The following is a 144,179-nucleotide window of genomic DNA, read 5'->3' as shown; positions in this document are numbered from 1 at the left end:
ACTTCAAATTATTCACATAAACTATAAGGCACAGTCCACAAATATAACCAGCAGTCCTTAGACTATCTGGATGCCCTCCAGGGCAGGGGCTCCACTCCTAAGGTACCACTACAGGAAAGGATGTGGGAGGAAAGAAAAAGGAGATGAAGACCCCAAAAACTCCTAAGCTCCCTCACTATCACCCAAGAGCGGCCCACATGGTGCCCCTTCACAACCCTCGGGGGGTCCTTGTAGGGACCTCTCTCCAGGGTAACTTACTACTCCACAGTCTCAGAGGTTTGCCTTCCATTCCCCAGGTTGAGCTCTGTTCCCCACTGGGTTTTCCTGCCACCCGACTCTGCTGCCACTGTCCTGGCTTAGGGCCACAGGCACCGCTGTGTGTAGTGGACACTTTGCTTTGTGCTAGGGATTGGAGGCCTGAATAGCCTTGTTCAGCACCGGGGCTCAATCTGCTCCCAGACCCTCTGGGCAGCATTGTCTGCACTAAGCTGCTGCCCTGTGCCAGCAGCTGTGGACTTGAGCCACCTCAAGCAGCTCCCAGTGTCTCTCACCCTCCATGCAGCGCCTCCTGCACCGAGCTCCCAGCCTTGTTCTGAGGTTTGAGGACCTGAGCTTCCCCAGGGGCTCTGAAGATCCTGCTCTGTGCACTGACCTGTGCACCATGTCTCTGGCCACACGCCAGAGGTGGCAGACCCGGGCCGCCTCATGCAGCTCCCAGGGTCTGGATGCTGTGCTGTGCACCGAAAGCCTCACCACTGGAGCCATCTGCCACACCCCGCTGATAGAAGTCTTCAGGGGCTCTTCCTGGGCTACTGCTTTGCCCTGCTGAGCAGCTCTCCTTAAGTCTTCTAAGCCCCACTCTTCTCTCTCCCTGATGCATTCCCCTCATGCTGGGCACGCAGCTCCTTTTATACACTCCAGGGCTCCACCCCTGAAGTCTTCCAGACCTGACAGTTTGCAGTCTTCAATTGGGTCTGGGGGAGCTCTTCTCCCCCTCCCCTCAGGAAAGGGGCATGAAGTTATTTCTCTTGCTGCCTCCTGACTGGTGGATGGGCTCCACCAATCAAAACAGCAGGATCTCAAGCCTGGGACTCAACCCAAGCTCTGAAAGGTGAGCCTGCTACATACAGAAGAACCGACTGAAGGGGAACAGAAGCCAGGGAGCACCACAGATTTTCTCGTTGCTAAAGTTGGCTCACCCCAGCCACAGGTGCATGGACATGGAACGAGGTTTCCCCCCTTCCCCAACAAATAGAAAATTCACATAAAAAAAACATATTTTTAGTTATGCCAAGTAGTTGCAGATTCCTTCTGTAACCCGGGTGGTACTCCAAGAGGTACCCTCTCTCCAACTGAAGGGATCAAAGCAGGTGCACAAGCGCTGTGGGAGGTGTAGGTACCCTCCTTCCCCTATAGAGCAGAGCCAGATCACCAATGGGGACTTAACCATGTATCTTTTAATGAGAAAAAGAGTAGTGGGAACATAACATATATAAACCAGGGGGTATAGGGGATACTACAACACCCCAAGGGGGCAGGATTCAATAAAGGTTAGGCATTTATATTTGCAGACATATTCATCCAGTTGACAAAAGACCAGTTTAACAAAGTATAACACACAAACAGCACAACAAACCATACTGGCTGGCAAAATATAAAATGCATAAAATATAAAACATCAAATAACGAGAGATATAGGGTATAAGTACCTGGAAGGGGGAGGGGGGAGAAGGAAAACACCATGACCCCCTTCCACTGCAACAAGAATTTCTCCCCATCACTTCACTCACCCCTAATCAATGCCTCCATTTTCCTGAGCAAGGACTGGGTCACCCCCCCGACCAGGACCTCCATAGGCCCCAGCGGAGGCGCACCCAGACCTAGGGTCAGTGAGGATCTAGTCAGGGAACTCCTGGAGGGACTGGATGTATTTAAATCAGCTGGTCCGGATGATCTCCACCCCAGAGTGCTGAGGGAATTAGCAGATGTCATTGTGGGACCCCTGGCATGGCTTTACAAGCACTCGTGGTGCTCTGGTGTGGTGCCAGAGGACTGGAAAAGGGCCAGTGTAGTTCCCATTTTCAAAAAAGGGATGAAGGAGGACCTGGGGAACTATAGGCCAGTTAGTCTTACCTCGATCCTGGGGAAGCTTTTTGAGAGAATTATCCTGGCACATGTCCATAAGGGGCCAGCAGGGGAGTTTATGCTTAGGGGCAACCAACACAGGTTCATTAGAGGCAGGTCCTGTCAGACCAACCTGGTGGCCTTCTACAACCATGTCACAAAATCCTTAGACGCAGGGTAGCAGTGGACGTAGTCTTTCTGGACTTTTGGAAGGCCTTTGACACTGTCTCTCACCTCATTCTCATTAAAAAACTAGGGGACTGTGGCATCAGCACCTACACAGTCAAATGGGTTACCAACTGGCTGGAGGGCAGCACCCAGAGAGTGGTGGTGGATGGGTCTTATTTGACCTGGAGGGGTGTGGGCAGTGGGGTTCCCCAGGGCTCGGTCCACGGGCCCGCACTGTTCAACATCTTCATCAGTGACTTGGACAAGTGGGTGAAAAGCACCCTGTTCAAATTCACAGATGACACTGAGATGTGAGGGGATGTGGGCACGCTAGAAGGGAGGAATAGGCTGCCATGGGACCTAGACAGGCTACAGGGGTGGGTGGATGAGAACAGGATGGGTTTCAACACTGACAAGTGCAAGGTGATGCACCTGGGAAGGAAGAACCAGCAGCATACCTACAGGCTGGGATACTCCCTTCTTGTCAGTACAGAGGCAGAAAAGGATCTTGGAGTCATTATTGATGCCAGGATGAACATGGGCCGGCAGTGTGGGGAGGCAGTCAGGAAGGCCAACCGTACCTTGTCATGCATCCACAGATGCATCTCAAGCAGGTCCAAGGAGGTGATACTCCCCCCTCAGTGCAACACTGGTCAGGCCACAGTTGAAGTACTGTGTCCAGTTCTGGGCGCCGCACTTCAAGAGGGATGTGGACAACATGGAGAGGGTCCAGAAGAGGGCCACTCACATGATCAATGTTTGCTGAAGGAGCTTTCCTACCTGCTAAGTGATGGTCAAGCCATGATGCTGAAGAGTCTCTTGCCCTTACACTGGATATTTTGGTGTTTCATACAAAATGGAATAGTCCATTCAGGGTAGACTGAGGGTACTAACAGACATTAGATTTCTCCAAGGACTGAGTCTTATATTTTGGGATCCTACAGATGTACAAGTCCAACGTCTAACTTTAGGTACCTGTGAAATAAATAACTCTTTTTCTTTGGGCAATCAGGCCTAATCCCAGTTAATTGCCAATCAAACAGCATGTATAAAGGGCTATGCCACTTTCAGGTTTTGACTTGGGTGGATCAAAACTGACTCAAATATGGGATCTGTTTTTACCCTGAGAGAGTCCAGTCTCTAAATACACTGGTGTTGTGACTCTCCCAAGAAGTGGGAACCCACATTCAGTTTAGCTCTGCCTAATTCAGGCTAGGTATTTAAACAAAGATTTCCCATCACTTAGATAATCACCAGGCATAATGAGAGGGTACCCTCAATTCCTCTTCTTAGAGAATCCAGTTTCGTAAAAGTATTTTGAATATTCATTGAGACAGAGAGAGGAGTAAGAAAATGGCAGTCTAGCTTGCTAGTTAGGACACTCACCTGGGAGTTGAGAAGTTTGAGTTCCAGTCCCTTTTTTTTCTTCTCATGTCCTTGTCATAAGCTAGATGTTTTTCCAGAATTGTGCAAGTGATGGTTCTTTCTGTTGCTGCAGTGAGGTCCTTCTTTGTACAGGACTCACCAAGCAGTTGACAGATGAGCAGGTGCTTCATAGTCTGCACTTCACTTGCAAATATTCATGCCATTACAGTAACCCCATTTGATCATGTTTGGTGTTTTATCTTCCAGTTTGTGACCGCATGTGATTCCAGTCCATATTCTAATGAGTATCCAGTTACTCATACAAGGTAGAACAGCATCAAGAGGAGCAACTGAGAACTAATCCACCTGGGATGCTCTAAAGCCTGGTGGTTACAGTGTTTCTATGGGAGGTAAAAGATATGCTTAGGGTCAGAAGAGGGTATAGGTCTCTGGTCACTTGCATCTTGGATGAAAACTTGGGATAGAAAAGGGTATGGCATGACCCCTAGCCCCGGGTACCACCATCAGGAACAGAGTTCCATATTTCCTTTCCTTACATCTGCCCCAATTTCACCCTAATTCAACTTAATTTTGGGTTGAATGGACTGGTTGGTTTGACATGGGAAGGCTGTTACTTTTTCAATAAAGGTAGCAAAACAGAAAAAATGTCAAGTCAGGTTGCTTCCCCCTCTCAGTGCCTTCCTTCTTCAGCTCACCCTTCACCCTCTCCCTCAGATTTTAGCTTCAGTTGTTTAAAAATAAAAAGAGCACCACACTTACACTCCACCTATTATCTGCATAAACCTAGATGCAGATGCTTCAGATGAATCTTATGTGACACCTGGCCTTGTTTTGTGATGTCTTCTGAGGATTGATGTATATGGCACACTGAAGCAGAGCATTGCCGTTTCCTTTTGGCTTTTAGACAAGTGATGAGTTTGAAGAGTGAATATGCTAGCGCTTCCTCAAGGGACTTCCCCCCCCCCCATCTATAAGCACGAATATCACAGCTCCAACTATTCAATAGTAGAAGTGTACAAGAAGCACATGGTTTTTGTCAATGGTGGGGAAAAAAAAAAAGGATTTTGGTGAAACCCAAATGAAAACCTATCAAAATATTTTGGTGAACCCAAAATTATTTCTGATGTTTCTGTTCTCCCCCCACCCCAAAGTGCAGAGCAAGGTCCAAGATCTTACAGTACTTTCAGTTTGTCAGTGTGGACCTTGTAGCTTTTGGCTATTATGATATTGGCTTTTATGTTGGTTTTGAAGAGCCATTTTCATCAAGGCCAGTTCTCTTGACCACAAGCCTGGGCATTTCTCCTGATAGCACTCTTATGCACACATGGTACATTTCTGGGGCAGCTACGTAGCTGAAAATGGATACTGAGCTGGAACTGTTATCCCAGGAGTGGCTGATTCTCTGTTATATTTTAACATAAAAACAGTTAATGTCAGAAGTGATCAAACCAGGGCCATATTTATAGGAATTAAAAATTATGCTGCTATTTTTAGAATAGACAAGTGGAAAGGTGCTCAGTAGCTGAACATGGGCTTTCCCTTACTTACCCATCATGCAAGGAACTATGCCAATAGGGCTGTTCCTTGCAGGCAGCTACCTCATCCTTCTTGCCTGACTAGCCAAGGAAAGGGAATGAACACAGTGAAAAAGTCAGTGAAAGACTGTGGAAACCAGAAATCAAGTTCTCTGGCTTTGGACCTTTGGGATTCCATGTAGTATGAAAACATTTCTCTCTGGTACAATAAGTATTTTAGGGCTAAATTGTACAGTTCATTCCAGATCATTGACTTAGTGTTTTCTTCTCTATCTGTTGAAATCCCACTTATCTCCCTTATTAAAGCTGGGGAGCTAGATAAATCATTTGATGTCTCCTCAAGGTCAGTTAGAAAACAAAGAGAATCCATTACTAACTACATCAATATTACAAGTACATGTTGAATAGACAATATGCGGTTACTAGGTCTGGTGTGTTCATTGTTTTATCAGAATAAAGCACAGAATTTTTTTATGTTGGAGGGGTGATATAGGAAAGTCACTGTCAGTAGGTGACATTTGAGCTATATAGGATAATGTTGAGGGTGTGACTGGAAAGAACCATGTCTTTTTGCTACTTGTATAGCCCTGAACGCCTTAGGCACTTTCTACATTTTGAAGCACTGATGTAGATACAGTTAGGCAATTTACCTTGAGTACATGTTTAAATTAAGTGGTAGCTAAAAGCTAAGGGCACTGATCAAGCTGATTCAAGTACTTTTTCCACTGCTTTTTCTCTTTCCATATCTGCTGCTATAGTAAACACATCTGCCATGTAACATACTCAGTTTTTTTAATCCCACTGTATACCAAGGAAGAAAACCATGACACTCAGCAGACAGGTACTCTTCAAATGCATAAACCAGAGGTAGAACTGAAGCCCAGTTTCTCAACTCACCCTTAACCCCAGTTCCTCTTCCCACACTTGCTAAAAAATAAGTAATAAACCCCAAAGTTGCTTTTCTATACAGCCTAGGAGCTGGTCAAACCACAGCATTCTGATTCATAGCAAATCTGACACTGATTATTTTGTTATTCTAATTAGGACTAAAAACAAATATCTTCTAAATATTCCCAAGAAATTAAAATTATTTAAAAACTGCATATGGAAAATATTTCATTTCAGAATTCTGAAATTCTGCTTCAAATTTTATTTGGTGGTTGTTGTTTATACTGTTTTCACATTATTTCTTGAGGTCAGCAGACATGCACTAACTCTATAACATCATCCCCTGGTAGTAGAATGTTTAATTACATTTTAGTTATGATTAAATCATTAAGGGCACTTGGCACTTAGTACCAAATTAAAACCGTTTAGCTGTATTTCTAGACCAAGCGTCTCCAGGTTATTTTTAAGATGAAACAACAACAAAAAAGAGGCAAAAAAAAAAAATCAACCAAAATGCAGAAACATAAGCATTCATTTTGGTGCAAAAACTATTTTTTATTAAAATTTTTCTTTAAAAACAAAGAAATATTTTTCTATCAGCTATAGTCTGCGCACAATTGGAGCCCTATTTCAACTAAATCCATTCCAAAACTGAATGTACCATAGTGAGAGTGCTCTTACGGCACATTAAGTGCATCTTGCTTCATTTTGCTCAAGCCGCTTCAGCGTAGACCATTTGAATTTAAGAATGCTCTCACCCTAATGCTAGAACAATTTAACTTGTTTAGTAGGTAGAAACAATATTTATTTAGACTGGACCTTAGAGTGCTGTCTGGTGGCAGAGCTGTGCTGCTACCCAGTGTATCCACAGGTGGTAGATAGTGGAATGACCTTTTGGGAAGGTTAGCTATGAAATAAGCAGGGGTAACTGATGGCAGCACAACCAGGATGTGGTGGGGACAGCACATGGCAATGTTTTCGCTCCTGATACGGCACATATATCCTTTGATGGTGCTGTCACATGGCAAGCAGGGTCACCCCTGCAAAAAGCCTGTCCAGTTCCCAGCCTACAAGTCCTCAACAGCAGAGCTGGTAGAAGATGTTAGTGTCCCAATGACTGTGAAGGCCAACAAAGGCTGCAGTAGAACAAAACCTCCAATTGTCTTGGCCTCCTTGCCATTGGATCAAGGTCCCGTTCTGTCAAGAACACACCCACAAGGAAACAAGTGCTGGAGTGGCAATAGAACCTGTCACTCCTAGACTGGCTGCGTCAGCGACCTTCGGACTCACAGAAAAGGCAATCATGGAAGACAATACTTCTTGCCTGTGAGGGATTGCTGCTGCTGCTGGGACTGCAGTCAAATGCTGAAAACATCTGGTCATAGTTTCTAAAGGTAACTCCTATTAGGAGCCAGAAACATCTTTAAACATCTGGGTTTATGCGCTTAGCAGCTCTAGTTTTTCTTTTCCCCTCATGTCTTTCCTGGTCCCATTAGAAACACCTGTAAGAAGCAGTGGTTTCTTTTTGCCCCTGGGCTTCTCTGATTGCAGTCTTACTTCCTAGCCTCTGGCTCCCCTGAGGGCTATGATTATCCTATTCTTCCCAGCCCCACCCCATGCCTGCCCTTTCCTTTTACAACTTAATTTCCCTGACTTTGACCCTCTAATTGGTTATTTCCCACTTTAAACCATTAGTTTACTTCCATGTGTGCTGGACTTCATCTTATAGCTATTCTAATGTTGAAGAAAGGTCAGAGCATAGACAAAAAATGGCCCTCAAAAGCATGTAAAGTGTGTAAGGAGATTAGAAGAACCAGGCAGACGGTGGGGAATGAACAGTGTTCGTAGGAGCAATTATTTTGCCCCATGGGAGGTTTTGGGGGTCGGGCTGGGGGGTGTTAAATAGGCTGGGCTTCAGTATATTAGGCCACTCAGGTATTTCCAACAAGCCAATTAGTGCTTCAGCTCTACAAAATCTGTAGTGTGCACTCTGGCATGGCAGTGGATGCTGGCATTCTACTAGTCATTTGTAAGAAACTATATCAGGTGCCTTGCTGTATAACACACTGTACTCCACCAAGACACTAGCAAACCATACTGCAAAGGCCTGACAAGAACAAGGCTTTTCCTTCATGACATGATCACTTGCAGGCCACTGGTAGTTAGAATAATGGAGTAACTAGGGCTCTCACCTGTGCTGTGAGGGTCAAGTCTCAGTTTCAAGTCACTGTCTAACATCTCAGCTTAACCTCTAGGCTGTGGACTATTTAGGAGGTAAATCTACACATGTAATTAATACACAGCAAGGGGACCATGTTTACATTAAGCTGGGTTGGAGCAGCCCTGGCTGGCAGGAGTCCCTGGAGGTCAGGCTGCCAGCCCAGGGCTGCTCTGACCCGACTCAACATGCTGTGAAGGGTCTGGCTGTGGCATTAGGGTGCTTCAGTGTGGGGTTATGTGGCAGGCAACCCCCCACACTGAAGCACTTTCATGCCCCTACCAGTCCTATTAATGACTAAACATGCGTTGCTGCAGAGTAAAAAATGCCACTGTTGGATAGTACTTGTATTTTTAATAGTACTAACTTATGGTAGAGTTAATAACTGCTTGTATACGTGACGGGGGTTTAGTTCCCCCTAAATTGAAATGGTGCATGCACCCATTGGGCTTCAATCACCCAGTCATGTGCCGCATGGCTTTGGGTGTATAGGGTTGTCCATCAATCTGTCCCTGTGGTCCTGCTGAGCGGATGTCCCTCCTCTGGGTAGTCTCTTCCCCATCTCGCCTACCATGACTTTGTATTTTACTCCAGTGGTGGGGTTCAACTACTGGGGTTCTTGAGCATCTGGGACCTCTGAGTGGTGATCTTCTGTGAGGCTCCACCTCCCCTATACCTCACCCTGATACCCAGCCTCGATGAGTTGCTGATGTCTTTCAGCCAGACCTCCGACTGTTGGTGCCCCGTGTTCTCCTATAGAGACGTACTATGGGCCACCTGGACCCAATCTGTACTCTACCCACAGGGTCTTGCAGCCATCTAGCTTCCCTTGGGACTACACCCCCTTTTTGACTGAGCCAACACTGGGGCTGTCTATGCTATACCTCACAACCCCTCCAAAAGTGGGAAACAGAAAGAGACAACAAAAAAACCCAATATCAATACCAGAGAGGCTCACAGGCTATATAGGATGGGCCCAACTGGCCTCTTAATCCCTGACCTCCCAGCCCACTCTACACCAATAGGCCTAGGCCCCTAAAGCTCCTAACTGGCCCTGCCCTGGGTATGCACTAGCATGCCAGCTACCACATTCTCCCCTCCATTATTGGCCCAGCCTGTGGGTTTGATGGACCCTCGGTGGTCCCTCTAGTCACGTCTTCCCCATGTCCCCCTCTGGGTGACTCTAAGCAGCTGGAGCCCATCTTCCGCAGCCCCTCCCACCGCTTAGGCTCTTCGTTCCCCGCCTAGGCTCTCTCCTTGAGCCTACCTGAGCCTGCACCGGTCCCACTTGAAGAGACATCCCTAGCTCTGCCGATCTCCCCGGCTCCTTGGGGGTAACTCTCGTCGTCTCTCTCCTCCTGCTTCCTTTGATCTTCCCATCTGAATCCTCTGTCCATGTGTGGTGCGTCCTCCTCTTCTCTCTCTGTGCCATCACTGGCGTCTTCCCCATGACAGACTTCAAAGCACTCTTCAGCCCAGTGAGAGGCAGTCCTGCCTCCTCTAACCCCCAGTAGGGGTTCCCAGCATACATTCCCTGCTGGCGACCTTCCGGGTCTCTCCCCCACTCCCTCGCCCATGGCTCCATTTATATCCCCCATCCGGCTCCTGCTGCGCCTATCACCAGCTGGCCGCAGCTTTAAAAAAACATGGCTAATGGGCTGTGCGGGTCCCACCACCATTTCTGGCTTCGCCATGGCTCCGGCTACAAGTAAGGGATTTTCTGTTTTCTTTTTTCTTCTCTTGCTTTCCTGACCCCAGGGTTCCCCCCTGTCCCTTTGGGGTCTGTCCCTTGAATCCTTCCTGTGACATAATGCCATGTGAAGGTCATGGTCTTCCTACCTGGCTGGTCCAGCATATTTCTTTGCCCTTGTTTTTCCATGCTGTTTTGTGGTATGGTCTTGCACCTAGACAGGAAATCCGCCGCTACATTGTTGACACCTGGTTTGCGTAGTATCCAAAATTTATAGGGCTGTAAGGCCAGTGCCCATCTCATGATACGTGCGTTGTTGGTTTTTGCTGTTCCCAGCCATCTTAGCGGAATGTGATCTGTTATTAATGTGAATTCTCGCCCCATTAAATAATATCAAAAGTGGCTCCCGGCCCACCGTATTGCCAGGCATTCCCGCTCAATTGCAGCATATCTCAACTCTGCCGGTAACAACTTGCAGCTTCCATAGGCCACCGGTCTTTCCATCCCTTCATCCTCTTGTGTTAGCACTGCCCTGATGGCCGTCTCCAAGGTGTCTGTCTGTTACACAAAGGGTTTCGTAAAATCAGGGGCGTGTACCATCACCTCATTGCACAGAGACTTCTTCAATTGTTGAAAGCTCCTCATCATCTCTGCAGACCATTTTACCCCTTTTTTTAATGGCCTCTTCAGTACATCTGACAACGGTGGTGCTGTTACCAGATTTGCCCGCTACTTTGGGGTATGCTCATTTATTAGGGCTAGGGTCTTGGTAATTCTATTAATGTGCCGCTTGTGTTTCTTGTGTATACAGAGCTGCATCTCTTCCTTCTGCAAGCCCTCACCCCCAGTGGAGCTATCTTGCAGGACTCAGTTTCAGTGGGGCTGAGTTCCTCCAGTCCCCAAATCAGTCATACACACAAACACACACAGATTAACATGACATGCCTGACCTGGCGTGATCAGCATGGGACAGGCTAACACCCTCATATGCCAAGAATCAAACCAACAATAACTACAGTCAGACACAAGCACACAGTTAAACAGAATACCTCTGAATCCGGCTGGGTGTCCAGATGACACTTTCATGGGCCAGTGTTCAGTTCATTAGGGCACCCCTGAGCCAAACTGGGTCAATCAGCCTGTACAAGCTGATCCTCTTATGTGTTTCAAACTCAGCACGTCCCAACCTTTTAGCCTCTTGATGAGCAGACCCCACAGTATTTTTGGGCTTCACAGGGATCTTTAGCTTATGTAAAAGAAGCGTTGCTGCAGAGCAAGTGGGGAAGGAGAAGTAAAGAAGGAAAAATATACCTAGTTACCACCAGTTTGACTATAAAAGTTATTTATTGCTAAGTATATGAAATATGCAACGGCACTAGCAGTAATAGACATGCAAAGGAAAAACAAACAAACAATCACAGTATACCCTGGTTTCACTAAGTATTTGGGGAAATTTTGCTCAAGCTTAATTAATACAGTTCAGGTTCAGAAATCTATGTTTAGAGAGAAAAGAGAGAGAGCTGGAATCTCACCAGTCCAAGGCACTTGGGTTGCAAAGCTGACAGGTTAAAGTTCTCAGCACAATCCTTGAAGAGAGATGATCTGCCTCCTTCAGCCTCTCGAGAAGAAAGCGGGTGGTGTCAGCGCACACACTGCTGCTTTTTACAGATTTTTATACCGTCAGTTCAGTTTCTTTCAAGCATTCTCAATAGTGTAAATCAAATTGTCTTTTCTACTGACAAGGGGTTATCTGGTTGGAACATCTCAGGAAACTGATTGATACTCAGGAAACACATACTTAGAAGCCAGCTTGACATTCCTATGGATAGCAGATATACTGATGGGATATCTCCTGGTGTCTTCAGAAACAATAGATAGCTTGCAGCATCAGAGCTTTGGATTTTTACTTGTTGTGAACAAGCCTCAGCTTAGCATGACTTTTCCAGATCTTACTAGTCTTTAAACAGACTTAAGGCAATTATTGGAGTGTTCATAACCTTTTGTGGAGAGGACTTCCACCAATCGTCCCGGGAAAAGTATGACAACACTTGTGGTCAGGGCTTCAACGGCTGGACACTGTGATGAACCCTTTACCATTATTCAAATGTTGCCCATACCCCCGACTCGGTGTCTTGCCTCAGCATTCCCTAACCCGGCGACCGAGTTTTAGCCAATTAAGTTTAAATAGACTCCCATAGTGGGACTGGGGAATGTATAGCCTGAGATGCCTATTAAACTTACTTCTGCTTAGAGGTGTGTGTGTGGGGTGGGGGGAGGGAAGTCCTTTGTAAATCCAGATTAGAACTGGTCTGATAAATGCTGAGCTGGGTGTGTGGGTTGATTAGCATTTGGAGCACAGATTCCCCATCTGCTTCTCTGATCCCAGAATTCACTGCCATCTCTGCTTCAGGCTTTCTGTTCTCCATAATAAATGAATGGTCATCTGGTTCCATCTCAGATGCAGATGAGACCTAGGGCAGTTGTTTCACTCGTCACCCTTATCTGGAGGGTTTTAGGTGCGTCTCTCACTGCATCTTAATCAGTTTCTGTTTAGGTGGGGGGACAATTCTTTGAGAGTCAGACAGTCTGTGTCCTGTGTCAGGGTTCCCCAAGAACATAGAGCTGAGAGGTAACACTGCTAGGTCCGAGAAATGCGGTACAAAGCGGCAATAATAGTTAACTAGGCCCAAGAAAGATTGGAGTTGCTTTGGTGTTTGAGGGGCTTGGAATTCTCATATGGCCTTCACTTTATCCACTAGTGGTCTAATGGTCCCTTGTCCTACCAAAAATCCTAAGTATTTTGTCTGGTGTCATGCTATTGCACACTTACGGGGGTTTGCTGCAAGACCCGCCTTTCGTAATTCCCCCAGCACCGCCCTCAGGGCCTGTAAGTGTCAGGGCCATGGCTGCGTAAAGATTATGATATCGTCAATGTACGCTGCAGCATAATTCACTTGAGGAGCCAGGATTCTTTCTATTAGCTGCTGGAAGGTCGCTGCTGCCCTGTGCAACCCAAATGGCATGCGTACAAATTCATGTAGCCCCCACTGGGTGCCGAAAGCAGTCTTGGGACAGTTTCATGGGGCCACCGGGATCTGCCAGTACCCTTTAGCCAAATCCAACGTGGATATGAACATCGCCGAGCCAATCCGTTCCACCAATTCAGTGATGTGGGGCATGGGGAAGGCATGGAAGATGGATATTTTGTTCAAGCAATGGTAGTCAATGCAGTCTCAAGATCTCGTCCGGTTTGGGCACCAGTACAAGCGAGCTTCTCCAGGGGCTTCACGATGGTCTAATAATCCCAAGCTCAACATCTTTTTAATTTCTCTATGTATTTCCTCTGTGAGATGGTGAGGTATAGACCACCAGCGCTCCCGCATAATGGCGCCTGGAGGTGTGCAGATCGAATGACGCACTCCTTGAGCCCACCCCAGCTCCTGTTGGAACACGTCTTTGAATTCCCTGATGAGTGCCCATATCATTCCCTGTTGCGGCTATGTTAGGTCTTCTCCCACCGGTATTTCTCGTTCTAGGCTGCCTGGTCCCAAGTCCAGATCCTTCCCTTGGGGTCCAAGGTCTTCTGCCTCTCCCTTCAAGAAGGCTGCCCAACCCTCTGGTTGTCACCACTCCCGGAGGAGGTTGATGTGAAAGATTTGTCCGGCAGTGTCCGGGCCAGTATACTTCATAATTAACCGGGCCTACCCTCCTGGTTATTTCAAAAGGTCCCTGCCACTGCGTTATCACCTTGCTAGTGGATGTCAGCAACGAGACAAGGACCTTCGGCCCCGGTCGGAACTCGTTTCTTAGAACGCGCATCATACCTGGCCTTTTGTGGTTGTTGAGCCTGCCGCAGGTTATCCGTGGCGATGTCCTGCGCCAGCTGCACTCTACGCTGGATGTTTTGTTGATAGGTTGCTGGCTCTTGGGCTGTTGGTGCTGGGCGTTCCCAGTCCTCCCTTAACATCTGGAGTAAACCCTGAGGATGGTGCCCCAAGACTAATTCAAACAGAGAATACTTCAAGGACTCTGATGGGATGTCCCGGAGGACGAATAGCACAAGTGGGAGGAGTAAATCCCATTTTTGGGGTTCTTTCTGTATGCACCGCTGGAGAATTCTCTTGATAGACCCATTAAGCCTCTCGACTAACCCATTTGTTTGGGGGTGGTATATTGACGTGTGCAACTGTTTTATTTTCAGGGTTTGGCAGACCATTTTTAGTACCCCCGACATGAAATTGCGACCCTGGTCTGTTAGGATTTCCTGGGGAATCCCTACTCAGGCAATCCATGTTATGAGTTCCTCTGCAATACGGGGTATGGTTACCGTTCTCAAGGGGACTGCCTCCGGGTATCTTGTGGCATAGTCTACCATCACTAGAATGCAACAAGTCAGCTCTGCAGTAAATATCTTATGTAGATGTACTCAGGGTTTTCTCTCTTTTTGGACCAGAAATTCCAAGAACCTGGTTGCTAACTAAAACTTTCACTGAAACCAGCATAGTCTCAAAAAAGAAAAGCTTTCCTAACAAATAAATATTTGAAAAAAATTCTGTGACAGCCACTTCTCACAGCAGCTATGGGGAGAGACAAAACTGGCTGTTGCACTTCTAATGTTATCACACTAGAAATTGAGGAACGGGGATCTGAATAGAAATGATGATTAATTTATTTCTGAGGTAACAGCCCTCTTTAAATGGGTAACTTAATTCAGTGTTTGTTTTGATACCTGGGGCACACTTCATTTCTCTCTTTATCCCAAAAACGTATGTACACACACACACACACACACACACACACACGTGCGCACACACTTAAGCAGTGGTACTCAATTTTTTTGGCCTTATGGGCAGGATGGGAGATGCCAGGTCAGCCCATGACCAGATCCAGTCCATGGGCCCAATCCCACTGTGTGGAGCTTGAACATTTAGTAGCAGGACAGCAGTGGCAGTGATAATTGCCACCACTCCCTCACCACCAATTTTCCAGATCTATGGTGAGTTCCATGGGGTAAATCTGATACGGATAACCTAGCATTTTTCATGGCACATTTCTGTGGGTCTTGTGGCACACTAGTGTGCTGTGGTACACCTTTTGGGAATCACTGGCCTAATCCATAGTCCCCTAGCAAAGTCACAGCTCATAAATCAGTAGCAGCAGGAGACAGGTGACAAGGAAGTGAAGGTAGAGAGAAGGAGAGGAGTAAGAGAATGCAGAGCACCATGGATGTCTCTCTCCTACCCTAGGACAGGCCAGCAGCCAGATTCTTTCCAACTGGGTCTGCCTATATCACAGCTGCATCAGAAGACAGGGAGGGGAGGGAGCAGAAAAAACAGAAAGAAGCTGCCAAGCAGAAATTGCACTGGAGACAGGCGCCTGGGAACACACTTCTTTCAATGCTGTGACGGCTTCTGCTGCCATGCAAAATGGAGATGGAATCCATATAACACAGAAAAGGAAAGACCCACTTAAGAGTGTGGCTCTCTAGGGAGATCCTCTTTCCTCAGAGCTAATTCTCACAGTTCAGAACAGGAAAATACATTGCAACAAGATCTCCTGTTATTTTTATAGAAGCATCTGGGTTCTCTGGGCTTCTAAACTCACAGCTGTAAGTTTCCTTGACCATTAGTCCCACACTGTCCCCTTCACTGCTCCTGGATAGCAACCTTGATTTTCCATGACTCAACCTCACCTTCCTACAGTCTGCCAAAATACACTTTCCCAGTTTGTTTCTTCCCTATTGGGAATACATAATGATGTACAGAGAGTCCTGCTTGCCAGTGAGCTCCAAGAGGTCTATTAACCTTGTAAGTTTCTAATTATAGTCCAATTAAGAACAAATTGAGGACATGCATGCATAGAACATTCCATGACATGAGAGTTGGTTGCCATCATATGACACAAACAAAGGACTCTTACTTCCAGTAAAGCAGCATAAATAAAGTCAACAATAATCCTCAGTTCTTTTCTAGCATCACATATAAGACTTAAGTCTTCGTTTCAAATATTAGTTAAGGCTCAGCAATAGAATTGGTGCAAGTATTTTTAACCATTTTTTTTAATATTCAAAAATGGAATTTCAACAAGGTTTTCCCAGAGGGGAATTCCAAAATTTAGTTTCAAAATTACTTTAAAATAAAACAAAACACCATCTTCTTTGTTCAGGTGGTAAGTAAAATAAATCTCACTGTCTCACCCTTTATGAGTGTTTATGTTGATAGTGATTGTGATGATAAAGTCTACCCTCATTTATAGAAGGAATCTGGGTCTCCCTCCTTCTTAGTCCATGGGATCACATTTATAGTTGCATAAGCGTAGTTGCCCTATACATAGAATCATAGAAAATTCGGGTTTGAAGGGACTTCAGGAGGTCATCTAGTCAAACCCCTTGCTCAAAGCAGGACCATTCCCAACTAGATCAACCCATCCAGGGCTTTGTCAAGCTGGGCCTTAAAAATACTCCAAGGATGGAGATTCCAGCACCTCTCTAGGTTTCAGTGCTTCACCACCCTCCTAGTGAGAGAGTTTTTTCTAATATCCAATATAAACTTCCCTTGCTGCAACTTGAGACCGTTGCTCCTTGTTCTGTCATCTGCCACCACTGAGAACAGTCCAGCTCCCTCCCTTCAGGTAGTTGTTGGCAGTCCATTCATCCAACTCATACTTCCTTAACCTGTTTGCAAGACTGCTGTGGGAGTCCATATCAAAAGCCTTGCAAAAGTCAAGATTTATCATGTCCACTGCTTTCCCCACATCCACAGAGCCAGTCATTTCATCATAGAAGACAATCAGATCGGTCAGGCATGACTTGCCCTTGGTGAATCCATGCTGATAGTTCCTGATTGCTTTCTTCTCCCCACGTCCTTAGAAATTGATTCCTTGAGGATCTGCTCCATGATTTTTTCTGGGGGCTGAGGTGAGGCTGACTAGTCTGTAGTTCTCTGGATCCTCCTCCTTCCCTTTCAGTCTTTTGCAACTTATGACCAATCCATGCACAGCTCCTATAATGCTGATTGCACCACTGCTTCTTGTAGTCCTGCTTTGCCGTGAGATTTAGCTAGGAAGGTTTCACTTAACCATCAAAATACATCTCTGGGCTACTTCCTACTTCTGACCAGCAGCACCAGCTCTTTCTGATTTAATCTCCACTGATCATCCAGCCTTCAGTAACACCTGTCTCCAAGAAACTGACAGATCCTGAAGCTTCACAGCTTAAACAGACACCTTCTCCTTGGCTTATAGGCTTTATAGTTTTTGAGAAGTAAAGTTGAAATCAGTCAACAGCCAACTGGGCTTTCAAGTGACCTCAGTTGTACTTTCATTTCTAGTAACATAATCAGGGGTGAGTTAACATCAGCCTTCCACCAATTTTGAGTGGCTGCAAGAATGGTGACAGTCACCATTGCTCCAGCTGCTGTTGCTGCCAGCCCAGCCACTGCAGCAGCCCAAGTCACAGAAATGGGTTGCTATGCCTCTGTCTGTTTCTCTACCTTTACTGGAGTTAGGAAAGCCCCCAGTCTACCCTCCTTTGTAAAGTGAGCAAATAGGGGAGAATAAATGAAAATTCAAAACAAGTTTTTAAAATGAAATATTCATTGCATGCGTTTGTTTTTTTAAAACAAAAGGAGTGTGAACATTTTTTGAGCAAAAAGGACCTAGTAATTTAGTATTATATATTGTAATAGATGTTTAAAACACCCCTTATTTTTAACCACCTGTCAATAATGCCACAGAGCACATGGGATAGCGAGAGATCACTTTACCCAACAATGAACTGTTGCACTTCCCTGTGTACAAGGGACAGCTGTTTTAACATCCCAGATGCAGTTTTGTAACATTACTGAAAGACAACCGGTGATGCTTTCACACTTAAGTTCTGCTTCTCTGAATTTCTAGTACCAAGGGGTTGATGCAGTGCCGCTCCGTCAGATGTGATGCTGTTCTGGTTGGACATCTACCTACAGAAGTTCAGGGTAAACATGGTGCAGTGCAAATACTGGTGAGGTGTAGAGGCTGCAAGTGCACCCCCTGAGATTGGCCACTGCCAACACTGCTAGTGGCATCTGTGGGTGGTTGCCACTCGCCAGCCCCTTTCTCCTCACCCCTCTTCCCTGATGCTGCTGGCAGCATTTGCAGGCAATCACCACTTGGTGAACGCCACCCCCACCCCCCTGCTGCTGACACAGCTGCGGCCCCCTGTGGGTGGTCCCTGTTCGGCCTGTGCTGGCTGCCAATGTCACTGCGGCTGCACAACACAACAAAGAAGCAAATCTAATAGGTTTAATAACGTGAAGGATGCACTTACTCCGGTTAGAATCTATCCGGGGCTCCAGGGCTAATAGCTTGTCTCCTGCAAAAATGGTGTGGAATCATCTATTCACAAAGTCACCTTACATACTGTTTGAGCCCAAGATACTACTTTCTATAGCATGGTGTCCTCTAGTACCACAATTTAGGAGTGTCAAAGTACTGATGAGAGAAGAGCCTCACATTTGACATAACTAGTACTTAGTATTTCCTTGAAGATCTTCAAGCCAAGTACTAACCAAGCAAAATCATAGGATCTGAAAGAATTATTATATCAAAAAAATTATGTCCTATTGTCTTACAAATGTACCTAACAGTAACAAAGGAAGAAAATACTAACTCCACCTCCTCCCTAAGAAAAAAAATCTAGTTTCTAAATTAAAGTTTTGATAGAGGTTCCTTTGAGGCATCAATGATTCTTTAATACAATAAAGGACCTGTCACCGTAAGACTTCAAGACATTTTTCAAGGTCACATTGTAAACAACAAGAAGCCACAGAATAACTCAGAGTGACGCCAGTGGGACTGATCAAGCTGGAGAGATTCACCCTTTCATGAAGACAAGGTACACAGGTTAATTTAAAAAAAAGACAGGCTAGCTTAATAGACAATAACTTATCTCTTAGCAGTGTGGATTTGCTGAATGTGCCCAGTTGTAGCTAAATAAGTATGGCATTATGCTGAGTAGGCTTTGGTTTTGGTTCTAACCAAGATACGGTGAACTGTGAAGGCCTCTGGGAAATCATAAAGAAGTATGGATGCCTTGAAAAAATCATCAATATGGTTTGACAGTTCCACAATGGCACATGCCTTTGCAAATGGCGAATGCTCTGACCGTTTCCGGTCACAAATGACAATAAGCAGGACTGTGTGCTCATACCTACATTCTTCAGCATGGTATTCTCTGCTATGCTGTTGGACACCTTCCAAGATGATGACCTTGATATAAGGATCAGGTACCGTTTTGATGGAGACATCTTCAACCTGCACAGGCTCCTAGTGAGCTCCAAAGTCCAGACACCCATGCTTTGCAACTTTCTCTTTGCTGATGCAATATGCGTAGGTTTACAGGCTGACATGCAATGATCCATGGACATACTCTTGTCAGCCTGTGACAACTTTGGACTCACTAGTAACATGAAGAAGACTGAAGTGATGTTTCAACCCGCACCTGGCACACCACCCCAGGAACCACACATCTCAGTTAAAGGCCAACAATTGTCAATGGTCGCCAAGTTTGCCTATCGAGGCAGCATGCTCTCTTATGCTATCCACATTGATGACAAAGTCAATGCGAAATTAGCGAAAGCTAGCATGGCCTTCGGCAGACTCTGTAAATCAGTCTGGAACTGCAGAGGCATCAGAATGTCGACAAAACTGAAAGTTTACAAGGCCTTCCAACTCTCCTTTATGCCTGCAAAACCTGGACCATTTACCAGTGCCATGCTAAGAAACTAAACAACTTTCACTTGTGCTGCCTGCGAAAGATACTAAAGAGCAAGTGGCAGGACAAGATTATGGACTCCAAGGTGCTCAGAAGATCAACTCTCCCCAGTATTCACATTCTACTGAAACTGGCACAGCTAGGATGGGCCAGCTCCCTCTCGAGAATGCCTGACACTCACCTGCCAAAGAAGGTCTTCCTATGGCAAACTGTCAAATGGAGTTCACTTTCACGGCGCATCAAAGAACCAGTACAAGGACACCATAAAGGTGTTCCTAAAGAGTTTTGGCATCAACCCAGAGTCATGGGAGCAAATTGTTCATGACCATCCATCCTGGAGGTCCCAAATCCAGAACAGAGCATTGGCCTTTGAACAGCAATGCACGGCAGAAGCAGTAAAGAAATGTGCGGCAAGGAAAACAAAAACCTCCCTATCCAGTCCTCATCACTCTCCTGCCCTTGTGGCAGCAGATTGTTCAAAGCAAAGGTCAGACTTATAAAAGTCACCTATGTACTCATGTGACCTAGCTTCCACTACCCACTGCTCTCTCTTCTCTTTCCCTTTTTCTCTTTTCTTTTTTCTCCTTTTCTCTTTTCTCCTTCCCTTTTTCTTTCCCACTTCTTTTCTCTCTTCTTCCCTCCCCTGCTCCTGCTGGATGCGGTTGTCTTTGCCCATGAAGGATGAAAGTATATGCTGAGTGGGAAGGACAGCCTTGAGGACAAGAGCATGTAGGATAGACAGACAAGAGTAGCACCAAGGAGATCTTCTCTCTGAAAAAGGGAAGGCCTAGGATTAAGGAATACCACCACAGCTGAAGAGGTTTGAAAGGGAGATGAGAAGAGCCAAGCATTGATAAGAGCAGTACTGGAGACCCATATAGCAGGCAGCAGGACTGCAATTCTCTGTGAGGAACAGCTAGGACTAAGGCATGTCAAATGCTGAATGCTGCATTGATACAAGAATTCGTAACTTGAATGATTAAAGAGTGGTTTATCCCACTGCATTTCCACAACCAACCTGTCAGTGCCTCTAGGGAAAAAAAAATCTGATCCACTCTAGTAAATATCTGGGTGGGCAGAGAGGAGTTAAGGGGTAGGTTACTTTGACACAGAAGCCACTGCACATCACTAGCTGCCTCACATGAAGCTTAGCTGAATCTGTCAGTTCCCACTGAGCACCTCCAATTGCAGGGCAGACACTTTAATTAGCTGAGCTGTTCCATGCATCTGTGTCTAACTGACAGGAGCTGGATGAATTCGATCTACTTTGAAGATTGGCTGACAGAAACAAAGAGGAGACAGCTTCTTCAAGGCTTGTGTAATGCTCACTGAGACCAGGTCAAGCAGAATCAACCTGCTTCACAGATGTTTGTTCTCACAAGGACAAACAGGGGCAGCACAGGAATAGGCATTCCTACAGGGCTTGGAGGACTGAGCACAGGCTCCCTGCTTGCAAAAGTGGAAGTTGTCTTAAGAGAAGTGAGGTCCATGGGTATGCCTGAAAAAATGATTATTTTCAGGTCTCTGGACAAGGAGCGCCCCATGCTCCTTGCCTCCATCTAAAGAGTAGTAATTTGACATCAGGGATCTCCCTAAACGTTTTGACACATTCTACAGAAATATGGTGTTAGGGCTTCCAGGGCAGATGGCGCAGTTTTTTCAGTGATCTGAATTCCATCCCCTCCCCAGACAATTTGTCCCACTGCCCCATTATCCTGGAAACTTGATTTGTACAGTACAATCCTAGGGAATGTAGGTCCTCTACAACAACACCATCTGCCCTTATGCATCCCAAATCCATCATCTGGGGCTCAGGAAGCTTCAGCAGCTGATGAAGGACTGGGTAATAAGAGACTTGTACCTATTTTGGAAAGAGAAAAAATAATGACTTACCTGGTTTCCATTGTGGCTGGAGGGAAGTCATTTCTAGCAGCCTCCCAGTTCTCAGAGAAGAGAAATTGTCTGGGACAGTCCAAGAGGGTACAAACTAGAAGTGATGGAGTAAAATGCCTTTTCCTAACAGTGAAATCTATTAGACTGTGGAATTAGTCCCTGCAGGGTCATACTCCAGAATGTACACTTCAAGATTTTGTCCGGTCTATTATTGACCCTCACTGAGCAGAAAGGGATGGATGAGATGACCTACAGTCACAAGGATTTTTTCCCCATTCCTAATGTCTGTGATAGGCATATCATACATAGTAGATGACATCTGTGCCTAAAAGCAACAGGCCAGTCAAGGAAATTGCACTAATTAAACATACAGGGTGATTGCTGTCTGTCTCGGTTCCTGTCTGCCCTCATTGGGAAGGGACACAAAGAAGGGATTGTGGGGTCTCAGGGAAGTGCAGAAGGGTCTTTCCCACAGCTTAGTAAATTTTACTCTTGGGATGTCTGGGGACAATAGGACTGGTGTACCACTCCTGATTTACTGTTTGGGGCTTCAGTCTTATGGCTCAAGGCTGGATTCTGTAAGAGTGAAAGTGCTTGCAGTCAAGTGCTGGGGGCTCTCTGGAGTCAGATATTCTCTGGGGCAAAGTTACAAGTCAAGCTTCAGTCATTTCCCACAACCAGGCTGGTCTCTTTGCAGGTAGGAAGAGGACCTTTGGGCTCTGTAAACTGTGCAGTGGGTGCCACTGGCAGAGGAATTGGGAAGAATAGGAATGCGCATGCAGTAAAGGCTTTGGAAGTATGAAAAGAAATCACAGCCAAAAGCCTGCATCCAGCACAACCTCCCCTTGTCTTCTCCAGTGGCCTGCAAGAGTTCTTCAATGCCAGCTCTGTTCACAACTTGCAGCTGTGGAGCCCTGTCTTGCTCTCAGGGCTCCCTAGGTAGGCTGCCTCTACTTTTCAAGGAGCAGGCACACCACCGTAGTACCCTGCAACATCCTATAATAATTGTGACTTTTGTTGGTACATTGCTTGCAAGGGAGTTTGTTCAAAAATCCAGTTGTCCCAGATTTCTGGGTGGGGATTTGAACCAAAACTAAACTTATTTGAGACCTCCCAAAACTTGAACCCAGCCCTTATTGCTGCCAACAGGTGCAGGGAGCGGAACAGCAGGGGTCAGCACTGCTCAAAGCCACAAAGCAGCAGGGGGGACAGCCACAGTTGGACCACATCCTGGTACATGGGGGGAACTGCTCCTGGGAAGGAGTGAGTGGGAGGTAGGCAGGGAGTGAGGGGCACCAGTAGGTTGGGGTGGGGGTGGACTGTGGCTTGGGAGTGAGGGGCAATGGCATATTAGGGCTGCTCTGCACCACAAAACAGTGTGGGGCCAACTGCAGCTGAACCTGTATCCTGGTAAGTGAGGGGGATAGGAAAAGTTCTGATTTTCCATGATGAAAAACCCAAAAACAAAAGCTAAAATTTATTGGTATTTAGAATTTATTCTGTTATAGTGATTGAAGTACTAGTAGACTTCCAAATTGCTTTAAAACTGTAAATGTATTAATAAAACATTGTGTTCAACTGATACCCATATACATAGCAGCCTTTCCATTTAATCACAGATTTGGGGGTTTTAATCAAAGAATTTGCTATTTTTTTTATCAGGGAAAACCAGGATCACTGATGATAAGAACTTACCTCCTCCTCATCTTCTAGAAGCTGCGTATCAACAACAGCTTTACTGAAGCCTCTTGTCCTCCAGCAATTAATCTTATACTAGTATTCTGTCACGCACCTGGACTGGGACAACATTTCCTTGCAGCTTTGAAGCAGAGGTGAAAATATTTCAACACAAGAAAAACAGGTTGATTTGGTGCAGGGAAAATTATTTCCAGGGGAAACCTGGAACTCAGCAAATATCAGAACTGCAACCCAAGCTACTATCTGAAGACCAGCTATGTGGAAGGAACTAACAGTTTGGGAGAAAAACAAAATACTTCACTGGTAAAAAACAATCAATTGCCAAGCAAAAGTATTCAGCTTGAACTGTCATCCCTGTTTACATGAGGGAAAGAGCTGCTGGTGAGTCAGCAGAGCTATGTATGGAATAAGCTTCCATAATACTTACCCAGACAATGACTGGCTCTGCAATAATCAGCCTTTGCTGATTATTGTAAATACCAAGATAAGCCTAAAACATTTACAAACAAAAGGTGGAAGTAGACCCCTACCTTAGGAATTTAACTCTTCACTGAGTAACTGCTCTGCTCAGCATCATGCAATGCAGGAGAACAGGGTAAAGAAATAACAGGAGAGGAAAAGCAAATAGCCTAGTCTCATTCAACACCACCACTGACTATAATAGAGGAGAAGAGGGATCCCCTGGGTTGGGTACATCCTTCTTCAATGGGAAGGTCACAGGACAGCTTTGGAGAGTTAATGACCTGGGGACCTTCCTGTTCTGTGAAGGTCACCCTCCCTTCATCTTACCATTCCAGCAGCCACTGCCTGCGTTGCTGATTTCCGCTATCAAGTCCCATGATCCAGGGAATGTGAGAGAGGTTAATGCTTACTCATCAGTGCCTCCCCACAGCTTCATAGACCCAGTTAGACACCAAAGGGGAAGCATGGGTTACTATCCCTGACAGGGAAGTCTCTCCAAAGGATTCTGTTCAGATGCTTCTCTCCCATCTTTCCCTGGGGTATCTTGTTGCTGGCACAAATAATCCATGGCACTTACTGACACATGGACTGAAGCCTGACTCTCTGACAGATCTCAAAACATAATGGAGAAACATTACTGAACAAGGCCCCAGAAGCAGCAGGTTTAGTTCAATGCCATTCCAATTTTTAAACAATCTAGGTAATGATGTAAAATCCCACAAAAATGGGATGGGGGACATACACAAATAACAAGGAATCACTTACCTGATTTTCCATAATAATCTAACAAAAACACATTTTAATACAGGCAAACACAAGGCAACACATTTAGGAGGTAGGAATGCAGGCTGCACTTACAGTATCAGAGAGCCTCTGGCCACAAACACATAAAAAGGGTAAGTTGTTAGATGTAAAACTCTAGAAATGAACCTGGAACACACTCAGTCACAGGAGCCAGGCAAAAGAGCTCCTGCTTATAAGCGGTCATCCATGCCCATGCAGGCAACTGGTGCCAACTGGAAGTAGTTAGGTTGCTGGTAGCTAGGCCAACTCAGGTAACCGGGGCCAGTTGGGAGCAATAGACTGCTTGATGCTCTCACTGCAGACACCCTGTTTTTCCCAGTGCAGCATAGAATACCTGCCTCGGAGTACAGTCGGACATTAGGAGAAGGGTAACCAGAAGTTGGCAAGTTCAAATTCTGGAGATCAACGTCAAACAAGATTGCCAAAGACTCATGGGACAAATGTTTTCTAGGAATGACGAAGCAGCCTTATCAAAATAAAGCCAGCAGAATGGATGCGTTCTGTCTTGATCTCCTCAATTTGTTACTTGGCCCTCCTTCAGTAGATCACGATTGCATTACTGGATACCTGTTACCAAACACAGGCTTTGCTGCAAGTCCCGAATAACAGCAGCAAGCAACTGAAATCTTGCCATAGCAGGAGCACTGCCAAAAAGCTGAGATGGGATAGAAATCCAATTAAAGATAAGGATGTCCAGGGGATGAACTGGGACAGTGTGCTTTAGGACCATCTTCAGCTGATGTACTGTTAACACCACAGGTAGGAAAAACAAGCATGGACTGGGAACAAGTATGGAAGGGGAAGAACTGTGCCGCAAACTGAGGATAACCAGCAGTGGCATGAGAACTTCAGACTGAAGAAGGCCACCTTCCTGGAAATCTGCAATGCTATCCTGAGCCATGGAAACAGACTCCTACTGTACGCTTGCCCACGGGAAAATGAGTGGCAATAGCTATCTGGAAGCTGACCATCCTCAGCTATATTGTCAAACCTTTGCAAACCCATTTGGCATAAGCCAATCTAGTTGTTCACCACTGTGAAAAACATACTGCCCTTGGAGCTAAGGACAGACATTCAAAAAGTCTGAGTCTGAATCGATTCAATCTTCACAGGTTAGTCTAACCTGGCTAGGCTGAATTGGTTTGTAAGCATACAAACTGTAATTTGCTGTGCCAGACTCTGGTCAGGTGCTTGCCTTTTCCTGACTGGCGAGTCCCTTCAGCTCCCTTATGAGCCAACAGTTGGGACTGCTACATCCACTTTTAAAGATACCAAGGGTTCTTGCACGCCATGTCTTTGATCTTATAAGGTAAGGGAGGAAGACCTTGTCCCTGTCTTCCTCAGTGTCTCTTGGGGACTCATGGAGCACTGTTAGACTTGGGGTCCGCCTCCACTACACCCCGCTTGGGGCCAACCTGATGTTCCAAGGTCACGTCTTGTACGTGTGATCCCAACCGGCTCTTCGCATTTATCTCTGGCCACACTAGTGGCTGACAAGGGGGGTAAGGCTCTGTCTTCTATTACAACATCCATATAGCCCTTCCACCCTTAACTGCACTTAATCCAACTTAAATTTCTCTTCTCACGTTAAGTAGGGTTTGAGCAGCCTGATAAGGGTGCTATACAAACCCTTTTACTCACAATCTTGCTGCTTTTCTGTTTTCTTCCAGTGTTATTGTCCCTACAGTTCTGGTCATCTGGCTCTGGCATTCACGTCTGCTGCTCTGGTGAGTACACCAATTCCTCTGAGTCAGCTCTGGTGCCTTGTCTCCAGCTTCCACCAGTTGCCCCTGCCAGGGCACTCTGTCTCACCGCATGGTATCTGCGGGTGAGGGGAACTCACTTCCAGTTCCCTTGCTGTCCTGGCCCGGACCAGCTTTAACCTATCGTGCAGAATCCCCCTGGTGAACCAGCATCAGCATGTGCTTACAAAGTGTTCCCATGCTGGTGCTGCATGTTTCTCAGTGCATGCCGCTCCCGCAGCCAGCTGCCCACATAACTGCCGTTCCAGCCTCTTTGGTGGGTCTCATCTTGTGGCAGAATCATTTTCCCTGCCACATAGACATCCCCTCTGGCCTGAAGAAATGCAGGCATATGCCTGCAGTGGCTCAGGCTAGGTGCCAGGGGGCACTAGAGCAGCCCTCTCTTCCTTTCCACAGTGCTGAGCTGGGGGGTGCATGACCAGGTCCCAGCAGGATGCTTTGATTAGGGAGGGGTTCCCTCCCTTCTCCTCCCCACCAGGGAGAGAGCCAGCAGGGAGTTGCAAAAAAAACATTTAGTTACACAGCAGGAAGTTACACAGGGAGTTGATAGCATTTAGTGCCCCATCAGAAAACAAGAGCCTCTCTTATTAGTTCAAGCTGTTCTTAAACAACTTTTTTCCAAGGAAGGATTGGAGGGATGTTACCAACTACCTGTTGATTAGCTTCAAAAAGCCCTAAGCAAACACTGTCCTGTTTGCCTTGCACGGTCACTTCTCAGCATTAGCTAGCATATCACATTCCGGCTATGTGCTGTGGGGGGATCTCTGCTTGAGCAGGGAGTGGGGGAGGAGGGAGGGAGCAGGAGGAAGCCAGGCAGACACTGCTGTACCTGCAGTCTCTGTTGGAGCTCCAACCAGGGAGCAGGGGGCAGGGCCAGCCCTGGTGGGCTGGAGCAGAGCGCCCAGCCCAGGGCTGCAAAGCATCTGGGATAATGGGGGACTCTGGTTTAAGATAAACCAGAAAGGGGTCTGGGACAGACATAGCATAAACGGGCTTGACCCAAATCAATTAAGTTTGATACTACAGTCAACCAGGTTTATCTCAAACTGGTGTCAGCCATTTTTACACTGGTTTATGTGCCCTGAACATCTGTTCTGCTACAGTTTTAAAGCAGTTTCTGATCACTTAAACCAGTTTATGTATAATGCCTGTCCCCTAGCTTGGGTGTCATAAAGTTTTCTAAAACTCAGGAGGTTATCAGTTGCTTCAAAAGTATGGGGTTTCCCCTAACTCCATCAGAAGAATAAATGGAACACATAATCCCTTTCTCTATCATCTCATCAGTTCCTGGAGTTCATAAAGCCTTTTTCCCCCTCCTGTTGTGCTACAGGGTCTGGCTGGCCACTGTGGGAAATTCACTCACATGCATGCAGGGAAGTCTGGAAAAGTGCATGAATTGTCAATACTCCTTATCCTGGTTTCCCTGATAAGCAGACATAAGTGTAAACATACCCTTCTCATACCCAAAAATCTTGCCTGCCTGCTGCTCCAGTGTTCCCTGAACCTTAGGTTTGTCACCTTGTTCTCAGAAAGGAGCTACTGCTCTGTCAGTGGAGCAGCTGCAGAATTAAAGGTTAATGCACCTTCAGGCAGCTGAAAGGCAGGCAGTATGTGCTCAGCATGGGGTTGAAGGCAGGAAAGTAGTGCCTGCCTAGGATTTTAATTACTTGCGGTATCCTACATAATTCTGAAAGCAAAGATTAGGGTTTGGACAAGGGGTAAGTGGTAAAGGTGGAGATTAGCATAGTGGTTCTAGCTTCCTTCAGTTTTCAGCAACAGCCACCAGTGATGAACCCTCATCCCCAAGGCATTGACTACCGGCTCAATGGAAAGTAAATGGACGTGATGCTTCCTCAGCCCGATGAAGGGTGTTTGTGCCCGAAAGCTTGCAAAGAAGAATTTTTTCCAACTATTGGAGTTGGTCTAGTAAAAGATATCAAATTTACCCAAAGAAGCTTGTCTGCCTATGTCCTTAGACCAACACGGCTACAACATACATTGTGTGTATATATACACATATTATATATACACACACACACAAACACACACACACACCCTATATATTGCTGACACTCCACTATGGAATGCCTTCAGTGTTAGAATGTGCGTGCAAGTGGCTTGCAGGTTTTCTGTTCTGGGAGTCCCTGGGCATGGACAGGCTACACAGGTTTCCTTGGTCCTTTTTTATTTTTTCTCGGTACATTGTATTTCTGGGCCTCCTGAGGCAGACAAAGCCTGCAGGGCCTCCTAATTATAAGGATGCTTGTACCATTTATGCTTCTCTTAATAGACATCATTTGTATTTATCAGTCTTTCCTCCTCTCATGAAATGTGTCTGCTGTGTGGGTAGGTCCTTCAATTCTCAGCAGTGCTGATGCATTTGGCAGGCATGCCTGCCTGCCTGCTTTTCAAGTGCTGGGCTACTGTATCAATTGACGTTTGTATGTGCTGGATGAAAATTAATTAAAAATAAAAAAGTTTTAATACTATAACCAAATGTTTGATTTGAGAACAAGTACAAAAACAAATAGCTGAACTTGAATAGGCTTCAGACCTGGGAATTAAACTAGTGCAAAACAATAGGGGGCAAATGTAAATAGGAAGAAAAAAAACTATGTGCCACTGGGCAACTACCCAGTTTAGGAGCCAGGGACAAGCCAGCCATTCCCAGAAATGTTGTTAGAGTTTGGCTACAGCCCTTGCCAAATTTCAAGTTCTTGTTTATTCCTCATGCCAAAGGGGTTCAGGCCAACCAGGCTATAAATTCTGATCTCCAGTTTCTGGTGACTATTTGTGCTATTACAATCTTAAAAAATAGAATTTCCACTTTTGCAGAGAAGGGTGTGCTGGCATATGTATAAGCTGGCAGCAGTCTGCAATGGTTCAACTGTGGTTCCCTACAGCAGGGAAGGAATATGAAGTTTCTTGATCCTTTGACAATGCTAATAGCCTCCAAGGTGTGTTAATCCACAACTAACTGTTTATTGGAACAAAACTCTGCCTTTTGAGTTTGACACAGAGTTTAGGGGAGGGAGTAGAAGTACAGACAGTCCTGATGCCTGTAGGAGTGTCAAATGCACATGACTGGGGGGAAGGGGGGGGGGCAGGCCTAAGCCAGGAATCTGTGTTAGGTGGGGCGTGGCCAGCTCTGTACACAAGCCTCAGCCCCAGCTCCCCTTATGAAGTGGAGGGAGAAAGGGCAATAGGCAACTAGGAGCCCCTGGGCACAGCAACCTAAATCCTGGGTGATCACTCACTGGTGTTCACAGATGACTAATCCATAAGCACACTTACCATTATAATCCAAGTCTCTGAAGCTGACTGAGAAAAAGTTGAGGGTGGCCTTGGGCTGGGTGGCAGCCAGCTGCCTGGCCTTAGCATCTGGCTTGTGACACTCAAGTGAACGTCAAGACTTCTGGTTGATGAAGTGGTCCTGGAGCTTAGGGATCGCTTCATCTGAGTAATCCTTGATGCCACTGGCTGTGATCTCATTAGTGGGCGCATCTACATGTGATGCTATGTCGCCATAGCAATGTGCTACGGCAATGTAGCATCAGCGGTAACCAACCATGACTTCACAGCTTTGTCACTACAGCAATGCACTCCCTCATTAGACAGAGCAATTAAAAATAGATGTGCATGGTGCTCACAGTGCACTATGAGCTATTACTTCCAAAAGGAAGCACAAAATGATGGCACAGTAACAAAGACACCATAGGGACACATGTAGACATTTCTAGTGTCTACCACAAAGCATGGCTTGGACACTGGCATCCCTCAGAGGTCTTAGGGATTCTGATAGAAAATTGCCTTAGCATGAGCTCTTAGCAGAATCATATGGCAAAAAAAGAGCTAATGTGATCTTTGGATGTGTAAGAAAGGAGAATAACAAGCAGTAAGGAAGTGATCTTGCCTCTGACCACAACTTTGGTAAGCCCACTACTAGAATCCTGTGTCCAATCCTGATGCCCGCACTTCAGGAAGAATATGGAAATACCTAAAAGAGCTCAAGAGAGCCACACAAATGATCCAGAGGCTAGGAAACAAGACTGTTTTGCCAATTGTATGGAGCAAAACTCACTTAGCTTAGCAAAAAGAAAGTTAAGCAGCAACAATGACTGAATATAGGGCTTATGCATGGAAAAAAAATTCTGATAGTGAAAGGGTTTTCAGTCTTGCTGATAAAGTCATAACAAGAGCCAATGGCTGGAAGTTATAGTTAAACAAATTCAGTCTTCAAATAAGATGCAATTTCCTAGCAGCAAGGGTAATTGTGATATGGGATGTCTTTTAGAAAGATGTGCTTTAATCCATTGAGGATTTGAGGAAAAATGATTTGGCCATAAGGGAGATGGTAAGGGACTTGTAGTGATCCTGTCTAGCCTTCGAATCTGCAGACTTCAGAGCCCCTGTTCATGCTATTCCTTCTTGGCTTGCATGGTCCTCCATATGCCCATAACATTTTCAGTTAAGGAAATGCTTGCAATCAAATCTCACATTTATGGGGGAAGAAATGTGCCCTCTTTCCAGGCTTATCTCCTGGCTGCAATCAGCAGATAAGCTAAAGAGTGAGATGAGCCAGGGGTTTGAAATGGCAGGGAGAATCCTCCCAGGAACTTCCATTGTCAGAAGATGGAAGATATTCCCCCCCACCCTCTCCTTATTAAGATTGTCAGAGACCCTAGTGGCTTTTCCCTTTCTTCTACAATAGGGCACACAGTTCACCTGCTGAGATTATCTGGTCACAGCTTACCTAAACCATTCTCTACCCTTTCAGGCATGCTGACACCTCACTTTTTCCTTCTCTCTATTTATGGCACAAGGTTTAGGTTCTAGAGGAATGAAAAGTGTGGCAGGTTATGGTCCATGGGTTTGATACAGAAGCACCTGATTGAAATGTAATGGCCTGTGATATACAGGCCAGAAGGTCAGACTAAGGGATCTAATGGTTTCTTTTGGTTTAAAGTTCTGTCAAACTGTGAAATTATGATATTATCAAGGACAAAAACATACAAGGATTCCGAAAAGGGGTAAACATTACTATTAAGAACATTAACGCCATTTAACCTTTTTCTGGATCCTTGTTGTTTATACATGCCTGAATCATTTACAAATGCTTTGTCATGGTAAGTTAGTTATAAGAATAACACTAGCCATTATGGAGCATTTATAAAGGAATATAAACCCTCCTGAATTAAAATGACAAAGGACCAGAAGGGACCAGTGGCTCGGTAAATTGGGTCTCCTACTAGCAAAAACAAATGACAAGGTTTCGGGGCATTCTGGGATGCCAGAAGATCCCGTGAAGAGTGCTTTGCGGTGCATAGAGAGAAGCAGATAAGTGCAGGCTCTGACCCTGTCTGGCCATTCATAGATTTCATAGACATTAGGGCTGGAAGGGACCTCGGGAGATCATCAACCCCTACTACCCAGCGTCTCTGCAAGTAGGTAAGCCCTGTAATAAATAAGGTAGTTTTTGAAATGGGATGCTGCTCAATTCTCCAAAGTTATAGAGGGATGCCTTGAGTCTAAAAAGGTTGAGAATCACTGCCTTAGAGTCTTCTTTCCATATATGGACAAGGCCTGACCCTATATACGTTGTTTATGAGCTCTTTTGAGATCACAGATTCATGTGTTATGGCTCCAGGCTCTGTTAAAATTAACTTTATTAAAATAAGCTCCAGCTGTCTGGATTAAGTTAGAGTAACTTCAAAAAAAAGAAGTTAAAATCCTCCAGCCAGTGGCTCATTCACTGCACTGGGAGAGTGCACAACAAAGAAATAAAGGCCTGAAGGAACCTCGAGAAAGGCACAGGTGGAATCTGCCTCTCCTGGTCGGATTATTGCAGGATAATGGTATTGATGCTCAAGGAATAAAGGGGCAGGATAACAAGGTGAGTTAAGCCTTGTGGTGTCATGACTGCAGGGGACACCTGCTGGCCACAGCTGGGAAGTGCACAAGCCAGGCAGGAAGTGGAATCACAGAGGTGGAGGGCACAGGAGTCAAAAAGGTGCTCCAGACTGAAGCTGGTGATTGAAGGTGGGATGCTTTTCAACAAACCAGCTTCATTTGCAAGGGGTCTTGAGCGCTTGTCCCTTTCCTGTTTTGTCTGTTCCCTGAGCTTTGTTCTGCAGCCGTTTCCTTCCCCAGGATGCCTGTGAGCTGCTAATTGAGAATATTAGGGAGCAGCATCAGGATGTATACCTCACTATGTATGTTGCTGCCAGCAACCTACATGTTGATTGTTATCCTTGTTCAATGAACACTTTTTAATCCTGCTTATATGGGGCTTCCATCTGCACTGGCTCCTAAAGAGTTTATCTCCAAGCTGCCCTGGCTAGCTACACCTATCAAGAGCTGCTAAGGAGCTCAGGAAAAAAGCCTGACTTCTGCCTTTTAGCAGGCTGACAGCTAAAACTGAGAATACCCAAGTGCTGCTCTACAGCAAGCACTTGGGTTTTCTTTGTTTAAGGGCTCCGAAATTTTACAGGAAAGCATTCCTATTGTGGATACATGCATTTACACCACCTACAGATCTGAGCAACATTGATCAGTAGATCATCCAGAAGGTATCTGATATTTCCAAGTTATTCATAAACTAAATTAAATTAAACAAAAAGACCCAAAGTATTCAGAAAGTTAATGACAGTATGTAAGCACTCAAAAGTTAGAAATGCCAAAATAAAGGTTGCATTCATGACCTTGGCTCCACCCATGTGTTTCTGCATCATAGTGACAATCTTTAATTACTTGACCACATGTTGTTTTCTCAAACAACACAGTAAAAGATCATACGGTTTTCTGCAACTTTCTGTCAACATTGACAACAACATTTCTTCAGCAAGGAAATCAGGGCTGTCCTCACAATCAAGTTTCCTCTTACGTTTTGGTATCTTTGCTAGATCTAGAAAAACTCTTCATGCTGGGCATCACAATAGCAATTTTGATTCTTAATTTGACAGCAGTATTTCTGGCTACCTACATCCAAACCTATCATACAAGAAGATAAAAACAAACCAATCCCAGCAGCTAGCCTGGCATCTGGTGGGTCCAAAGCAGAACAATCACACTGCTAGTAACAAAGAGCAAGGTAAAGAATGAACCAGAAAATCCCTGTTCAGGGACAGAACTAGTTTCATGAATATCTGCATGGGATGGACAAAAGGGCACACTATTGCGAGCAGGCAGAATGAACCCATAGGTGCGAAGAGATGGAAAATTCCAGTTCAGCAGCCATGCCATTTTTGCAGGCCTTTAATGGAGATTTAATGAGAACATTGTGGCTGAGTGTAGTTGGATTTTTCCCATCTTACGCTAACAACAGTCTCCTCTGGCAGGGGCTCTTGACTGGAATAACTCTCAGACTGAGCCAAAACAGAGGCTGTGGAACAGATTCTTCAGATCACAAATGTTAAGCCATGGAGATTTGAACCAGTGAAAACAGGGGAGGGAGATAACAAAAAGATTCTTTGTACCTCATTCCCCTGTTCCATTACACACATACACTGCTCCAGCCTTTTAAATGGTCCTGGGAAACTTTAGATCCAGTGCAAGATGTGAAATTTGCAAGAATCAAGGTCCACTGTAGGATCAGACATGTTTGCAATCCTTCCCAGCACCTTGGCTGATCCTGTAGTGGACCTTGATTCTTTCAAGTGAGTTTTACACCAACATGGGCATGCACACATACCCTACTTACGCATAAGTACCCTACCCTATGCATAAGTAGGGTATACGCGTGTGTCCGTGTCGATGTAAGACCCTTGGAAAGTTAGAACTCTTTAAAAGAGGAATCCTAAATGAGTTCCTCAAGGGCATTTAGGGTAAGGTACTCAGACACACTGGTAAAGAAATAAGCCCCACTCCTCTGTTTGTACTCTGTATATGTCTACCCAGGAAATGAAGCAATGAGGACACCCTGCCAGTGCCCTATACTATCACTTCTGAGACTGCTAGAAACCCAAGTTTTAACCATGGGAATGGGGTTATTCTTCAGGCCATTCTTATACTGATGCACACAAAGGGGAAATGGATGAGTGGGGATTATTTTCATGGAGACTGAACATCCTACCACCACCTGCACATGCACCTGACCCAAGCTGAGGCCCTCCATTTTAGTTGTTCTGGTTCCACAGAAGAAACCTGAGAAGCAAAGAAAACATATCCCCATTAACTGAATTCATTGACAATCAGAAGAGCACCTGAATAAATTGTTTCTAGCAAGTGAAACTATGTCTTAATTCAGGGAGCTAAATGTTAATTAGTGAAAAAGAAATTAAACACAGCTGGAGATCAATGATGACTATACCTGTTTATTGCTTGTTCATGTTGCTGTGTGGCAGTTCCTAGAAATAAGGAAGTTACTGGAATATTTTTAAGGGAGAGAATTAGAGAAATTAGTTTATACAAGTTGGATCTGTTTGTTATTCAAACAGCTATTAGGGGACTTAAAACAGCTACTAGCTGTGGAAAATACTTGAAATCATACTATGGGAAAAACTAGAGTGGGGAAACAAAAAAGGTAAGAACATAGCATGGTGCATTATTCAGATGGTACAAACTGATTTGGAGGTCAGCAGTAAAGGGAATGTATAAATACTATGTTGTATTAATTATAAATGAAAGATTTACTGGAAAGCTCAATACTTATTGTTACCATGGGATGTATGGGGTAGGCTGGGGACTTCTATGCTAAGAAAAAGGGGGAAGAAGTGAAAGAATAAAGAAAGCATCATGTACTACTTGGGATTAGGAAAAGATGGGGAGCAGCATCATAGCTACCCAGCCAGATGAAGTGATCTGAGGCAGCTGGTAAACAAAACACAATCCCAACTTCAACTCTTAATCAGAATGCTAATTCATAGAGGGTCCCAGTGGGTTGGGGGGTTTTTTTGTTCGTTCACCTGTATTTTTTCTCTATTTGTGCTCAATTTCAGGTGAAAGTTACAAGTTGTGCAACTGAGGGTGCATCTACATAAGATGCTTTAGTACTTGATTATACAAGTACTACATAAATGAGTAGTACCTATCACTAAATAAATGTGCAGTAGCATCACTAAAAAGGAGTTTGCCAGCACTCCTGCACAGTGACTCTGTTTCCTGCACATTTATTTAGTACTTGATTATGTAAGTACTAAATAAATGTACAGTAACTGGAGTTACTGCCTAGTAGTACCAGCAAACACCTTTTTAGTGTTTGTGCTGATGTGCTACTGTTCAGTATTTTTCAGCTACTGTGCAGTTAGCATCTTGTGTAGATGCAGCCTGAGTGTATGACCTTCCATTTTATTAGTGTGAATCTACTTACTGCTATTAACCTGCTCCAGCAGAGTTTTTTGAGTCATAGTTGTAGAGGAGTAGGGCTGGAAGGGGCCTCCAGAGTTCATCTTAGTCCAACCCCCTGCCTGAGGCAGGATCAAACCATCCTACACAAACCATAATCTAAACTCTACAAAAGACTACAATCAAACCGAACACAACACAAACCTAGGACTCTAACCTACCATGGGCAAAGCAGGAGAACCATGGCAGCCAACATACTGCTTCTATGAAATGTCAATATATGCTTGAGATCCTGGATAGAGGGCCATGTCCCCCATTACAGAGGAAGGCAAAATCCTCCACAGTCCATGCCAATCGGACAATGAGGTAAGAATCCTTCCTGACTCCAAATACAGCAATCAGTCTGGCCCTGGCAAGATCCTCTAGCCACAAAACTCTGGCTGTGGTCCCAGAAGGAGCATTAGCATACCTCAGTCAAAGTCCCTAGCCGTGGCTGTCGGAAACATGCAAAACCTCCGAGGAAGGTTTAAAAACACTTTGACACATGTAGCAAAAGAGAAGAATTTGGAGAAGGGGCATCTAGCAAAGCCCAGAGGCATGGGAAATACCCACAATAGAACATAAGCACAGCTAGGCTGGCCCCAGATCATCCCTGACCAGTGGCTGTCCAACCTCTTCTTGAACACCTCCAGAGATGGAGAGTCCAGAGCTCCCCCAGGCAGTCTATTCTACTGCCTCACTGTTTTAACTGAAGAAGTTTTTTCCAAATATCCAATCTAAATTTTGCAGCAGCTTCAAGCCATTGGTCCATGTCCTCCTCTTTGTAGCAAGAGAAAAAAACGTACCTGGGCCCTTATCTTTATGGCAGCCCTTCAAGTATATGAAGACTGCTATCATGTCACCCCTGAAGTGTCTTTTCTACAGGCTGAGCCTGGCTAGCTCCTTCAACCTCTCCTCATATGACTTGCCTTCCAAGCCCTTGATCATTGTTGTTGTCCACCTCTGACCCTCTCTAACTTCATGTCCTTTTTAAAATGTGGAGGCCAAAACTGCACAGCGCTCCAGATGAGGCTTCACCAGTGCCAAGTAGAGAAGCACTATCACCTCCTGTGTCTTGTACTTAACGCTTCTATTGATTCACCCCAAAACCACATGCATCTTTTGTTGCAGCTGCATTACACTGCAGACTTGGTAGATCACAGACTCAATACAAGACTCCCAAGTCCTTTTCCAGAGTGCTGCCATCCTGCCAGGTGTCCCCCATTTTATATTGGTGTTTTTTATTATTCCTCCCAATACATAGGGGGTAAGAAGAAGGTACCAGGTAACGTGGGGCCTCTGCAAGGCATGCTAGGAAATCTGGTTGTTGCACCACATGACAGAGCTAACCTATTTAACAATTTCTTTGCCTCCATTTTTCTGAGCAGGGACCGGGTCACAACCCCCCACTGGGATTCCCGTAGGCCCAGGGGAGGCGCACCCAGGCCTGGGGTCAGTGAGGGCCTAGTCAGGGAACTTCAGGAGGGACTGGACTGATTTAAAATCAGCTGGTCCTGACGATCTCCACCCCAGAGTACTGAGGGAATTAGCAGATGTCATTGTGGGACCCCTGGCACGGCTTTACAAGCACTCGTGGTGCTCTGGTGTGGTGCCAGAGGACTGGAAAAGGGCCAGTGTGGTTCCCATTTTCAAAAAGGGGAGGAAGGAGGACCCAGGAAACTATGGGCCAGTTAGTCTTACCTTGATCCTGGGGAAGCTTTTTGAGAGAATAATCCTGGTGCATGTCCAGCAGGGGAGGTTATGCTTAGGGGCAACCAACACAGGTTCATTAGAGGCAGGTCCTGTCAGACCAACCTGGTGGCTTTCTATGACCAGGTCACAAAATCCTTAGATGCAGGGGTAGCAGTGGACGTAGTCTTTCTGGACTTTCGGAAGGCCTTCAACACTGTCTCTCACCCTGTTCTCATTAAAACACGGGGGGACTGTGGCATCAACACCTACACAGTCAAATGGGTCACTAACTGGCTGGAGGGCTGCACCGAGAGAGTGGTGGTGGACAGGTCATTTTCAGCCTAGAGGGATGTGGGCAGTGGGGTCCCCCAGGGCTCGGTCTTCATGCCTGCACTGTTCAACATCTTCATCAATGACTTGGACAAGGGGGTGAAAAGCACCTTGTTCAAATTTGCAGATGACACTAAGACGTGGGGGAATGTGGGCACGCTAGAAGGGAGGGACAAGCTACAGGGGTGGGCGGATGAGAACAGGATGGGTTTCAACACTGACAAGTGCAAGGTGATGCACCTGGGGGGGAAGAACCAGCAGCATACCTACAGGCTGGGGAACTCCCTTCTTGTCAGCGCGGAGGCAGAAAAGGATCTTGGAGTCATTATTGACTCAAAGATGAACATGGGCCGCCAATGCGAGGATGCAGTCAGAAAGGCCAACCATACCTTGTCATGTATCCAGATGCATTACGAGCAGGTCCAAGGGGGTGATCCTCCCCCTCTATACAACACTGGTCAGGCTGCAGCTGGAGTACTGCGTCCAGTTCTGGGCGCTGCACTTCAGGAGGGATGTGGACAACATGGAGAGGGTCCAGAGGAGGGCCACTCGCATGATCAGGGGGCAGCAGGGCAGGTCCTATGAGAATAGACTATGGGATCTGAACCTGTTTAGCCTACACAAGGGGGAGCTGAGAGGGGATCTGGTGGCCATCTATAAACTGGCCAAGGGAGACCAACAGGCAATGGGAGAGTCCCTGTTCCCCTGAGCACTACCAGGAGTAACAAGGAACAACAGAGAGCAGATTCGGGCTGGATATCAGGAGGCGCTACTTTACAGTCAGGGTGGCTAGGATCTGGAACAAACTTCCAAGGAAAGTGGTCCTCGTTCCTACCCTGGGAGTCTTCAAAAGGAGGCTAGACAGACACCTTGCCGGGGTCATCTGACCCCGACATCCTTTCCTGCCTGTGGCAGCGGATCGGACTTGATGATCTGCTCAGGTCCCTTCCGAACCTACTAACTATGAAACTATAAAGAATTTGGGGTACAGTTCCCCCCAACCCCCTGCACCGATCTTCTTGAAACTTGGCAGGTTTCACGCTCTCTGTAGAGGCTACCATCCCTGCAACTTTCATCCAAATCAGACAAAAAACAACAAAGTTATAGATGTTTCATTGATTCCCCCATTATAACCTATGGCCGGATCTCTGAGGCGGCTCCGAGCCTTCAGTGTCGCTTCGGCCAGATTGAAATCAGGAACCCGGTCCTGAGGTCCAGATCGGATCACTGCCACCTGAAGTGGCTGGATCCAAAGCTGGATTGGATTGCTGCCAACTTGCACAGGCCCAATGCACAGACAAAGCAATTTCGCAAAGAATGCGTGAAAATGTGCCTGCAATAGCAATACAACGGGATGCCAAAATCAGGGTGCTAAAGTGTCAACAGCACTTGCAAGGAAAAGCCATCTTAAAAAGAAGCAATGGCAGCAGAAGACAATGTTTGGAAGACCCAACTTGTCTGGCATCCACATTAGGAGAGGAAAATGAACAATGGAAAGTATTGACTTCATCCAGCCCTACCACAGAAAACCCACAAATACTTTCTTGTATGGACCTGTACTTCCTGAGAGATGGATTGAATGATCTAATTCAGATTTCATCTTAATCTTCCAGATTCTATAAAGGGAACTGCAAGAGTCCCACACCTGATGAATGAGTGCCACACTGTCTCTTCCTGGGGAACAGCACTGCCCCATCTGACAGGTGTTCCCTGATTCATGCCAATGAGCAGATTAGTATGCTGAGATGTTATAATGAAGGCAGCAGTTTGAGGCTGTGGGACTCTTTTCTATGCCCTCATGTTTAAGTTGGAGCTGGTGAACAGGAGACTCTAGGGGGAGCAAGGATGTTTGTAGTTCATACTGAGCCATTAAGGAAGTTCATAAACTCCCCAGTAATCGTAGGTGATGACAAGAAGCACTTAGGGGTAATGGGCACTGGCAAGAGCTTCAGAAGAGAACTGCTTCACGTCTTGGCAAGCACACAGGGAACCTCCCCTCCTCCTTTTTTTCTTCATACCAAAGTAAAGCCCCCGGGACAGAAAGGTGACAGGGCAGCCTGCCCCAAGGGACAGAACAGCAGGTTCCAAGAAAGATTCCCTCCAGATACAGATCACAAGAGCGGGGCCCCTTCAATATCAAAGCAACTTCCTGAAAGCGCTTTGGAATTCTCTCTCTTTTCCAAAACCTAAGAAAGCTGGAGACCTTAAAGGGAACAGGCAGGGAGGGCTGCCAAAATATCCCACCCACTGCCTGGATTTTTAGCAGAAATCAGAGACAAGGATTTTTGCTTCACATTCAGCAGCATTTCAAGCTGATCGTTTCAGAAAGACATCAGACATGGAACTGCCCTTCCGAACTCGAACTAGGATGGGCGGAGGAAGGGAAATCACTAGAATCTCTTTTTACCAGCAGCTCAGCCACCTTTATTTGCCTTAAAAGTAGTATACTAACAACTCTCCGGAAACTTCAACGGTATCCTCTGCCTAATAATGTTCTACAGTAATCATCCAAACCACTGCAACATCACTAATGTAAGATGGAGGGCAAAGCACACCCCTGAGTTAACTTATTGGAAATCAATGGAGTTAACTCAGCCTATAATGTTTGGGAGTATTACAGTGTAACACTGCGATATTTCATATATGAAAGAAGCACTTTTGGAAAATGACTGATGAACATAAAGCTGTATTCTACAGGTCACCAGAATGATCAGAAACAGATGCATTGAAATAGTCCCTCTACAATGATTTTGTGAGATTTCCACCCCAAGGACCTGATTAGCCTGTGGTTGGGAGGGATTCTCCGATTATGCCAAGTTTCACTTGTTGATGGTTTTGAGGAATCTCGGTAATATAGCTCCACTGAGCCTTGCATGGGAATTGCATAGGAGCAGGCAGCGGGGGCCTCTATAATGGTTAAAATATCAGATGTAAAATGTGTGGGTTCCCGGCAGCAACTGCAGATCCCAGAGTATCCAGCCCAGTTGTTTGTCTTTCTGGAATTAAATTCCATGCCATTCACTACAAGAGGACTTTGAGCAGGGCTTTTAAATTAACATCCATGAAGAGAGGAAACTGAAGATCTCAGGGGGATTTATTTTTTTCTCTTCTGTGTTTGAAGCAGATGAGGGAAAAGGAGACTAGGAAAAGTTTTCCTAGTCTACTTGGCCAAAATGTCTTCTGACTGGCTGCTGCCCTCTCTTCAGCAGCAGCTGAATTTGGATTCAGTGCAAGTATGTCTGGTTTGATCCTCTAGCCATTATAAATATACAACTAGAAATATCACTGTCAAAGGGACCATTTGCATTAGGGAGGCAAAAACAGTTCTTTGGGATGATGGGCGCTATAGGATTGAATAAGGTTATTGAAAAATATCAAACAACATCAAAAGTCTTATAGATGAAAGCAAAACAAAATAGAAGTCCCAGACCATCCTCAAAGGAACAACTCCATCTAAACACTATTTTCTATAGCATATATATTACCTCCTCTCTCTTCAGAATTAGGGCTCTGTAAATCTGCAGCTCGCATGAGCTGGGCAAGGTAAGAATCAGTGACAGGCAAATAGACAAGGGCTTTTCCTAAAAATTCTATGTTCTGCTTTACATGTCCCATCAACTTCTGAGATTTTTGGGGTAAGAAAAGAAGATCTTGAATTGACAGAATCCACAAGTACCTCTTGTATTGTTTCATATATTGGGAGATCAGTGTCCATGCTGTGGGCAGGCTGCAGTGCAATCTAGCTGTCAAATAGATGGAATCTTTCTAAAGCACACATTGTACCTGTGGGTGTTCCCAGTGGTGGGAGTCTGCTAAGGTAATATGCATTTATCTAAAGTGGTGATCACAAGAGAAGACTCAGTTGAGTTGGGCCTCCACATAAAAAGGAAAACAAACAGTTGTGCTTAGGAAAATAATTGCATGGAGTTACCAGCCGCCAGAACCAAAGACATGTCTTATTTGATGTCAGACAAGGCTGTTGCAGGGCAGCATAATCCTAGCATTGCATTGCTCAAATGAGAGTTAATTGGCTTCCAACACAGCAGCCTATGAAATTGCCAAGCATATGACAGTACAAATCAGATGCTGTGCTCACTGAGTTTTCCCAGCACATGAAATCAGCTGGGTAATAATAGCTTCCTTGCACAGAGTGTACATTCTTCGCTTAATTCCAAACCTACCTAAAGAGAATTAGAGAAAGTGAGAATGGATTTGAGCTTAAGTTTCAGTATAGTCTGTACCCCCATGGTCCCTGCAAAGACATTGTGCTACCTTTGCCAATATCTCACAAAAATCAGAGAGAAGGGTTTGAAGAGTCAGCTGTTGTCTGGAAATTAGAAATACTAACCCAAGACATAAGTCTGTATTTTCTATCCAAACTTCCTGAAAGCTTGCATTGTGTGCAGAATCAAAAGGGAAGAGATTTCTTCATAAGTAGATGCAGAATTAATGTGGTAGACAAGTCAGGAAGGATGGTATTTCAGCAAGCAGGAGGTGCATAGAAGGTTCTCACCACGGTTGGGTGAGAACGGGAAGAAGAGTCTCTGAACAACTGGAACAAGTGAATGAAGTTTTATAAACAAAAGAGCGCAGGCTTGCACTGGATACTAAAGTGATTAGGGGAGGGCAGTAGAGGTGTATGAGAATAGTGTGACAAGGTTGTGATGTGTGAGAGAGAACAGCTAGTAGAAGTAGCTCACATATGCTAATGTAGAAATGCTAGTAAAGATGATCTGAGAAAAGGGTTCAAACCCTTTATTGCAGCTACATTATTTTGGGTTCTGCTAGGCTGGATTCACTGAAGGCCTATCATATGCTGGGTTAAACGCCATTCTCTTGGTCCCTGTTCTCTTTTTATATGACGTGGTACAGTTTTCCTTCTGTTGCATCTATAAAAAAAAAAAAACTTCTCTATAAAAAAATCTGCTTCTCACCTCAGTAGCAAGTTCTTCTCACATATTGCTTAATTTATTGTCAGGCCAGCTTCCCTTGGACACCACAGTGATCTCCATGGGATAAAGATCAGACGCCCAATAGACCTCTGTAAAGAGGCATAGTAGGTACCAAATGGCACTGGGTGCCTGGTAAAACCAAATTTGATTAAATCTGTTGTTCCTAACCTATATTGTAGTGGAGGAATGAAAAGATGTTACCAGAAATATCATCTCAGTGGTGAAAAGGGACAATTAGTCTCAGTTTTGGGACTGGGATATCCTTTGGAAAAGGCACATGAGGTGAATCTAGCCCAGAATAGACAAACAGATAAAAGGCTCATGAACAAGACCAGACACTTCAGGAGATGTATCACTGAAATTCTGCCTTGGGGGCCGCTTCAGTTTCAGAGAGAATGTCCTTCCATCGTGCGTACCATCTTTGTTAAGAGGAACTAATTCACTGTGGGATTTATAGGCAAGCAAATTACATTTCTAGCTTTAGAGGCACTTTTTTTTTTTTAAATCAGTAAGGTGTTTACAATGCCTTTCAGAATAGAAAGACAAGTTCTCTCTTCTGAGCTTATTGCAGCCTCAGGGCTCATGTGCACACCAATTTTTCCCATTTTATGCGCTGCAACTGCGTGTCCGTTTGCATGAGCAGGATTTCCCGACATTAAGTCTTTCTTGTGCATTAAACTAGAAATCCTCAGACATAGTTTAGTTTGGCATGCCAGAAATTAAAGTGTTGTTGCAACCATGGTTTTATTGCGTGCAGACACTCAGAGATGTGTAATAAGCCTCTTTGTCCACCAGATGGTGCTGCAACTTTTTTGTAGTTCACCCCCTTGAATTGCTTCCACTTCCTCCCCCCCCCCCATCTCTTTTTCTTGTTTGCCAGCTCCCTGTTTCCACAGCTGCATGGCACAGCATGAGGTGGGTGGGGGCCCCTGGGAAGGTGGGGGGCAGTGCTAGACCATCCCACTCTCCTGCAGCACCAGCCCAGTACCCAGCTTAATTTATTGGAAAACCTAGTGCATGTAAACACAGATGTGACACTCCACAATAAACAAGTTTAAATTTTATAAACTCATTTAATTTAATGAGGATTAAAGCCTGTGATGTGTACAGGCACCCCCCGCCCACAACCCTAACAGCTCTGCATTTAAAATGTAAAGAGCACCAATTCAGTGGGAAGATGCACTGCTTTATAATTTGCTCCCTAACAGTCTTCATCTTACAGTTAGTGGATGGTGAGGAAGGATTATAGTCCATGGCCTGACTCTTGAAACCCCCAACCAAATGAGGCTGCACAATATTGGCTCTTTCCTGGTAGGGACTAGCCTGAGACATGCTAGCACAGTTCCACAGGGTGCTGCAGATTTTGTTGTTTGGAAGCTAGAAGTCAGATTTTATATGGGCCTGCTTGACCCTTTGCTTAGTGACTGAGGTCACTCTAGTGAAAGTCCCTTTATACAGGCAGCATGCCATCATGTAGTGTCAAGTGCATGTGAAATACCCAAGAGAGATTTTCCTGGAGACGCTGCACCACCTATCCCTAAACTCAGCTAAAACTAAAAATCAAGGTCATATTCAGTTTGGGGACAGGCTCCAGCAGGTGGGACATAAGCTAGCATTGCTTAAAGCTCAGCCTGCTGAAAGTTCTGGAGCTAATCCTGTTTTTATTGGTACTTTAACCCACCTTCTATCTCAGCAAAGGCTCTGGAAGCAATATTCATTATTGTGACTAGTGGCTAGTGCATGTGTTCAGTCTGCATGTGTTTCTTATAGGTGATTATGAGCACAGGTCAACTCTGAAATAATCAGGGAATTTGAGATCCCCATATGTTTCCTTAGGACTTGTACCATTAAAAGAAGTGGAAGCCAGTAGTTGGATGTGTGTTAAAACTAGTCATAGCTCCATTGTTCAAGACTGAAACCAGGCTTCTATACTAATTTCATATTCACACATTATAGACGAAACAAATATATGGGCACTTTTGAAGAAAAAAGCATCTTACCTCTGCTAATGCAGCTGCAGTTGAGAGCTATGGAAGTGATTTGCTATAGTACAGCCACATTGCATGTTCATAGAATTTCCTCATTCTATGTATAGCAGTAACTTTTACATGAGAAAGCGGGACAAAAAAAAAAAATAATAATAATATTCACTGTGGAAACTATAACTTTGGCTCTGCTGTCCTTGAAGTGTAAAAAAATTAAAATAATTCAGCCATAATGTTCATTAACACTGCACTTTGGTTCTTGGTGAAAAGAACACCAATTGATTGAACATTCAAACAAACATGTGCAGTAGGCATATTTGAATATAAAATGTGACATTCAAATAAACAGTGTCACCCGGTTCAAACAAACACAGCTGGGTTTCTTTCAAGGGGGGATTTTCCAGCCATGCGCACATTCATGAGTCTCTCTGAGGGTTGCATTTTGATGCATTGGTGATATTTTGCAACCTTTATGCATATGCAGTATGCAATTTCCACATGGCTTAAGATCTTCAGCCTGACTGTTCAAAGCAGTTCCCAGTAAATAGCTGTATTCTAAACCCAAGGAGAAACATTACTGTTATAGTTATAATTCAGAACTGAGCCAACAAGAATTAGATGCATGTTTTTCATAAAAATTCATTTTTAGGATAAGAACAAGCAAGAGAAATTTCAGATTGCAAAAGGCCTCCGCAGGAAGTTAGGAGATGCTTGAACACACAGGATGACTATGGAGAATCCTCTTCAAGCCTAGTAGGAGAGTTGCAAAGCTCTGTTAGGCTCTTCTGTGATTTAATGGCACAGGCTAGCATAAGGGTGGGGAGACATACACTAGTCATTTTGTACTGAGGATGCAGTCATGCAGAAGTGCCTGGGCCATCGTGTACACAGAGAAGCAGTTAAGGTTAGTGTTGGATTCCTGATCAAACTGATTTTTTGCAATCTTAAACACATTTCTGTCGATAAAATAGATTTAAGATTTTACAAAAGAAAAGGATTTCAACTGACCTAGTTATATATGCTACAGGCACCCGCACATCATATTTGAACAAGGGTTCTGTATATAACACCACAAATGCCTCATTTATTTAATGTTACTTAAGACATTAGCTGTACAAACTCTTGCATGAAGTGATCATGGTAAGAATTGTAATCCCTGCCTGATCTGCACTGCAAAGAATCAGAAGCCCCTGAACTCAAGTCACCTTAACACAGATAAAACCTCTTTTAAGCAGGGCCCCATAGTGCTATTTGGTGACCACAGGAGGGGATTCCCTCTTCACAGAAATCAGAGTTGCCTGCCTTCTAAGATTTATTGATAGAGATGCTATCTAGGAGGAGGTAAGAGGTCAGTGGCAAGATGACTATCCACACTTCTGCCAGGGCCTGAAGATGCATTACGTGGAAGATCTGGTATGGCACATACCACACATCCTGGGAAGAGTGCAAATGGATATTCTCAACAGCCTGACCACCTCAAAAGAGACCTGCACATCCATTGTCAAAGATAGTTAAATATAGATTAGCTACATGAGGTATAATGGAGGAATCACTTCTCTTGGCCATAACCTGGAGAGCCAGATAAGAGAAAAAGGATGTTCATGTTTGAGGCCAGAAGCATACCCACGCAATATAACACCCTGTGTACTTGGAAGAGAGGTGACCATGGCTACTTACACCAGAGCCAGCGATCTCTACTGGACTGAAAGAAGTTGGTTGAGGAAAGCTTTTCTCTATTGTTAGGTGAGTAAGGTATGTCCCAGAGAAAGGGACTCAGCTCCTAGCAACTATGGCACGGGGCTCAGTAGTGGTCTCCCAACCCCAACCTTATTGCAGCAGCACCACAATATGATGAAAGCATCCCAGGAAACTTAAGCTAAAAGAGACCTATTTTCCCACTGGGATGGATGCGATGAATATATTATCAAAATTCTCACAAAAATCATGAGGCATACAGCCCAGAACAGCTAATTATTTGGTAGTGAGAAGACATCAATTCAAGACTCAGTCCTACATTAAATATTAGCTACTGTTTCAGTCCTGAAAAACCATTCCTGATTTCCCCCCCTGCCCTCCAAATCTGGTGCATGTTTAAAGAAAAAAAATGAAAAATTGGTTTTGGCAAAAAATTCTTAGCAAGTTGTAATCAGGGGCTCCAAGTGGCAATGTTCATGGCTTATCAACACTGTTAATGGAGCTGTTCCTCAACTCTGAGAAATGGTGTTTGTGGTTCCCAGTGGGCATCATGCTATACTTTCTTTTGCACACAAGGTGGGTTAAAGCTGATAATCTAACCTCATCCTGAAACTTGTATGGTCACATACAGACCTAACAGGATCTCATAGTTCCATTCAAGGGAGCCTTTTAGGACTCACTGTGCTAGCTGCTACCTGCAGGTTTCTGAAAAACCACATAGATGAATTGCTCATCTCTTGGAAGGCAGCAAGATTTCCAGGCCCCTGTTAGGAAAATACAACCTCTATCAATACTCCTACATTTGTCTATAGGTTCTAATCTTTGGATGCAATCTTTGAGATATTCTAGCAAGGTATATGCTTAAAAAGGTAGAAAGGCAGATGTTTAGACTTCAAGAGATGGAAGTTTTTGCAGACACAGATGCTCAGCTATGGCACTGTACCACTGGTCAAGTGCCTCCCAGATGGCAATATTTACATTTTCCTTTGATTGGAACCATTAGGAAGTCCAGAATACTGCTACTGATGGAATAATGATCTGATGCATTTTAAGGGTGCATCCTGACAAGTGCAAATATGTGGTATGCAGCACTGCAGACACATCTGAGGCACTGCACACACAGGCATTCCCCGTCCTGCTACTTTGCAACATGGGGGAGTGGGTTGATCCTGGGAGATCCCAGAGTCAACCCCCCTCCCCCCCATGCCTAAAAAAGGAGGGTGGTCCATATGGCAGCAGACCCTGCCACCCAAAACCACAGCCCAGCTGGTCAGAGCCACACTCTGAATGCTGGCCAGGCTCTCTGCTGCAGGATTGCCATGTCTGCAGCTCCCAGAGGCCCCCAGGACCATGGTGTAAGGCTGCTGAGGTCAGCACAGTTGCTGGCCCCAGCCTCCCCTACCCAGCCTGGGGTAACATGCTGCGCACCAGAGCGTGCAGTATGGGCATTCCCCAGGGACAAGTAGCAGTGACATGTGTTGTGCCACTGCTACTTGTCCTCAGGGAAAAATGCATGTTTCCACTCATGGGGATGTAACTCTAGTAGTTCTGTTCCTTGCTCCTCCATCCCACTGTTGCAAAAAGTCCACCGAGTAGCACTCAAACATTCTAGTTACTACTCCAGAAGTAACGCAGCCACAAAAGCAACTTTATTGATCATCTCCCATGCATCCCAGCCCAGCAGCCTGTAGCTCAAACAACCAGAAAACCCCCAATTATGAGTTGAATAGCAGAGCAGACTAACTGAAGCAGGGAACACTGAAGTGCTTCCATAGAGCCAGGGAAGTAGGTCTGAGGGAAGTTAAACCAGGAACTCCCAGTGGAGGTTGCTGGAGTTAGCTGTTGAGAGGGGAGGGCAGAGCATGTATCAATGAGCAACAGGATTACAGGAAGAGACTAAAACCAATGCCAGTTACGTGGCTAAGATGTTGGGAAGTGATGAAAAAGGCTTGTGATCAGGGTTAGATTAGTTGGTTTGGGCTCAAGGGTAAAAGAGAAAAATTTAGAAGAGCAGCATCATTAAAAAACAAACAAACCACCTTGTGAGGTTACAGAAAGGTAGTAGGCTTGTGTGAAGCTTCGGGTGGCGATTTGATTTGGAGGAGATTCAGCCCGATTCAGTGGGCCAATCTCCAAAATCAAATCAGGTGACCCATTTAAAAAAAGGGTACAAATCAAGTCAAAGATCTCCGAATCTTTTCCAAATGATGATTCAGGCAGTCCCCGGTGGCTGCAGGAGGGAACAGCAGCTGGACTCTGAGCTGGTAAGTACTAGGGGCAGGGACCCCCTGCCAGCCCCCTCCCACTCCCCCAGATGCGGGGACCCCTGCCAGTCCCCCCCTGCACTCCCCCAGCCCCCCTGAGGTCCCACCATAAAAAAAAAAGCCCTGGTGCTCACCAGGTGCTGTTGGGGGGGGGGAGCAGATCTTTGCTGCCCCCACAGCCCCACTCTGCATAGGGGGCTGTGCATGGACTGCTTGTGGCGCGCAGTGCCATTTTTGTCGTCTTTTCACAGCAAGCTTCTCCCACTGCTGATTTGTAGAGGGGCCCCACTGATTGGCTGAGAGCCCTGCCCCTTGCTCTTGATCGACGGAGGGGCAAGGGTGCACAAGAGGCAGCCTTCTCCACCAATCAGTGAATGGAGGAGGGGTGGCTGCCATCTTGGTTGCTCCCATGCCCTGGTGAGCTGCAAGGCCAGGCCACAGCAGCCCCAGGCCCCCACTGGGGAGCCAACATTTTATTTTTAGTAAGTTTTTTCTTTTTTTGGCCATTCTGCACAAAAATCGCAGGGAACATCAGGGTTTGGGACGATGGCAGAATCCACCTTTTTTGTGGTTCCTGCAAAAATTGCAAAAAATCACGAATTAACTAGATCCCTACACATAAGTGAAGGAGGGTACTTTAACACAACAGTCTTTCCTTCTGTCCAGGTAGGACTCAAAGGTTTGGCTCACAAAATGAAGATCCCCTCCCACCCCCCCTTAAAGTATAAGTATTATTCTGGTCATAGTTTCCAAACAACCTGAAAGAAGGCACCAGTCAAAACATATTTGGATTGTGGAGGCCTACAGCTGAGATTTAACCAAGAATATAAGCTGCTGGGTACAAACATCAGTTTCCTTTTTGTGAAACTGGAGAAAGTTATTTGCTCTTCACCAATCTGACCAAGGCAACTCACAGCCCCAGAGCTTCTAGGCTACAAGAGCTTGCATATGCTAGAAAGCTATACCAGCAAAGCCCAATACCACACCACCCACTAGTGGGAATATACTATATATGCTAACAGTTTTTGCCAGCTTGAACAAAAAAGTAGGATAGCAAAGAAGTCCATTTGTACAGTTGCTTCTACTGTAGGGCTATTTTCTAGTATAGAAGTGTCTGAGGCAAGAGACAAACTATGAATAACTGAGGATGTATTTTCTGTTTGTGGAACAGCATGGCAGCTACTGGCTGAGAACAGTGCATTTGTGGGAAGACTTTAGGTCCCACAAATACAGCTGTTCTCCCTCCCCTAAGCCATGTGGGGGAGTCCACAATGTATATGGTCTCTTTGTAGCCATTCTCTGACAGCAGGAAGAGCCTGCAGAGACTTAGTGCCACCTAACCCTCACCACCCCACAGGAATGGTCCCAGCTAGGGAGCCTGGAAAGGCACCAAGTGAAGAGGGGGAAGTACCTTATGATATTCACTGTGAGCTATTCAGTCATGAAAAAAAAAGTGTTCTTTAGTCATTATATTCTCAGTTCAAATTCCACAAAGACAGTCTGTGGTGACTTCCCATCTCAGCTCTTAATTAAATGGGCAAGAAAAAAAGTTTCAGGAGGAACATTTCCCCATGGGGGTCAATTATATCAGCCTCCAAGCCCCCTGCAAGCATGCAGAATGAGGTTTACTTACCAGCAATGGCAACAGCAATACTTCCATTTTGTAAATACTATATCTGGGACCTTACTCCCCACTCAAGGCCATCGTAGGTCATGGCCATAAACTTGCGATCTTTAAGTTTGTGCATTGGGACTTGTTGGGAAGACCTGGAACCAGCAATTAGAACATGACTCATCTTTTAGTTTTACGATGCTTTTTTTTTTTTTTTTTTTTTTTAAATGACAGCTCAGGCATACCTGGTTCTTCTGGCCAAGACAGACACTTCTTTATTAAAAAGCCAGCCCAAGAGCCAGGCAACATTCACTCAAGGTAGGAGTACAGAAGCATGCCTAAGAAGAAAAAAACAAAACAAAACAGAGAACATATTCATACCACCTAAGAGGGAAAGGTGAAAGAAGCCTCTGGACCACACTGGTCAGCTCCTCCCAACTTGTAAGAAACCATGACCAGTTTAATATTTATATGGTGTAGGTTGATCTCATTTCTAAGGCTTCTTCTGCCTTGTAAGGGAATGGATGCGAATGCAAAAATCAGAATGTACATAGATAGCTGACATTATCTTCTCTAAAAAACTGTGACTTGGTACCAAATAAGACCCTCCAAACACAATCAAGACAGAAAGAACAACACTTTTCTTATATAGTAATGCCTTGTAATAGTTTTGTCATTTGTGATTTTCATGATTTTGGAATTAGTTAGTTTATTGACTTCCACAATAAAGCCCATTCTACAATTTTCAAAGTGAAAGCACAAATTTTCATAAAAATAATTGCTCTGCTCTTAGCATATAAAAATAGCTTTACTTACACTGGATAAATTCACTTATGCCAAGGCCTAGAAACAGGTCAAAGGCTTCATATCAAGACTTATACGACTTACTATAGCAGCTTTTTTGGTACCTGATCATGCTTAGAAACACCACATACCCAGCTGCTTTGCCACATGGAGGCTGCTGATCCATAGGGAACTACTTTGAGGGCTGTTGCTAGAGGCCAGCTGAGCAGCCCATACAAGATGCCATGCATAGCCAGGACTTAAGAGCCATTGTACCTTCCATACCATTCTGACAAGTTCACAACACAACAGCCTTTTGATTTTTGCTCTGTGGATAGGAATAGCCAATTTTGGACAAGCAGCTCTTAAGGGCTAAGTACAGAGAGTCAAAAAGCCAGAGGCTAAATTGATTCAGCCTTTGCAGGTTAGTCTAAGCTGCAAAGAATAAACCAGTAAGCAAATGAACAGACATTTACTTTTGATTCAGGAAATGCAGCCACATGCCTGCAGTGGTTCAAGCCAGAAGGCACTAGAGCATGGCTTTCCAGCACATAGCCAACATGGGCTGTGTGCTCCTTTCCTCTTCCTGGTGCCCCCAAGGGATTTGCAGTCCACAGTCACAGCAGTAGAACTCTGTGGGGCTGCTCTTCACTTCCTCTTCCAGGTGCCTCTGGGATTTGTAGTCCATTTGCAGCCCACACCAAGTAAACCCGCAGGGCAAGGCTGCTCTCTACTCAGGGGAAGGCAAGTTTAACCCCCTTCCTTGATCCCAGTCAGGGTTTGCCAGTGGTGTGGGGAGACAAGCAAGTCAGCCAGTGAACCAGCTCTTACTGCTTCAGCTAGGGAGCATAGAGGGTGAGAGCAGCCCTGCTCTCTGGAGTAGACAGCACAGCCTGACTCAGGGCTGAAAAGGATGCTGGGGGACTGCGATTTAAAACTTGAACCAGGAAGGGACAGAAGTTTCATAAGCCAGTTTGACCTAAAATCGGTTAGGTCTGATACTATATTCAACCAGGTTCATCTTAAACCAGTTTCAGCCATTTTGAAACTGGTTTACATGCCCTGAACTTCTGTCATTACAGGTTTAAGCCAGTTTCTGATCACATAAGCCAGTTTGTGTGCAACTTCTGTCCATAGCTAGGGAGTCAAAGCTTCCCTGGTTCCAGCAGCAATCAAGATAGTGGTCAAGTTATCCTTTACGGAGTTCTACAGCTTCATCAATTCCATTTTCCAGGAAGTTTTTCTGCAGCAGTGATGTTCGTATACTGCCAATGATCAATACTGCTAGTGGGGAAGTAGACAATTTCCTCAACCACTACAAGTAGAAAGAACATGCCAGAATAGAGGCAACACTAACTGCTGATCCTCTACACCTTTACAGACAGAAGAGGGGGAAAAGGCAGGGCAAAGGACAATAGTGGAAGGGAACATGCAGATAGGCAACACCTGCTTTTAGGGTGCCTCCATAAAAATAGGAGGAAAGTTAGTTTCTCGACTTCAGTGCACAGAGCAAAAAATGCAATCATTAATTTTTGTAATACATTCTTGGCTCTTAGAACTTTCCAGGAGCTTCCTACTGCTGGAAAAATCCCCATCTCAAAATGTAGATGAAAGGATAATACAGCACTAATAAGGGCTGTATAGTAGGGGTGCACAAAGCTTTGGTTGCTGATTTGATTAGGAGAAGATCCAGCCCAATTCAGAGGCCGAATCATTGAATTCAAGTTGAATTGGGAGACAGAAAAAAACCCTCCAAATTTATTCAGAAAAGATTAGGAGGTTTGGAGGGCAGTCTTTCAGGGGAACAGAAACTGAGAAGAGGGAGGGGGAGCAGGGGGAAGACTGACATCTGTAGCTGGCCAGTGACTGATCTTTCCTGCCCTTGAGTCCCCTTCCAATCAATGCTCTAGGGGAGGGACATAGACACAGCACATAAAGCTTCTGTCTGCAGCCTTTCCATCCCTTTTGTGAGCTGCTTCTGCCTGAGCACTGGGAAGGACTCCTGTAACAGGCTATCATCCCTGCTGGTTTCATCCCATTGTGCCTTAACAGACATACAAAGTCATGCATGTCATGAATTTTGCTCATCAGCACCTTGGGGTGCAGTTTTCCAGAAACCTGCACCCATCTCCTTGAAACTTGGCAGGTTTTGTGCCCTCAAAAGGGGCTACCATCCATGCCATTTTCATCCAAATCTACCAAAAAAAATGACAAAGTTAAAAGGTATTTCAGTAATTTCCTATTATAGTCTACGGCTGAATCTTTCCGAATCTCTTTGGAATCTTCCAAAGCTGATTTGGCCAAATCCAAATCCAAAATCAAATACTTCCCTATTTGCACAGGCCTGTTGTATAATCCTAAAATTTCTATGGAGAAGCACTACCCTCTAGTGGTAGAATGCTTGAAGTGCATTCAACAGAAAGAGGATAAGGACCTAAAACAGAGGCCAGCTACATCCACCTGATGGGCAAAAAAGGTGACTCACTAAACAGAAGTAACACTATTAGATAGCATAATTCTGTTTCAAGAGCAATATAGTGCATCTTGTACTAATTAGGAGTTAAAAGTTGAGGTTGGGAAATCAAGAATCCAGCAGCCAAAAGCTAGAAATCCCAGCCTCTTCGCGTGTAGGCCACTAAGGTCTGAAGCATAAGTTTACCCATATTAGAAGGGGAACAACTATATGATATGGCCTAGAGGGGTTTATTACAGCTCTAATGTGTACTACAGCTCTGACCTGATGCGAGATCTTGGACAGGGCATTTCACATTTCAGCTTTAAATTCAGTTTTGAGTGGAATAGAATGTCGCCAACTAAAAAAGGTGCTGAGGATTAGCAAATTTTATGTCTGTACAGTCCTTTGAACAGCCTATAATACTCATCTGTGATTCTTGTTCCCCAATAGGTGGCGATGGGATTTCATTAGTAGACAAAGGTATGTAGGGGAATGAAGACAAACTGTTTTGTATGCACAGCAAATGGCATGCTACAGCTGAGCCAGTTGACAAGAAGAGTCAGAGTTTCTAGCTCATACATTGACTCTCAATCCTAGAGATCTGAATTGATTTGCATAAATCACCCTGGTCATTTCTCAATAGCCAATTTGCTGTAGACATAAGGACTCTCCAAGCAGCCTATAAAACATAAATTTCTCACCACTCCAGGCAGCTAAGTGTCACTTTATTTAGAGATGTCATTCTTATGTGTGAAGGGCAGCACCAGACTGGCAGAGGAACAGTCTTTGCTGTAGGCATAATGGGGACATTTAGGGGCACCTGCTAAAGGCACACATTTCTCTAGATAGACAGCATTAGCCTCTTGAATCCTGTTAACTCGACACAAGCACCATTTCCTTGGCTAACAGGTAGCCAGCCTACTGCCACCAATTCTTCAGCCATGCATCTCAAATTAAATCCAACATACATTTCCCTTGAAGAGAGGACTTGCCATGCCATTTTTACTCAAATGCCCCCATAAAAAGGCTGAACACTTCATTCCTATGACCCAAAAGCAGGTGCAAGGTTCCAAGCAGCAGAGGCCATTCTCCACAACACTAATTCAGGTTTCCCTCATAGGTAAGCCTCCAACAGCACCTCGGCAGCCACCACCACTACCACTAGGTGTTTCTTAACATCCCACCTTTTGATGCACTGATCATGGCTATGCATTCCCAGTCAAAGATAGTCTTATGCAGAACAGGAAGGACAGAAAAAAAGTGAAGCAAACAACCACTAGGCTTTTTCTTTTTTTAAGCCAATCTCTTTATTATAGAAATACCCGACCCTATATATTTAAATCTGTACATGCATTTCTTCCAGTGGGAAGAGCTTCCTTAAAAAAAAAGGGGGGGGGGGAAGAAAGAGGGAGAGAACATTCTCTTTCTGCTCAGCACTGGCAAACAAACAAACAAACAAAAAAAAAAATCAGAGAACAAGAGCCAAACAAATAAAGAAAAAAAGTGTAGGGAACGAGTTTTAGTGCAAGGGGTAAATGCTAATTTTACTAAATCAGGAAAAGGAAATGGCACATCCCCCCCAAAAGCAAAAATGTTCAGCTGGAGGAGATCTGTTCAGGGGAGGGAGATCACAAGCGAGTCTAGGTAAAGAAAGCACAACCTTCCCCATGCCAACTACCTATCTGTGCATAACTGCCCCTGGAAGGATTACATCCTTGGTGAAGAGGGAGCCTAGCTAATATGGCTCTTTCAGTTTTTAGCTTTGCTGCCAAGCCCCACATCCCTGGGAGAGTGGAGTGAGGGGAAAACTTTCAACTTCTCCCTTGCTAGAAGGGAAAAAACGAGCAGCTAGCACCTGGCATATACAGAGACTATTCCCAAGACACGGCACAGGGGGTCCCTACCATCCCTGGAGCCATGGTACACATTAGGAAGGTAGACTTGCCTATCAGGCACCCTGTATCCAAAATTAAGATAGTCTCTTTCCCCTCCAGGGCTAGAGTCTAAATAAAAGGTCTTTTTACCTCCTTTAAGACTTATGATTTCCACGCACAGCTGCAGGAAGTCACCCATTTCCAAGCCTTTTATGCTGTGTGACTGGATTCCAACACAGCTTTTAAAAAGGAAGGAAGGAATCCTTTATCTAGATCACCAACTTGTCAGTTCTTTGTAAGTGCTGCTGGCCAGTTAGAATCAAGCCCATGATCCTGCTGTCTGGTACAGAATAGAGTTTTCCTGGACCAACTTAGACTGCTATTGGCATACCTGCTGAAACCACCATCCTTTACAGGACACTTATGATCTAGGCACCAGTATCAAGGATTCTAGACCTTAAATGACACTTAACCAGCAGGCCAGATACAGTTATGAGAGGGACTCTTGATCAGCGAGTTCAGGAAAGGGTCCATAAATCAAGACAGCAATGGGAGTGGTACCCCCCCCCTTGGTACAGAGCCAGTAATCCAACATACACTTCCATTTTAACATGATTAAAAACAAGAGTTAGCAAAATCACAGATCTATAAAAATCAGAAAACACATAAAAATCACTTCTATAAAAAGTTGGCAGCCCAAGAATACAACCAGCAAAGCCAGCCTGGGCTGAGCCCATACTATACAAGTCTCTAAAGTGCCTCAGAGCCAGTAAAAGGGCAGCTGATGCAGCTAAGAAAGTCCAAAACCCACATGCACCTGTTCCAAGAGCAGCTCAGCAGCTGGTGTCACAAGCTGAGTGGGCCATGCTTGGAATAGCCAGGCTTGACTCTTTCTAGAGATCTATCCACCAGTCAAGTGAGGAAGAGAAAGAGTACATGTGTGTGAAAGGAAGTATTTGGTTTACCTCCCCCCTCTAAAAAAAAAAAAAAAAGGGAGAACTAACCAAGGGCAATGATTAGTGCGAGGAGAAAAAAAAAAAAAGCGCAGAGTTGCAAGAAGGAAGTGGGTCACTCAGAGGCATCACCACTAGCAAGCCAAGCCCTGAAGCTTCCTGAGGATTTATTTGGGGGAAGAAGAGGAGGGAATCTTAGATCTAGTGGAGGAGTAATCTTTTATGCTGTGTTATATCAAATAGGCTGGCAGAGAATGGAGATTGGGAAAGGGTTGCATAAAATATGGACCAGGCAGAAAATCCTTCCCACCCCCCACCCTCTCCCTCAGGCTGAACTTGCATCATGCAATGCCCTGGTAAGGGGCCTGCCTCAGTGTCAAAAATACAGGAAAGGGCAGCCCAGGGCCTGCAGGTGTCACAGGAAGATTCAGATCATGTTGCAGCTCCAATAGTTGCTTAGCAGTGTGGTGTTAACAGTGTGGGATGTCACAGGAGTAATATTCAATGTTGATTGAACAGCCTGGGTACAAGGCAGGAATGTTTTGTTTGCTCCGCTCTGTGGTGTGGCAGCGCTGGGGTCGACAGACTCAGGACTTCGGCACTTTGGTGTAGTCTTCACTGTGTATATTCTTGCAGAGTGACATGGACAGCAGCATGCCCAACAGCTGGAACAAGGAATTGGGAAGAGGGAAGATCAGGCAGGTGCAGGCAAAGGAAGAAACATGCACATTGGTGCTACTTCAGGTTCAGTGATCAGGTGGCCCCCATCAGTACAATAGGCTGTTAACAGCCAGCAAATACAGGCATAGTCTTGTACTAGAAGACAAGTCTTTAAAAGTCTCCCTTACTTAATATATTTACTCAAATCTAAAAGATGACCCTGACTTTAAAATGACCCCTTAATAGTTAGATTCTCTGGTGGAAAAAAAATGTATAAACAGGTTACAATTTCCAGATATATAATCTAATTATTGGAGGTTTGCCTTGAATTTGTTCCCCTCCTACTGCTATAGCAACAGAAATAAATCTCTGGTGGGAGTGGTGGGGGGAGGAGGAGAAGGGGTCAGGTGGCCTCCTTAACTTCTTCCTTCTTACTGTCAGACCCTGCTTGGGCTCTGTTTTCTCCCTGAATGTGTGGGAGTGAGGGGCAAATTTAAAGACAGTGACTTTACTATAGGTATGTTTATTTCAATTTGCATATAGGGAAATTACTATGGGTACTCAGACTTGGTTCATCCAGAATTGATGCAATATTCCTTTTTTGCAAGCTGTTGCAAGTTTTAAATGCAGGCACTTCATAAAACACACACCTTTTGAGCAGCACTTATATACACACACATTTTTACATAGTAAAAACTATGCATGTTATTAGTTCAAAAGCAGCAAAAGGTTTGATTTACCGCAGTTCACTGAGTCTGCTGGGGCCTAGCCCAGTGTTTTGAACCATGATGATCCACACTTCAGCATTGGTCAGGTACGTGCGCGCATTCCAGATAGCCTCGCACAAAGGATCCATACACATAAGTAGCTCCCTACTGATGTCTGAAACTGGGCATTTGTCACGAACCCTGGGATCCTTCAACAATTTATATGCAGATGAGGTTCAGAGCTGCCTGATCCAGCTTCATTTAGTGTGGCCCTGCCTTCCACGCATCTCATATGACACGCTGAGAGAAGGTGACAGAGCCTCTCATCTAGAGATAAGTTTGGTGATGTTTGACAGACATTTATGGTTGATGAAGAAATAGGAATCATTGGAACTGGGAAAGGAAGGTGCTGCTCAGCTGTGGGAATTTAAATGTATTCACTGTAGCTGTTCACCATGAGTGGAAAAGAAGTCAGTACTGAGGGGGGGGGGACTGAGGACAATAGGCACTGTATCTTATTGAGATAGGTGGTACTACCTTAGCTTTGTGGTAGGTGCCAACTCTGTGCATGCTCAGTGAGTGCTTGAGCCTCAGAAAAAAAAAAGTTAGTGCACCCACAGAGTTGACTGCATGTTTTAAGAACCCACACTTTACTGGAAGCAGCAGTGTGTTATTTCAACCTGGCTCTGTGGTATGTGTAAATCAGGTGCTTCAGCAGAGCTGTGGTGCTTTTAGATAAGCTGATTCAAATCAGCTATTAGATAAAAAGCCCCACTAAAGCACCAGATCTTTACAAATGCTGCAGAGCCATACTGAAGTAACGCACTGCCTCTTCTGGGCATCCACAGGGTTCAGCGCTGCCTTTTTTTCCCCTTTTTTTAAAAAAAACGAAAAGTAAGTCTCCAAGCACCCAACACAAGAAGCCAAAAGTTGGTGCCTATGGTAGGTGCCCATCAGTATGTTTTCCCATACATGGGCCATGGGTTTTACAGGTATGCTCAGTGTGGACTTCACAGCTGATTTCCATTACTAAGCACTTGCTGCTCCTAGCAGCAGTTTACTGATCAACTGGGTATTTAATGATTTTTTTTTTTTTTGTATGTGAATATAAAATGAAAGGCTCCTTCTGATTGGGGGTAGGTGGGAAGAGGGCAGGGAAACCTTACCATATTCAAGTAAATATGGTAGTTACTACTGGGATTCAACTAGTTATAACTGGTTAGCCACATTCTTCATCAAGCATGCAGCAAACTGCTAGATACCAGATATGCTGGGCAGAACCCATCTAACCTGGGAACATTTCTCACACAAATTCCAAATTCCACTCTATTAACTGACAGCCACTAAAAAAAATTTAGTCAAGCTTGACAGGGTGTTCATGGCTGTGTTTGCTTTGAGCCCAACAAGCTAGCACCAGGGCTGTAATCCAAACCCCATGACAGCCTGAAATGGCAGCTTAACATTAGCTTAGCAAGTGTGTACAGAGCTGTGACAAGCTTACCTCAATAGCAGCAACTCCTATGCACACCCCAAGAATGATGCCAAGGTTGTCACGTAACCAGCTCTGCACACCATCCATGCAGCCCTGGGGAGGGAACCCAGTTATGAGTAAGGTGCAAGAGTACAAAGTAAGAGTCTACAACAGCAGTTCTTAGCCTTTTAGGTTTGAGACACTCGCACAGAAAAGACAAGTGCCAGCTTTTAGGTTTTCATTCAGAGCACTTGTTACCAAGAGCATTAGAAGACCACCGCAGGTCAGGATGCTCTGAACACGATCGATTCCTATTTGGAATTTCTGGGTTTAACTTGTGAATCATATTTGCATAACTAACAGTGCTAGCTGTATGTGGTACCTCAGGGTACCCTTGAAAGGATCAAGGTACCTCAGGGTGTCATGATACTCTGGTCTACAAATAGCAAAAAAGGAGGGAATAAAAGATGGTAAATGTGAACAAGAGCCAACAATACTGTTGAGTAGCCTTATTATGAAAGGATTCCTCATCCTCATTCTGTCCCAAGCCTGGGAAGTACACCTTAGAGAAGAGAACTAGAATGGCCATGGGGAAGCAATGGCAAAAATAATCCCTGAAGTGGGCTTCCCGCTCTCCAGCTTCTCTCAAGTACTAAGGAGCACTTTGGATGGGGGGGCCTGTTCAAAGCCTAAAGACACTTACCTGAGAATGGACAGGCCACCAGTCAGAGCCCAGTGTGCCATTATCAGTGTCCACAGTACAGAAGCCAAAAGGATATGAATTGTTGGAAGAGCAGGAACAAGGATAGGATGTGTAGCTTTCATTTTTGAGGAGTGTGTTATTCATCCAATCTTTTGGTCCATCCCAGCCACAGCAATTCAGCTAACAATAAAATACATAAAATAAAATCATTGGGTTTTATTCCCTTTAAAAAGAACTATTAGTGCTTAGAAAGGAGGGGCTGGTACCAGGTACATCCTCTGTGTAGTACCTGTGAAGCCAAAGCTTAGGTGATTGTTTTTGATCTCACCTCAGCAATGTTAGAACACTTCTGGCATCCCAAGGTCATACTGAGCATGTGTTCATGGGACAACTACCTTATCAGTGTCATTTGCACAGCTTGGCACTGAAGGATATTGCTGTGTTTAGATCAGTGGTTTTCAATCATCTTTTTACACTGAGGGTACCCCTTCAAAACTTTTATATTAGCTTTTTAAATAGGGTACCATGACATGCTGAAATGTATTTTGAATAGCATAACCATATTATACAATACTATGTTAAGTATTAATCAGTTATTCATTTACTAGATCTTGTATTACACTCACCCCATGGCCATTGCTGCTGCAGCTAAGTGGACCCAGAGAGTGCAGAGCCAAAAAGGTGCATGCTCCTGTCACCCTTCTGCTGCAGCCCTTCCCAGCCCAATCCTACATGGCATCTCCCAGAAAGATGTGCAGGACAGTTCTGTTTTCATGACATGCATCTGAGCCAAGCTGAGAAGTGGTTACAGCAGAAAGGTACACTAACTACATTACATTATGCAGCCAAGCAGGTCTTTTCCACTGCAGTTCTTCCCAGTTCAGTTCCAACCTGCCTCCTCAACAGAAGTGTATGGGGCAGTTCTGTCAAATGCTGCTGCCGCCACTGATCTCCAGGCCACCACCATGGGGTGGGAACTGTCCTACGCTCCCCACCTCTCAAACCAGGAACAGCCGTCAGAAATAGTGCACCTGCCTGCATAGTGTAATGCAGGAAGTCAACTTTTCTGCTGCAGCTGCTTCTCCATTTAGCTCCATATGCCTCCTGAAAATAAAAGGCACAGGAGGGAATTTCACCCTACAGCAGGGGAAGCACCAACATTACAGCACCCCAGCTGAGAACCACTGGCTTAGACCATAACTTGCTTCATGGTCAGTCTTCAATCCAGACATTGAAACCAAACTATAGAAATTACAAGACCTGGTTTGAATGTACCATAGCATCAAAAGTTGCCTTACAACATGTATTCTTCATAATACCTCTTGATGGCAGCCTAGATCATTACAATTTAAAAATTTATATGCATTTCTTATGCTTATGTCCATCTTTACTGTTTTCCATACTGCTTTTGAAGAGCCATCTTAATACCAACCTCTTCTCAAAGAAAAAAAAGAGAAAGCTGAAGGAGGTGGTGGGGAAGAACAGGTAACACATGCAAGCAACAGCATTTTGGCTAAGGATGGTAGATATTTACATGTGGTAGGTTTGAGAAAGACTCATGCCCAGGAATCAGAGGGAGACCATTAAAAAGGTTTAAAGCTTCTAAAGCAATTGGCTAAACTGAATATTTACTTAAGAGTGGGGGGGGGGGGAAGAGGAGGAATAAAAAAGTAATTTTTGGAACAAATCCACCCATGGATTGCCCAACTCAACTGTCAACAGCAACCAAAAACCACTACAAGATGGTTCACTTACACCTGAAACTCCAGGCCCAATGTTATTAATAAATACAGCCAGCTATTGGCACAGGGCTAGTTTACAAAACAAGCTTGGGAACAGAAATTTCTATTTGTAAAGAGATTCCAGTAGATGGGCATCTGTAGGCTTAGAGGTAGAGGGGAAAGAGTCTAAAAAGGCCAAGTTCTAGGCATGTGACCTAGTAGGCTGCCTTATACCATACCTGCCACTCACATATTCAAATGCTTCTGCCAAAATATGGAACAAAGGTTGCCAAAAGCAACTCAGGAGGAAACCTGGTATTTAGATTACTGATTTAAAGACGATAATCAGCACTTAAGGGGGAGGGGAGGGGAAGTGTGGAATAAAATCAGAAGTAGTCACACAACACTACCACCACATGCCTCTACCTGGATAATATTTAGGCTTGGCAGGATTCAGTGTTTAAAATTGATAAACATTTTGCCTGATCCTCACAGACCAACAGGAAAATAATAATTTGTTGGTAATCATTGAAATTTATAGAGAGGGGGATGTTAAAAAAAACACAAAAACACAAACCTGGGACAAGGGTAAAGAAAATCCAGAGTACCAGCATTTGGTATTTAGCATTAGTACCAACATGTTTTAGTTTCATTGAAGGAGTCTCAGAAAGAACATGCACCACTCCAGGGAGTTTGAGTCTGAACACCACAGCCTGACATACCACGATGTACTACTGCAGAGATACCACACACTGAAAGCCCACTGGGCCCCTCGCGAGTCGAGACTGAAGCTATTTACCCATGCCATAAAACACTGCAGGTGCAAAGGAGGGAAGTCCACTCTCCACAGCCCAGCCTGTCCTCTGCTGAGACCATCAGTAAAAAAGGGTAGCACAACCATGATGCTAAGATGTAGGTACAGAACAAGACTTTAAAAGAAGCCTAGGTAATGTAGTCTATCCCTCAAACCAGAACCAATACGGAAACAGGCAAAAGCCATGGCAATAAGGAGACCATGCCTTGCTCTTACGTCCGAGACATCCTGCAATTAACAAGACAAAAAATGCAAATACAAAGAACTGGGGGCTGGGCTCACTTCCTGTTTGCCTGAAGAGCTCTTTGGTTTGGCACTACACAAAACATATGCTCCTAAATGTTCAGCTGAGAAAGTTTTCCTAGCCAGCTGCTCAGGCAGCAACTTGAGCCAAGTTAAACCCGTTCATAGCTGGACAGTTCCAAGCAAAGCCAGATAAGCCAGCACTGCACAGAAACACTGCATGCCAGGAAAGAAGAAGTGACAGAAGCAACAGCAGCTTCTGGGCTTGTCTGCCATCAAGTGTGTTACCAAGAGATTCACCCTTTACTGCTATTTTTTACTTGGGTAAAACCATGGCTTAAATTTGGGGTGGGGGGGGAGGGAGGGAAGGAGGGGACAAGGGGGCAGCACAGAGGAAAAAACTGGATACTGTGCAGATTATGGTAAAAAGGGGAGTTTTTTTCCTCCTCCTAGTCTTGCCTAGTGCCAGGGGCCCCTTTCGTTGTTAGGTAGAAAATAGCAACTGGTCCTACAAACTACAGCCTGCGTACCCCATTTAAGGCTAGCAGCCAAGATGGTCTCAAAGCAGATAAGCACCCAAATCCTGAGTTAACCACGGTGTTGGTCAGCCAGATGGCAGAGGCCAGTAAGCTGCCCTGCCCCAGCCATCTCAGTTCATGGACTACAGCAGCCATTTGTGCTTTCTGTAGAGGACTGCTCAAGGAAGAGCCCTTTATAGAAACCGCATCCTAGCATGCGAGCTAGAGGCTGCAGCCTGGGAGAAGACAATGAACAATAGCCACAAAGCCAAACTGCAAGAGATTTAAGACAGAGCAAGCCCAGAATGCCAAAAGGCAGTTCTTGGGTTCCACTGCCATAGGAGTGTGGAAATGGAGATAAAAAGATGGTGTTAAAAGGGCCTTCATAACAGTATTAAAAAGGACAGTGAGCGTGGGACTGGAACACAGTGCTGAATGAGGGTGCAGGTGCCAGAGGCTGTCTCGTTCTAGCAATGCCCCGCTAGGATACCAGTGTGGCATAGTCAAACTTAACTAGCCCTTCCTCAGCAACTCACCTGCTTCTGCACATAGTCCCATGCTTCCTGGATGCTCTTTTTCTCTTCATTTCCAGAGTTGTAGTCCTGAATCAAGCTTTGGACCATGGTGGACATTTCATTTTTTACCTGGCAATGTAAAAACACAAGTAGTCAGTGAGTCAATGCTCCTACACATGCACTTAACTTTTTACTTATTTCTTCAGAATTAAAGCTGGGATGCTATCATCCACCTGCACAACTCACTATTCAGCCTTGGGCAAAGTGCTTTACCTCCAATTCCCAACCCTTGCTCCATCACCGTCTGTCGCTGTTCTCAAGCACACTAGGAAGATGTCAGTAGGTGCCCCCACTGCCTCAGTTCTGGGTTTTGAGCATGCGAATCAGGAGCAGGTGGAGAAAAAAAGACCTCTGGCATGTTCATTAGCTTGCTGAGGATTATCATGGAGCCACTATTTCCAGAGGACCTTGCTACAGAAACAGGAAGGTGATCTTAAAGCTACTGGGGGGAAAACCAAAACTAAATGTGTATTACAAAAGAGGATGTAAAAATGTGGTAGCAGAGCATAGGAAGGGCATAAGTACAAGATACAGGCACACACATAGATGCTGAATAGACCTCTTGACACCACAAAGTTACATCAGGAAGTGACTAGGTTTGCAGAGCCTTGAGAAAACCAGGAAGGCCAGACTGGGATGCTATTCATACATTTTGCATGGGAGATACTGAGAAGGTGACAAATGAAGGAAGTTGAAGGGAGAGGAAGAGTGCAAGTTATAGGGATGACATGAAGGAAGTAGGTCAGGAAGTGCTTGAACTAAGCCAGGGGTTTGAATGAAGAGAAGGTATGAGGAATCAAGTAGCCAACACCTGGAATACTATATTCCATCCCAGTCACGCAAGTTTGAATTAAGCCATCTTGAATATGAAAAGGCGCAGAAGGGTTACCCTATGAAAGACCTGGCAAATCTGTTTTACAAGAGAAGACTAGAAAAGCTAGTATTCTTTAGCACAGTAAGATGAAGGCTAAGAAGGGGGGAGTAGAGTTACAAGTGCTGTGGAGCACTACACTAGGAATATATAAAAAGAATGCCAAAAAGGGGCAGTGTTACCACAAAAGCAAGTAGGCAATACAGGTCATGGTTGCTTGAACTAGAGGACAAAGAGGCTTCACTCAATGCTAGATTCTCCCCTGGGTCACCATCTTGTTCTGTTTAAAGCAAGCCACCCAGGTATTTGCATTTGGTACCATGAGTCACAACTTCAAGCCAATTGATATCTCTAAAAGAAAGTTGTACTCTGACAGTAGCTGATTTATGCAGTCCAGAAGCCTAGTAATCCTCCCAGCTAGAAGTCACAGCTGCATTTCTGGTGTTCAGTGTCTAGAACATTTGCTGTCAGTATACAGGCCCCCTTAAAAAGTCACTGCAGTATACACTATCCTAGAGCCTGGCAAAAAGGGCAAACTGGGCCCTTGACACAGGCAAGCCTCATTCCCTGAGCACCACCCCTTCAAGAGTTTTATGATCTCCATCATTACTGTGGTTACAGCAACAGCTTCCAGGAAAGGGGCAGACCCATATAAGAAACAGCACAGGAAGCTACAAGGATCATCAGAAAGTGTGCGACTAGATTTAGTATCCGTCTTAAACATTTATGCCCCTTTCTGCCCCAAACCAGCCTGATAGTGGACATAGTTAAACTAAAATGATTGTCAGAGTCAGCATTCTCTCCTAGTTGGTAGTTATGGGCCATCCCAGCAGGTTTCAAGACTTCTTTCTGGGCACAGAGTGCTCCAGACTTGCTGGCCCTGGTAAAAACAGGGAGACCTAGCAATTAGATCTTCATTTACAACAGCAGAGGCCATCTCATTACTAAAATTCTCAAGGCCACGGTCACATTCCTCCCCCCCAAAAATCTTCAACATGCCATTCAAACAGATAGGAGACAAGGAAACACATGGTCTCCCTGCTTCTCTTTAACTACGTGGCAAACAAGCTTCCCCACCCAATTACAGGAATCAAAGCCACTTGAACTGCTTGCCACTAACAGGACTGTACTGGTGCAATAAAGTATATAGGTTTCTGAACTCTGGACCCTGCCCCCCCCCCCACAGTTTCATAGTTATTAAGGTCAGATAACCCCAGCTAGGTGTCTGTCCAGTCTCCTTTTGAATATGTCCAAGGAAGAGGACAACACTACCTCCAATGGAAGCCTATTTTGGCACCCCTCACTGTAGAGAACTTTTTCCTGATGTCCAGCCTGAATTTGCTCTCTTAACTTGTGTCCATTGTTTCTAGTTACCCTGACTGTCACCTTGGTAAATGTCTTATCCCCGCCACTTCCTGCTGGACCCCCCCACCCCCAATGGAGTTTGTAGGCAGCCACAAGATCACCTCTCAGCCTCCTCTTATGGAGACTAAAGAGGTTCAGGTCTCCTAATCAGTCCATATAGGGTTTTTTCTGTAAGCCTTTAACTAGATGAGTGGCCGTCCTCTGAACTCTTTCCAGGTTATCCACGTCCTTCCTGAAGTGCAGCAACCAAAACTGGACACAGTACTCCCCCTCTATGCGGCACTGGTCAGGCCACAGGTGAAGTATCACCTCCCTAGACCCGTTTGTGATGCACCTACTTATACAAGAAAGACTGCAGTTAGCTTTACTTATTATCTCATCACATTGATGACTTATGTTCATTTTGGAATCCATTACAACTCAGAGGCCCCTTTCCGCAGTTGTGCTGCTTAGAATGGTCCCTCCCAGGCTACAGGAGTGCTGATGAGTCTTCCTCCTCAAGTGCAACACATGACACTTATCCTTGTTAACCTTCATCCTATTCCGTTCCACCCACCTCCCCAGCCTGTCCATATCTGCTTGGATTTGCTCCCTGCCCTCTAGTCTTTACCTTCCCCCATAGTTGTGTTGTCAGCAAACTTGGACAGGGTGCTTACTACTCCCTCATCCAAACCACTAATGAAAATATCGACTAGTACTAGTCCCAGGACAGAGCCCTGAGGGGCTCTGCTGCCTACATTTCTCCAGGTAGAAGCCGACCCATCTACCACCACTCTGGGCACATCCCATAAGCCAATTTTTCCACCCACCAGACTGTAATAAACTAAAAACTGCAATATAGAGATTTATAAGAATTGGATGCAACACTGTGTCAAAGGCCTTTTTAAAGTCTAGGTAAACAACATCTACCTCTTTTCCCTCATCCAAGCGTTTTGTGACCCAGTTGTAAAGTGAAACTAGGTTGGTCAGGCAGGATCCGCCTGCTATGAACCCATGCTGATTGCCCCTTAGCATTACTTTACCAGCTGGTCCCCCCACAAATGGCAATCTTTAAACTATTTTCTGAAAGATCTTGCCAAGAATATGGAGAGCTATGCAAGTGCAAGAGGTAGGAAAGAGCCATTTCTGCCATGTCTCTACCCCCTCCCTCACCCAGCTTCACAAGGCCAACTTTTAGCCCAGTGTCAAAAGGTCATCCACATAAATCCCTGAACATCAGAGGATTCAGTCCTGGGGTTCTCTCTACTACCATGCACAACTTCAGTGTAATGCTCAACATGATATGGGAACATGGACCTGGAATGTTGTTTCAGGGCAGCACCTTGGAGCTTCAGGGAAAACTCCAGTTATGCTCAGGTATTACTTTGTGCACCCTGCCCTTATCACATGCTTTGGTGCCTTGGGCATTAAGAAGAGAGTATCATAAGCTACAGACTGAGGATCTTGAACCCCAGTTCCAAGAAACTTTACCTCCTAATCTGGTACTGTTGAGCATTTCAGAGAGGCATTTTAATTACATAGTGTAGTATAGTTCTAAGAACAAAATGTAGAACAGCCTGTTCACAAGTCTGGCAGAGCAGGGAAGAATGCACGCATCTACCACTAAATCCCTCACCCCTCTGTGTTTCTAGGGGAAACAAAGTGAGCAGTGAGCTGGAAAAAAAAAAAAGGTTGAAAAAAAATTTACATACAGCTACCCAACAGATCTTTGTCTATGCCCCTGGGGACTGCTGGTCAGCCAAAAAGCAGGCAAATTTTTCAGCTTCTTTCTATTTTGGTTGGTTCCGTTTTCCTAGTCACCAATGCCATTAGGTGGGTGGTGGTATGAGTCCAAGTCTCTAGCTTGGAGTCTCACTTACTGCATGACTCATGGAGCATAGTGATGGAGAAGGCTCATAGATCATCCAGTCCATCTCTGGGTTCTGTGCCAAATCATTCCCTGCAGCACTTTTTCCTTGCATTTGTCAAGTCCAATTTTTAATCACAGGTCAAGAACCAAGACTCCCCTCCCAGAATAAAGCTCAGATCCTGACATTAATGCAGGTTACAGCCACAGGCAAGTCTCTACAAACAAACATCCATATACATAATAATAGGTAGCCACTAGGGCATAGAAAGTTCCCAGTCTCAAAATGACTACTGCTCTTTTCACTCAAGAGCCTTTACAGCCAGGCCACAAGGAAGAACCCACAAAAAATTGTCTGAAATAAGTTGCAGCAGTCCTCAATTGTACCCTGGACTACAGCTGTAGGCTTGTTTGGTTTGTGTCCTGATAGTCATCTATGGAAGGGTGGTGATATCATACCAGATAAACTTTCTGAATCACATCACTATTGTGGAAACCCCCCCAAAAACTCCTCCACCCTCCAGGGAGAAGAAACACCAGCTGATAAGAGGCCATATTTTCATTAATAAGAAAAGCAAAGAGGAAAGTAGGATGTTCTGCAAATAGCTTTGCACCTCATTCAAGAGGTACTGCCAGGAAATTCCCCATCAAGAAACACTCTACCCTCCTGTGGACACTGCTGTCTGGAAGCAGTCCCTTCAGAAGGGCTTAACATTTTTGCAAGCACCCTGGGCTGCAATAGCAGCCACATATGCGATAAAACATTTTACTTTATCATGCAATGGGCCAGAACCTGAAAACCAAGAGGGAAAGAACAAAAAGCCCTCAGTGTTTTTCGCTCCTCTACCCACAGCAAAATAGTAAGCCTGAAGGAGGAAAGGGAAGAGATTCCACCAACTAAAGCTAATAACTGTTGAAAAGATGGTAGACAATAAAAGGTTCTGTCCATTATAAAACAAAGCTTTATCAGCTTTGTACAGGTTTATCAACTGCATCTCATCTGAATGTCCCCTCCTTGTGAACCTCCCTCTTCCTCCAGCTTATTTCTAGACAAACTTCTTGAATTGTGAAGGGGAAGTGGTTGGAAAGTCCAGCGCTGTTTCCCCCCCCAGGTTCTGCTTTATCTTCCCGACAGCATGCAAAAGGAACAGTCATCGCATCACTGAAGTGCAGCCACTAACTGAGGCTCAGCAGGCCATGCTGAGAGTTGTACCTCACAACACTCTGTACAGCATTACTTCAAAAGATGCATCTTATACACCACACAAAAATCAGGCAGCACCCCCACTTTCAAAGATCCTTTGAAAGATTCATAGATGTAGGGTTGGAAAGGACTTGTGCAGATCATCAAGTCCAACCCCCTGCCCAGACCCCTAGTAAGTTTAAGCTCACGTGACCCCAGCTAGGAAATTAAAATCAAGCCTCCTTTTAAAGCCCCCAGGGTAGGAGCCAGCACCACTTCCCTTGGAAGCTGGTTCCAGTTCCTGGCTACCCCAGCTGTGAAGTAGTGCCTCCTGATGTCTGTCTATCCTGAACCTACTCTCAACCTGTGGCTGTTATTCCTTGTTACTCAGGGAGGTGCTTGGGGGAACACCATCTCACACATTCCCCTCTGGTCCCCCCCGGTAGGTTTATAGATAGCCATTAGACCCCTGTCTCAGCCTTCTCTTGTGAAGGCTGAACAAGTTCAGGTCCTGTAGCCTTTCCTCGTATGGTCTGCCTTGCTGCCCCCAATCATGTGAGTGGCCCTCCTCTGGAGGCTCTCGATGCTGACCACATCCCTCCTGAGGTGCAGCACCCAGAACTGGATGCAGCCCAGAACTGCGGCCTGACCAGTGTTGCACAGAGGGGGAGGATCACCTCCTTGGACTTGCTCGAGATGCATCTGTGGATGCATGACAAGGTGCCATTAGCCTTACTGACTGCATCCTCACATTGGCAGCCCATGTTCATCTTGGAATCAGTAATGACTCCGAGTTCTCTTTCTGCCACTGTGCTTTCATGAAGGGAGTTCCCCTGGGAGCTCATGTAGCAGCCTGTAGAGGCAGCATGGAAGCACCTGGAATTTCAGTCAAGTGGCCTGACTCCTGCCCTCTGCTCCAAAAGGATCTGCAAAGGTGACAAATCTTGCTGGTACATACACCTAGCGGCATAGCTGCTTGGACTTTGCTGCACGGATCCTCCTCAAAAGTAGTCCCCAGAAATCCTTCCACCCCTCCTAATTATAGACACTTGCTAGACATTGCAAGTTGGACAAAACCCTTCAGTTTTAAAAGCCAAAATGAAGGGTAGAAGGAAGCAAGGAAACATGCTTGCCTTGTTCACCCTGAGACACTCACTCCCTTCCTCCCCCTCATGGAACTGTGTGCACGCGCAAGAGCCACTTGTTCAGAACCAGAAAAGCTACAGCTCCCTCGGAAGTCTGCTGTGTGCTTCACACCAGCTGATCACTGTTTCCATTCCTCCCCCAGCTGCAACAGAAACAATAGAAAGAAAGCTATGTTTATACCACAAAAACTGTCAGAAGCCAGCTCTAAAAAAAAAAAAACAAACCCTGCAGCTTGTTGCAAGGAATTGAAGACAAGTAGCTTCCCCCCCCTCCACACACACACAGTCTAAGACTGTCCAGTGCCACAACTACCAGGGTTTTATAACATGTGAAAGGGCACACATCAGCCCAAGATAACCCTGTAAGCACAGGATTACAGCAGCTGCCCTATGGGCCAGAGACAACAGCTAGCATAGCTGTCCTTCGCTGTTATGTCCAAACATGACCCTCGTTTTAGCCAGATGAAGTACCGAGTAGCTAGAGGTCTGATAACCTATAGCTGGGACAGAGATATTGCAGAGTTGTTCCTTCAAGCTCCAGAAATGATGTGCTAAAACAAAAACAGCACCATTTAAGAGATATTCCTTGGTGCAGCAGCCTGTTAGATGCCACTTCAGTAGACTCAGAGTAGAGGTAGAAACATTAGAAAGAGTAGAATAGTCCTCCTAACCCAGGAACTGGTGGGGATAGAAGAGCCATACAGCAGGAGGGCAAGTAGTCCAGGAATGCAAAGCAGTAGGTAATATACTGGAGAACTAAGCAGCTGCACTAGAAACAAGAGGAACAGCCATGTCTGGATGCTGCCCTCTTCTTCATTACTCTTAATTGTTTAGCAGAGCAACCGACCTTGTACTACTGAAATATGCATTTACAAGCACAGTTTCACTCAAACTCCAAGTCAAATCTTGATATATGCACTTCCTCCCATGAAAGAGGTGAATGCAGAAAGGTCTGCAGCAGTGTCTAGCCAGCACCACTGAAGGTTTAAAAGAGAGAATGGTTCAGCAGTGAAGTCAGAATGAAGAGAGAGTTCCAATGATCCCTGTTGATTCAGTTTGTAATCCAGGCTAGATGCTGGGGAGAATCAGATACCTTGCACTTTTGATAAGAAGCATGAAGCTTTGTTTCCCCAAGTACAAGATCCTGCATCAGAAGCAGGCTATGCAGCAGAGTGGGGGGGGGTGTGTGTGTGTGTGTGTGTGTGTGTGTGTGTGTGTGTGTGTGTGTGTGTGTGTGTGTGTGTGTGTGTGTGTGGACAAGAAAGTCACACTGGTTTGCACAGAGATACTACACAGACTGGAACAAGGACTCTCAGGTCTTCCAATGATGTGTCTTGTGGAGGGATGGTGCAGAGATTCTCTCACCCATGCTATCCTTCATAACAGATAAGGAAAGTAACACTTACTCTGTCTTGTTGGAAATAGATGAGCAGCCCAGCAGCTATCTGAGCCAGGAAGATCAACAGCAGGCAAGTGAAGTACTAGAAAACAAAAACAGAGAAAGGGTGAGTTCTACTGACTTTCCAGAGTGCTGTCTGTAAAGAGACCCACTCAGAGCTCACTGCTATTAGCAAGTCTCCAAGTAGGATTTTATAGGCTGGAGTTACAAGGGAAAAAAAACTCCCAGTACTGACCAGTTTAAGGTCAAGGTCTCTTTTCTTTACAGGCCCCAACTACAAAGTCGTGAGAATACAGGCCTTTCATACCAGAACTAAAGCAGGTTTAAGTTTTGCAATTCTTGGTTGCAAATGAGTAAACAGCTGCTTTAGCCCGTTATAAAAATCGACTTCCCAGGCTTCCTTGCCAATGCACTTCAGCCATAGACTGCTTTGCTGCCTCTTGAAATCTGCTGATGTCAGGTCCTCCCTGCAATCTGCAGCATCTTAATCTAACAAATGCTGATGCAGGACCATTACGTGCATCCTCAACCCAGTCCTGTCCTGCTTCCTCCCACCCCTACCCAAACACCTTTATTATTCCAGCTGTAGGACTTCCAGGAAGACACTGTTGCAGGTACCAGACTGAGGCATGTTGTAAGGTCTTGGCTGAAGTCCAGGAGCACTCAGAATGAATGTTAGCACTGGGGTTTTCCATCAAATTCTAAGTCTTGTGCATTCCTTATGACAGCCAAGCCTGGCACTGCAGTAGAAGCAGGTCTCTTCATTCCCTACCTTTTACTTATTCTTCCTGCAAAGACCATTTTTTTGGGGGGGGAGGGGGGGTATATTTCCCTCTAGCAGATTTTAACTGCTGGATGTGTGAAGAGGGAATAGTTTTACCACAGCGAGGTTGTAGAGATGACAGCCCAGCTAAAGCCCCAAAATGTGAGGGCAATGCCTCACTTAGGGTTGGAAATACTAAACTCCTGCCCATTCAAAGAAATAGCTTGCTAACCAGGTCCAGGGCTGCAACTCAAGCAGAAGGGAAAAGCATCAGTATGACTTTCTCCCAGTAAAGAAGCCACAGGTGTGGATAAACAATAGTAGTAATTCACTTACCACACCCAAGAGACATCTGATCTCATTGACAGCGCCAATACAGCCCAGTAAGCCCATCAGTATGGTAACAGCTCCAACTGCAATGAGGATGTATGCCCCAATCTTAAAGGAGTCTGATGAAGTCTCTGGGAGGAGGCAGGATTAGGGAAGAGAAGAAAAAAAAAAAAGTCAGCCATCACAAGTATTTTCAGTCAGCACTATTCAAAGTGCTAATACATTTAATACTAAAAAGAGAAACTCAGAGGGAGAGAGAGTGGCCAAGAGACACTAGATAAAAAGCTTCTTTTCTCCCTCCCCAACCAGCACCACCTCCTAACCATTGCAGGACCTATTTAAAAGCCTCCATTCAAGCCTGAGGTAACTAGAACTCAGATATAGAAGTAGTTCAGATGGACAGGAAAAGGCTAGCCAGCAGCGGGGAGCAGGGAGGGTGGAAGTCAGAAGACACTGATACCCCTGGCTATGACTTACAGGAGAAATCTTCCTGCCCACCATTCCTGGGTCTTTACCAGAGTTGTTGGCATCTGAAAACTTTTACAACAGGGGAGTTATGCTACTGCTTAAGATGATTTCTCATCTTTTTCCCCTACTCATCCACCCCTTAAAAACCCCTTCTTCACTTACTTTGTTTAGTCCTATCAATTTACACTCAGGAGCAGCACACCCTCAACTAAATGTACCCCTCAAGTGAAAGAGCTGCAAGTTTGATATTAGCCAGTTAGTGCTGGAGGAGCTACAGGAGGAGATATTCAAAATTACCTGACATCTAGTTTGACCACAGCATGCTGATGAGCCTGCACTCATTATAGGGCAACTGCCAGAACCATGCATGTGTAGTGCAGGAAAGTTTATTCCATGTTAAAACATAAAAAAGTTGCACTTAATCCTGGCAAGAGTAGCTATAACTGTCAGAGGAATGTATACTTGACTGGAATAGAGGTAGCCCTGACAATTACACTCAAAAAAAAAAAAAAATCAAAGAGGAGAGAAGAGGAAATTAAGGAAGTGCTCAGGTATCATTTCAGTTAACTCCCTTCCCTACTTTCCCAATTATTAGATAGCGGAAAAAATAAATAAATAAAATCACAGAAGTGAAAGTGTGAATTTACAGTTCTACCTAGGAGAAATTTTTATAATCTTTCAATTCTCTTATGCCTGAAGGGGGAGCATGCCTGAAGCTTGCAGATAAGAGATTTGTTTTTGCAAATATCTAGTCGGTATAATAAGAGATCAGCTGTACCCAGAGTTCTGACTGCAGAACAGAAGCTTGCATTTAGCTCATCCCTGGCAGACTGTCCACCTAGTCATTGGGTGATGAAGTGAGACAGACAAGCACTAGGACAAGGATGCTACCACGGGCACTCCTACCTGAAAGGAACAGCTGGTTTGTCTACCAGCCAGCCCTTCAGAAATCCCCTAGTGCCATTGAATAACAACTTTTACAAATGCTGGAATTTCCCTGTATTCTGAAACTCCTGGTATGACTTCACCAGGATGACACTTAGTATGGTGGTCAGTTTCCCCAAGCTGACTCGTTTCCCCTCCTCAGCCTCCCTACCATGCAATAACCACTTTGGGATGCTGGGGGGGGGGGGGGGGGGGCGGGCAGCGCTCCTTCTGCTCTGCTTGTTTAGAGACTGGGATACTTTACCACACTATTGGTTTTGACAGAAACACTGGTGAAGCAGGGCAGGATGACAGCTTCCCTGGCCTGCCGTTCCTTGCCAGCCAAAACCCACACAGCTTTAAAACATTCACTATGGGAGAAAAGCACTTTAAGGGAAGCAACTCTTATTCAAAGCCTTTTATATGATTCCCTGTAGTCAGGCAGACAATGGTTGGGACTTTCAAATGCTTGTAGTTTCCTTCCCGACACTGCTAAAAGAAATTTTCTTAATTCCACATGATTTAAAAAAAAAAAAAAAAAAGACACAAGAGACCCATCAGTAAGTTTCCAACCCCAAAGCCAAAGGTTTAAAAAGAGAAAGAAAAGCTGTGTTCACACTCCTCATCTGCAGCACATCTCAACTCTTTGCAAAGGGCTGTGCTGGCAGAAGACTCCTGTTTTCTGTTCTCCTGCTCCATGTTTTCCCCAGTTCTGGGCAGGCAGCCAAACAAGTACAGAGACGCAGGCCCCTTTGGCAGTACGCTGGAATGCCCGATTGTGCAGAGCTCCCTCCCAGACTATGAGGGTTACTAAAGCAGAGGGGAGGAGGAGAGAAGCAAGAGAAAGGAGGGGAAGGGAGGAGGGCACAGGAAAAGGCAGCAAATGGGCTTAGTCCAGAAACCCCAAGGAAAGCAGCCAAAAGTCCCATTTGCACAGTCAGCAGAGAGATTATGGGTAAAATGGGAAAAAAAACCCAGAACAGCCACACACACACACCTCTCCCTCACCCCCTTCCTGGAGACACCAATTCCTTAGTGAAGAAAAGAACAGCAAAACCCTACAGCCTGCAATATCCAGCTGCTGTATAAACAGTGGTCCTAGCATCCCCTATTGCAGGGGCAGGCAATTATTTCAGGTGGAGGGCCGCTTACTGAGAGTTTTGGCAAGCTATCGAGGGCCACATGACAGGCAGCCAGGCTAGATCAGTATTAATTTTCTAAATGTTTTAGGGGCCCCGTGGGACAGGTAGAATGGTTTGGCAGGCCGCATCCAGCCTGCGGACTGCATTTCACCCACCCCTGCCCTACTGTATCACAGCTTACTGCCAGGGCTCCTATGTATCCCTTTGTCTATGCAGCCGAGGGGTTTCTTCACACCCTCATTGCTTTAACCTTGTGGCGCTTCTCCTTTCTGTAAAGCCTGGGTTTAAAAAAAAAAAAAAAAAAAAAAAAAAATGTGTAAGCACTGTCATTTTGGGGTTGTTCTATTGCAGGTTCCTCTTCCACATTATCCAGATAAATCACCACAAGGCAGGCAAAGCCACCTGCAAGGAAGGTGAGAGGGAAGCAGTGGGACAGCTACCAGTCTTCACTCAGAGGAAGACGGGGTAGCAATCACTTGGTATCCATCTAAGATTGTCTGAACCGAATCAGCAGTGAATGTCTAACTGTCTCCTTGGATGTATGCAGGTTTAAGTATTTTCAGTGTCCTTAGAGCTGCAAACTAGGGACTTGGCAGGTAAGAGTGTTTGTATGCAACTGCTTAGTTGGATGAAGGATAGAGATTTGGATTCTTAGAAGTAGTCCCTATTTATAGGAGGACTTTTAAGAGCATTCAACTGGAACTGATCACTAACCAGATTAGAGAAAATCTATTCACTATTGTAGTTCTACTAGCCCAACCAGAAGCTAGGCTCTATATAGAACACTTTGGTTGTGCTGCTGCATCTCTCCCCACCATGCTTTTGTATTTGAAGGAGCTAAAAGTCAGAGGACCAGGTCTCTCATACAGCACAGGAGGGAGGAAAGTGGCCTTACTCAAAGCTGATATGAAAGTGAGTTTGTCAAACAAGATCCATATTCCAAAGCCCAGGATCACAGCGCCCAGGATCTGAAAGATCAAAAAGAAAATTGTTATCCTTGGGCTAGTAACTTTTCTCTTGTGATTCCTACACTTCCTTCCTGGGAAGAGATATAGAAAGCATCCACCAGCTGTACAGGAGTCGGAGCACCTGCTGTTTGGAATTTCTTCATAGTACTTTAGTTGTACATGCCACTGTGTAAGAGGATGACCATGACATCCAGACAAATTTCTCTTTTATGAAAAGTCTTGCATCTTGGGCTTCTGGACTGCTGCAGTCCAAAACACTGCACAAACTGAACAAAGAGGGCACATATCATACAGGCAGTACAATAGCAAAAGCAGTGGCAGCCATACACAAGGCATGTAAAAGCAAACGGATGGCAGCAAGATCCCGTGCAGGGGGAAGGTAGTGCTGCCACTTAAAGTGGCCGGCACACATAGGACCCAGCTCCCCTTCTCCCCATCCTATGCCCCCACTTGCTCTGCTTTAAAGTCTCAGCTAGGCATGGGACCCACAGGCTACTTCCTGTATGGCGGGATGCATTGCTCCAACAGCTGCCTGAATGCCACTGCCCAGTCTGCCTTGCTGCTGCAACTCCCAGCACGATGAACTGAGTGCCTGCTTTCAGCTAGGTAGCTGGACTTGATTTGTCAGTCACTGTCCCTAAGGATTAGTTCCTTCAGGTTATGGCAAAAAAACCCAGCAGGGGTGGAAGTGGGGGTGGCAGAAGGGTGGGTGGGAGGTGCAGGGAGGGAAAAAAAAGCCTGTTATTAGTTCAAGGAGGTTTTAGCTATACTGTTTTCAGTGGTCTTTCTGGTTTAATTCTGGAGGCCTCCTGTGTGATCTATGAACTTTCTCCTCCATTAGGCAACAGCTTGGAGGTAGATGTTCTGGCAGGGCATGTTATGAAACTTCATGGCAGCCAGGCCTTCTGACATTTGATATATTGTGTTTGCAGGACAGACTAACAAACATGATCATCATGTATCCTTGACTTAACTGCTGTTCCCCTGGAGGATCCCCATTGCAAGATACCAGAACACTGTAGCTATGTTTTCATTCCTGTGGTTCTAAGTCTGGCACTGAATTAAGTAGTTAAACTCTCTCTTGCATACCTGTATGCAGAACCATAGCCAGACATTTCAGTGCCTAGTGCAGCTCACATGCAGTGTCACTATATAAAAATTAAAGAAAAAAGTAAAACAAAAAAGCCACTTACAATATCATATGGTAAAAAGCTTAAGAATGTATAAAATGTGTAGCAGAAAACACAAGCAAAATATGCCCATGCAGTTGCAGTAGCTTCTTAGTGTCCACTAGGAAACATCAGGACAGGTGAGAACTTTGGTTGGGAAAAAAAAAAAAATAAAAATAATAAAGTTTCCTCCCTCCTGCCCACCCCGTCCTGAAGACATGCTGGAAGCAGTCTAGAAGTGACCAGTGGCAATGGCAGTAGCAAGGCTGGTGTGAAGAATCCTGGAGCCTGAGAGCCAGGGTGACTGTATCTTGCAACTTGAGTGCCCTTGCAGTGTCCTGGTTGATTCCCCCACAAACCTAGCTTTGGCTCTGGAAGCAGAAGAACAGGATCAATATCAGTGCTAGACAGGAAATGGGAAGCTTGGAGGATTGAGAGCAGGGTTAGGGGCAGATATGATGGTCCGCTCCCCCATTACACATTGAAACTTTCAATCCTTCTCATGTCTGCAAACCAAATAGCACCTCTACTCAGACCAGGCATTCATTAAGCAAAGATGCAGTAGTAACTTAGAACTGTGCAATCTATTCTTCTGTTTGTACATCCTTTTCTTGCCCATCCCACAGCACATGGCTCTGTGCTGGAGACAAGTCTCTGGGAGAAGAAGATGGACTGTTTAGAAATCACTGCCAAAGTTCATGTCCCTCACTCACCCTTGTGCCTGCTTCTTAACAGTGGTGGGAAGCTAACAACAGCTTCTCACCTTAAGTTCCCACCCTGATCTGACAAGACTGGGCTGAACCTGGCCCAGGCTAAGATGCCCTGGGAAAAAAAAAAGTCCTCCTTCCAAGGGATTCCAGCCTGCAGCACTATCCCATGGCAGGGCTAGGAGAACAGAGCAAGCACAGAAGTCTGCTAGGACATGCAACAGCTGGGGTTTCCTAAAGCTGCTCTAACTATATTCCCAGGAACTGCTGAATTTACAGTTTGAGAAACTGCCTCATGCTTAACCCATGGGTTTATAAAAAATGTTCATCTTGAACAAAACAAGTGATCCTAGCTGCATGTGACATCTCTTTGAAGCACTGACCCCAAGGTGTCATTCAAATTCTGCTGTTGCTGACAAAAGGCCAAGCTCATGCAGAGTAGAGTTCCCGGGAAGCTATCTGGTACAAGGCGCCAGAGCCCTCCAAGGCCTCTGGACACTTTCCCCTTTTCTCTCATCCGCAGCTTATGTTTTGGATCTGCTAGAAAGCACCAAGGAGGGGAGAAGACAACACAGGCAGATGTTCTGTGGTGATGGCAGTAGTGACACCCCTTGTGGAAAAGGCCATACAGTCAAACTCACCTGTGCCCCCAGGCCAGATCCTGCAGTGGAATGAGAGTCAGTGCAAAGATCAAACATAGACAGACATCCCTTGTCCTCCACTCCCTACCCCTGCTATGTGCAATAGCTAGGGCTCTGTACCTAGGAATCCGATGGTAGGCCCTGACCCTAGCACTCTGGGAGCCCTGTAGGCCAGGTGAAAATGGCTCAGTGACCAGATATAACCCCCAGGCTATATATGTTTGAAACCCCTGTTTTAGACCAACTGGATCAGTATAGCTTAGCAGTTCTCAATCTTCTTTAGATTGAGGTATTCCTGGAGAGATTTGAGGTGCCCCTCAGATGGTTCCAGCTCTAGTTTTTTTTGGGTTTTTCCCCCCCCCCTTCTTCACACTATAGAAAAAATAAAAGCTGGCTCTTTTGCAAAGAGCTCAGAAATCCATAGTTGTGGTATTTCTGTGTGAAATCTTTGTATTTACCTTGCAAGTCATGTTTGCCCCACAATGTTAGCACTGCTAGGTTTGCATCTCCTGGCATGCTTGAAAGGATCTCAGGGCACCCCAGGGTGCTGTGACACTCTGATGGAAAATAACTAGTATAGCTAATGGAGCAACCCCTTCTAGATGCCTTGGGTTCAGATTGGCATCTTTCCAAGGTGGGAAGACAGGAGGGCAGGAAGAGTCCAGTTCCTGCAACAGGAACTGGAGTTAGATAAATAAGAAAAGCAAGCACTAAGCTTCACATTCATTCCTCGTCTCCTTTCCTGGGCTCTCCCCTCCTCTCCACACTTCCAACATATAGGAGACAGGATTCCAGCATAGTCTGACTGGGACTTGTGTTCTGCTGACTTAGCCTCCAGGACCAAAACATCTCAATAGTTTAGCAGACCAGAGGCATTGGGCTGGAGAAGGGACCAGCAGCAGCTTTCACAACAGAGTCCCTTATGCTGCAATGACTTTTGGCCTGTCCTTCCCAACCACAGCAGAGCTAATGCCCTGCTCATCACCCAGAACCAAAAAGCTTAGTTAAATGACAGAGCCAAACCCAGTGGAAGATAGCAGTGTCAGGCCTCAACCTCTACTTCCTTCCTCAAGAGTGATAATTACAGGGCTCAGCTCAATGCTATCCAGAAACAGCCATGTTTTGTAGCCAGGTTATTTAGACTCAAAATTCTGCCTAATAGGGAAAGAGTAGGAGGGTGGGTAATTTTCTGCACCACTCTATACAAACATTAGAGGAAAGTATAGCAGGAAGCTGCCTAGCGCTGTGGACTACATTTTCCTTCATCCTCCAACATAGTTCCAGTTGCATCAGACATGCTCTTCCAATAAAACAGATGGGCTAGTCCCTCATTAATTATCATGGGGTCTCAGCCTTTTAGGCCTCCTCATAGCAGAGGCTTCTAATTAAGATTGACGTTCTGGGCCCGCAATGTGGCTAGTCCACCCATTTAAACTGGGCTGTAGGTCCTCATCCTAAAATAATAGTTCAAGCACATTGGAAAAGCAATTTAGCCCTGGACCCTGAAGAGAAGCAGCAGCCGCCTGCTCAGAAGGGTTTAGTTTAAAGATTAGGATTGCTGCCATAGGTGGTTTTTCTTTAAGAAAGATATTCTTTAGTCCCGGATAGCACATACCATGGACCTAGTTAGTTCTCTCATCTCACCACACCATCCCCTCTCTTCCACCTTGGCTTCAGAAACATCAAGATGTGCCTCCTTTAAGCAGGTGGAGGGGTGGATATATAAGCAATTTTCTTTTCTATTTAGATAAACCTTTCCCTAGAACTAGACACATTAGTGGTCTCTCCAAAACTATTTTCCTTGGCTCAGGTTTCAGTCCTTCCCCCTAACCTAATTGGGGGCTTCCGTAACCAAGCCACATCCAAAAATGGTAGTAGGTGGCCCCCAATGTTTAATCGAGGGGTGTTCAACCTGCACAAATGGCACTTAAGCCCAGGAGGATGCAGGTCTTTATTTGTGGCATGCCTGCCAAGAAGTCTGGACTCACTGGTTTAATCTATCAGCTCTTAAAATGGACTCAAGAACCCATTTTAGCTAGTGCAGGGACACCAGAAGTTAGAAGTTTTGGTTCTGGGAGCAGAGAAAGTCTGGACAAATATTATACTTTGACTTCATCTCTCATACTTATAAGACTATGCAAGCCTTAAAAATGGGATAACTTCATCCAATGTGGCAGAAGCTTACCCCACAGTAGAATTACTAGTAGAATTCCACCTGCTTAAGCTACACGAGTTTAATTTTTAAACTTAAAATAGGTGGCATTTATTCACATCCATCCCAGGTAGCCACTTGCTAACAGGCTACTTAGGTGGCCAGGCACACTAGCAAGAGTTTATTATGTGTAGCTAAACCCAGGATAGCTGCTCATTTAACTGGATAGCTGCCCAATTGAAAGCTTGAGGCAATCTACCAGCATGCAAGACAGACCAGCACTGATGGCAAACTCCCATACCTACTAATGATCTTGCCCACATGCAAGTTACATCTCATGACTCCATATAAACATCTCGTCTTACCAGCCTGGATTTAAAGGAACAAGTGTTATGACCATGTCGGTTTAAAAAGTCCATGCTCACACATTGTCCAAGTTTTTGCTGTTCAGTGAACATTGCCAACTGCCCTGTGTCCCCATCCACACCTTCCCCAGCCCTATCCTACACCTTTGCTACCCAGTTTAAAACTTAACTTTGATTCAAGTCTGACCATTTTTTAGTTACCCAATACAGGAATCTCAAGAATAGGGAGCCCCACTGTCAATTGGAGAGTGTGCAGATAGTACACAAAAGCAAGCTAGTAATGCCCAGGACTTGACAGGGAAAAATTCCAGGATGGAGCAGGCCAAAAACATGCCAGACTAAAAAAAAAAAAAAAAAAATCAGTAACACTGGTTCCTTCCAGTCCAGACCTGTAAGACAAAGTGTTAAATCACAGGGCCATGAGATGTCCTACCCACATAAATGTTAGGCTTCTTTGTTGGTATGATAGTTTGTCATCAGTGCTAGTATGTGGAAAGAACAGCCCTAAAAAGACCTCTCAGCTGGAACAGTTCCAGCCAAGCACTTACCCATCTCACCCTGGGCTCAGGGGCAGGCACCAGTCACTCATGCTCAAGTTTCAAGGGGGGGTGGGGGTGGGGAAACACCTAGTCTTTTTTGAGCTGCATACTAAAAAAAAAAAAAAAACACAAATTCCTCAGCAGCAGCAGCAGCGCAATGCAAGCCTCTGGATAGGGTAGCTATGTGTTGTCCCCTTCCCCCTGCAACTCCTCCCACCAACCAATAAGGAAATCTATAGAGTGCTTCTGTATCACTGGGGTATGCACTTCATTAAAAATATGTCTTTATACAACTCCTCAGGATCTAGGGGCTTTCCCTTGAAGTAACTGAGCATTTCCTCAGAGGCATGGTGAGCACCAATGGAACTACTCTCCTAAGCACCAAAAGCATTAGATAGCAATGCCAGCAACTTTGACAGATGTCAGTGCAAATATTTGGAACAAAGCAGAAGATTGAATGCTTCTATCCCAATGGGGGATAATTCCTGAATGGCATAGCAGCTTTGGATTCAGTTTTTGCATCCTCTTCACTACAATATAATGAGAAGATTAGGTGACAGCATCTCACATCATAAATGATTGAATCAATGATTAATTAGGGGCAGCACTTCAAGAGATAGGTTGACCCCTTCGGTAGGGCTCCGAATTCAAACCGGTTTACTATAGGAAAGGCCGTTTCAAAATTTCTCCCCCAATTTGGTCAGCACAAAATGTCTTGTTCCACCATCACAAACATTCCCATTCGCCAATGTAGCACTTCAGCCTAGCTGTCTGCTGCAGAAGGGCCAAGCAACTACAGATAATATTTGCTTGGAACAAGATTTGTATCTGAGAAGTAATGTCCAAAGCTGCCCAAAGAACAGCCATCTTCCACCACCTGTAGCCAAGCCAGAAGCCTGTAGCTCCAGCGCGCCTCACTGAAGGAGTTCCAGCATAAAGACTCTTCCCGATGGATTCGTCCAGGCTCTTTCCATACAAAAATGTGGGAAAATGTTTAGCTCAGATTCGGATCAGTCTGATGGAGCTGCTCAACTCTGCCTAACAGCTCAGACAGTTTTCCCTCTGGGACACCTCAAAAAAACCAAACAGGCCTAGCTTCTTGACTAAGAAAAGAGGGGAAGCAATGAAGTACAGAATAAGAAATCCTTCACTTAAAGCTGCTGTAGAGAGGTGGATAAGCGAGGTTATTACAAAAGGCAAGACTATTACAAGATGCTGTAAGATACATTTTTCTCCTTTCCCTGTTGGATTAGTTTTTTTTTCTGATGTGAACACTCATCATGGCAATTTCATGCAGAGCTCCTGGAGTTCAAGCTATTCAGCAACAAGACATCTCCTCTCGATTACCCCAGTCTTCTTGCTCCTTAGTTTTGTGTTCCAAAAGGAGAGAAACAATGGAAACCAAGACATGAAAGTAGGGTGAGAGAACAACTTCCAATTTCCCTCCGATAAGGGGAGATGGAGTTTGTATATGGAGCATGCTAAAAAAAAAAAAATCTTCTAGTTTCTAAGTGGTGACCACCTTGCCACTATAAAATATGGTGCCTCTCACCACTTCATCCTATGATCCGTGGGCTGTTCCCACCCTCACTTAACTGGTGTAATGGAGACAGACTAAAAGTTGCAGGTTACAAGGCCTGGTCCTCTAAACATTAGGGTCTCTCCCCATTCTCTCAGGCCTCTCAGCTCCCCAGATGTTAAGGCAATGGTCAACAACCCCCAGCCCATGTGCCAGAGCATGGTATGCGAGGCCATTTTACTTGCCACATCATAGCCAGCCAGGGCTCTGGCCAGTGACAGCTGCCCACAGAGCCCAAGCTGCTTGCAACAGGCAGCCAGGGAGGCTTCAAGCCCTGCTACAAGCAGCTCAAGTGTCCTCGGGAGCAGCAGGTGCCCACAGCCCAGGCCAGCTGCATCTGGGAGGCTGCAAACAGCTGCATGAGGTTTCCCCAGCTTGGCTCTGTGGCCATGGCAGCAGCCGCATGTCCATCCCCAGGCAGATAGTGGGGGAGAGGTCTGAATGAAGGGGAGGGGCAGCACAATGCCAGCCTCTCCCCTCTTTTCCTACACAGAGATGTGCATGCAGCTGCCACATAACTAGCAATGGTGCTCCAGAGCCTGGTGTAGCTGTTTGCAGCCTACCCAGAGCCTGGCCTACCTGTAGCAGGCACCTGGGAGGGTGTATACAGCTGCATGGTGCTCTGGACCCCAAGTTTCATGGCTTCAAGCAAGTCTCCAAGTGGATGGTGGGCCAGGGTCATGCTGCCCCAGGTCCCTCCCAGCTGTCTGCCTGGGGTGCACATACAGCTGCCACAGCCACAGAGCCCACCCAGGGCTCTAGAGTCCAGTGCAGCTGTTTGCCATCTCCCAGCTGCCTGTCACAGCCAACCCGAGCTTTGGGCAGCTGCAGCAGGCTCCAGAGCCCTAGCACTGGCTTTGTGCCAGCAACGAGTGTATACACTTCTTGGGATGCAGGGTGGGAAAGGGGCCAAGGCAACATAACTCTCACCCCTCCCCTGCTATCTGCCCAGATGTGCATGTTCAACCACCACTAATGAGGATTGGTGCCCCTCATGGCTCCCCCACCATCCTGCTCCTGGCATGCCAAGTTGAGCCATGGGTCAGAGTTGCAGTGTTTTTGGCATTCTGGTCAAAAATGTTGCCAACCCCCTAGGTTACAGTATGCAAAAATATTACTCAAAAGGGATACATCACCTTGTCTCTTTCTGGGAAAGTATAAGTGTAATAAAATCCTGAGGTCCCTGAGAACCAATAGGCTGTTATAGATGATCCTGTGTTGACAGGAAAGTGTTCCAGGCAGGCCATAAAAGGACTTTTCTAACCCAAGCTTAAACAATCAGCTCCCTCCACAGCCTTTGCAGCCCTTTAAGGATCTCTCCCATCATGCTTTTAACATTAGTGACCTCTGGTCCTTAGCAACATTTAGCTGGAATGCTGGTCTGAGATGGAAGCAGGGAGAAAAAAAAAAAAAAAAAAAGAGCCAGCACAGCAAGCCAAGGGAAACCAAATCCAGATGTGCCGCTGTTGCAACATCTGGGCCAATTCTCCAGCGCGCTGCATCAGAGAACTGCTTCACACCCTGTACTGTGGGTCTGAAGTAAAGCCGCTCCAGAGATGAGCCTGGAAAGCAGAGCCCGGCAGGCTTCTTTCACCTCTACATATTGTATGAAATTTAGTAAAAGAATCTATTTGATTAACTGAGGAGAAGTGGGAAAAGGAAGGAAATATCAGGTTCCAGCTTTCAAGGCACAAGCTCATTGAGGAGAGGAGGACAAATCTCTCAGGGAAAGTCCCCCTCATTAGATCAGTCTGTGTGAACCAGAACAGGTAGGCACAGCCCAGCCACTAACCTATATGTCAGTGGGGGCTTACATGACTGGGGAAGAGCAGAAGTTGGGCAAGAGACCCAGGTGAATTACAGTATTAGGGTCAGAGACACCGATTTTTCCCTTTGAAGCCCTGTCCACGTATGTCATGTTAGAACCCTTTCTGCACACCCCCCAATCCAGAGTTCTCCCCATCAACAGGATACTTACAAAGAAGAGGAGGTTGAAGAGGAAGAGGAAATACTTGGTAACTTTCAGACAGCCTGACCCCATCTTCTTTCACTCACAGGACCTACAAAATAAAGCAACAAGACAAATTACATCAGCATATGGTCTCCTGGCCACTTCAAAGAGGCATCATACATAGTAGTGTCATTTTTGCCAGCTGGAAACAGCCACATACCAGGCCTATAGGAGGACATTGTTTAGGCCAGCTAGTAAGCTGTTCACTCACTTCTGAATCACTGATGGTCAGTCTGGTGGTCCCCCGCAAAGTATCACATCTGATAAAGTTTCCTGAAGGATGACAGAGGGCCTAAGCCAGTTGCAGTGCAATTTCAGGCACAGGCGAGATTTAAACCAGACAGGAGCCTCCCAATTTCCATTTACTTTTTATATTTAAAGTTAGACAGCTAATTACTTCCTCTGCCAGGGAGCAAGGCAAGTTTCAGGAGAAGTTTCTCCATCTTTTTCCTCATGTGGGCCCATTTGGCCTCCTTGGTTCCCTAGAATATTCTTCCAACAGGCCTAAAGAGTTAGAAAAAGGATGCAGAACCCATAGCCCGTGGGGCTGAGAAGTTAGTTTAAAAGCTGGGTTCATTTGACACTCTTCCAAAGTAGTCATCTACAGGAGCTGTAGTTCTGCGATTATGCTGTGCAGGTCAGTTGCTTATGACAAGTTGAAGCAGTTAAGTAGGTAGCAAGTAGAGACTTGTTAAAAACTTATAGCCAGCCTTCCCCCCCTGCCCCAATGTAGAAGTGGAAATGCTAGGATATGAAGACAGACAGTTTATGGATGTAGATAGTAGTGCAGGCTCCAACACCTGCACCAGCATTAATGATGATTCAGGCCAAGCAAAAATGGGGAGTGCAAGAGATTTTAGGACTTGCATCTGCAAATGCATTCCAGAGAGAACATGACAAGGAATTGTTTCCTAGATTTGATTTAAAATATCTTAGGCAGCATGATTCGCTTAACATTTCACCTGCAGGCCAAGCCAGATATTTCAGAGCTACAATGCTCTGCCTCACACCAATGCAGATGCACCATGTGACTTAGCTTTCTGGTCAATTAACATTCCTCATGGGCAGCATCCTAGAAGAGACAGCAGCAAGGTGCTATTTGGGACTGTATATCCACAATGTCTGATGGTAAAAAAGGCTTTATTTGGCAAATGGTTCTGGGTACTACAGGTATCAAAATGTCTGAAACCAAGTGAAAGGAGTTCAGAAGAAACCAGCAAAACTAGTTCAGGGTTCAAGTCAGTTTCCTCCTAAAGAAACACAGCTTGGCCAAGTGACAGATTTCAGAAACAATCTTATTTCAGGATGAAGTGGTGAGAGGCACCATATTTTATAGCTCTTTTGATAAACCTACAATCTCCCAGTCCCCCAGATTTCACAGGAAGCTGGCAGCTTCTCAAAGTACTTTGTAGTCCTGGCAATTGGCTGATATTAACCCAAACTCTTAAAAGGGGAGGGACACTGTAAAAGGAGGCTTCAGTACTTCCCTCTTGAGGGAGGGCGCAGCCAGCAAGCACTCCCCTTCCAAGACCTACAGAAAAGGTCAGAGATTCTCAGTACATGGGATGTATGCAGCAAGGATCACTGGAACCTAGCAGGTTCTTCTGTTTCAGTTCAAGGCTTCTCTTTAATCCTATTAAATGCTTAGGTTAAATCTGGAGCCAAACTGGAATACAGATTATACTCCAGCTGGCTTTTGCTATCAATAGTCATTTCTTGAGTTCAGAGTCCATTCAGTCCCTTTTGAGCTCTTGAAGCTAGCAAACTTGTACCTGCTTTGAGATATTAGACTATGTTTGGTCCTCTGCCCACTGTTGGGTCCTTACTCTCATGTTATAAGCAGAGATTGTATAGGATTCCATAGTGTGAATGCACAAATGGTCAGAGCCCCTTCAGAAGGGGAAGGTTTCTTCAGGGTGGCAGCAGGTACATCTTAATTTTGGTATTTGTTCAGCTGGGATTAAAGTTGCAGCAGGTTTGCTGCATTTGAATTATTTTAACCTCTTCCCCATACAACCCAGATCGGCCATCAGCAAATTGTGGCAGAGACATGGTTTTGATCATGTGTAGCTGGATAAAAGCTAACTGACAACCTGAAGCAAGTGCAAATCTGGCTGGTACAGGCCACATGCAGGCCTTATGCCATTACGAGATATGGGCAGTTCAAATGTTAATGTTTCAATCACAAGACCCCATGAGATAGGGAGACTTTATAGGATGTGGAACTGTGACATGACAATTACGATAACTCACCCTGAGTACATACAGGCATCTCTGTGGCAGCCAAGAATTTCTCATCTCTCAAGTCCCCACAGAGTGCCGATTGTGATCACATCCCCCCCAGATTCTGTGATGTACAATAACCTCATTTCCAGTCTCTCAGAAGAATCACCAGGCACTGGGCTCCAATTTGTAATGTCCATAGACACTGCACATCTCATTACCAGCATAGGCTCACTCTACCTTTGGGAAAACACCAGCAAGTTTTGCTCCAGACTACTCGTTTGCATATAAGCCTCAACTGCTTTAGAGTAGAGTAATTTCCCTGCTCCCACCAGAAGCCTGACTATCTAGGTTGGAGTCAACAGAACACATTGTTCTCAATTTATAACTCTGGAGACTAGTTTTCCTTACCCACCCTCCAGAAGTGGGACAGTCTAGCATGCAAGAGAAAAAAGTCCCAAAAAACAAAGTGTCATTCACACAGACCTCTAGCCACTTCTAAGGGAGTTCATCTCTAAGGCTCATTTACTCTAGCAGAGGTCAAGGACACTCATTGCAGCAGGGATTACAGTCCAAGAGGAAGACTGTGAGATGTTCCCTAGACTTTTAGCCCGTGACATTACCATGAGTGCAACATGATTGCTACAAACCCAACAAGTGAACCACATGCACTCTTGCACAAGAAGTCTGTCTCATTGGAGCTGTCAAGCAGCCAGCTGCTCAGACACACTGAAGCTCTGTACATTAAAGGAGATAAGAGACAGTTTAGCTAGCTAAAAAGATAAATCGGCTACAAGATGCTGTGGACTACACTAACAAGATTTTGCCCCAAGTAGTCAACCTCTCCAGGAGTCATTCATCTTGCTCTTTAAAATTCAGTGGATAACCTGCAGTATTTCTGATGTTGGCATTGGGTATTCACATGGCCATTTAGCCAGCCCTAGCGCTCAGGAGAGCCTTCTATTTTGTAGGCACTAACATATATGCACATACTACCAAGGAGTTGAGAAGAGTACTGCAGGCAAACCCTTAAAGAGGCACAGGTTTGAGCAATAACTTGGCCAAGGTCATACATTAAGCAGCAGTAGTACTAGAGGTGCACAAATAAAAAAAAGTGGCCTGATATTGGATGGGCACCAATATAAAAGAAAATTGTCTGCATCATAAAAGTCTGCCTGATATGGCCAATAAGTGGCCTGTGCATGTATGCAGCCACACTGCAACACATAGGTGGGAGGAGCATGCCCAAACAGCATGGAGAGTTGAGTGCAGCTGATAAGTCTGTTGGGGTGGAATGGGGGGAGGGGGGAAGGAATGGGCATGGGGAGGGGGAGAGCAGATTAAAAGGCCCTCCCAGTGGAGGTAGGGAAGGAGTGGGGCTGGGGCAGGGTGGGTGTGGGATGGAGCTGTGGCTCACCCAGGGGTGCAGCTCCCACCACTGCATGCCCCTCATCCGAGAGCCGCTTGTCCAGCAGCTCCCACTGCTGCTCCCTGGGCAGCATGCCCTGAGATCTGCACAGGACAGGCGGGGGCCAGGGGCTGTGCCAGGCTCTTCCCAACATGGGCTGGATTATGCTCAGGGTGGGCAGCAGCAGTGCTATGAGGGGCTTGGGGGGGGTACAGCCCCCCCCCCCCATAACCTCCCTTCCAACACCACTGCCACCCACCCTGAGCACAGCCTGGCCCAACCCCCACTGGGAAGACCCCAGCACAGCCCCAGCCCAGCAACAGCTCACTGCACAGATCCAGGGGGCACATGCCTGCCCCTACCCACACCATGCCCTCCCAGGGTGCATGCAGTGGTGAAAGCCACCCCCATTCCCTGCACCCTCCAGACAAGCCACTTGCAGCTGTGTCTTGCACCCTGCCCCACTCCCTCCCCCACCACAGGGGCCTCAATCTGTGCCCCCCCCCATCCTTTCCACCAGAGTTACCAGCTAGACACTGCTTTTCACACTGCCAGGCTAGCATCAGAAGTAGGATCAGTATCAGCAGATATGCTTCCTTAAAAAAGGAAACAAAAAAAACCAACCAGCCATCGGTATCAGCTCTAAAAATCTCTATTGGCGCACACTTAAGTAGGCCCTTGTTTGAAGCTTTCCCACTCCTAGAGTTTCTTTTTAAAAATCATACCAAGCCCACAGTCGCAGCCAAACATTTATCTAAAATTCTGTAACACACAAGGGTTCTCCAATCTTATTAGGCACTTCCTCCTCCCATCTTGTTGTAGCAGTGTGGCACATTCACAGATCATGAGTTGAGTTCCCCAAGGTGTTTCTCTGGGGAAAAGCCACCAAAATTCCAATCTTCCTCTTACACTAATAAAAAGCAACTCTTCAAAAAGCAGTTTTCTGACCCAGAACAGGTGCTAGCAGGAGAGGCAGCCTTAGGAGAAAAAAAATTGGCCTCAGAGTGTAACAAAAGAACTGGTTTCTGCTTGTACAGACTTCCCCCCCCCCAAACTCGCTTCACAATAGTCTCCCCTCCTGCCAACCTCAAACAAATGAGAGAGAGAGAGAGAATACACACCACAGCTTTTGACCAATGCATTTTGGTTTCTGAACTTTTAAGGTTCACTGGAAAGGAAGCCTGAAGTGTGGGGGTTAGCCATTTATTTTTACTAATTAAGAGGGCAGTTTCCCACCCTCTCTTTAAGGACCCCATGAGGTGGGGCCAGGAGTCGTTACAGACACAAGACTTGTGAATGCTAGCAATACTGGAATCCAGAAGCAGCACCAATTAAGTTAATCCACTGGGAAGATGACAGACATCACTTATCTGTCCATAAGAATATCCAGTTCCCTCCCCCAAGTCATGTGGCCATAGTTCACAGACTAGCCTCAGGTAAGTCCTGAGGCTAGGGAGCTCCAGCACCTTTGGGTTCCCACAGCCTGGTTCCTTTCCCTACATTGAGGGCAAAGCAGCAGTCTGCATAGGCCCAGTAGTAATAGTTATTTGCTGTTCCCCCATTCAACCCTCATCCAGGCTCAGGGGTGCAAAATGTTGGCAACTGTACCGGAAAACACAAAAGACTGGTAGTGTTCCTGCTTTAAGGCTCTAAAACCAACAGCTAGAGCACACGAACAAGGGGCAGCAGAACCAAAAAACCACCCCTCAGTTACATTAAGGTGAGAAGGCAGCCATGAGATCCTGCTGTACTTCACTCATAATGAGAATCCAGCCTGCTTCCCTGTGCCTACAATGCTGGCTGGAGAAAGGCAGGCAAAAGGTAGCAATAGCAAACTTCTAATTTGTCCTAGCTAATGTTGCCTTTTAGGCAGCTCTTTGTAGCCATGAGTAACTAAGGGGTGAGAGGCTGAGGGCAGAGTCCACACCTCTTATCCATGCTGAACAGCAGGGACCCAGGACGAGAGAAGGAGTGGCTACCAAACCTTTTTTCTTTTTAAAATAAGAGGTTCCAAATTATCATTCTTGCTTGGAGCAGATGCTTTTAGTCTTCCACCCCTCTGCGCATCTCCTGGGGTATTAAAAAAATCGCAGAAAGTTAAAACACGGCACAAAACACTTGGAGCCCTTTCTAGAAGGGATACAGTTCAATGGGGCAGCAGCTAGCATCTTCCACACAAACTGGAACAAGTGAGAACAATTCAAATGCAGTAAGTCAGCTCCAATTTTTAACCCCAGCTAAACAAGTACTAAAATTAAAGATGTACCTGTTGCTGCCCTGACAAAAGCTTCTGAAAGGGCTCCAACAATCCATGTATTCACACCTCTAGAAATTCACCTAGTGAATTTGCTGCTCATTAAAGCATGATTGTACCATTGGGCCAATTCAAGTACACTTGCACCACAGCTCTCATAGCAGACCTCAATCCCTGACAGGAAAACCCATCTCCAGTCCTGAATTTCCCCCATAGCCAGCAAGACTGAAAACGCCTCAGTTCTCATGCTAATTTGGAGGGGATCACTGTAGGGCAACTAAAAGTAACAACATTCATGCACAGCTACATGCTGTTAATGGGTTTGTCCCAGCTGATCCCACTAAAGGCCACAAATTCAGAATTTAAAAAGAAGATCACACACACACACACAAAGTATCTTAATCTAGATTGTGGAAGGCATGGTCTGCCACCAGAACAGGGAGAAATCAAAATAGTACAGAAGTTGGTTAGACAGGGCTAGCTTCAGCCATACCAAAGCCCTGGGAGATCACGGGAGAAGGAGGGGGGGGGGAAAAGCATTCCCCCCCCCCATTTGGTCTTGGACTTCTATAAATAAAGCAGAGAAGTTTGCCCATCTGGCAGTCAGAAAGTAACTTCTGCTATGATGACTTATGCCCATGGTGCTGGTGCCCACACCAGACTCATTGGATGAGGAGTCCATAGTTTGATCCAGTGCTACCAGATAGGCAGATCTTCCATAGACTCCAGATTAAGTTACTGACCCTATACAACTAGCACAGTAGTTTCCACTTCGCTTCCCAAGTCAGAACATGGCAGCACTTCTCTTTTAAAAAGTACCTGGTCCTGGTAGACTGTACAGAATTGCTTCCTTCTATGCTATTCCTGGTCTTGGTTTAAGTCTCTAAAGCTTCCTGTGACATTTTTGCCATCTTTTCTTCCTCTATGCTGCCACAGTTACTGACAACTACTTGATAAATCCAGGATTAAAACCCGGAGAAGGGCATTTTTATTGGAGCAACCCCAACTCTAGGTTCCCTTCTATATGACAGGCCTTACAGTTCTGCTCATGGTCCTCCAAGCTGCATGAAAGACAGCAGATCAAGATAGGAAATAAGCTCCTAGCTCTTCATTCTCATCCATACAAGACCTTTGACATGGATGTATATTGTGTTTGGAGCCTCTGTGGATGCCTAATACTTTTAGTAAACAGTAAGTCACACCTCTCAGAAGCAAGTGCTCACTTTAGTCCCACACAAACTGCCTTAAAGGCAGAAAACCCAAATCTTAGCTTAGGCTATAGTTCCATAAGAAGCTAAGTCTGGGGTTCACTCAAACTCTGCTTTAAAAATTTCCCATTGCAAATATGAATTTATTTCCACCTAGGAGAATGCAAACACTAAAATTTCTCCTATGCCTGAGGAAGGATAAGCATGCTGAAAAGCTTACAAATAAAAGAGTGTTTTTGCAGATATCTAGTTGGTCTAATAAGAGATAAAATAAATAATCTCTACCACAAGTTCTGAGTTCACTGCAAATCCAACATCCATATGTATGAGAGAAGGCAGCAATGGAAGCAATTCAGCATGATGCTGCCTGTAACCCAGGAAAGGGACCCCCTTTTTCCAGGGACATTATTAGAAGGAAAACTGTTTGCTTTAGAGCTGCAGAAGTAGCAGCTTTGGGCAAAATTGGCCAAATGAGGCAGTGTGTCAGGAAGTTGCAGTTTCTCTTAATAGCACTTGCTAATAAAAAGAAGAAAGGAGACTAAAAAAAAAACAAAAAAACAAAAAACCAATGTTAGCAAGTGAGCAGAAAAACAAACTACATGCCACACCTGCTAGGGTGCACTCCATTTACAATCACATCCAAGGCTTCTGACTGTTGGGTAATGACTTGAGTGCATCTGGGAAATGCAGAAGTAACATACCCAGAAACAGTTTGCTGCCTCCAAGAGGTGAGGAAGTGCCCATTGAGCTGGATCCTAAAACAGTTGTGATGACACCAAAATAGCCTTTCCAAAAAGACCAAAACCCTAAAGACCAAAAAAATAAAAACAGACCCACAACCAAACAACCCCCCCAAACACCACAAAAACCCTGAAAACAAGACAAAAACTACTCACAAAACTAAAACAAAAAAAACAACCAACCAAAAAAAAAAAAACCCACCACCCACACTCCAGAACATGAAAGTGGAGCAGGAAGTTTTCTTGACAAACTTTAGCTTCTTCCTCAAGGAGAATGTCCCTTCTGAAGTACCCAACCCATCAAGAAAATCTGAAGGAGGAAGTTGGTCATCTTAAATTTTCAAGACACCACTCTTGACTCTGACCCCAGACTTGGCTGCCTGCCAAAGCCACTATTGTGAATACAGATTGGTGTGCGTTACCTGGTTATCATCAGTGGCAAGACTTCTGTTCAGAGTAAGAGGTAGATTGCCATCAACCAGAAAGTGAAACCAACAGGTATTTAAGCGATTGTGATGTGTATTCCGAGAAGACTGATCTATTTACTAAGCAACTGCATCTAGGTCAGCTGTCAGAGGGGCAAGGAGCTTCCAAGCAAAACAAGAATGTAGTAAAAAGCTTCTAGCCTCATCTTGGAGCATATTTACACTACGAACAGGTAGTAATTGCAGCAGCAAGGTGTTCCCAGCAGTACCCTGGATAAAAATAAGAAGTTAGTGGCATAGGTTTCTGAGCAACCTGTACAAGTGAACCTTCCACTGTCCCACACTGTTGCTACTCCACTATTGTTACCCAATTTAGCCAAATTAAAGAAAACTAGTGAGACATGCCTACAAGTGCTGCAGAGGTCCCCTTTGTGACCCTGGATATTGAGAGGAAATACTGAAATGAAGAAGTCAACTTGTTCAATTTAACTAGTAATGGTCTCAGGAGCAACACTAAAAAATTAAAACTGGTTCCTGCAACTGAGAAGATTGCAGGTTATTAAAACTGAGTAGACAGCATAGAAGCATCCAAGATACTGTGCACTAAAAGAAAGCTGTTAGGACTCAAAGTTTCCCTTGCTTGTTCTTACAAAAACAGTAGCAGGCCTGGCATTTTAAATGAAAGTAGTTTCTCTCTAACACAGATGCCTCATAATGGTTATTACACCAAGTTAATAACAAATCACAGAATCAAAAAGGTAGATGGAGCTGTGCCATGAAGACTTTGGAACTAAGAAAGCAAACTCTGCACTCTAGCACAGAGGTATAAAGCTGGAAAGGCACCCAGGGCAGCAGCCACATAATGCAGCAGCCAGAAGCTGCCCTGCCCTGTATCACAATTGTGATTATAGCTGAAGCCATGTCCTTTCTTTTCCTTCTTCCCACCCTATTTTTGCCACTAATCTAGAGGCATACTTACTGAACACTGAGAGGGAGAGAATCAATTAAAATTATCTGAACATGACACTTATGTTAAGCTAATATTGTACAGCATAACCCTCATAAGAAATTTGCAGGAGAAAGTTCATTAAAAAGAGCACTGGAATAGTTACAGCCATGATGGTATAGGAAATACGCAAACAGCAAGGATTTTGTGGGTGATCTCTTTTAGCAGACTAACTGCACAGTTAGGAAAGGCTTAGACAAGCTTTTGAATTAAGCGCATTAAGAAGAAAGAAAGAATTGGTCAAAAGAATCCCTGCCCCTGTCATTCGAAGAGGTTGTTTCAATATGCTATATTAAGAAAAAGAAAATAGTTCTTGCTTTTGGGGTTGTTAAAAGTGGTGTGTGCGTGTGCTAAGCTGCGTTAGCATAAGTAATGTTTTTGATTCTTAGAGCTGGAAAGCTCAGAGGCAAGCAACAGTTTCTATATTTGTCTTTGACTATGCTACACTTAGTTTTACGTTTCCCCTTGTACATTCTATCAGGGTTTTTTTATCCAATAGAAAATCTTTCCACACAGCAAGAAATAAAAACCACATGTGTCAGGGGACCTCAGAAGCAGCTGCAGCACCCAGGACTAACTTTAAAAAAAGCTACAAGCCTTGTTCTGTGGAATAGAATTTTTACTTTATGTACTGGTGTGATGCTATTAGGGCTCCCAAGACCGATTGTAAGGGTTTAAATACAGTTTAAAAAGAAACTATTCTAAATGCATGACTGTATAGGTTCTTTGGGTGAATCTGATATCTTTTGTTAGACCAAATTAAATAAATTGGAAGAAAATTCTTAGCAAGCTTTGGGGTTTAGAAACCCTTCAATCAGGCTAAGGAAGCATCTGCAGGTGGTGTGTGCTCTTCCTGGATGGAAGGAATAGTAAAGACACCAGAGGCTGGGCTGGTATGCATGCAAGACAGTCAGTCAGTGAAGATATAAATCGAAAAAAACTTAGTGGGCGAGTACCCAGACCTCCTTTATTTGAGAGGATCCTTCAGCTGGAATTAACTGGTTGACATCTAAAAGGTCACCAAGTTCAGGGTGCAAATTAAAGGAGGAGCTTGGGGAGGGTGTGAGCCCCCACCTAAGAGACAAGCCACCCTGTAAGATTTGAAAATCATAACCTGAGGGGGTCTCCAAATCAGACTACTCCTTCACTGAGGTGGAAGTGTCAATGAACTGGTTTAATTTATTTTATAGACCACCCCTCCCTGCCACAAGAGTCTAAGTGTAATTTGAACCCTGACCAAGTTCCACATGCTAGAAATCTTTCCTAGACTCATTTAATTCCCTACTTCCCTCCCAAAAATAATTTTAGAAGTCCAGCAGTCCCTAAACAGGAAGGAAGCAAGTTGAGAGTATACAAATCTGTGGACTTTTTGCTAATGTAACAGATTTTAAGAATGGCTTTCAGTGGTAGGGGGCGGCAGCAGCAGCAGGGGACACTCCTCTCCTAGTCTCTTGTGGAAATAGCACCTCCCCCCCCCCAAAGAAGTAGGCCCTGCCTTCTCCCATCCCTGGAAGGAGCATGTCAAAAGGACTCTCCACCCTTAGGTTCTTTTTAAACACCAATTAAGAATGAAATGCACTTAATGTCCCAAAAGAGGGAAGTAGTCAGCTGATAGACAAGAAACTGAAATTACTTCTATTAACAGATTTCTTAGTTTGAGAAATGGTGTCTAACAAATTAGGACCTTGCCCCAGGATGTCCAATGGTATCTCTAGAAATCTGAAAAAGGTGGGGTAGTAGGGGCTTCATAGAAAAAATTCTCCCCACCAGCTTAGTCTTCCATTAGAAATGCTAATGCACACGTTTCTTTTTAGAAACTAAAAGACTTGCTCATGGGATTTCCCTGCACCAAGTCTAAAGATGGCCCAGGTTTGTGGCCATGAGCCTTTCCTGATCTCAGGCATTTAAGAAGTGTCCCATAAAGTTGGCGTCGTTCTGCTGCTCTGAAGTACACAAACTGTAGTCCCCAAACCATGTACAGTCCAAACTGGAGACTGGAAATAGGACATTGATAGCACATCTTTCAGGAAGCCCTTGGAAGACAAAAGGAGAGCACTGCTCTTCATTAATCCAGAACGGACCTGGGCTTAGAGGGCCCCATCTCTGGGCTGAAGAGCAAGATCAAGGCCCCTTACCTTAAATCACTTAAACTCATGTTTTGATTTGAACAAGTATCCTGGCACACTTCTCACCATTTGTCTGCCTACATTCTCTAGTAGATTAAAAGTATTACTCCTTCCATGCTAACCTGCTAGGCTTTCTTCTGTCACAGAGAACAGATACCAAGATCTAGCAACAATATGAGTACTGTCAGGAGAAGATGGCCCTTTCAACACAAATTTTAGTAGAGGCAACACTTCAGTCTGGGGAAGCCACCCCATTGCTGGCTCTGTACTTTAGTGTCAGCACAGGGCATGACTCCAGCTTCAAGGACAAAGAGAGCCAGGTCAGCACAGAAAGCCTGGGGCCCATGAGAAAAATATGCCTGCTTCCAGAAACAATACATTAGAAGCTTCCTATTCAATGGCTACAACATCAAGTGATCCCTCCTAAACAGATGCAGCAGGATCTGAGGAAGAGTGCATGGCCTAGCAGCCAGTGAATCAGCAAGACTATAGTTTAAAGTTTTCTACAAGTACAATGGAACCTTGCTTTATATAAAGGAGCAATTCTGAAAGCCTTTAGCCACAGGGCTACCTGGGCCACTAAGCCACAGACCTCAGAAGCATCTCAGAAGGAGGTACAGCAGGGTTCACAACCCTTGTGCTAATTTTAGCCTCATGTTCACAAGTCAGTCATGGGAACTGTGACAGACTCAGGATGATGCATATATTCCCCAGTGCTTTGGGAAGGACAAGGTGTTAGATGTAGCCAGCAGCCTTTGTTAACAAGAGAACTTAGAAAAAAGCCAAGATTTTTAAAAAGAGACCATTTTCCCTGCAAGCACCCATCCCCTCTAAAACAGTGTAGTCTCAAGAACAAGAGCTTTTAGCCCCTAGAGCATAGACATCCCCTTTCTTGCCCAAGAACTCCATTTCCCCAATCCCTCTTCTCTAGAGATACTGCCCTGTCATAGGCAAGACAATATTGGCAGCCGCTCCCATCTAGCCAATCCATCCAGCATACAGAATGCTTTTGGGTCTTTCAAAATCTGAAAAGCAAAGCCACAGCATGTTTCCATTCTGCTTGGTTGTGAGCCTTCCCCACTAGGGTTTCCTATGACAGCTGTTTGACGTGGCATTTTTTTTTTTTTTTAAAAAGGAACTAAAGACTTGTTCATGGGATTTCCCCACACCAAGACTAAGAAGTGGGCCAGGTTCATGACCATGAGCCACTGTGTCATTTCTAATGGTGAAACAGTGCCATAAATCACATTAACCCCAGGAACACTGCTACACATAAGGCTTACTTAGTAACAGTACGGAACAGCAGTGTAGGAAACGAGAGCAATTCAACAGAGGCTGTTACAGAAGCTGCAGCAAAACTACTTCATTTGTAGCCAAGGGTTTTTCTGGGGGTGGTTTTTCAGTTTAAAACAAGTGAGCTATTATCATGAGAAGACTTACTAGACAAGGCTGACACTAAACAACCCTCTCCATTTTGTATACAAAGCCAGCTGGAAGGTCAGACAGGCTTCCAGTTTCACCCAGCCTGGAACATTCCCACTGGTGAGACTAACAGTGCCTGCAGGTGTTTTACTGCCCCACAGACTGAGCATGTTATGAAACAGGTGATCCTTAACTGGAGTGGCATAAGAACATTAATCAACTACAGCCCTGCCAGCTACAATTAACATCACTACACCCTACAATCGAACACAGCCCTGAAAAAGCCAGTCCATTTGGACTGCTTAAATGCAGGGCTGCTATATGCCAAAGGGAACAGACATATGGGATAAGTTCCCCAAGAATTTGGCAGTTGCCAGAGACAGCAAGACTTAAAAAGCTGGATTCATTTCAGGAGAAAAAGGAGAGGCCTCCTTGAAGTCTCCAGATTTATGCGCACAGCATTTCTACTCCTGCATTCAACGGTCTGCAAGACAGCTTAAACTGTACCAGAACGAAGACAGACTGGGTGGCCTCTCGCAGTCCATGTCGGACAGTCAACTTTGCACCACAAGCATCACATGAGAAAGTTGGCCTCAAAAGTTAACAGGACCAGCAGAACAACAGTAGACAGTAGACTTCTTAAAGCCAACCATGCTAGGTCACCTTTTGCCCAAGGTTCACTAAGTGCTTTACAAAGCAAGTATGCCTCATCGTAGAGATAAGCGCCTCTGTGTAAGAAAGGGATAAAGCCAAGGCAGGACAGTCCTACAAATAAGTCAGTGAACAAGGCATTGGGAAGCCAGGGTTCCATTTTTGGTACTGCCAGGGGCAGGTCTTGAGCAATTCAAGCTTTAACTTGTTAGGAAATCAATACATGTTGTCTGGTTCTGAAGCCACATTAAGTAATGATGGGACATTAAGGAGGTGTCTCCTTAGGTATCTGCAAATACTTGGAGACACCACAGATGGAAGGACTAATTTTTTTTAAAATAGAGCAGTGAAAGAAGTTCACTACCCACTGCCCCCTCTGACCAACCCCCCCACCCCAAAAACAAAAAATCCACCAAGAAACAAAAAACAAAAAAACAACCCCAACCAAAAAACAAAAAGCCAATCCCACCCCACTTCAGTTGGATGCGACACTAGGAGAAGCAGTAACACCAAAATATGCAGATGTCACCAACCAAGCAGTTCTGGAGGGAACTACTAAAATGTAGAATGGATGACCTGCCATTGTTGTGAATGACATTTGCAGGATGGGCTGTCTACCAGATGATACAGCCCAGGTTGTGGGCAAGTTCCAGCTCACAGAAAAAAAAAGGTCTCAGTGCAAGAGCACTGTCATCTTCGCCTTGTGTAAAAGATGATGTTTTAGCTAGCACAGTTAACAATCTGCTAAATAGTGTACTGCAATTATATGCATTATAGAAAGGTCATGCTCCAGACCATTTACTATGGACAAAGAAAGACTTTCCTTCTTTGCTCACATTTAGTAGCATGCTATTAAGGTGTTTTACCTTCTGTAACTGGATTCAGCATTTAAAAAAAAAAATCACTGCCACAGCAATTCCAGATCAGCTAATCTCATCTACTTCACATTAAAAATTATTCCACAAAAACCAATGTCATAAGCCAGATCCTTCATGCATTTCAAACACTATAGAGTCATATAGCCCACCAGGCTTTCAAATGGGGTGTCAAAGGAGCTTTTGAAAAGGTTGTTCCTTCCAAATATCTAAAGGTCTTAATCTCCGATGCCATGTAAACTAGGCTATTCCTAATCTGCCCTGAAACAATTATTTCTAGTAACATTTTAATAAAAAGCCATTAGGTGAGATTCACATTGAAAGCAAGATGTCAGATATAGGTATATCTTGTAAGAGATGCCTCAGCTACCTGAGGCTGGACATCCAGAACTGACATTTCTTCCAAGCTTTAGACAGTTTCCCTAAGGAATCAGCTGACCCCGTGAAATTTGCACATTTTAGAAGTCCCATGCAATCAGTAAATTTTAGTAAGGTTCCTAGTAAAATGCCCCATCATACTTTAGCACACCTTCAGATTATACAAGCATTAGCTAGCCAAGTCCTTCTCATGGGGAAGGAGCTGCCAATGATGGTTAGACTAGGTTAAAGATGTTTGAGATAAAAGCAGAACACTATAATTTTCATTTTAAGACTAATTTCCTTTCCCAGCATGAATTTCAGCCAGACAGACTGAAATGCACTTGATGTTTAGCTTTAAAAATAAAGTACAAAATGTAGGCTGAGGTTGGGGGCAAGGAGGGAGGGAGTTGTTAGTCAGCCCCAGTCAGTTTCTTCCAGGCTGGGGGGGGCCGTCTTGATAAAAATCTGCAGCATCAGTTAGCTACACATGCCTGAAAATGTAATACAGATATGGCCTACTGATTTTAAATGCAAGTCCCATCCTAGGCTTCCCTGATGAGTTTAACTCTGCCAGCTAACAATGACTATATCTAGACTTCCATCTTCATATCATTACACACATTTAGATCCATTTTACTACCGCAGACTTTGGGTACAACGTAGTTAGTGTATACCAGTCCATCTGCTTTAAATACTAGGCTAGACGGGACCCCAGATGGGAAAAGCTAACACAGCAGGGTCCATTGATATTAGTGACTACCAGTTATCTCTGACTTTCAAAAATGAGGCAAAATGCAAAGCTGACACCCATGCCAGTACTGATCTAAAATGTTAAGCTGGACATTCTGGCAGGGAACTAAGTTTCATTTAAATAGGAACCTGAGTTCACATACAACCATTTTTCTTGTCGGTCTGGCAAAGAATGAGCAATAGACTTTGGGAAGGCAAAGAGGAAGAGGTAGGAGCCTAGAGGGCAGACTCTCAGTGTGGATGTTAAACAGTCCTCTACCCTTTTACAGAAGGTTAAGGTATAGGTTAACCCCTTCCCATATCCCTCTTATAGTATGAGCTTGTATGTGAACACAAACTTCCTGGTAACCAAGGAGTTCTTCCAGCTGTTTCAACCACAATGCTGAACCTCTCCAAGTTGCTTTAGTTGCATTTAGAAGACTTGTTTATTTTAGGCCTGTTCTTACAGTAATCCCTTCTCCTCCTTTGCTGGGGGGGAAGTAAGTGGGGCCATTTAACCTCTGCATTTTTCCATGAGGGAGAAGCCAAGGCATCCATAGCCTGCATCCAGGGCTATGCCAGTATTGTTACTGAGAGACAGGGGTAGAAGGAAGGGGTAGTGATTTCTCTGTGAACTCAGAGGTAACTCAGGCTTGCTTGCTTTCAAGGGCTGCCCCACAGGGCCCCAGCAACTCCTCACTGCTGGTCTTTTGTTCTTGCTCACTCTGGGAATGTCAGGCCCCCAGACAACAATTGTTCTCTCTCAGCTCCCATTATTCTCCTTCCCCTCCCTCAGGATTCCCATGCAGTTCTCTCCTCAAGCAAAATAATCTCAGCAGACCCATTAGAGAAGCATCTAGGAGCAGAAGGAACAGCCAGCAAGATTACACTTTATCTACTTTGACACTTAGATAGGCAGAGAGAGTCTTTTCCAGCACTGACCCATGGACCATTGTGAGATTCAAGACTACTTCCATCCTCCATGAAAAATTGTTATCGGTTTGAGGCTCGAATAGTTTTAACTACAAGTCAAAAGAATGATACATAGAAACCTTGTGCATAAGCCAGGAGAACGACTACCTTAGTTGTTCATATACAGCTCCCTTTATTGTGGGCTTTGCAAAGAATAAGCAATAGATTTTGGAGAGGCAAAGAAAAGGTAGGAGCCTGGAGACTCTTCAAAATAGCAAGAAGAAAGAGCTGTTTAGAGCTCTGAAGTCAAGTTGTACAGTTTTAAGATTTCATGCATGTATTACAGTAGCATCTGGAAGCCCTAGTCAAGATCATCACTGGCAGACACAGGAAGATAGCTTGTCACAAAAAGGGTAGAGTGCAGTTGTCCCCCCCATTCCCACTTGCCCCTTGATTGCTAGTCCACCCAAGGTTTAACAACAAGCTGTCTGGCAGTGGCAGCAGGATTCCTATTCAGGCAGCAGGGAGTCAATTGACTTCATGGCTCATTATAGTTTACTGGATTCCTTTAAACTATTTCACTCTCTTGTTTAATGGACTTGATGTTCCACTATGCCATTCTGCTGCTTGCTACTCACTTCTGGTAATGAAGCCCTGAAGACTGTTTAACTCTAGCCAGAGGTGAGAACTCCGATGTAAAAGTTCAGTGAAGCACTAGATGCACTGTCAGCATGCTGAAGCAGGCTACACTTGTTTTACAAATCTGAAAGAGATGCACGTTTAATTCTATTGATTAGTCCTGTAATGAGACAACAACAACAACTTTTGATTATTTTCCCTAGTTTGTTGCATTTTTAGTACATTATAAATGATATAACAAATTAAATGCACATTCTGAAAGTTCTCTCTTTTTACCTCAAACTGAAATTGTACAATTTGGCCCCAGTAAACCTACCAAGTTTCTTTTTAACTGGAAAAAAGAATATATCATCTTATATGCGATGATGCACCACATTACCTACACCCCATCTTTTCAAAAATCCTAGATTCACTCATGCTCACACCTTAACCTGACAAAACCAATGGCCAGTGTCAAGTAACCTGTAGGCCAGTAACTCCCCTGCAATTGGTCCAACACACTAACCACCAAGCCAAATTGCCTCAGTAGAAGACTGGGGAGTTAGTTTAGCAATTCAGAGGATGATATTTTTTGGCTCAAAAGCACAACCCACACCTTAGGGAAGCTTGATTTCTTGTGTGCGTTTGGCTGACCAAGGTGAGACAACTTGCACACCAACATAGATGGAAGCCACAAGCAACATTCAGGCCCGGCTGGTCAACTCCACAGGGGTTTTAAAAAAGAGATTTTGCTGCAGGGTAGGGCAAGACAGGATCAGCTTTGACAACCAAATTTATAACTATTGCACAATTACAAAAGGTGAGCATGGACTGGGCCCCCATCGCCGCACACTGCCAGAAGACTCCACATACCCGTGATTTATGTAAGTAGGAGCATGCAGGCCGAGTCTGTTGCAAGCAAGGAGTTTCATAAGTGCAACAGTTTACAAACATCTCCAGCTAGAAGCTTGAATAAGCTAGGTCAGCAAATTATAACCACACAAGTGAGGCCAGAGACCACACAGCACAATGCACTAAAACTTGATGCTTAAGCAATCAAAGATCCCCTTTGCTTCTGAATGCAGTCTGACCGCTGGGTGTTCTCAGCAACCTAGGATTCCAACACAACTCCGGTCAAACAACACACCAGGTGCTGTACAAAGGGCAAGCACAACCAATTTCTAGGTAACTGCAGGTTTGTTTTAGAGAGTCATTTGTTTGACACTTCACAAGATTGTCATCCTATGCAGGACAAGTCTGGCATTACAGCAGTGGTAGTTACACTACCAGTTACTTGTGTGGGACACCTTGTGTAGCTTGTGTAAGGGGTGCTGTTAATTGCTACTGTTGTGACATTAAGGCCAATGTTAAAACCACATGCATATGTAGTTTCATACCCAAGCACTACCTAGGAATGCAAGATGAATGCAAACTTCCTTTCTACCATGGCAGAAAAAGCATATAGTTTCCTTCAGTCTCCAAGCCAATCCCTAAACATGTGGCTACATGGAAAATAGCTCTGTTGACATGAGCACTGGGGAGGCTGTTTAGTACACCATGTCCCAGGAAGCACTACACATCAGCAATTCCATGAACTAAGGTCCAAATCCCTCAGGGTCCCTTTCTACCCTGAAGCACTGCTACCTAGCTGAGTGTCAGGCAGATACCAAAAAGGCATTACTAGGGAACAAGGTGTGGTCAAACCACGCAGTAACAATTTGGGGCTAGTAACAAAGGAACCTCTGTTTGCTCTGGAACAGGGTTTGCAGTCAACAGGTGAAACAGCTTAGAGAGATGTCTGGCTCAGGTATGCTATTTGCAGGGGACTAACTCTCCCTCCCCCATTCCAAATTGTTTTCAGTCAGTCTAAAACAATTGCTCAAGCTGCCAATTCAGGCGACACATTCCAACTCAGGAAGGAATGGCAAAGTTCAAGTTGCTCAGTGCACACACACACACACACACAAGCAAAACACTCCCTTTAGCCTGGAAAACTCAATAGCCAAGAATCTTCCTCTGGCAGGCCCTTTGAGTCCAGGAGTGTTGGGGCTACCAGGTGTCCTATAGACTTTAGGAACACCATTTTCCTGTAGAGGCAAAAATCAGGGATCTGCCTACTGCATGTCTTCACAAAGGGATAAAGCCTTAAACACACCTGGTTGTACAACACTACTGTACTGTAAAGGGGCAAGGAAGAAATCTTCTTTAACCCTAGCAATTCACCAGTTTACCTCATTGTCAGGATTACTGTAAACTGACCCTTTTTCATTTACTGGTCTTTTTAGAAGCCAAATAAGCCACTTGCTTTTGTATAAGTGAATGCTAGTAGTTATGTTGAATGGGGGTGTGAAAAAAGAGCACATTCATGTGCCCACAGTGATGCCAGCAAAACTCTTCCAGCATAGACACAGCTCTGCTAGCAGATGAAGGCTCCAGCTGGCAAAGCTGATCAGCAAGTCTTGCCACTTAAATACAGAATAATTGCATTGTATCAAGCATTTCTTTTTGATCTGGTGTAGGCCATGTCTATGCTATGAGGCCACTGCCATCACACCTACACTACAGCAGCCCACTCTTCAAGTTCTTGACTTAGCTCTGCCAGTAGAAGGAATTTCTGCCACCAATTTATACCAGTTGAGCAGCTTTGCCAGCAGAAGCCTTCCTGTTGACAGAGCCCTGTCCACACATGGAGAATTTTGCTGGCATCACGACATCAGTGAATGAATGTGATCTTTTCATCTCTCCAACCACTACTGTGTACACACAAACCTTTAGTGCGTCTTAATTCCACAGGTATATCAGTACACTGCAGATTACCAAGTTATTTTAGATGCCCCAAACTGGAAGACCTTTGCAATGCATAGCCAAGAAGTCACTCTAGTTTTATATGCACCTTTAAATGCCACCCCCTGCCTCCCACAAGCTCTAATGACCTTCTCTTCATTTGCCTTGAAGGGTTTCTTAGGCAGAAGTTTGGCTATAAAGTGAGGCTACTCAGTAGCATTACCTACATTCTAGACCCCCGTCTTGGACAGCCTAATGTTTTATTCACTTTGGCTGCCACAGCCTAGTGAGCAGGCATCTTTGCTGAGCTGCCCACAGTAATGCTTAGTCTTTCTTCTTGGAGAAGACCATTAATTTTGAACCAGTCAAAATCATTCTTTCAAACCTATGGTTCCTTGCATTTCATTTATCACCCCATCTTATTTGAAATTTGCCATTCCCCCCCCCACAATCCTCTATCTTGAAGATCCTACACTGGGTAGTGCTGTCAGGCTACTAACCAGCACAATCTCTTCCACATTCTACCGTTCTAAAAAAGGTTCCTGTTAACTCCTATCCTTTGCTTTCCCTTAATCCCTCATGTTGATGATATTTACAAGTCAGCTGAAGTGCTAGAGGTTATCCAATAATTAGAAGACTTAACCTAATTGAACAAGGAGCCCCAAGGGGGAATAGTTTCATAAAGATGTGTGTACAGAGATGGATAGCTGTAATTGATTCCCTATGGAGGGCCCTGGCCCTGCATGCCTTGCAAGAGTGTAAGCTCATCAGGAACACTAAGCTTGCTTTCTAGTTCCGTCAACATGACGATTTTGCCCATTGAACTAGGGACTTAGGAAGAGTCCCAGCTGGTAGGCCAAGTTCACCACCCATCTTTACAAGCAGCCCATCTTCCAGAGAATATATATCCCAGCATGTATCCCAGGGGTATTTCCAAAAGTGACAGTATGTGAGGCTTCTGATGGGGTGCAAATGAGAAATGCCTCTTTAAAGGCTGAATTTGTGCACCCTGGATTTAAATACAGGGTCCTCTTATTGGAGAAAAGATTTGCAAAACAAAACTAATGATCAAAAGCTAAAAAGATAATTCAAGAACCGAGAAGGCTCTCATGAGGGCAGAGAGGTTATTTCTCTAGAGCAGTGATGACCAAGTAAGTTTACAGATCATGGCAATTTTGTTGCCTTCCCTTCATGCCCAAACCCTCCCCCTTTTTCTCCCTCACAAGAAGCAAGGCAGATGATATCCAAGTGTTCACACTAAACTAGTCCAGGGAAGTGCAAAGACCTAAGCTGTACTCTAAAATAAGCAAGAAATTAGAGCTCATAGCATCCCTGAACAAGGCACAGGAAGAATGAGGGGGAGGATTGCTTTCCCCCAGCCACAGTCAGGCAAAGATTTTTCATGTGAATTGAAGTTATAGTACAAAGCTAAGAGAAAAGGAGTAAGAACAGATCAGGCAGCTTTTATAATGAGCAGTGTAGAGGCCCTGTTGGAACATCCCTCTTGCTGACTTACAACTAGGGATGCCTGGGGGAAACAATTTGTGGGCAGGCCCGGGGGGCAGGCCAAAAGCCCCATATCCACTCCTATACTTCTGTGCCATGGCTTAGTGCCCCTCATCTCCACCCAACACACTACTGGCCTACACAGCAAAAAACCTGCTCCCTGACTTTGCCCCATCCAAGCAGTGCCAAGTCAGGGGGGCATCCCTCCTCCTCCCCCCCCCACCCCCCATGTTCCCCCTACAATCATAAAACACAGGTGACTGGTAAGTCACATTACACCTGCCTGTGCTGAGACACCAAAAGTAGCTGACACCAACAAGAATGAAGACAGTCCAGATGAGTCGCATCATTAAAAGCTATGAAATCCTCTTGGGGGAGGAAACTCCTTGCAATAAGGTAGAGCTTGCCAGGGGGCGGGGGGAGAAAGTCTTCTCCAAGCACAAAGCTTGCTTCTTGCTCCATTCCTGTCACACCCACCAGTAAAAAGCCGAGTGAACTTCTAGAGGCATCCACCCCGCTTTCTCCATCTCACCACTCTGATAAGCAAGGGTCTCCCTTAGACGCACACAACATTGTTCACATGCACAGAAGTAGGAACGCTGGGCATCCTTTCTAGAACCCACTGTCAATTAGTCCACTATGCAGAAAAGCAACTGAGGACAGAAAAGGCTCTGGACCAAACAGGCATAGTTGAGTGGAATTTTTTGTAGTCCAGTTTTGTTCCCCCCTCCCTGCAAAGTCTTTAGATCTGTGCTAGAGTTTTTTGCTACATGGAGAAAATAGTGTAAGATAGGGTATTCATGGCTTAATAGCTAACTCCCTGTATTGATAGACTTTTCTACACTAAGGGCCCTTATGTGGAGGCAATACAAAGTAATTAATGCACCAACAAGTTACATCCTAACTTATCTTCATGGGAAAAAACTGAGCTCAATGGAGAAAGTTCTCCTTACATGAAAATGTGCAACTGTCCCCAGATCCAAGTCCTAGCTCACAGACAGAATGATCAATGGCACTTTTAAAAGGGCAACATTGCAGAATGAACAAGTACTTTTTAAAAAAAAAAATATTTCTGTACTGCAACATGGGGGTAATAGCTTGTTACTAGAAATCTGTACTCATGCATGTCCAGACTGAAATGAAAGTGCTACTCTGCTTGCAGCCACCACAGCTCCTGCATGCCTTGCGCTTCAAACAGCAACAGAAGTGCCACCTTTGTTTTGCCAGTGGTCCATTTCTGTATTATAAATATCAATAAGAGTATATGTACATCACCCTCTAAAGCAGAAAAAAAATTACTTTTCCAGTCAAGTTGTCAGGTATTTAGCTTTATACCAATATGTGCAAACACCAGAATATTGTTATACCTGCTCACACCACCCTAAAGGAGCTGCCTCCTACCCATGTTTCTCTGAAGTCACTGTTCCACTATCAAACTTCCAGCATTGCAAGATGGTGAAGTTTGTAGGAGCCTAACCGTAATTTGCAGATCCTTTAAGGAGCCAAGGAAGCATGTGGAGTATCACCAACTCAAAGTCAACTCCACAGCCCTATCAAACTCCAGACTATGACACTCAAGATGCATTTCTCTAAAGGAAAGAATGTTTGGGAACAGGAGGGAAGTTTTTATAAAGACAGGAAATTTCTCAAGTAAAAGGATTTTTTTTAAAAACTCCTTTCTAGTCTCATTTAGAGAAGTCAGCTTGCCATTTAGCATTTGTAGCCAGGCAGGCTGTGTTCTCAGGAGCTCTGTTCAACACTTGGATGGACAGGCTCCTAGCAAGCCCATGACATTATGAGAAGCATCACTGACAACTTCACTGGCAATTTATAAAAACTTCTGTTTTTGAATCACATCCCCTCCCACCAGTCATTCCTGTACTTGTGTATTCTATCATTGTATTGAAGGAAAAATTTCTGAGCTACCCACATCCAGCTACTAAGTCTCAAACTACTCCCATGAGGGCATAATAGGCCTTTGCCTTAATAAAAAAAGTGAAAGCCACAAAAATATTTATTTGTTATCTTAAATGTTACACTATGGAAAAACCTGAAACTGAAATGAGAAACTGTCAGGGTGGTTATTCTGTCTGAAATTCCCATTTTGCTAAATTAAAAAGTAACCACAACTCTAAAGTCCTCATTCATACCCAAGACCTCCAGATTAAGCCCCAAGAATGATTTCAGCTATCACCTTTAGCAGTATCTTTTTTAAAGCTGCATCATACTGCATTATTACCCAATTTTAAGTGATCTGAGACATACCAAACACATTTGCCCTCATAGTAAAGATCTTCTGGATCCCATTTTGGATATCCAGCTGCAACTGCATCCCACTTTGTAGCCAAATATCACTAGGGCATAATTAAGGGATATTTATGCCCTTAAACTCTGAAAAGGGTGGCCATAATATGAATTCTTTAAGATTAAGAGAGACAAAACAGCAGCTTCCAACTACCTGAAGGGGGGTTCAAAAGAAGATGGAGCTAGGCTGTTCTGTCATCTGCCACCACTGAGAACAAGGAGCCATGGTCTCACATTACAAGGGAAGTTTAGGTTCAATATTAAGAACTCTCACTAGGAGGGTAGTAAAATACTGGAACAGGTCCCCCAGAGTTGGTGGAATCTCCATCCCTGGAGGTTAAGACCCAGCTAGACAAAGCTTTGGCTGGGATGATCTAGTTAGGGGTAGTCCTGCTTTGAGCAGGGGGTTGGACTAGGTGACCTACTGATCCTCCCTTCCAACCCTAATATTCTACAATTCAACGACCAGTATTGCCTGTGGAATTAAATTGCTGCAGGATACTGAAACAATTTAAAAAGCTATCACAATTACAGGGGTGGAAAATACTTGCATCTTTTGTACTGTAATCGTATACAAATTTGAAACCAGTGTTACTAGCCAAAAATTGTTATACAACTTTTCAGACCATATGCTACTAAAAAGGGCCAAGGAGGAAAAGAAAAAAAACAAACAAACCCCCACACCAACTAGTTAAATTCCAACATCATTTCCATCTGTTTATTTTAGCAGCTGTTAACAAGTAATAGTTATGCCAGAAAAGTAGCACACAGACCCTTTGTCATAGGGACAGTTAATCTAAAACCTAAGAGAACAGGTGACCCTTATACCATGTCCTCTGACTGACAAATCTTCCTTATGGCCACCTGTCAAAGCTATAGCTTGGCAGACTCCTTTGGAAAGCACCAGTCTACTGGTTCTATGGTTTCAGAGCCTCTTACTGGATTTTAACTGCTATGTCCACTACCTGCTCTCAATCTGGAATCCCACAGTTCTGCTCTACCAGAGGCATCCAGATTAGAGGCTTAGACTGGTACACAAAGTGCCAGCTAACAATGGCATACACTGGGAGATACTCTGCTGGGAAGTCATAAAGCAGAATGCAGCAGTATCATATCAACAAAGCTATATCTGATCTTGGAAAAGAGATTGTTCACTTCCGGGGACCATATTGCAAGGCACTGGCAGATTCAAGGAAGTCAGAAGAAAACAACAAAAGACCAAGGAACAAACACAGACACATTGAAGGAAGTCAACAAAACAACAAAAGCTTGGGGAAGATGTGCACACCTCCCCCCCCCCAAAGTTAATAGGATACTTTCTTGTCAGGCTACATAACTAACAGAACTGGCTGGTGGGAGAAAATACCATAATAGCATACACATGTTGGAAGAGAGTGCACAGTACAGAGGTTATTGTATGGGACAGCCACATTAAGGCACATTAGGCTGCAGTGAAAAGGGGAGGGAAAACCCCCCTAAAAAAAACAACCTATTCATCTGTGAAAGTCTCCCAAAGAAGAAAGGGGAACCTTACTCACCATGCTTTCCCCAAGACTGGATTAAACCTGGAGTAGTCCTAAGAACAGCCCTGCCCTGGCACCAGATATGGATGATTTAAATAAATAAAAAAAAAAAGTGTGTGGAGTCGACTTGTGTGCAAAGCCGAAGGCCTGCCCACCCCTCTGCTCAGCCCTTGAAGCCTGGCAGCTCACCGAGGGCAACCCCTGCATGCCAGTGGGAGACAAACTCATCTCCATGAGCCACAGTCCTTTTCCTTGCAGTCACAGCTGCCCAGAGCCAGTCTAAGCAGGCAGCAGGAGCAGCTTTCCCCTGGGCTGGCTCCCAGCAGAGGCCAGACACCAGAGAGAGGTGCTGGGGAGGGGACAGCCCCGGCCGTGATGGAAGGCTGGGCAGAAACAGACTGCTTGTCGACAACAGATCTGGGGCACAGGGCGGCCAGGCTCGTTGAGCTTCGTCTCCGAGGGCCGAGCCGAGCAGGCACAGGCGCTGGCCGGCCTCCCCGGGCCCCGGCGCGCGGCAGCCTCGGCCGGCGGCCACGTCAGTCCCACGGGGGAAGCGGCGCCCCGCGCCCAGGGGCTTCCCGCCGCCCGAGCCCGGGACATCCCCGGCCCGGGACACCCCCGGCGCGGCGCGGCGCGGGCGATCGCCGTCCCTGCCCTTGCCCACGCTCCGCCCAAGCGAGGCTGCTGCCAGGGGGCTTCCCAGCACCCGCCAGCAGAGCCTTCCCCGAAAGGGTACGTAGAAACCTGGGACCTCTCTCTAACCCCCCCCCCCCCCCAAAAAAAAAAAAAAAACCAAACAAAAACACCCAAGAAACCTTCTTCCCCCTGGAGGGCTGGACACTTTCCCCAGAGATCTTCCCCTCTCCCCCAGCAGGGATCAGCGATCCCCCACTCGAGATCCCAGCCCCGCAGCGCAGCCAGGGAGGTGGCGGGGCAGAGGGGAGCCCCCGCTCCAGGATCCAGGACTGGCTGGGAGCCGGGGTCACGTACAGCGCTCCCGGCGGCCCGCTCCTACCTGCTGCTGCTGCTCCGGACCGGCTCGCTCCTTCCCCGCTGGCGGACACGCAGCCGATGTGGCTTTGGCTCCGCTCCGCTCCACCCGGCCCAGCTGCTTTCAGCGGGAAGAGGCGGGGCAGCTCCGAGCTGCCTCAAACCTACCCCGCCCACAGCCCGCCCTGCCCCCTCCGGAGACGGGCTGAAAGTCTGCCGGCTGTGCCTCTTTGGCCCCTGCCTATACAGGGATCAATACCGCAGGATTAAGTCCTGGAGTTTGAGGCCCAGTTCCCCACCAGTTTGTGCCCAGGCTATGTCCCTAAGTGGAGTATCTACTATTAGACCAACTTAAACGATAAAAGATATGGGATCTACCCCAAGAGCCTTATCTGCCCTATGTCTTTAGGCCAGGGGTGGGCAATTATTTCACGCAGAGGGCCACTTACTGAGTTTTGACAAGCAGTAAAAGGGCTGCATGACAGGTAGCCAGGGGAAGATCAATATTAACTACACACACACACCACATTTAAGAGGTCCCGCAGGCTGGATGGAATGACCTGGCAGGCCGAATTTTGCCCACCCTGCCTTAGCCGCATTGGTCTACAACCTACCAGCACCATACCTAGACTCCTGGCAGTTCCAGGCAGACTTTAGCAAAGGGGGAATACTAAGAGATAATGATGATAATAATAAATCGGACAATGGGGGGAAAGTTTCCATTTTCAGGTCCCTTTTCAGTCTAGGCCCCAGGCAGCCAACCAGTTTGCTGATGCCAGTGTTGGGCCCTGCAACCCACACCCCTAACTGGGGTAGGAGTTTGCTGGGGGGAAGAATCCAGACTCTCCCTTGTTCATCCTCTCTTGAATCCCTGGCCCCTGTAGGCTGAATGAAGCAGCTTGGTAGGATGGATCTGGCTGGCAGGCTCCATCTTTGACATCCCTTCTCTAACAAGCGCTACTGTGGAGAAGGATATGCGAGGATCAGGCCCTCATCCTTGCCTCAGGCTCCTTCCCTGCGCTGTTGTGTACAGCCTTCCCAGTGTCAGGCATTCACAAAGCAGGAGTGATGCCTCTCAAAATGAGGCAACTTGCTTAAAAATGAGAAGTTTGCAAATAAATGAAGGTTTGGCAGGGTCTTTTGATTGGCTGGCAGATTTCAGAGCCCCTGGGCTTTTCTCCACCACTTTGGGTACAGAAACATGCTTTCCCCCCCCTTCCCCCTTGTGAAAATGGACATTCACAGCTAGCTCTGAGTGGCTCTGGGAGCCAAGCCTTATGGGAAAACACCCAGCATGACAAGATTTGGAGACTCCTTGTTTCCAGGCCTATGGCTGATCCTATCTGATAAGAATCTGCCTCAGTTTTACTCATCTCACCATCATTACTAAGTGCTTTTGGAGATCTACAGATACTAGCTTTACTCAGTTTCCCTAGTGCCTCCTGTTTAAGCCATCCTCAAAGCTAAAAATCTTGCTTCATCTTACTCCTAGATGCCAAGCTGCCACAAGGCCAAAAAGAAGCTCTTAAGCCACTTCTCACTTTCCCCATCCCCACCTCCAAGCCCTCTTTGCTCCCTCTGTTCTTAGGCATGTCTACACTACAGCCCTAACCAGCAGTATAAATAGGCATGGTTGCAGCCTACCAAGACTTACTTGACATAGCTTTAACCTAGCTTACTCTGATAATAGTAGTGTAGCCACAACAGACAAGGAACTCAGCTATGAGCATGGTGGCAACGGACTATACTCTCAGTAACCAAACTACCTAGTTTCAAGCTAAGTCATGTGCTGTGCAACCAAACCTCTGGGTTGCAGTGTAGACATGCCTCAGGGACTGTGGACAACAATCTTTCTTTTTTCCACATACACCAGTAATGATGTCAATGTCTTTAACTCGTCACTTCTAGATATTCAGATCCCTGCAGCGTCCTGCTTGCTTCTTCTTAAGATGTTTAACCTGCAATTTTTCACTTTCTAGACTACTACATTTCAGCTAAAGGTCATCATCCCTCTTATTGCAGTGAAGGATGCAGTGTCTTCCTCTCTGGCCTTGACAAATCCCATGTTGCTGTACTTCCATCCATACAGACGGATGCTATAAACTTCATTTTCCTGACTTCAAATCATGTTACCTGCCTCTTTACAAGTAGCTAAGACAGTGCTTTTCTTTTGGGACTCACTACCACTCGAGCCCCTTGTTAGGTTCATGGCATGCCTCAGAAAATGCCAGCTCTTCATTTTCGCTCATTTCTCAACTATGGAAAAATAACAGCAGCAGTTCTTGTGTTGCGGGCTTTCTACATTCTTTGCAACAGCTCAGAATGTTTTTGATACTGTGGATTCCTATTTGAAATCTCTGGCCGCATCCAGACAAGCATGACCATGCAGTATATGATGCTGCAGACCCATCTACAGCACCACACATGCAGGCATTCCCCACAGTGCTATTTTGCAGCATAGGTTGGGGGCGGGTGGTAGGTTCTGCACAGAAAAAAAAAAGTGGCATATCTGGCAGCAGCACGTACCACCCAAAACTAGAGCCTGGCCAGCTAGAGCCACACTCCAGCTGCCAGCCAGACTCCCAGCTGGAGGAGTACTGTGGCTGCAGCTTCCCCAGCCCCCAGGACCTTAGGTAAGGCTGCTGGGGTCAGCATAGCTGCTGGCCCCAGCCTCTCCTAGCCCACCTGGGGTAACCTGCCATGTGCTACAGCACACGACATAGGTATTCCCCCAGGACAAGTAGCAGCAGCACAAGGTGTGCCGCCACTACTTGTCCCCAGAGAACAAAATATTTGCACTCATATGGACATGGCCTCTGAGTTTAATCTTGTGAATTATGGTGTAACAGGGGGCCTTCTCAGGGCACCTACCAACAGCCCCACCCACCTGTTCTGGTGAAGCCTCCCACCTTCTCACCTGCCATTCCTTGTTGTTAATTAAGTTGTTGATTAGGTGGAAGGCTGCCCATTTTTTGCCCCAATGCCAGGGGGCACTATCTACAGCTCTGTTCCTCCCCTACACTGCAGCCCATGCCTCACAGACAGCATTCACAGGTCTTAACATCACTGGCCCTACTTTGGGCTCTAGAATCCTCCTAATCAGGCCCCCAGCTAGATTCCTCTCCTCAGACAGGCTACTCTACCTTCATACTGGTCTGCTTAGCTCCTTGAGCTGTTCCCCCCAGAACCTTTGGCTACACCGGTCCTGGCCTCACCTCCAGGCCAGTCAGAACCCCAGGCCCTCAGCTCTGGGCATCCCTCACGGTGGGCCCCTGGCCCTTCAACCCTTATGATCCTGGCCCCAGCATTGATTAGTCACAGGATTTCAAGGTAGGTTTCTGAGACTATAGCCCCACTCTCCATCCTGGGTCCACCTTCTGGACCCCACTAGCAGGTAACCCACCCAATTGTGGGAGCTGGGGTTATTAAGGCACCCCAACCCACCTTTCACCACAGTGCTAACTGGCTTGGTATTTCCTGGACACTCCTGCACCACTGAGAGCCCCACCAGGTCACCCACTCCTGGCAGGGTACAGTTTTAAGTCATGCCCAGAACAAGGAGCCTCCAAGACATCCCCTACAGCTGCTGCCCTTACCTCCAGGATGTTCCAAGCAGCCTTCCAACCAGGCAATATTACTGCCTAGCCTATTAGACAGCAAAATGCTCTGTTTATATAGGTGGCCAAAGATCTAAAAATGGCCACTGCAATCAAGCACCTGCTGGCTGCTTGGCTCAGTTCTTAAAGCGGCAGGCACTAACAGTGCCCTGCCACGTATGGGTAGTTGTTTGCACACCTAACAATGCTCATATTGAATGGGCATACTGTGGCACTCTTTAAAAGGTGCCACAGCACCCAGACTAAGAAACACTACTCTAGTAGCTCCCCTGTCTTCATAGCATGGCAAGGCAAACATAAACTATTTTTCTCCATATTTAAGAATGTTCTCATACTATCTTTGAGTATCATGTCTCCTTTGATACCAAGACATGCATTTTCATCCCACAGAGGATGCTATTTAAGATTCCCCACATGTAAAAATTTCCAGCATATACATTCATACTTTCTCCCATGCTGCCTCTGATTCATAGGAAAAGCACTTTTAAAATAACATCCAAGCCACCTCAGGGTTCCCAGCCAAATCCTTCCTGAAAGATCTGATCCATTGTACAGATGACAACAAATGTGGTAGTGGTTAGGCAGCTGGTGTGCTGTGACTACTATCTCCCACGCTGAGCACTAGCATCTCATTGTTTTCCTGGGTTCCCCTTTTTGTCTGTAATGTCCATTATCTTTACTGTCATACTTGAATTGCAAGCTCTTCAAGGCAGGGACTATTTCTCTGCTGTAAGTTTGTGTGGAATACAATGGGATCCTCCCCTGCAAATAGGATCAAAACACAGATAATAATATGTCCCCTTTAGCAGCCCCATAATGATGGCTAGGGACAGAAATTACACGTGAACCGGTACAGGTGATCAGAAACCAGTTCACATCTGTAATGTAATAGAAGTTCAGTGCACACAAATCACTTTAAAATGGCAAAAACTGCTATAAAATAAACCTGGATGGATGTAGTATCAAACTTAAGCAATTTAGGTAAAATTGGTTTATTGAACTTCTGTCCTAGATCCCCTACAGATTCAAGTTAACTCACAGTCTCCCAGCATCCTAGGATGCTTTGTACCTCCCCTGCAAACTCTGCTTCTCTTGGTGGATGGGCTAGCTTTAGTCCAAGCTGTCCACTCCAGCTGAACGTGGAGGCATGCTTTAGTACCCCTGGCTTCTGGCCTGAGCCGTGGCAGGCATGTGACTGCATTTCCAGAATCAAAAGTGAATGTCTGCTCACTTGCTTATCAGTTCAGTCTATGCAGCTTAGACTAACCTGCAAAGATTGAAGCAATTCAGCCTCAGGCTTCTTAACTGTCTGTACTTAACCCATGTGAGTGGCATGACCAGTAGTGCTGCCCAGGATGCAAGGTCACTGAGGGTACCACCCAAATGTTGGTTGGCATCTTAGGGTATGTTTGGAACCAGAAGCAGTATAACCAGTGTTGTAAATGGCCTAATACAGGGGTGTCAGACTTACTTGGACCCTCAGGTGGGATCTAGACCAGGAGAGAGCCTCATGGGCTCAATCCCGATACAGTAGCAGCAGTGGGGGTTGACACAGTTGTCATTCTCCCCCACCCCTTCCACCGACACATGTCCATAACTGGTCTAGAAATTTGGTTGGGGTGGAAATCTGACCCCTCTACTGCTCATCCTCTCCTGAATTCCTAGCCCTTCTAGGAGCCCTGCAGTCAGGGTGAACCAGGGTGAACCAGCTTTGTAGAGTAGATCTGGCTGACAGGCTCTATCTTTGACATCCCTGATCTAATAAGCACTGCTGTTGGGGAAGGGCACTTTTCTGGGAACCTCACACAAGGTTCAGAAAGTGACTGGGGCTAGGGCAGGCTTCGGAAAAAGGGGGCGGCATGGGAACCTACAGGAGGCCTCAAATGCCTCTACAAAAATGCTTGAAGTATGGGGAATAAGCAGGAGGAACTCTCCCTCCTGCTAGCTAGCAAAAACCCAGACCTAGTGGGGCTCACGGAAACCTGGTGGGATTCTACCCACAACTGGGCCTTGGACATCAAGGGATACAGGCTGTACAGGCAAGACAGAGCAGGGAAAAGAGGGGAGGGTGTAGCACTACATGTCAAAGAGCAATACACATCCTCAGTGATCAGGATGGGGTCAGAGGAGGGACACACTGAGGCACTCTGGGTAACAAGGGGGGGCATGGGGAAAGGGACTTGGTAGTGGGTGTCTACTACAGACTGCCTCACCAGGAAGACTAGCTGGACCTGGAATTCTCAGGTCAGTTCATGGAGGCTGTAAAGTCAAAGGATGTGGTTATTATGGGTGACCTAAACTACCCAGACGTCTGTTGGGAGGAGCAGTCAGCCAGGTCCAACCGCTCATGTAGGTTCCTAGCCAGGATACAGGACCTCCACCTAACCCAGGAGGTGCACAGTCGCACAAGGGGAAATGCCTTGCTGGACTTGGTCCTTGCCACAGGCAACGACCTGGTGAGGGGTCTGCAGGTACTCGACCACCTAGGCGACAATGATCATCTACTGCTGGAATTTACTATCCAGCATAGGGTGGTGAAAGGCAGCAAGGCAGAGGTCCTTGACTTCAGGAGGGCTGACTTCTATAAGCTAAGAAGCTTAGTAGGAGATGCATTGGGGTCTTGGAGCTTTAATGAGATGGGAGTCCAAGACAGTGGTTGTTCTTCAAGGAGACGATCCTCTGAGCTCAAAGGGAGTCAATCCCAAAGTGAACCAAGGGGGGCAGGAATGCTAAGAAGCCCCCATGGCTCGGCAAAGGCATCCAGGGATGCCTGAGGGCAAGAAAGGAGGTGTACAAACAGGAGAAGCAAGGAGCTATTACCAAAGATGATTACACCTCCGTTGCGTGGGACTGCAGGGAGGTTGTTAGGAAGACCAAGGCAGAGATGGAGCTAGGGCTAGTGACCAGAATGAAGGATAATAAAAAGTCCTTTTTCAAATACATAGGAAGTAAGAAGGCGGCACCGGGTAATGTGGGGCCCCTACAGGATAGGCTGGGCAATCTGGTGATTGCAGCAAATGGAAAGGCTGACCTCTTTAACAAATTCTTTGCCTCCATATTCCTGAACAGGGACTGGGACATCTCCCCCACTAGAATTGTGGACGGACCCAAGGGATGCACCACCATGCCTAGGGTCAGGGACAACCTAGTTAGGAAACTTTTGGAGGGGCTGGACATGTTTAAATCAGTAGGTCCAGATGCTCTTCACCCCAGGGTGCTGAGGGAATTGGCGGGGTCATAGCAGGGCCCCTGGCATGGCTCTATGAGTGCTCGTGGGGCACTGGTCACGTACCAGAGGATTGGAAAAGGGCCAATGTGGTGCTTTTATAGAGCTGAGCAGATGAGAATAGGATGGAATTCAACACACACAAGTGCAGGGTGCTGCATCCAGGGAGAAGGAACCAGCAACACACCTATAGGCTGGGGAACACCTTTCTTGGCAGAAAGGGATCTTGGAGACATTGTTGACTCCGGGATGAACATGAGCCGCCAATGTGAGGAAGCAGTCAATATAGCTAACCACACCTTGTCATGCATCTCCAGAGGGATCACAAACAGGTCCAGGGAGGTTATCCTTCCCCTCCATGCAGCATTGGTCAGGCCACAGTTGGAGTACTGCATTCAGTTCTGGACACTGCACTTCAAGAGGGATGTGGTTAGCATTGAGAGGGGCCAGAGGAAGGCCACTCGCATGGTCCAGGGGCAGCAGGGCAAGCCCTATAAAGAGAGGCTAAAGGGCCTGAACCTATTCAGCCTTCAGAAGAGAAGGCTAAGAGGGGATCTGGTGGCCATTTACAAACTCACCAGGGTGGACCAGCGAGAACTGGGGGAGGCTATGTTCCTCTGGGCACCACCAGGGGTTACTAGGAATAACGGCCACAAATTGTTAGAGAGAAGGTTCAGGCTGGACATCAGGAGACATTACTTTACAGTTAGGGCTGCCAGGCTCTGGAATGGGCTCCCAAGTGAGGTGGTGATCTCTCCTACCTTGGGGGTCTTCAAGAAGAGGCTGGACAGATATTTGGCTGGGGTGATATGGCCCCGGCACCCATTCCTAATGGGTCAGACCTAATGATCTATTTAGGTCCCTTCTGACCCTAAGCACTATGATACTATGAAAATGTCATAGTACAATTCTGCTCTTTTGATTAATTAAAAAGACACAGAACACTACCATTTATTTGGATGAGGCATAAACCCAGTCTCCCACAGTTGGCCTAGTTTTGATGCTTCCTGCAGGAGTGAGAGCATCAAGACCAGTGTTCTCAACACATTCACACACCTGCTGTTACCTTCCCCTCCTTGAATTCTTCTGCCTTTTCACTAAAATAAGGTCATGAATTCATAGATGTTAGGGTCGAAAGGAACTTCAACAGATCATTGAATCTGTTGCCTAGGCAGGAAAGAGTGCTGGGGTCAGATGACCCCAGTCAGATGTCTATCCAGCCTTCTTTTAAAGATCTCCAAGATAGGGGAGAGCACCACCTCCCTTGGAAGCCCTTTCCAAATTTTGGCCAGCCTTACTGTGAAGTTTTTCCTGATATCTAGCCTAAATGTGCTCCCTGTCAGTTTGTGGCCATTGTTCCTTGTTACCCCAAGAGGCACTCTGGTGAACAGAGCATCTCCGATCCCTTGGTGTGCCCCCACAATGAATTTGTAGGTGGCCACAAAATCAGCTCTCAGCCTTTTCTTGCAGAGGCTGAAGAGGTCCAGGTCCCTCAGTCTCTCCTCATAGGGCTTGTCCTGTAAGCCCCTAACCATACGAGTGGCCCTCCTTTGGACCCTCTCAAGTCTATCGACATCGTTCTTGAACTACAGCACCCAAAACTGGATGCAGTATTCCAGCTGTGGTCTGACCAATGCCGCATAGAGGGGAAGTATCACTTCCTTGGTTCTATTTGTCATGCATCTGCTGATGCAGGACAAAGTGCAGTGAGCTTTGCTGATGATGTTGTCATGCTGACGACTCATGTTCCTCTTGGAGTCCGCTATGACTCCTTGATCCCTTTCCACTTCTGTGCTGCTGAGAGGGTCACTTCCGAGATAGTAGTTGTGCTGGATATTTTTGTGCCCTAGGTGCAGCACTCTGCACTTGTCCTTGTTGTACTGCATCCTATTGTGTACTGCCCACTTTCCTAACCTGTCTAGGTCTGCCTACAATCATTCCCTACCCTCCGGAGTGTGCACGTCACCCCACAATGTAGTATTGTCTGCAAACATGGACAAAGTACACGTCACACTCACATCCAAGTCACTTTCTACATTTCTTGTACTAAGCCTTCATGCTGTATTATTTTTCAAGGCGCTCTATGCTGCAGTCCTTTTGTTAGTTTTAAGTTAGTTTGTCCAATCGTTGATAGGATAACTGGTAGCAATGCCAGCTAGCTTCCTAAGTAAATTGTATTTACTCAGCTTCTCAGGCAGTTTTGCAGCCTAAGATGAACTCCAATCTGCCTGCAGTACTTGGTATACCTAATCTAAAGGTTTGCTTACATGGGCTGCAGCCACTGCAATATAGACATTACTCTGCAGTCAAGCAGCTGCTGTGTTTTACCCTAAAATTGGCCTCATTCCTGTGGCTCCCTTGTGCATAATTTGCTCAGCAGTTTAAATTTGTAACAGATTCTTCTAATCCTTCTTCATGAAGGACACAATATATAGTATTAATTCATGGCTATTAAATAAGAGTTTCTATTTTGCTGATATAACAGCACTTTCACCTGAAGTTTCACCAAATCATATAAGAAACAGCTTAATAAGATTTCCAATACCAACCCATTCAACCAATCTATCTTCAGTCTTGTGCATATTACACACAGGCATGGGTTAATGTCATGTTGACATGACCTGCTTTGCTGCTACTGCACTGTCAGTGGCCAAACCTGCAGCCCATAAGGGTAATTGTAGTACGAAGGGAAAAAATGCATTTCATTATGAAATTATAGTCTCTGAGGTGCACCCCACCATTTTAGAAATGAAAAACAAATTAAAACACTCTACGGACAGCCATGTGCACTCCAGGAAGAGAACAGGGGCAGCCACACACATCCCCCTTTTCCTTGCCTACATCACGGACAGCCCAGAGACACAACAAAAGGCCTCCTGGGCTGCTGATTTCTTCGTGCTCAGACCCTAACTGCCTCACCTGCCCCCAAATTCACAAAGAACAAAAAATGCCAGTTATGCCTCCAGAGACACCCAGTGGTCCTATTGAAGCACGGGCCTAAATCTCAGCCTCGGCATCGCATGCTGAACACCAAAGGGGTTGGGCATGCCATACCAAAGCCGTGAACCTTGCCACCCCGGAGCCCTGCCACTTCTCTGATTGGTTCTCGGGCTCATGGCAGTTTCTATGTGTCATGGTGAAAAAAAAACTTACTCCTGCATTGATCGGGCCAGGAGGGGCCACTGTCCCAGACCCAGGCTTCTATGTATAACCTTCTCGCTCGCTAGCCAGCAGAGAACCCCACAAGCTACACAGCCAGCAGATCTACCCAGGCTTTCCACAGTCCCTGCCTGCACCAGGACCAGACTCACATGCAGACGTTTGCCCACCAGCATCCCACAGTAATAATAATATTAATAATAAAAAACCCCAAACAATTCAAACCCTTGACAGAGGGCCCTGTGCCCTGGAGGAAGAGGCCAGGGGAAGCCACAGACATCCCCCTTTTCCTTTCCTGCACCATGCACAGCCCAGAGACACAACAAAAGGCATCCAGGGCTGCTGGGTTCTTCGTGCTCTTGCCCCAGCTGTCTCGCCTGCCCCCAAATTCAAAAAGAACACAAAAGCCAATTTCACCCCACCATCTGCCCATTCCAGATAGACACCCCAGTGCTCCAGTTGAAACACAGGCCTAAATCTGGGACTTGGTGTGGCCTCTGCCACACTGAAGCCATGAACCTTGCCACCCTGGAGCCCTGCCACTTGTCTGATTGGTTCTGGGATCCATGGCAACTTCCATGTATTGTGGTGAATAAAAGCTATTTGCTGCACTGATCTGGAAAGTGGCTCTAAGCCAGGCTTGAGCTTATAATTCTCTCACTCACTATACAGCAAGCAACTCCCAAAGCTAGACAGCCAAGCAATCTACCAAGATTTTCCACAGACCCTGCCTACACCAGGACCAGACTCATATGCAGATGTTTACCCACCAGCAAGCCACAGTTAGTAAATATTATTATTACTATTATTATTAAAAAAAAGAAAAAAATCAAACCCTTGAAGAACGGGCTTGTGCCCTGCCAGAGGAGGCCAAGGCAACACCTGGCCCATTGGCACAGCACTGCCAAAACAATGACCACCCTCACAGACATACATTAGCCTACCACCAGGTGACTCTAAAAAACAAAACAAAAAAAGTACAAACCTTCACAGCCGGGCCTGTGCCATGCTGGAAAAGGCCACAGGCACACACAAACATCTCTCTATTTGCTGCCAGCATCATGCTCAGGCCCAGAGATGCAAGCAATGCCTCCAGGACTGACGGTCTCTCTGTGCTTGGAATAAAATGGTTTTGGAAGCCCAAAATTAAAAAAACAAACAGAGCCATTTTGGCCCCACCAACTTCCCCTTCCTTAGAGACACTCCAAGTGCTCTGATTGGAGCATGGCCTGAGATCTGGGCGTTGGTGCGGCATGCCGAACCATATTGGGGCTCGGCATGCCACTCTGAGGCCTGTACTTTTCCACCCTGGAGACTTGTCACTAGTCCGTTTGGTTCTGGGGCCCCTGCTAGCTTCCGTGTGTTGCGGGAAAGAAACACACGGAAAAACAAACAGAGCCATTTTGGCCCCACCAACTTCCCCTTCCTTAGAGACACTCCAAGTGCCCCAGTTGAAGCAAGGCCTGAAATCGAGACTTAAGCATGGCATGCCACACTAAGGTCTGCTCTTTTCCACCCTGGAGCCTTGCAACTGGTCCGTTTGGTTCAGGGGCCCCTGGCAGCTTAAATGTGTTGCGGTGAACAAAAATAAATAAATCCTGGCAGACCCCTGGCCAGGGCTGTGGGGGCAGAGACACTCCCAGGGTTGAGCTCATAACTTCTTCGGCTTGTCCACCAGGCACAAAACACTAAGGCAGAGAGCAAAGGTAAAAACTGGCCCTTTCCCAGGGCATGCCTACACGAGAACCAACCTGACAGACATGTGGCATTTGGGGATTGGCATGCCACGCCGAGGCCCAGATTTCGGCCCGTGCTTCAATCAGAGCACTCAGAGTGTGTGAGGAAGGGGAAGCTGGGTGGGCAAAATGGGATTTTTTGTTCTTTTTGAATTCTGGGGCAGCCAAGACTGTTGAGGCCCGAGTACAAAGAAGGTAGCAGGCCTGGAGGCTTTTGTTGTCTGTTCTGTGCTATGCATGAAAGTGGCAAGCAAAAGGGGGATGTTTGTGGCTGCCTCTGGCCTCTTCTTGCTGGGCAGAAGCTCCTCAGTGAAGGGTTTAATATTGGTGCGGACAGGAGTATCGCTATCAGAGCCTTTCTAGGAGTGACTCTGCCCTCCTGTTATGGGCCAACCGCCTGCTTACTTGCCTGCCATGCCTTGATCTTAATTGATTAATTGGTTGATGTAATTAGCGGGAGGCTGCCCAAGTTATGCGCCCTGGTGCCAGGGGCACTACCTGCAGTTCCTTTTCCTTCCCTACACTGCAGTCCAAGCCTCGCAGATGGTACTGACATGGTTTGACCTGGGCCCTGTTACACCTTGGCCCTCTCCTTTACCTTCTTGAGGTTCCTCGCTGCCCCCCTTTCCTCTGGGGCTCCTCGCTACCCCCTTTTCTCTGGGGCTGGGGTTGCTGCCCCCCTAACACTGCACGCTCTCTGGCGCCAGGGTCCCCACGCTACCATGGAGCTCCTATGAGGCCTCCTCCGACCCCTAATAGCCTCACCCGGTCCTCCAGTTAATAGTAAACACAAGAACACAAAGCCCCCAGGCTACAACATAAAAGCTAGACCATCCGGTCAAACAACATTCAATCCCTACCAGAGACAGCACTCCAACCCCAGCAGCAACCAGGGGATGTTCCCACCGTCAGAGTTCTCCCCTTCGTCTGTACTAGCCAAGCTCCTCCTCCCTCAGATGCTGGGGGGGGGAACTACCCTCCTGGCCTTCTGCCTGGGCTTAAGAAGGGCTAAGCCCTGCCCCTTCCTGTCAGCTGGTTTTGCTGGTTGCCCTAGCAACCAACACCTGTGCTGCCCTGGTGACTGGCAGCTGAGCCTCCCCCTTCTCGCCACTAGGGGCCTCTCCCAAGCTCTGCGACACACCTTCCCCCCTTTAACTCCAAACTCACCGAGTCGAGTCTTCCCTTTTACCAGGTGCTCCATCTGGTTGGGGTTCTCCTCTCAGCCGATTTCTCTGGCACCCGGCCATTTAGGTATAGGAGGCGGAGGTTTTTAGGTACCTCCTACTTGCCCTTTACCTAAGATGCACCATGTGGGATTTGTTGGGAGTTACCCACCACAGGTAGTCCCCCCACACTAGCCAACCTTGGGTGCCACTTAGGCCTATCTTCTGTCACCATTTTAAATGTTCATGAGGATGGCCCTGGGCAGGGCATGTCCTTCTGATGGAGGTGGCAGGCACATCATTGTCGTTGTGGGGAGTCCATCTCCCTGCCACCTCCCTGTCCTTCTCCAGTCGCCCTTTTCCAGGTCTTGACCATCCTTCTCTGGTTGCCCGACTGGCTGGCCCCACCTGAGAGATCCTAGAATTGGAGGGGTCACCCTGCCTCCTAGCAGTGAGGTTAGGGCCCCTAAATATATGCCCCCTTCTCTTCTTTCTTGTCGGGGATCCTTCTGTTCCTCCTGGCCCCTCTTCTTCCTCTTACTGTCTTGAAAGAAAGTCAGCGTTTATATTCTGGGCTCCAGGGTGATGTTCCACCTTAAAACAATATGGTTGAAGACTAAAGGCCCATCTCATGAGCCTTGCGTTATCTGTCTTCATACTCTGCAACCAGCGCAGGGGCACATGATTGGTGATCAACATGAACCTCCGCCCTAACAAATAATACCAAAGTGTTTCAATAGCCCATTTAATTGCTAAACACTCTTTCTCCCCCGTGGCATAACTCTGTACCGGCGGGTGTAATTTCCTGCTTATGTAGGCTATGGGGTGCTCCTTTTCTCCTTCTCTCTGAACCAATACTGCACCGATGGCCACATTTGACGCTTCCGTCTGCACCAGGAAAGGCTTATTAAAATCCGGAGTATGTAAGAGTGGTTGTAAGCATACCGCATCCTTCAGTGCTTGGAACACCTTTTCTGCCTCCGGTGTCCATCTTACTTTTGTTGGAGCCCCTGCTTTTATCATCTCCGTCAATGGTACAACCAAATCTGTGAAGTGAGGCACAAACTTCCTAAAATAACTGGCCAGCCCCAAGAAAGCCCTTGCTTGTCTTTTAGTACAGGGCGCCTGATACTTCCGCACCACCTCCACTTTGCTCAGCAGAGGTCTCACCTTCCCGCTTCCTACTAGGAACCCCAGGTATTGTGTTTCCTCTTTTCCTATTGTACACTTCCTTGGGTTGGCTGTCAGCCCAGCTCTCCTCAAGTCTTGCACCACTGCTCTCAGTGCGGCAAGGTGTTCCTCCCAGCTCTCAGTATATATAATAATATCATCAATGTACACCGCGGCGTAACCTCCATGGGGAGACAATACTCTGTCCATTAATTGCTGGAACGTAGCCACAGCTCCATGCAACCCAAACGGCATGCACCAGAACTGGAAGAGTCCCCACGGGGTGGTGAAAGCTGTCTTTTCCTGGCCTTCAGGTGCCACTGGGACTTGCCAGTAACCTTACTTTGTTAGGTCTAAAGTGGAAATGTAGCGAGCTTGCCCGATGTTTTCTACCAGTTCATCCACCCTGGGCATCGGATAGGCGTCAAACTTAGCCACTGCATTTACCTTCCAATAATCAATACAGAGACGGATTTTTCCATCGGGCTTATGTACCGCTATGCTGGGGCTCCGCCAGTCACTGTGGGATTCGCATATGATACCTTTCTCTAGCATTATTGCAATCTCTGTTTTTATCTGGCCTTGGAGCCGCTGGGGGATCCGTCTCCAATTCTCACGTATCACCTGGCCTGGAGGAGTTTTTATCCAGTGTACCACACCTCGAGCTTCCCCAGGGGTTCCCCAGAACACATCGCCATATTCCTTGACTAACTCGGCAGTCTGCTTCCTCTGTTCTTCCGACAGTCGCAGGGCCAGTTCTATGTCGCCCGGTCCACTTTCCTCAGTTAACGAGAGTCCCAACTCTAATTCCTCAGGGTGAGGGGCTAAGTACATACACTCCCGGTCTTCCCATTTTTTCAACATATTGATGTGGTATACCTGCTTCTTTTTTTGCTTATCTATCTGGTGTACCTCGTAGTCCACTGGCCCCACTCGGCGTGTGATTTTGTAGGGTCCTACCACCAGGCAAGTAACTTACTCTTGCCGTCTGGCATAGAACCAACACGCGGTCCCCCACTTCAAACTTCCTTTCCTGGGCGCCTTGGTTGTAATGCCTTACTTGTCATTGCTGGGCTTCTCTGAGATGTCCTAAAACCACGCTCCAAGCCGCTTCAAGGCATTCCTGCAGTTGGATTACATATTGGATGATGTTCTGGTCTTTACTTTGCTGTTCTTCCCAATTTTCTTTAATCAGATCCAGTATCCCCCTTGGTTGCTGGCCGTACAGTAATTCGAAGGGTGAAAACTGGGTGGAGGCCTGGGGTGCCTCTCTCACTACAAACAACAGAGGGGGTATCATTTTGTCTCAATTTTGAGGGCTCTCAACCACAAACTTTTTCAACATCTGCTTCAGTGTCTGATTAAAACGTTCCACAAGTCCATCTGTTTGGGGATGATACATGGCTGTCTTCAGGTGTTTAATCCCCAGAGCTTTACTCACTCCCTCGAATACACATGATGTAAAGTTTGTTCCCTGATTGGTCAGTAATTCTTTAGGGAGTCCTACTCGGAAGAATATCTTCAAAAGTTCATTCGCCACCTTTGGAGCAGATACTGTCCGCATTGGCACAGCTTTTGGGTACAGTGTTACATAATCCAGCAAAACTAAGATGTACTGGTTTCCAGTGCTGCTTCGGGGAAGTGGCCCGACAATGTCCACCGCCACCCTCTCAAAAGGAATCTCTACCAGCGGCATCGGGATTAAAGGAGACTTCGGGGGCAGTCTTGGGTTTACTTTCTGGCAGAGAGGACGTGAAGCACAATAACTTGCGACTTCCTGTATCAGACCTGGCCCAGATGCCCGCCCATGGGGAGCTCATGAGCCACCTTCAAAAAGGCCCATTGATACTGTCACGGGACCAGCAGCTATGCGACCTCCCCTCCTTCTGGTTTCCTTTGCTCAATCCGTTTCTTACCTCGAACCTCGGGGTTGTCCTTATCAGTTCCAATCTGAGTACCTTGCCATCTCTTCAGGCTAGCTGTTCCTGCAGTGCCCACCGAAAGTCTGTCTCTCGACTTTGCTTTAGCTGGAAATGTTCATCTTCCCCCAAATGGGCGATGTCCACCCTTTGTCCCGCTTCCTCTTCGGCAGGGGCTGCTTGATTTCTCCCACAAAACCCTCCATGGTGTCCTCACACCTCACTCCAGCTATCTCTTCAGGCAACTCAGGCCAGTCGCAGCCCAGTACTACTGGGTAGGGTAAATGTTCTGTGACCCCCCACTAACATCCAGCAGGTCTTGTAGCCTACTCATAGGTTGACCCTCACCCTGTCAAAATCTAGGGGGTCCCTGCACCAACACCGCACCTTCACACAATCCGGTCTTCCTCTCTCCCACGCCGGTAGCACATCGCTCCACACCATCGTCTGCACTGAGCCTGAGTCCAGCATAGCCACTACTCTTTTTCCCTCTATTGCTGCTTCCGTCAGCAGTGCAGGTGGCGCCTCCCACCCCGGGGTCGACTTGGGCTCCGTAGCTGCACAGTCCTACCTGCATCATTGGCCGGGGTCAGGTGCTTTTGATCACGGCGGCCAACTGGGTCTGTTGTCTTACAGCTTGGTCCAGTAGGCCTTGTACCATTTAATATAACTGATCCACAGCTTGTTTCTTTTTCTGTATGGGCCCAAGGGCTCTCTCTTCTTTACACGGGTAAACAGTGCCTTATGGTGCATGCTGCTGTATAGAACTTTCCTGGCCAATGCACCATTGTGACAGGAATATCGCTATCAGAGCTTTTCTAGGAGTGACTCTGCCCTCCTGTTATGGGCCAACTGCCTGCTTACTCTCCTGCCACGCCTTGATCTTAATTGATTAATTGGTTGATGTAATTAGCGGGAGGCTGCCCATGTTATGCGCCCCGGTGCCAGGGGTGCTACCTGTGGCTCCTTTTCCTTCCCTACACCGGCATTGCTTTTCAAACCCCATTCACTACCAAACGTGGGTCAACCTATGTATAAGAGTGTGGTGCGGGTGTGGCAGTCAGGGGAATGAGTTTGGGCTGGGTTTCGGCCTGCTTGTGTGTCCTTCGGCTGTGTGTGCTGACTTTAGACCACAAGAGTACAATTTCAAGCCTAGGAGTGTATGCTCAGACGCCAAAGGGGACCCCTACTTCCCAGGTTTTTGCTTTTTTTTTTGGCAACACAACACGTGGTGCTATGCGCCGCAGAACAGAGCAGTATAGTGAGAAGGATCCAGGGTGAAAAAGTGCAGGCCTCTGCGTGGCATGCCGAACCTTATTTGAAGTTCGTCATGCCACTGCTTAACTCTGATTTAGGCCCGGGCTTCAATCAGTGCACTCAGAGTGCCCTGGGTTGTATATGATGCTGGCAGGAAAAATTCAAACCTTGACAGATGGGCCTGTGCCCTCCTGGAAGAGGCCACAGGCAGCCACAAACATCTCCATTTTTGCTGCCAGCATCATGCTTAGGCGCCGAGACACAAGCAATGCCTCCAAGGCTTATGGCCTCTTCATGCTTGGGTCTCAATGGTTTTGGCTGCCCAAAATTCAAAAAGAAGAAAAATAGCCATTTTGGCCCCACCAACCTCCCCTTCCTCAGAGACACTCCAAAGGTTTTCGGTATGCCATGCCAAGGCCGTGAGCCTTGTCACCACGGAGCCCTGACGCTTGTCCAATTGGTTCTGGTGTCCATGGCAGCTTCCTTGTGTCATGATGGAAAAAAAAAATTCCTGCACGGATTCAGTGAGGTGGGGGCATCATTCTAGACCCAGTCTTGAGCGTATAACTTTCTGGAACACTAGCCAGCACACAACGCTCCCAGCTATACAGCCAGTGGGTCTATTTTGACTTTCCCCTGTCCCTGCCTGTACCAGGACCAGGCTCATGTGCAGACTTTTGCCCACCAGCCCCCCACAGTAATAATGAAAAATAAAAAAAATTCAAACCCTTGACAGAGGACCCTGTGCCCTGCAGGAAGAGGCCATGGGCAGCCACAAACATCCCCCTTTTCCTTGCCTGCATCATGCACAGCCCAGAAACACAACAAAAGGCCTCCAGCACTGGTGGTTTCTTTGTGCTCGCACCCTAGCTGTCTCACCTGCCCCCAAATTCAAAAACAACAAAAAAAGCCAATTTCACCACACCATCATTCCCTTTAATGGAGACACACCCAGTGCTCCAATTGAAGCACTGGCCTAAATCTGGACCTTGGCATGGCCGTGAACCTTGCCAGCCCAGAGGCCTGCCACTTGTCTAATTGGTTCTGGGGCCCATAGCAGCTTTCATGTGTCGTGGTGAAAAAAAATGTTGGCCTGCACTGATCTGGCCAGGAAGGCCCATGATCCAAAACCCAGGCCATGAACCTTGCCACCCCGGAGACCTGCCACTTCTCTGATTGGTTCTGGGGCCCATGGTAGCTTCCATGAGTCGTGGTGAAAAAAAACATTTTCCTGCACTGATTTGGCCCAGCACCCCCCAAAGCTAGACAGCCAGGGGAGCTGCCCAGGCTTTCCACTATTCCTGCCTGGACCAGGACCAGGACCAGGACCAGGACCAGGACCAGGACCAGGACCAGGACCAGACTCACATGCAGACGCTTGCTTACCACCACCACCCCACGTGAAAAAAAAAATTCAAACCCTTTATGTACAGCCCTGTGCCCTGCAAGAAGAGGCCAGGGGCAGCCACAAACTTCTCCCTTTTCCCCACCTGCTTCATGCATAGTTCAGAGATGCAACAAAAGACCTCCAGGGTTGCTGGTTTCTTCATGGTCAGCCTCATCTGTCTCTACTGAGTAGGGCTGTGCTAAGCTTTGGCCCCTGATTCGATTCAGCAGAGATTTGGCCGAATTTGGTGGCCAGATCTCTGAATCCAAATTGAATCAGAGGACACTTTAATCTCTCTGAATCAATTTGGAAACCTCTGAATCAATTCGTAGAGATTTAAATAGATTTGGTGATTCAGACGTGGATACAGCTTTAAATGTTTTTTCGACATACCTCTAGGTATGAGGGGCTCGTGATTGCTGGTGCTGGGCCGCATGGAGTATTCCACAGAAGTGCAGGGGGCTCCCCAGGATGCTCAGCAGCAGATCCAGAAGTGGACCAGAAGCACTTCCTGGGCCACTGGGGAGCATGCTGGGGGGCCCCTCTGTGTCCCCCCTGGCTTGACCACTGGTGTCTCCTGGGTCCCCTGCAGCCAATCACTGAGCCAGGAGATCACAGTGTGGGGAGGGGACCCAGTGTGCTCTCTAGCAGACCCAGAAGTGGAGCGGAAGTACTTCTGGCCCACTTCCGGGTTCACAGCCAAGCATGCTGGAGAGCCCCCTGTGTGACCCAGCACCCCATCTATCACAAGCTGTGCTGCTACCTCAAGGTGTGTAGAAAAAACTTTTAAAGCTGTGCCTGTGTCTGAATTGCTGATTTGCCAAATCAGCATCCAATTGTCAGATTCGGATGTCACCAAATCAAATCAGGGACAGTGATCTGAATCAACGGATCAAATCACTGTACCTATTTTGGGCCAAATCCATATTGAATAGGGTCTGTTTCGCACACCCCTACTACTGAGCACTCCAAACCAAAATGTGCAGTTTCTGGACTTCCCAAAAATGGAAAACCAACAATAATAGCTAACCGTTGATACTCTGCTTCTTTGAAAACAGCATTATGAGTGGTCGCTACAACTCTATGTGAGACTTTTCTATGCTCCTCGTCATCCAGTTCTAAACCCTGCCTCCTTGTAAAGATTGTCATACCTAGGTCAGAGCTGAAAAAGTTTGAAGCAAACTGGCTTATGTGCTCTGGAGCAGAATAGCCCCATCCTCTAAGGATGACTGCACTTTAAACTTTATTGGAACTGTGCCCACTGTTACAGGATCTTTTCATTCCATCCTTTGTCCAGCATGCAGCTATATCTATTTCTCCCTCTTCATATTCCTTCATAGTGTAATATTAGCACTAGAATCCTCCTTCCATCCACATCCTGCTCTTTTACTTCCACCACCTTGAAACCACAGGCTTATTTCTCAGGTCTTTACAAGATGAGACATGGCAGCTACTGTCATTCTTTTGTAACTTTCCTACCACAAACACCCACTGAGCAGCCAGGCTTAACTTTTATTTCCTACCTCTTTCCCCAGTAAGCCTTGTTCTTAACTTAGTCATGAGAAAGTTGTATGTTCCTTCGGAGGTCTATATCTCAATATACTGAAGTTTAAAGTACTGAGATTCCAGGGGTATTAGATTCTGCCTACCTGGTCTTAAACACAGCATGTGTATACAAGCTGGCAGTCTGGGCTTACAGATATTGATATAGTAGGGTTGGGTATTTGATTGGTCAAATAAAGTTCTCTCAATTGGCCAGTCAAATATCAGTCAACATTGTAAAAAAGTTACCAGTAGGTCCAATTAATCCACAGAAAAAGCACACATTTTCCATTAAGAAATATATCACAATAAATAAAAAATCAAATGTAGTTTTTTTTTAAAAAAATTGCTATAATCTTTGACTGGTCAAAAATATGCAATCAATTGACTGGTTTGCCAACTCTGTGATATAATATAACTTGTGTCTGACTTTTAAACGCATTGTCCTACTTAGAGGAAGAAATCTGTACTCCAAAGCATTCTCCCTAAGGATTAGTGCAGAGGCTTCTTTGAAAAGATGATCTTAAAATAAAATTAAAAAGTTTTTTCAACGTTTAGTGCAACTGGATTTGTTATGTGGCAGCATTTCCAGAGCCTGAGTAAATTTGTGTCAGTAGCTTTGAGAATAGCATATAAGGCTAGCAAGGACAGTGGGGGAAGTACATACAGGTTTTCCTCACTTTAGGTGGGTTCTGTATGTGGGAAGTTGCTCTTATGCAATGACCCTTTTTATACCAAAATTTGTTATCTGTGAAGTAATTTCACTCTTGTGCGATCGATGTGGTGGAAGCCTGCAGTCAACTGCTTTGCGCGGTGCTTTGTGGGAGTGACAAACACCAAAATATAGTCTCCTGTGTGGATCTGTGCTCCTCACTCCTTGTCTGCAATGCATGTTTCTGGAGTTGCCATCTCCATTATGATAACATTCATCACCACCCTGTGCTTGTGTGTACTGTCTGCTGTTGGTGAATACCAAAATTGTCTTCTAAAAGTGGTAGAAATGGGCCTCGGGGTCAGTACAGCCAAGGTCTTGGAACGCATCCCTATTAATTTCTTTCTAAAGTGGGTTCCTTTTATGACATCTATGAATTCAAGTTATGCTCCATTTTCCAGGAATGTATGTACAGCATAAAGGGAGGGAAACCTGTACACATCACGGGTTGTGTGGGTAACTTGTTATGCATCCATGTGACTTGAGTATGAGTCAGTGAGTCTGTAGAAAAGGATTACGACTGAGTTTGCTGAGGAGGGAAGAGTATAGGTTCAGGAGAGTGCAGAGAACTAGATATTTATCAAGGAGTCTGCAAAGGAGAATTGGCTGCTGCAATAGCCTTGCAATAGGGAGTCTGCAGAGGAAGAACAGATGTTCAGAGAGTACCCAGCTGAAATGTGCACTGAGGGAAAACTGAAACCTTGAGCATAAACATCTCTTACGTAGCAGGCTTGCCTTTCGGAGCTTGGGTTCAGGCCCAGGCTTGAAATCTTGCTGTTTTGATTGGTGGAGCTCATCCACCAATCAGGAGGCAGCAAGAGGAGTGAAGTCTTGCCCCTTTCCTGAGGAGAGAGGGAGAGGAGTTCTCCCCCCCCATGTGATTGAAGACTGCAACACTCAGGTCCAGAAGACTTAAGGGGCAGAGCCCTGGAGCATATAAAAGAAACTGCATGCCCAGCATGAGGGGACTTAGAAGAGCTGAGGAGAGCTGCTCAGCAGGGCGAAGTAGTAGTCAAGAAGCGCCCCTGAAGACTTCCATCAGCAGGGAGGGTGGACGGCTCCAGCAGCTAGGCTCTTGGTGTGCAGCACGGCACATGGCAGCCAGACCCTGGGAGATGCATGAGGTGGCTTGGGTCTGCAAACTCTGGCGTGCGGCCAGAGACCTGGTGCACAGGACGGTGCATGGAGTAGGACCTTTGGAGTGCTTGGGTGGCTCAGGCCCTCAACCCCCAGAACAAGGCTGGGAGCTCAGTGCGGGAGGCGCTGCATGCAGGACCAGACCGAGCCTGGTGCTGCATAAGGCAGCCCAGGCCTCTGACCCATAGCAAAAAGGTTGAGCCATAGAATCATAGAATCATAGAAGCAGGGTGGGAAGGGACCTTGTAGATCTTCAAGTCTGACCCCTCGCCTGGGCGGGAGAAAAACTGGACTCAAATGAGTCCAGCCAGGTAGGCATCAAGCCTCTTCTTAAAGACCTCCAGGGTAGGAGCCAGCACCACTTCCCTAGGAAGTTGGTTTCAGCTCCTAGCCACCCTAACTGTGAAGTAGTTCTTGCGGATGTCTAATCTAAACCTACTCTCCAGTAATTTGTGTCCATTATTCCTTGTTATGCCAAAGGGCGCTAGGGGAAACAAGGTCTCTCCCAAACCCTTCTGGTCCCCCCTAGTGAGTTTATAGACAGTCACCAGGTCCCCCCTCAGCCTTCACTTGTGAAGGCTGAACAGGTTCAGGTCCCTCAGTCTTTCATTGCAGGGTCTGCCCTGTTGTCCCCGGATCATGCGGGTGGCCCTCCTCTGGACCCTTTCAATGTTGTCCACATCCCTCCTGAAGTGGGACACACAGAACTCGATGCAGTACTCCAGCTGCGGCCTGACCAGCATCGCATAGAGAGGGAGGATCACCTCCCTGGCTCTACTTGAGATGCACCTGTGGATGCATGACAAGGTCCGGTTAGCCCTGACAACTGTGACCTTGCAGAGTCCAGAGAGTCAGCTGGTGATTGGCCTACTGAGCCAGCATGCAGGGCCAAGCCAGAGGCACCAGAAGCCCTGCATAGCAGAGCCCTGTTCCAGGGGACAGCAATCCCCCCCCCACAACCCAACCCCACTGCAGGCAAGAGAGCAGCTTGGCACGGAGGACGAGGACCACCCTCCAGGCCTGGGAGCCGTAAGTTGCAGGGAAAAGAGGATTCCCACAGGGGAGGGGGATTGTCCCCCCTTCTTAGTTAAGGGCTTCTGAAAGGGGAGGTCCCACTGCAAGGGCCCCCCTAAAGTTACCAGCTTATTTCTAGGGCTTGGGAAAAGCCCAAGATCATTGGAGTTTTCCCTCAGGATTAAGTTTATCTTTGGCATTCATCTGTTTCATATCAGATACTTGCTTGTGACTTAACTGTATCTGCAGCACTGGTATAAGGTTTTGTGTCATTTACCCAGAGGGTATTGTTTATGATACTGGTTTAGATATCATATAGATATATATGTATGTATGTGTGTGTATATATATATGTATATGTGTGTATATGTATATGTGTATATGTATATGTATATGGGTGTATATACTTTTTTGTGTGTGTATGTATATATATGTATGTATATATATATTTGTGTGTGTCTGTGTGTATATATGTATATTTGTGTGTATATATATATATGAATATACATATATTTGTGTGTGTGTATATATCTATATATATTTGTCTGTGTGTGTATGTGTATATATATGTGTGTGTGCATGTATATACGTGTGTGTATATATATGTATATATATTTGTATGTGTTCGTGTATATGTGTATATATATTTGTGTGTGTGTATGTATATATATATATGTGTGTGTGTGTGTATGTGTATATATATTTGTGTGTGTGTGTGTGTGTGTGTGTATTTGTATATAGTTAAGTCCCCTGACTGTCCTGGCCTGGTTCTATAGGTACAGAGGGAAACTGAGTGGTCTGCAGTTCCCCCCACAGCACACCTGCCAGCTAACAATCCCCTTCAGTTGGAGAAGGGGAGTATATATCCAAGTTACCTGGGCTACACTTACAATGCATACACAATGGGACAGGTTCTCAGCTGGTGAGTAAACAGCATTGCCCTGCAGTAACACACAGAACTGAAAGCTCCCTCACTTCATGGCACATAGGTCTAGAGATTAAAAATTAGTTCAAAGGCAAGCCGAACAGTGAAATGTCATCTATACGTCATTTCATCAAGCAGTATGTTGCTTCCTCCAATTATTTGAATTAAAAAAACAAAACAAAAAAACTATCCCATGTAAAATTCTTTCTTTGGCTAATCAAGTCCTGGAATGCCCTATAAAAACACAGAAAACATTTGAAGACCAGTCCCAGGCCTCTAGGATGAATGTCATTGCAAGACCCAGTTAATCATTTCTCCACAGCTCCTTTAGCCATCCCTCCCCCACCCCACTGTTGCAAATGCATGGCATAGTCACAATAGTTTTGGGCCCTTTAACTAATTCAGCAGGAGGTGGAAAAAGATGTTATATAAATGAGCTAAGCAGGGGAACCAGATTGCTTAAGTGGGCAGTAGATACCCTATGTTATCTAAGGAAGCAGGGGACTATAACGGATCAGATTTCAAAGCGGGCAGTAGTTTTTGGTTATAGCCATGTTGGTCTAAGGACATAGGCAGGCAGGGTTCTTTGAGTAGATGTGATATCTTTTATTAGACCAACTGAGTAGTTGGAAAAAAGTTCTTATCAAGCTTTTGGGTGCAATCATCCTTCTTCAGGCAATCACCCTTCTGCTGTTCTGAGACTCCCAAGAAATGAGAGAAGCTAAGAGTGTGGCAGGATGTCAGTGAGAATGTCAATAGGTAGAAATTAGGAAGACAAAAGGTAAAGCAGAGAAGTAAAGCAGAAAGGGGAGGGGGAAGAGAGCAGGGGGAAAAGACTAAAGGGAGACGTTACAGTGTTATTGTAATAAGGACATAAGCAGATAATGTTCTTTGGGGAAATCCAGTATCTTTTATTAGACCAATTCAAATAGTTCGAAAAATTCTTCCTTGCAAGCTTTTGGGCACAAACACCTTTTGTCAGGCTGAGGGCAGGAAAAAGCACTGGGGTCAAACGACCCCAGCAAGGTGTTTGTCTAGCCTCCTCTTAAAGAACCCCCCAGGGTAGGAGCCAGCACCACTTTGCTTGGAAGTTGATTCCAGATCCTAGCCGCCCTGACCGTGAAGTAGTGCCTCCTGATGTCTAGTCTGAATCTACCCTCTGCCAGCTTGTGACCGTTATTTCTAGTCACTCCTGGTAGTGCTTGGGGGAACAAGGACTCCCCCAGTGCCTGCTGGTCCCTTCTGACTTGTTTGTAACAGGCCACTGTTGTAACAGGTCCCTTCTCTTGTGAAGACTGAACAGGTTCAGGTCCCGTAGCCTCTCTTTGTAGGACCTGCCCTGCTGCCCCCTGATCATGCAAGTGGCCCTCCTCTGGACCCTCTCCATGTTGTCCACATCCCTCTTGAAGTGCGGTGCCCAGAACTGGATGCAGTACTCCAGCTGCGGCCTGACCAGTGTCACATGGAGGGGGAGTATCACCTCCTTGGACCTGCTTGAGATGCATCTGTGGATGCATGACAAGGTACAGTTGGCCTTCCTGACTGCATCCTCACACTGTCGGCCCATGTTCATTTAGGCATCAGTGATGACTCCAAGATCCTTTTGTGCCTCTGCACTGACAAGAAGAGAGTTCCCCAGCCTGTAGGTATGGTGCTGGTTCTTCCTCCCCAGGTGCATCACCTTGCACTTGTCGGTGTTGAATCCCATCCTATTCTCATCTGCCCACCCCTGTAACCTGTCTAGGTCAGATTGCAGCCTATTCCTCCCTTCTAGCGTGCCCACATCCCCCGCATCTTAGTGTCGTCAGCAAATTTGAACAGGGTGCTTTTTACCCCCTTGTCCAAGTCACTGATGAAGATGTTGAACAGTGCGGGCCCGAGGACTGAGCCCTGCGGAACCCCACTGCCCGCATCCCTCCAGGTCAAAAATGACCCATCCACCACTGCTCTCTTGGTGCGGCCCTCCAGCCAGTTAGTGACCCATTTGACAGTGTAGGTGTCGACACCACAGTCCCCCAGTTTTTTAATGAGAAAGGGGTGAGAGATAGTGTCAAAGGCCTTCTTAAAGTCCAGAAAGACTACATCCACTGCTACCCCTTACCCACTAAGGATTTTGTGAGCTGGTCATAGAAGGCCACCAGGTTGGTCTGACAGAACCTGCCTCTAATGAACCCGTGCTGGTTGCCCCTAAGTATAAAGAGTTGCTAGGAGTGCTCTGATCTCACCTAAGGAATCACAGGGATTTAAGCATGACCTAACACTGATTTGGAGCACAGAAAAGCTTAGGCAGGAATGAGATGGCTGGTCTGAACTGCATCTGAGCATGTGCTATAGCACAAGTCTACTGCCAGAGACCTCTTCAAGCCAAAATGGAAGCATATAAGAGTAGTTCTGCAGCCAGTGAGCCAGTGACTAAAGTCTCATTTCCAGTGTTGCCTCCTTTTACAAAATGCCTAATTTGGAACTGGCCCTAAGTGACTTGCCCAAGGGAACATATATAAGAACAGTAGATGGAATCTCGATCATCTGAGTCCTTGGAGCACCCCTTCCTGTGCCAAGGTCCTTTTTAGTGCAATGAGGAAGGAACTTCACTGGAACTAACTTTCCAGCTGAAGATCCACATCGGTTCTTATTTCATGTAAGCCCCTTCATTCAGCCCTAGTCTTTTGGTACTAGGAATAAGAGTTTATGCTAAAGTTGTTTTGTGATGATGTTTGTATATTTTGTGATGTGTAACAAGTGGGCTGTCCTGGGGCCGGTCTGGACCCTGGCCCACCCACTTGTCTAGGGGAATCCACTTACCTGCCTCACCTGCTATGCCTTTGATGTATCTTTATGTTATTGCCAGGTGGGAGGCTACCCATTTAATTGCCCTGGTGCCAAGGACATATACATAGCTCCAAACCTGCCTTATACCATGTCCAATATCTTGCAGCTGGCATCCAAATCCACAAACTCCTCCAGCTCCTTAATTGGGCTGCATTTGGCCTCACCTGTCCTAAACTTGGCCTCAGGAGTCCTCAGACTCACCTGGGACTCAGACCACCCACTATGGGGCCTCAGTCATACCACCCACATCGGGTTCCTAGGCTATTGAGTAAAATATGTGCGCCAATGGCCATGCTCATGTGAACTGGAGGGATGTGCTTTATATCCCCAGTAAGGTTAGATAGGCATTCTGGAGCATTTTACAAGATTTTCCTATGTGTAAATATAGGTTTTCGTGGTATTTTTAAACAAAACCCTGTTTTTTATTTGATTCAAACGAGAATTATAGTAACTGGCTTGAAAAGTAGAATTGTCAAACCAGTGAGTATCAGAAAAAGTGAAATGATAGCTAGTTTGACTGTACAAGGTTAGGAGAAAAGTATAAAAGTACTATAAATTGTGAAAAAAAACTAAGATTTCAAAAATAAACATGGACTAGATTTAAGTGTAACATAGGTAAGGGAATATGTTTATTAATAATATATGATCTTTATCCAGTTTATGGCCCTTTAAACGCTAAAGTGTTAATGGTAATGCAAGTGATACAGGTCACTAATGCATTTTTATAATATAGGTATTAAATGGACAATATACCTTTATGAAGTGACTTTCTGCATTCTCTTGACAACCATGTGCCCTCTCCTGGTTATATTGAGGTATGCAAGTCAAGTTAAATTTTCCAGCAAAACATTAGAAGTTGAATGGAAAAACCAAACTGTAGGCCAGTGGTTCTCAATCTTGTTAGACTCCAGGCATCCTTCAGAAAATGTCAGTTCTTAGTTTTCACTCATTTTTTCTGGCAACAGAAAAATAAAAGAACAAATTTTCTGTTGCAAAGAACCCAGAAAGATCACAACTAGTCAAAATGCTTTTACACTATACATTCATATTTGAAATCCCATGTGATTTACTCTGTGACTTATGTTTGCATATCTAACGGTGCTAACATTGCATGGCCCCCTGGGTCACCCTTTCAAGGATTTCTTGCAAGGCATCCCAGGGTCCTATAGCACCCTGTTTGAGAGTCACTGGTGTAGTCCAGGGGTGCTCAGCCCAGTTCCAGCTCCAGGGCCTGATCTGGGTAGGCAGGAGATAATGCAGGGCCCCAGGGCCCAGTCTTGGTGCATAGTGTCCAATCCAGCCCATGAACTGGCCCTGAGCCACTCATCTGACTTGTAGGGCCAAAAGGCTGATCCACCAGGGCATTTACTCAACTCCTAAGAGGCCCTCCAAAGGATCTAGAATTTCTCTTTCCAAGGACTCTGTTTTGGATCTTGTATGGGCCCCTCATAGCTATTGCCTCTTGCAGGAGTGATTGCACTCCCAGACTCAATGTTTTTGCAAGAGAAAACAACTTCTTTTTCAACAGATTTTGAATAAGTGCAAATAGAATTATTACTGACCCAGGGATAAATCTAGTGAGAAATTCCAATTATGGCAGACAGCTCTTTGGGGAATTAACAATAATAACTTCATCCTAGCTCAAAGTATGTGCAAAGTCAAGGACAAGGTTGTTTATGAACACCGCAGTTCCAATAATATAACTAGCTTCTTAAGCATTCACTTAGCACGGCACATGATGATTTCTAGAGTCTTGGTGAGAATGTGCCTCTAGGTCACCCTGATCTGGATACTTGCCTGAATTTTTGTGCCAGAAATCTCACTGGAATAAGTTTCCCAGCTGAAGGTCCAAGTTGGCTTCTCTAAGCCATTTTACTATCCCTGAGTTTTCTCAGTCTTGTTTCCACTCCTCATAGAAAATCAATTCGTTCCGACTCCCAAATGACCTCCCACTAAGCATGAGCATGTTGGACTAGACCTTGGCTAACAACACTGGTGGCTAGCTGGGGACAAAGTGAGAGAGAAAATACCAAGTAGGGGAGTGCCATCACAGTTAGCTAGGGCCATCTGGATGAACTGCTGAGTTTTGCTTTAAATAATATTAGGAAACTACATCCATTTATGGAACCAACACCCCCTGCCCCCGGTATGACTTTTCTGAGTCTGATGGAAGCACACAAGGATAAGCTTGGGTTTTCATGAACATCTCTCATAGTAAAAGATGGATTTCCAAAGTTTTGTCACTTGGGTTCAATTCTTATGAATATTCCACAGTCTGAAACTTTGCTTAACTTCTACTGTTAGTCTCCACACAAGGCCACAAGAGTGTCTTTTCTCACTCATTTTGCAAGTCTTCTGTGCCTTTTTCTTTTGGGGAAACCAGGCATTCTTCTAGCCCCTATGAAGAGTTTCCTTTCTCTTCAGTGGGAGAGGCCAGGTAGCCTAGTCTTCCCTTAAATTCTTCTAGATCCACCAGTCTGGTCTCAGGGGGCACCGCAGCTGCAGAAGGAAGTACCAGGCCCCTGCGCAGCTCAGGCAGGCAGGCAGGCTTGGGTGGGGGAAGTTCAGTCTCACTGCTTTTCTTGGGCAGAGCCTTCTTTCCTGGGCTGCTGCCAGGCTGCTTGCAGGGCTTCTTGCAGAGCCATGGAGCTGCACAGAGCCCAGCACTTTGCTTTGTGGCTGTAGGGGCAGCAAACTAAAATTCCCCAAGTCATTTAAGGTGTGTTATGCTGCTGAATTTCCTACAGCAGCTGGAATTAATGTGCAATACTCCTCTGAGGCAAACACCAACACCATTAAAGCAACGCAAAAACATTTAGCCCGCCTTAAAGTGACGTGCACACACACATCTCATTTTGTCTACACACGGATCATGCTTGAGCGATAGTGTCAGTTGTTTCAGACTTGGAAACAGAGGAAGGACAAGTCTCCCAGGGTGTTTCTGCAGAAGTTGGCAGACCTCTTGGACAGATAGATAAGGCTTACTGTAATGTCCAGGGAGGAGATCATATATACTATTTTACTTTACAAATTTTTGGTGGATCTAGAAGAAAATACGCAAAGATGGGTCCACTGCTATCACCTGAAAATGTCAAGGGAAGCCCTGTGGTTGGCAGAGGATTTTGACTGTGCCCAAAGGGAGATGCCTTGTGAAAGAGGTGATAAGTTGGGGACCACCATGAACACTAAATCAGCAGACCGGCAGGGGGACCAAGAAAGTAAGAACTCAGGTCAGTCAGCCCTGGCAGGAATTCCCTGTTTTTGGTGTGGAAAGAGGGTACATATAGCCAGGGAATGCTTGACAAATACATGCTTATATTCACCCAAGCCCAACATGTGCAGAGAAATTAAAGGAAGTCATCAAGGGTCACAAGAAACCTCCCCAGTGGAGATGATGGATTGTAGCCTGGGAAGGACAGCCGAAGAGAGATTTTGGACCAAGACTTTTGTGATGGCAAATGTGGCAGGACAGTTAGTGTGATCCATCATAGATACGGGGTGTGACCAGACTTTAGTAAAGACAAGGCTAATTTCCCTGGGAGTGCGAAAGCAACTCCCATCAAGATGGCCTGCTTACATGGCCAAGTGTTGATGTATCCTAGACAGGGAGTCCAGCTGGCTGTACAAGGGATTACCAGAGAGATGCCAATTAGGATAGCAACAGATCTGCCATACCCTATGGTTCTTGGGCAAGATTGGCCTGAAATTTACAAGATATTAGAGAGGAACTGGGCAAAGGGAAGTTTATATTAGGGCCTAGTGGGGGAAGGGACCACAAAAGAGTCGGACAACACTGATCAGGCTTTCTGAGATATAGGGTCATTTGTATGCAGAACGCAATTTAGAGAGGTGCAAAGGGAAGAACCCATGTTCTGAGCTATTTGGGAGGCAGAGATTGCCAGATGGGATCTGCAGGTGATCTGATCAGTATTATGTGAGCAATTGCACCAGTGTGAGGTAAGGAGGGGTTTGTTCTACTGAATCAAGAAGGGGAAGGGGAGGAGATGGTGCAGATAATGGTTCCCCAGATGCACAGGCTGGATTTGTTGTGATTGGCACATACCAACTCGTTGGGGGCTCACTTGGGGAAGGAAAAAAATATAGCTTGACTGTCCTGCTGATTCTTTTGGCCCCATCTCTATCAGGATGTAGAGCAATTCTGTGCTGTGCCCAGAATGTCAGTGAGTGAATCAGAAGAAGCCCCCAAAGGTGCCTTTGCAGACAGTGCTGGTCATTGCTGAGCCATTTGCGTGTATTGCATTGGATATGGTAGGCCCTCTGCCTAAGAGCTCTGGTGGGCATCAGTTCATACTTGTATTGATTGATTATGCAGTTTGGTACCCTGAGGCCATCCCATTAAGGTCAGTGACTGGCTCGAAAGTGGCTGAAGAACTGCAAAGGTGGGTTTCTCAGGTGGGCTTGGTTTGAGAAATTGTGACCGATCAGGGCATGCTCACCATCTCTGCCCCTACCACTGACACCTCTGGCAGTATCTGCATATGCCCCCCCAGACTCAGAAGGCACCAGATGCTCATGCCATGGGCTTTGTTGGACATGGTACGAGAGGGATAGAAGACAGAGGAAGATAAGGGGGCAACTCCCTCTCACTATGTAGCTGCCCTAAAGGAACGATAGAAAAAGGCCAACAAGGTGGCCATGGATCATTTGAGGGAGGTTCAGGTAAAGCAGAAGCCACAGTATAATAAAGGTGCTGGGGAACAAGAGTTCCAGGTGGTTCAAAAGATGTTGGTCCTATTACCTAGTTCAACAAGTACGTTTTGACATGCTAGCAGGGGCCATTTAAGACGGTATGCCAGGTAGGCCCGGTTGACTCTGAAGTGCTGTGGCCTGGTCATCGAAGGTGTTTGGGGGTGCTAGCAAGAAAGGGCTTCTTGTTACAAAGGAAAATACAGAGCTTCCACATCAATTTGTTAAAGTTATAGCAGGAGCCATAGGAGGTCCTGGTCACCCCTTTTCCAGAGAAGACAGAGTTTGGGAGAGAGCTGGGTGACGCTATCCAGGGAGTGATGGAACAGGAAGGGGTCTCCATGGGTTAAAACTTGACAAAAAGACAGCAGGGACAACTGGCACAGATAATCCAGGATTTCGCAGCTGTATTCAGTGAGATTCCAGGACAGGTTCAAGGTGCAGTACATAAAATTGAGACACCTGAGAGGGCTATTGTGAGGGAGAGGTAGTGATAAATACCATACCAGTTTTACCAGTTGATAAGGGGGGAGATAAAGAAAATGTTTGGCAAGGGATAATTATGGAGTCCAGGAGTCCCTGGAGGAACCCTATTGTGATGGTCCTGAAAACAGATGGGACCTTATGGCTTTGCATTGATCTTCATAAGCTTAATGCCATCATGCAGTTTGATATGTTTCTGATGCCACAGATTAGGGAGTTGTTGGAGAGACTAGGACAGGCCAAGTTTATTTTGATGTTTGACTTATTTAAGGGATACTGGCAGAGTCCTTTAAGGCCAGAAGACCATGATAACACAGCTTTTGGGACCCCATGAGGACTTTATGAATTTTGTAGAATGCCATTTGGCCTCCATGGAGCAGCGGTGACATTTCAGGGGTTGATAGATTGGGTGTTAGTCCCACATTGGGAATATGTGGGAGCTTACATTGATGATATGGTGGTATATATGGAAAGATTGGGACCAACATCTGGTAGCAGTGAGAGTAGTGCTGCAGGAGTTGAGGCAGATAGGTTTGACAGTCAACCCCAGGAAGCGTGCATTGGGGCAACTTGAAACCAAATATCTAAGATTCTTAGTGGGCCAAGGTCAAATTAAGCCTTTAGCTGACAAGGTAGAGATAATAAGGAATTACAAGATTCCTCACACAAAGAAGCAGATGCATGCATTTTGGGGCTTGGCTAGTTATTATAGAAGGTTTATCCCTCATTTTGGAAAGGGGAATGGTTCAGTTAGGTGGAATGACATGCAACAGAGGGCTTTTGAGGAAGTTAAGAGAGTCCTGTGTCAAGATGTGATATTTCATACACCAGATTTTTCATTGGCTTTTGTTCTGCAG

General features: G+C 45.8%; 1 protein-coding gene across 1 annotated transcript; it reads right to left on the bottom strand.

Moving 5' to 3' along the window:
* Nucleotides 1–50,480: 50,480 nt before the first annotated feature.
* Nucleotides 50,481–111,493, bottom strand: CD82 (CD82 molecule). The gene is made up of 9 exons (XM_090032980.1): nt 111,365–111,493; nt 85,243–85,324; nt 76,040–76,112; nt 72,617–72,741; nt 71,525–71,599; nt 63,670–63,777; nt 59,838–60,017; nt 59,165–59,248; nt 50,481–56,961 (listed from the first exon to the last, which is right to left on the bottom strand). The coding sequence occupies exons 2-9, from the start codon at nt 85,303–85,305 to the stop codon at nt 56,884–56,886; spliced, it is 786 nt and encodes a 261-aa protein (XP_089889106.1). The 5' UTR covers nt 85,306–85,324; nt 111,365–111,493; the 3' UTR covers nt 50,481–56,883.
* Nucleotides 111,494–144,179: the final 32,686 nt, after the last annotated feature.

Source organism: Crocodylus siamensis, chromosome 2 (genome assembly GCF_052110815.1).
Source record: "Crocodylus siamensis isolate JL-2025a chromosome 2, ASM5211081v1, whole genome shotgun sequence".
In the NCBI taxonomy this organism is placed as follows: Eukaryota; Metazoa; Chordata; order Crocodylia; family Crocodylidae; genus Crocodylus; species Crocodylus siamensis.
Note: the sequence above shows the minus strand (reverse complement) of the source record. Positions and strands in the feature narration are given on the sequence as shown.

Excerpts from the sequence above, each read along its gene's own strand:
- CD82 (XM_090032980.1), bottom strand. The coding sequence starts at position 85,305 with ATGGGGTCAGGCTGTCTGAAAGTTACCAAGTATTTCCTCTTCCTCTTC. Across the intron at positions 72,742-76,039 it reads CACTTTCATATCAGCTTTGA|AGACTTCATCAGACTCCTTT; the intron begins GTAAGGCCACTT and ends GCCTCCTCCCAG. Across the intron at positions 71,600-72,616 it reads TCAGATGTCTCTTGGGTGTG|TACTTCACTTGCCTGCTGTT; the intron begins GTAAGTGAATTA and ends TTTGTTTTCTAG.